The sequence below is a fragment of the Megalops cyprinoides genome, chromosome 16, assembly GCF_013368585.1.
Source record: "Megalops cyprinoides isolate fMegCyp1 chromosome 16, fMegCyp1.pri, whole genome shotgun sequence".
In the NCBI taxonomy this organism is placed as follows: domain Eukaryota; kingdom Metazoa; phylum Chordata; class Actinopteri; order Elopiformes; family Megalopidae; genus Megalops; species Megalops cyprinoides.
In genome coordinates, this window is record NC_050598.1 from 28,020,427 (window position 1) to 28,134,051 (window position 113,625).

General features: G+C 42.1%; 3 protein-coding genes across 5 annotated transcripts; all 3 read right to left on the bottom strand.

Annotated features, from left to right (window-relative positions):
* Positions 1-6,597: 6,597 nt before the first annotated feature.
* On the bottom strand, positions 6,598-10,184 carry LOC118791604. 2 transcript variants are annotated; one of them, XM_036549023.1, is made up of 4 exons: positions 9,986-10,184; positions 9,233-9,562; positions 7,377-7,484; positions 6,598-7,286 (listed from the first exon to the last, which is right to left on the bottom strand). In XM_036549023.1, exons 1-4 carry the CDS (start codon positions 10,032-10,034, stop codon positions 7,096-7,098), a joined length of 678 nt encoding a protein of 225 aa, XP_036404916.1. In that variant the 5' UTR covers positions 10,035-10,184; the 3' UTR covers positions 6,598-7,095. The 2 variants fall into 2 exon arrangements, with proteins under 2 accessions (XP_036404916.1, XP_036404915.1); XM_036549022.1 differs by having other exon boundaries at positions 6,598-7,289.
* A 12,525-nt stretch (positions 10,185-22,709) lies between these two features.
* On the bottom strand, positions 22,710-28,169 carry LOC118791603. Its single transcript, XM_036549021.1, has 6 exons — positions 28,117-28,169; positions 26,283-26,612; positions 25,735-25,989; positions 23,307-23,489; positions 22,981-23,088; positions 22,710-22,885 (listed from the first exon to the last, which is right to left on the bottom strand). The coding sequence occupies exons 1-6, from the start codon at positions 28,163-28,165 to the stop codon at positions 22,761-22,763; spliced, it is 1,050 nt and encodes a 349-aa protein (XP_036404914.1). The 5' UTR covers positions 28,166-28,169; the 3' UTR covers positions 22,710-22,760.
* A 16,916-nt stretch (positions 28,170-45,085) lies between these two features.
* On the bottom strand, positions 45,086-105,943 carry LOC118790614 (calcium/calmodulin-dependent protein kinase type II subunit alpha-like). 2 transcript variants are annotated; one of them, XM_036547584.1, is made up of 18 exons: positions 105,719-105,943; positions 100,936-101,030; positions 86,954-87,013; positions 76,090-76,144; positions 71,990-72,055; positions 70,596-70,668; positions 68,111-68,213; positions 62,815-62,898; positions 59,510-59,604; positions 58,991-59,113; positions 58,768-58,851; positions 58,062-58,104; positions 55,327-55,367; positions 52,626-52,658; positions 51,850-51,898; positions 48,951-49,026; positions 46,330-46,424; positions 45,086-45,321 (listed from the first exon to the last, which is right to left on the bottom strand). In XM_036547584.1, the coding sequence occupies exons 1-18, from the start codon at positions 105,778-105,780 to the stop codon at positions 45,089-45,091; spliced, it is 1,470 nt and encodes a 489-aa protein (XP_036403477.1). In that variant the 5' UTR covers positions 105,781-105,943; the 3' UTR covers positions 45,086-45,088. The 2 variants fall into 2 exon arrangements, with proteins under 2 accessions (XP_036403477.1, XP_036403478.1); XM_036547585.1 differs by lacking the exon at positions 52,626-52,658.
* Between the last annotated feature and the right edge of the window lie 7,682 nt (positions 105,944-113,625).

A 113,625-nucleotide genomic window follows, 5' to 3' on the forward strand; every position in this document is an offset into this window, starting at 1 on the left:
CTGCTATTTAACCAGCATGCTGCGCTCTCACCTTGTGCTCTCAGCACTTTGCACTGATGGAGGATGAAAAGTGTGAGGAGAAATGTGATGACTGCCCAGAGCACATGATGAACTGTCATGTAGGTGGAGAAAAAGCCTGCTGAAAACAGAAAAAAGTTTTAATGGTGATGTTGTCACCGCTATCAAGCATACAGCATTAATGAAAATACAACTGAACTCCATATTAATACTGGGGAATGTATATGGTGGTTATGTTAAATTAAACAGTCAGGAACATAGCTTCAGCATTCAGTAGGATCACTGCTGTAGACAAAATGTATAGAAAAATAAATATCTATCCAGCAAACTACTACATCTATACCTCATTATGCATGAATTTTCTCTCAATTGATTTCTGTTTTTACAACATGCTGTTCAAACTACTGATTGAATCAGTAATGTAAAAAAGAGATCACATTTGATTATTATTTAAACCCTTGCATGTAATTATTGCAGTGTGTCTTGAAGCTGTCAGCCAATTTCTAGATACTACTGATAAATCAGCATTTACAAAACAGACCATTTTTGATTAGCATTATTTAAACGCTTGCATGCAATTATTACCTTGATTAACTGTAGTATTATTAAGCTTAAATATTATTAGATTAAATAAATTCTGTGGCAGTCTTATAAAATGCTCTCCTTTTACACATTTTCATGAGTCAAGACTGAAGACTTGAATTGGTCTAGGTTCTCATTGTTTCTCTTTGGCAGTCTCATTTTAGTGATTTGGATATCCATAAAAATAGGAAGAAAAATTGATGAAAAAGGTTGTATTGGTGATTGTATTTGTATTTTTCCCTGACAAAATAAGCATACCCATGAAAACTCAAATCAAGGAGTGTTCCCGGACATTGCTTTAAATTTTCGGCCTTTCTGCTTTCTTCAAGAATGTAGAGGATTCAGTTAATTTACAAGAAACATAAATGTCTCTGAACTCACCATGACAGTCTGTGGGGGGTTTGATGCGAGCACTGGTCTCCATGCTGACGTTGTTGTAGGCTGTGCAGACCAGCTCCCCCATGGTGTGGGTCTTCACAGACAGCAAACGCCCCCCCTCATTGGTGACCCCACCACTGCTGTCCAGAGAGCCCCCACTGATGTTCCACCAGAAAGACACATTGTCCCCCCTCTCCACCTCACACCTCAACTCCACACCTCCGCCATTACAGGACACCATGGAAACAGTTGGAGGAGAAACAGGATCTAAAAGAAAACCACATTCCACATGATCAGACAGTCAATTTATTTATTAGGAGACTAATTTACAGGCACATTCTAACATCACTGTTAGAATGCTAGGTCTCAGTTTTGAGGTTCTTTCATGTGTAGGTGAATGTATATCTACATGTCAATCAAGGAACAACATACTAGTGCACGCTGGAGTGTTCAAATTATAAATTTTTCACTTAGACGGCCACATGAAAAATAAAAATTCAATATAATAATTGTAAAAATTAACTGTTTTAGATTTATTTATTTAGATTTTTCTTTTTTGGTCAGATAAAGTTCTATGAGTCAGTTTGCCTTTTCTTATGGTATATTTCAAGCTCAACTCAAATTGAAATATGCAAAATGGAGTCCAACACTCACCTTGCACAACCAGCTGAATGCTTACACGGAACATACACTTTCCACTGGCATCAAATCCTTCCAGCTGCAAAGTTCCCCTGTCTTTCTTATCTGGTTTGTCCAGCACTAGAGTCCCATTTGCAAAAAGAGTGGCTCTGTCCCAGTACACCGTAATATCTTCACTCTTGAGCTTTGCCACAACACTGTCTTCTGTTTTCCATAATAGATTTGATACTTTAGCCAAAGGCACAGCTGGCACAGAGAGAGAGACAGATTCCCCACCAGATCTGATGAAGATCACTCGTTCCTCAAGTCCTATCTCACAGGCTATGGGGAAATAAAATGGCGTTTAGAGATAGATTTTTCTACTGCCTTATTTTAAATCAGCTGACTTTTTCTGCTTGCTGAAATAAACTGGACTATAAACATTTTGCATTTACATTTTTTTCCACCGCAGAAACAGTACTAGGAAAGCAAACAGACCGGTTGTATTTTTGTCATCATTGTGCAGAGCAGTTTTTTCTCCTGCACAAAAATAAATACATATTCACAGCAACAGCAAAGCAGGTGTAGGCTGTCAGAGACATTATGCAGAGTGGTACATATGCATGACAAGATGTCTTGTACTGTGTTTAAGCTCTGTGGAACAATACATTTTGTAGCTGTTCTAAAACACGCACTAAAAAAAAAAATTAACTCAAAGTATGCACTGTTTTCTTCTCTTATGAAAACCCTCTCAAATTATAAGAGGGACCTGTGGATCATTCTAGTTCTGTTTAGTGCATTTGGAATATATATAATATGCATTACTTATAAACACACTGTACATGAAAAGGAGCTTTGAGAGTGTATATCCCATGCAGATGCAGCATGTGTAGACTCACACTGTCCGGCATGATGGAGACTGAAGAACAGGAGAGCCGAGAGCTGCCTGGTCCCACACACTGGCATTCTGTACAGTCTCAGTACGAGAAGACAAGAGGACAAGGACCAGAAGACCAGAGGACCATGGCCAGATGACCAAAGGATCGGGACCAGAAGACCGGAGGACCAGGACCAGAAGGCCATATCAGACCAGACAACGGAAAGAGCAGAGAACGAGCGTGTGTGTCTCTGACCTTGCACCTCTTTTACCTCACTCACATTGAGAAACCACACAGGTCTCTGCTTCTGTTTTTAGTTCAGATGTGCTCCCCACTTCCCACTGAGGGTAATGCTGTTTACGTCAGATACGTAAGTAGAAATTAATAAGACTCCCACATAGTGTTATCTCTACAGATCTTGTTTAATTAGCTGAGCTTTCGGTCAGAGGACCTTGTCACAGAATTAGCTGTAATTACTGTATGTCTATTACGATATTTTTTCTACAAGAAAGAGCAGAGATTGGTAAGATGTGTGGATGTTTTATTATTTTCTTTCATGTCAGTGGTTTTAGCATTGCCCTTTGTAAATGAAATCTAGCAAGGCTCATTACCTTTGAGGGCTTTAACCAGGATCGCTAATTCTGCCCCTTCCAATGTCAACCATGCTGTGTGTCTAAACCTTCTGTATGTATCAATCAAATATTGAAGTCAACAAATGGCATCATCATCATCTAGAAGTCATCGGCTTGACTGAAAATTGGATGAAAGTGGTAAAATGTATGTTGTAATTTACTGAGAGTACAGCACAGAATGTTTAGTTTTTGGTAATTAACCATCAAATGCCTGAGTAAGCATGACTAAAATGCCATTCTTTGCCCTCCTGTATAGTGGTTTAACTGAAACTGTGTAAGATAATAAACAACCAAACTGATTGTCCCCTATTTTGTGTGTCCAGTAAAAGGGATTAAAAACCCATTTTCTAGTATTTTTAGCTGATATATCCAGACAAGACAACCAGACAAAGGCAAACCCAGCTGTCTGGCCACCACTCAAAGTCAATCAGAGGGATTACAAGAAAAATCATGGAGGATCCAACTCAACCGTCCACTGTGACTTTGAGGTACTCCCATAAGGCTGTACATTCACTTTCCTCTGGAGCCAAGAAGATCTGCTTAAAGAAGTCTTCAAAAGTAACCCAGCCAAATAACCACTCAGAGACGTGGCATTGATATGGACTTGGTTTCAAATGTACTTTAGTGCTTCTATTGCTCTAACCAGCTGGAAACTAACCTACATCTTTGCACTTATTGTATATATCACTCGCTAAATTATTACTGATCTTCCTCTTAATCTCTGCATGAATTTATTGTATTTAAATTGTGTGCAGTTTGTGTCTGGTATTTATTACTGACCTGTAAGAAGCCAAAGGTAATGCTCTATTTTACACCAAATTGGCAATAAAGTTGAATCTTGAATCTTGAATTACTCTTGTAGGCCTGGTTATGAAAATATTTTTCTCCAAATTTTGAATTGCCAATGAAAAGCTTGTGCGACATTGCTCTAGACCTCTTGTACAGCTTGTGTAGCCAAAACATTTACATTTCATGCAGAGGTATGCAGTAGTGAATTGCACCAGCAGAGGGCAGAAGCAGTAGGAAACAGGATGCAGACTGCCTGTCCCCTGACATGTGTCAGTGATTGCACCACCATCACCATAAATACAGTACAGGACCAACAATGCTTGTTTCACTCTGCATGTTCAGTGATTACTTAGCAAACAAGCAATAAAATTTAAAAAACGTTACAGACAGACCAAAGCCCCTTTTGTCTGTTTAACACTTCAGGTAAAGTATTGTTTTGGAAAGAGTATATACATCATATATATACGCCGAAACTTTTGCAAAAGGGGTTGCTGTAATTTCACTGAGCTTAACCTGGTAACCAGGTTTGACATGTTACAGTGGAGAGGCTGTGTGTGGCCAGAAGGTGGTGACGAAGCCTTAACCTGGTGAATGTTTTCTTCCTGCTGACTCCCACACATGCCAGCAACTTACCAATCAACACACCCGCAGGTTATCATTTCATCATGCTCTATGGTGAAGCAACTGTTACTCCACACTGCTGTGATATGTTAAGCTTTTTTTTTTCTGCTCAGGGCTTGGTTTGCCTTTGTTTCCTCTTTTTTGTCCTGTCTTAAGGCGAGGTCCCTAATTTGAGCTATCCTTTGTTTAGGCCTTAATGCTGTCCTTTCTTTGGTGTTTTGTTTTCTGCACCTCAATGAACACCAAAAACCAAGGTTCTCTGTTGCACTGGTCTCAGACCTGCAGGCAGAGCCGCGCTTTGAAAGTAGTGCCATCTGCAGCAGTGTAACAGAGCCATCTAGTGGTCAAAAAATGGAAAGACGCACAGATATCCTGTTGTGAAATACAGTACATCTCTATGGCGAGTCTAAAATTAGTGAATAAAATGCTGAATATGTCAAACACAACGAAACAGCTAACCATGTTTTTACCTGGAAACTTCATACCAGATTTAAAGAGCAGCACATTCCTGTTGCTGCTTCTACTGTGTAAATGTGGTTGATGACAAAGCAGATGACAAACCCTCAATGCAAACTGGAACTTCCACAATTTCTCTCTGCGTGTGGACATGCCTTGCAGTACTGAGATTACAGTGCTATTTCCTATTACAGTGCTATTAATGTCTGATTTGTGGTTTTCGCCCTACACAGGCTCCTTTGAAAAACAGAGTAATGGGAAGTAGAGCATTACTTTCCAATGTTGAAGTGCGGCATGGTGTACTCCTTAAGTTTCTCTTTGAGTGACATATATTTCCTCTGGAATGGATTGGTGTCAATAAACCGTAAACAAATGTTTCACCCTGAGGATTGGACTTTTTCCACTCCTGTGAAGAATCATGACACAGGTTAAACTGCAAAGTTCTTTATTCAGAAATGAATTAATTGGCATCTGAACAAGGTGGAATCCACACGGTGGTGGGGGGGGGGTGAGCATTGCATTTCAGCAATATCGTGGACATGGTTTTTGTTTTTTTTACAGGAGCAGACTGAAATGTATGGCCCTGTAATTTATCTGGTGCAATTTCACTGGGATCAATACTGTGAGTGGTGCTGCATTTGGCCATACTATGTAGTAAGTAATACTTGATGACATCACATACAATCAGCAGATTCATGTCATTGTAATTGGTGTCAATGTTGGAATTTAACATGAAGTAATTTGTCAAAATGAAAAATTCCAACCATGCGTTCACCTTTTTGCAGAAAACTATAGCTTGTTTTCATGTTTCCTGGTGTTAGAATGAGAGGAAACTGAACAGTTGGCTTTCAACACTCAGCCACACATGAACCATTACAAGTTCCTTGTATATATCTATTTTTAATGTGTTTCCAAAGCTTTTACATATAGTATCTGATGTCTGTGGTGTATATATGTGAGTACATAATTAGTGTATTATGGATTATGAAAATGACGTTTGGGTTATCATTTAGACGACACTGCAAGTGTCTCCACCACCACCCTGTCTTCCTTACAAGGATGACATATGAGGTCATTGTGGCAGATTATATCATCGAGGCAGGCTACCCATCTTGTTCCCAGTGTTTCTTGGTAGATATTTATATGTTCTTTATTAGACAGGAAAAACAACACAACTCTCGCCTAAAGGTCCACCATAAAATAATGCTGAAAATGCTGACTGGCCTTTATTTGCACACTTTGCGGCATACAGAGAGCTCAGACAGAAGCAAATACATTCACTCTCTGTTATTACACTAGCAATTAAGGGTGAAAGATACACTTCCATCACCAAATACCCATGTATGTAACATTTGCATGAATACTACTACTACTACTACCACTACTACTACTACTACTACTACTACTACTAATAATAATAATAATAATAACAATAATCAATACATGACTGAAAATAAAGAGGAACATTTGCATCTGTAACAAAACCCTTGAAATCCCCATGGACCCAATGCAAGAAATAACAGTTACACAAATTAAGAAGAAAGTGACCAAAAGAGGAAGCACAGACACAGAGCAGAAATATGTTCTCAGGCTCTCACCTCATACTCTAATCAGAAGATGCCCTCCCTACAGAATAATAAAATGAGCAAGTGAATCCCTGTTTTTATCCATCCTTCTTGCCATTGTGAGTCACTGGTAGTAAAAATATGGTGTGAGTAATGAAAAAATGTAACACTTAACATAAAGCTGGCCCTTTGTCAACCAAAGCAGAATGTTTGACACACTTCACTGCTAAACCTATGAGTCCTTAAACCTTTCCTATTGCCATAACCTTTTATGAATATATTTTATGAAGCAAATCATTGAATTTTGCAGTAATGGCACAAATTAAAATTAATGACACTACATGCATGGCACAGCATACATTTCTGAATGCACTCCAGATATGGGTATATTTATCTGAACTAAGGCAATAGCATTGGGAAAGGAAGAAGCACCAGTATGTTATCATGAGAGAATGGCTTTAATACTGTGGCTAGTGTACACTGCATATGATTGGCATTTCACCTGCCCTGACTGTGGGACGTGTGCACAATGTAAAAATGCCTTGTGATTGGCCAGGACTATGTGTGAATACTGGCATACACTATTTCCCCCTGACTCTTGGTCTTGTCTGTCACAGCTTCAGAGGTGCCAGATGCATTAACCTGATCATACACAGTGTCTGGCTCCGCCTCCTTCCCCTTCTGGTTCTTCCTTTCTACCACAGTGACCTGTGCATATACCAGCTCTTGCACAGCCTCAGGCCTGTTGTCTACTGAAAGAAAAAACGAAAAGGATTAAAGCAAAACTGTATGTTAGTGGTTTATTAAATAGTGATATCCACATCAGAATGCTTTCTGACCTGGGGCCTTTGGCCTGTTTTTCCTCTTGTAGAGAGTGTATATTACCAGCAACAACACTGCAAGTAATATGATCACTACAATTGCCACTGGAATAAACGGAGGCCTTCCTGAGGAGAACAAAGACAATAGTTTAATGGCGCACATATGACACAATGTTGGAAAGTAAATTGAATTAACATCCATGCCTACTTGTTTTCAATGGATTACATTTGAGAGAAGTAAAATGCTGAACTCTTGAACATATTTGTAGGTATTTCACTGGTAATAAGAAAAGGAATACAAACACACGTCATCTAATCTCTTACTAAAAGGCTGATTATTTTGGGAGGTATCATTGAGACCACCCTACTGACTGTGGGGTTGGATGTGACAGAGGGCAGATGACAGTTCTTTCTCTCCAAAGGCTGAAAATGAGGCAACAGTGGTTAAGGAGCGGGACTTGTAACCAAAAGGTTGCCGGTTTAATTCCCCATGGGGGCACTGCTTAACTACTTAACCCATAATTACCTCAGTAAATATCTAGCTGGATAACATTGCAAAAATCTGTAATTGATGTAAGTCGCTCTGGATAAGACCGTCTGCTAAATGCCAATAATGTAATGTAATGTAATGTTTCTCTGTGTTATTTAGAAGAGATATGGCATTTAAAGAGGCAATTACCCTCATATTTCAATGCCATTGGGTAAGACATCATTTCTAGCCGCCCATACACCCTGTGGTTTACATATATGACATAAGGATACAGTCTAGGGAAAAATCTCAGAGATACTTTGAGCAGCTCTTGTCATAATTTTTATTTGTCACAGAAACAAATGTCAAGCATTTAAGCAAAGTCTTTAGACCAAAATGTCTTTGAATGCATGTTTCCCATTATCTTAATCAGGTGTGTCCAGACTTTTGACTGGTGCTGTATGTTCCACAGTCATCCATTAACCTCAAAAGTCAAGCAGCTCCTCCACAGCTTCAAGCATTTCATTGAACAGGTTCCGTTCCAATGAGCAACACAATCTGAACGCTACAGGCTTTCCTACAATGGTTCCACTCAGAATCTTTTCAGTGCCAACACAGAGGCCTTACAACTTCTTTATGGAATGCCAAAAATGTTTCTATTTTCAACAGTCCCCAGGGAACCCAAAGGTTCCATACCTAAATACGCACAGCAAGCATTCCCTAAGTCCAACATTAATCATTGTTGCCATTGCTGTTGCCGTTGTTGCTATCCCTCCTGCAAGTGCTTTCTGAAGCTGTATCATCCCTTAGAGAGCCATGCTGACAGGAAGCCCGACTCAGCAGGCTGGAGGCTGTGTGGCGATGCTGGGGAAAACTCAGAGGACATAACTGCTTTATGGTTATTATCAGGACAAGCTCCTGACATATACAGAGTATGCAGTTAAGGATCATGTAGCTACTAAGAGGCCAGCATTTTTCTTACCAGAGGGTAAACTTTTATTTTTTTTATTTATATTTCCTAGCAAGAAAATCTCATAACAGCAAAGGAAAAATGGATATGACTGTATAGTTACTGTTAATCTCAGGGGAGGTGTTTGGTAGGATGTACCAAATTTTTCTACATCAGCCACAAAAGCGCCTGCTACATGCTTAAGGCCAAATAAAGACTTTCACATGGTTATGGAATGGCTGTGTAGTTACTATGTATGCCTGCATCATTCAACCTCCATATACGTTAAATTCATATATATTAAGATGAACCTACGATTTTTTCAAGAGAAAAATCCTTGAGAGTCATTTAAAAATGTGGCAAAACTCATTACATCCCTGTAAGGAGGGTCATTTTATCATTTTTTTCATCTGGTTTATCTGGCAATAATAAAAGTGCTAGTTGAACAAACCTTACCTTCGATGAACAGATCTACGGTCCTCGCTTGCAAAAATTGTCCAGCTGACCCACGGTATATTTCAAAGAGATATTTCCCAGAGTGCATTTTCTCTGCTTTTGTCAACTGAAGGGTCCCATTAGGATAAAAAATGGAATGTTTGGCAAACGTTCCATAAAATCTTGAAATGTTTTTATGAGTGAAAACAACAGTACCTGTGATGTTGTTTTTTAGAATTAGTTCATACCCACTGAGGTTTGTTATCAGATATATGAAAAGAGGTTGTCCCACAGCTCCATAACATTGGGTTAATGGTTTATTCCCTGTAGCATTGCAGGAAGATGAAGAACCTAAAAGATTCAGAAGGAAGAGGAATTAAATGATTTTCTGGCTGTCAAATGGCCATCTTCAACAGTACTGTATTTCCGTTCTATAAGGACTAATCTGTAAATGTCAATGAAACCACAGTAAAATACTACAAGCTTTGCCTGCGCTTCAGCGTTAGGCATGATCGTCTCCTTGTACCTCTACAGTCATTAAAGCAATACAGCAAAAAGGGAAGTTGGTAGACACTGAATTAATTTTTTATTAAACATCCACACAAATAGTATTGTTGTATCATGTGCATATCAAACATCCACCAAACACTGTTTCACCATGTGTGTATTAAACAGCCACCAATTGAGTATTGGTTTACTGTGTGCATATTAACCTCCATCATGTTGTGTACTCATGAACAGCAAATACAAGAACAGAAGGGAAGCTCAGCTTACCATGTGACGCTGTTGCTAACACCAGCACCAGTCCAATTAGGGCAGGCATCCCTCTTCACTACAGAGCCGAGCAGCCACAGAAGTTAAGGCATATCTTCAGACGGGTTTCTGAGCCTTCACTGTTTTCACCTATGATGTTCCTTCTGGAGTCTGCCTTGCTCGGATAAATGGATTAAACTGGTCTCTGCAATCGTGTGTGTGTCACCCACCAACAGCTGTCACAGGCTGTTGACTGTGTTGCAATTGAGTAACCATGATGGTTTTTAAGAACTTCCTCTTCCTTCTTAAGAAGCAACAAGAAAAAAACTTGAGAACTCACTTCTTGATTTTATAAATATGTATTCAGTGGTAATACTGTCCTTTGCATCAACATTTAGATGGCGCCACATACTTGTATTTCTCCAGAGGGTGATTGACTTTGCACAGTAAAGCTGAAATCAGGTGATAAAGGTCAGAGGTCATCGACACTGGAGTTCTACCTGTCCCTGCCACCTGAGGACTTCAGTCACCAAGAAGGGAATACACACTTTCTAAACCTGTTGGAGGGTTGTTTGTTTTTTTTTCTTTGTCTTGAGCCACTGTTGTGACTAAATGTCCAAACTGACACTTCGCATGGATGTTGTAAGAGAACTTTTGGTTCTCGTTTTCTTTTGTAAATTGTTCACACATCCGACTTCTACTAATTTCGATTGATTGCCATTTTAGCTCACAGGCAAGAACACAACCAACTTTCCTGAGATGATATGATAAAGGCACTTCCTCTTTCACATCGGGTGGCCATTAATCATAGTAGTAAGGCACAGGGCTTACAAAACGTTCCTGGTTCAGTTCTGTGTTTGGGAAAAGTACTTATCCCACAACTGCCTCAGTAAATACGTAGATTAATACATGGATAACATACAAAAGCTGTAACCTATGTAAGTTCCCCCAGATAAGAGTGTATGTTAAATGACAGTAATGTAATGTTAGACCCGTGGTTGTGTTCTGCGTGTAATTTTAAGACACATTTAACTACTGTATAATCCCTGGAGCCATTTGAAGTGTCCTACTGGAAGGTACCACAACCAGCCACAAAAGCAGAGTTTTTTCAAGATTTCACATCTGCTTTTGCAGCCCAAGGAAAGTTCGAGCTGCATGGGAGCTCTCGAGGATTGCACTCCATATAACCTTTGAGCCCTGAACAGACAAACTCTAAATCGCTAAACTGAAATGAATACCCTGAGCTGAATTTCAAAGACAACCACACAGCCAATGGTAATCAGATTTGCAACAGTATATTTATTTATACCTCACCATGTATCAGCTGTTGGCCAAGATGATTTAACATCAATATGATATAACACAAAGTTTCAACTACTCCTGAGTGTAAGGAGTAGCATTTAGTATTTCATTGTATTATTATAATTTTTTTATGCTTTTTCCCCCTCTCTGAAGGCCTGTTTTGGAATCATCAATTCAACCAATTGTCTGTGTGTTTCACCATGGCAACCATTGTTCTCATGCAGGGGTGCAAAGGGAAAGCAGAGGGTGAGTGTGCCCCCGATGCAATTCCACCCACAACTGTGTTTCACACTGCAAGTCAGCCAGCAAACCACAGCGAGCTAAGCGCAAACTGGAGGATGGGTATAGCTCCGCGGAGATCATCCAAGTGCCCTGCGGGCACCTGATGAGTCACAGGGTGACTGAGCGGCAGGGCAGGCAGCCCTTGCCAACTTACCCACCGCTAACACCGATTCCGTGTTCACAGTTCACAGTCAGCGTCGGCTGATGACACGGCAGGGATTCATCGCAGGCCATGGAGATCAGCATGCACTCAAAGCGAGCACCTTAACTGCTGAGCTACCTGGGAACCCCCAGTATTTTATTTTAGAGGTGATATGAGGATGCCACAATACAGAACAGAAATTGATTCCCTCTCACCTTCGGGGATTTAACTTGGCAACAGAAAGTTCTTTGTATTGTGATGCACCTTGTAGAATTGCCAAACCCGGCTGAAAAAAAGGGGTGTGCTAAGAAAAAGCATTGCAGCTTGAAGTGAAAAAGTAGATAAAGTTGATGAATGCTCTTCACATCTGTCTTGTCTGTTTTCAATATTTTCTCACCTTTCCACATCTGAATCTTCTCAAAATAATTTTCTAAAAAATATAAATTTACACTAAATGACAATCAGAAATCTGTTATTAGCCAGAGTAAGGGGACATAAAGTGTAAATGCAGTTTTATATGGGAAATGCCATCTAGACTGCTATTTTGGCAGTGATGCTCTCAATAAAAGCAATACAAGAAATTTGATCTACTAACAATGACCATGACAATCATTCCATTCACATTCCAAAACCACATTTCATGATTTGCATTTCATATAAAAGTTTTTTTTATGCACCATCTGACATAGAACTGATTGTGTTGAGAAGGCTCTCGTACAGGAAGTAATTCATTTATTTTAGCTAAAAATAAATCCCCCAGTAGTTTTTGTCGGGACATAGTGTACTTAAAGCGATCGAGTATCAGTGTATTCCTGTTCTGAAGACTACTATGACCAGCATGAGACAAAAATGCTTCTGTTAACTGATGGGTTGGGACTGCATACAGGTGCAATATGTACTTGATTTGTACAGGTTTGGTTTATTTTATTCAGACAAGATTACAGGCCACAGGTATAATGTAGTATGTTTGCATGATACTGTGATCACCTAAAAGAGTAAGTATCCAACATTCCCTGTCCTGTTATGCTAAGTTTTATAGCAGTAAATCCATGATTCCTGTGATTGTGTTTTCTTTGCCCTCATCTGAATTCCAGTCAAGTCTTTGGAGTCCAAATTATACCCTGAATCAGGCACTGAAAAAGAGACCCATAAAATGAATCAATGAAGGGATAAAGAAAATAAATGAATGTTTATTGAGTACTGATATTGTTAATGTTAACTATTATTATTGGTTATAATCATCAGAATTATAATGCACGGAAGTATTAGTAGTAGTATTAAAACACAGAGTCAAATCGGCAGAGCACAAAGCACACTTTAACACACATTCAAGAATTACTTCACAGATGAAATAATTTTCAGAGATTAAACAGGACATTTCTAAAAGATATATGACAAGTGAGGTAAAAGACAGTTTGAAATTAAACATATTTGCTGAATGTTTTTTTTTTCTTTTCTACAGTAAACTTTCTCTCTCCTTTCATAGCACTACAGAGCATCCTAAAGCCCTGGACCATTCAGCCCACTCCAATGACTAGAACAGAGCATGCGGCAAGTTTTACAACATGTCAAACACAATCCACATCACATCTTAAAACACTGCAAAATTCAGATGTGGGTCTCAGATGTGCAGAGTGTAATTCAGCAAAATTGGGTGCAAAGACATCTTAATGTACATGTTGACACAGAGCTACTACAAAACTACTACATATATATATATATATATATATATATATATATATATATATATATATATATATAAAACGTTAAACGAGTCATATACTCTGAAGATGTTTTAATGAACAAACAGTTGCAGCAACTGATACCACAATGAATTAAAAATGTAAACTCTTTGGTGACATTGTCCTTTCTGTGCTCCTTGCAGTATGGCCATCTCTTAGTTCTGCTCATTTCCAGTAACTTCCACAAGAGGGAGCTGTGGGGATCTCAGCTTCTCTGCAAGAAACACACATCCCATAGTTATCATTGGTTTACACATTCATCACAAGCATTGGCAAGCTGGTTTCAGAGAGAAAATCAAGGAAACACATAATATAAACAGCAGCTGTGCCATGAATTAATTCAAAGTCGGTCTCCGTATTTTTTTTTAATTATCACTATTTTTTATTGATTTCAGCCAACAGTAAAACAGATAGATAAGAACATGACTGGAAGGTGATCTGTGCTGTACGTGATCCAGAGGAGACCCATCTGAGTGAAGCATGTCTCTCTGATCTAAACTCCTGTCGGGAGGCATGCGTCTGCTTGGTATGTTAATAAAAGCTGCTATTTAACCAGCATGCTGTGCTCTCACCTTGTGCTCTCAGCACTTTGCACTGATGGAGGATGAAAAGTGTGAGGAGAAATGTGATGACTGCCCAGAGCACATGATGAACTGTCATGTAGGTGGAGAAAAATCCTCCTTGAAATAAAAATGTGAAACGTAATATTGAGAAGAAAAACAACGGCAATGATAACAAAAATAAATCATTATCTTTGACTAATCTCTTACCACAATAATTAATGTTTTTTTGAGGTGTCATTGACACCACCCTGCGGACTGTGAGGGTGGATGTGACAGATGGCAGATGACAGTTCCTTATCTCCATGGCTGAAGAATATCTTTGTGTTATTTAGCAGAGATATGGCATCTAATGAGGCATTCATCCTCACTTGGATTTCATTCTTATTCGTTAAGACACAATTCAAAGGTGCTCCAAGCCCTGTGGGTTACACACATGACATAAGGGTACAGTCTAGGAAATATGGTGTCCTCAAAGACCTTTAAATGACAGCTCCTGCCTTATCCTGTACAGCAATACTTTGCTAAGGAATCTAAGGAAATCTATTTTCATTCAAGATTAATACTATTTATCACTATTTATCATATCTGAAGCACTGCTTTGTTATGTCAACTTCCTCAATTACACATGAGACTTACAAATGGAAATGACTTCAGTAGTACAAACATTTCAGGGTTGTACATTAATCAGTGCTCAAACTGCAATTTAATATGTTACATATTCATGTCATTTGCTCATCCATGAACTCAGAATTCAAAAAACAAAACACAAATGGCAGAGACAACCAATGATGTCATTAAGATTCACAAATTAGAAAACAATTATAATGCTGCTGATTATTGATTACTTTGAAGCCCGCAGAATAGCGAGATGGTAGCTGCTGACAACATAACTAGTGCTGGAGAGCGACATCGTACCCTTTACAATTAGGAGCACAGCTCCTGATTTTACAGGTACTGGTTTGACATTGGGTCTGGATGATGTTAGTCTTCTCTAATAACAGCATGTTCAGCCACCACCATTATGTTTAATACTCAATATTAGTACACCAGCATTCAAAAAGATGCACACACTGATGAAACTGATTATCACCAAGAAATGAAAGCCAGAAGATAATGCAAATACTGGCATTTCACATGGACATATTTTCAAACAGTATTCACAATGGACAAATAAAATGTAACTAACTGATCATTTAAAATTAGAAAAGAAAGTTCCATATTGAATATGTGCATGACAAAACCCTTAGTTCTTAGCAGGGTGTGAAATACGATTGACATTGATTGACACTTGAGACCCCCTGAAAGCCTCAACAGCAAAATTTTGGGGGGGTCTCTGGAAAAATCTTTAAAAAATTATTTTGTCACTTGCAATTGTCAACTAAAATGCAAGTGACAAATAACGATTCTAGTTGCTTGTCTATGCCACGTTGTCCATATCTCTGTGTATTTCCTGCAACCACATTTCCTTTAGAAGGCCATGCTGAGAGGGACCCAACCCAGCAGACCACTAAGTTAAACTAGGCAGCATGTTGCTGGAGAGGCAGACCCACAGGGAGGGAATGCAAACTGTTTATGGTGATTATTATTGCTTGCCCTTCTACACGTCTTTACCCCCTAAGCAGAAAGGATGTCCTACCTGAACAGGTGATGAGCTCCTGGTGATGTTTTGGCTGCTGATGAGATTACATGCTTACAGGTGAGAGCTCCAGACACACTCTTCTTCAGTATGACAGTGGGTTGTCATTGCTGAGGTAGGCCACACCTGCATCCAAGTCGGCCGGTTACCCATGAGTCCAGCTGTACTGGGGGTCGTCCCCCCTCTGCTGAGCAGGATACTCTTTCTCTCCATGGGCAGACAGAGCTGGGGACAGTGTGGGAGCAGACACTTGGGACTGGAGGTGGAGATGAGGGACAGTCAATATTTAAAAAACCACCTAAGAAAATGAACCCCAGTGTTTGGCTGGATATGTCAGCCCCATTTTTTAATCAGTCTTCTAAGAGTCATCTACTTAAAATGTGTTTAAATATGACTAAAATCTCCCTGAGATTCACTTTGGAATTTTTATTGAATGAATATGATACAGTAGTTACTATTAATCCCTACCTCATTCTGATCTATACCTCCACCATACAATGTATGTTAAATTAAAGTAACACAATGGTATATTTGGAGAACATTCCGTGGGGTCCTTTTAAATGTTTAACAGATCTGTCACTACATCTTTATTGTTTTCCAACTGCTTTGTCTGTCAGTAATAAAAGAGTGGTTGAACAAACATACTTACCTTTGATGAACAGGTCTATGGCCATGTTTTGCACATTTCTTCCACTTGAGCCATTGTATAGTCTAAGAGATATTTCCCAGAGTGCATTTTCCTCTGCCTTTGTCAACTGAAGGGTCCCATTAGGATAAAAATGAAATGGTTGGCAAACGTTCCATAAAATCTTGAAATGTTGTTTTTATGAGTAAAAAACAGTACCTGTGATGTTGTTTTTAAGAATTAGAACGTAGCCTCTGGCATTTGTTATCAGATGTATAAAAAGAGCTTGTCCCACACGTCCGTAACATTGGTTAATGTTTTATCCCTGTGGGCATTGCAGAAAAATGCAAGAACCTAAAATATTCAGAAAAAAAAGTTTTGCTGGCTGTCAAATGTTTAGCTTCAACAGTTCTATATTTTGATTTATACGGAGTAATGCTTTTGAGTTTAACTTCAGTGTTAGGCAAGATAATTTCTATGTACTTCTACACACTAAAGTGATACAACAAAAAGGGAAGTTAAGAGTAAACTGATTGCTTTTAAACATCTACCTAAACCAGAGATGGTGCAGTATTTCAATTAAATGTATTTAAAATACGTATTAATTACTTTTGAGTATTTTGTAATTTGTATTTTGCTGGACAGAAAATAATGAGATGTAATTTGTAACAAAATACTTTGAGAGATTGTATTTTGTGTATTTAAAATGCTTAATCAATTATTTCATTTTATTCTCAAATAAGACAAGAACTTTCATCACCAGGCTAACTATAGGACTACTACATATAGCCTTTCACAGTCTTTGGCTAGTTGCAAGTAAATCACATGACACATCCTGTTGGGTTCCTGCTTGTTGTGAACTGTCTGTTTTCCTCATGACCAGTAACCCAAGGAAAGAAGTTGCTTTGGTGCTCGGTGCAAATTGTCTTAAGGTAAAGTATATAGTAAAATATACCCTCAGATATTGCTCAATGAATGTCATTATAGGACAGAAGAGTAGAGCAATTAGCAAATAGCTGTGTTCTAGAACTTGTGAATTTATGCTGCATTCAAGACACCTCAGAACTCGGATATTTCAAGCAGGAAATTTCCCACTTCCAATGTCAAAAGTTCACACTGTTTACTTGGGATAAAACAATCATGGACGCCTGTAGGAAAGTCTCCTTTACCTTGTTCATCAAGGAATATATTAAATATATGTAATAGTAGAATGCTATAGTTCTATGCTCCTTGCTGAACTTTTTGAAGAACAGGGGAGATGCATTATATTAGTGCAAATTTAATAAATATCAACATATAATGTTATATACTGAAATATAAATATTTAGGCCTATATTAAATATTTTTCTTATAAATTAACGACTTTCTAGAAGTAGGATATTTATCTAGCAAACATGCAGCAGCTTACAGGCTTTTTTCCTTTGAACCCATAAATGGGCTACTTTTAAACCAAATGCTGGAAACTTTTCCTTGTTGTGATGTCACCGGTACTCAGGTCGGATAAATCGGAGCTCAAAAATGATACCCGAATTTCCGACCAATAATTCCTAGTTCAACAACCATTCAATTCATTTTTTCACTGGTTGGATGTTGTTTTTTACTATTTCCAAGCTGTCTTGAACACAGCATTACTTGCTAGCTTGCTAGTGGCATTCTAGCTAATGCCACAGGCATGCTCAGACAGCCTGGGACAGTGGCATCTTGTGGTTAGTCATATATAGAAGACTTCATTAGAGATAAATCAGGCTAGCTTCTTTTGTTCCTAAGGATAAAATTAATTCGTCACAGCAAAAATGTAGGCGTTTTTATAGCGGTTAATCTTCATTGTTGTCAGGGAAATAGCTTGCGTCATCCTCTTGAGGATAAAGATAACATTTTTTATTACTGAGTTTTCCATGTCTGTGGAGGGTCAGTTTAATTGTATGTATTTTTGTATTTTCAAATTACAAATTACTTGTATTTTAATTAAATACATCTTCTCACACCAGTATTTTGTATTTTATTTTGATACATTTGATGAGCAAGCATTTGTAATTTGTAACAAGATACTTTTTGATGTATTTTTGCCCATCTCTGTACCTAACTAGTATTGTTGTGCCATGTGCATATTAAACATACACTACACAAATACAGTTTTATCATGTGTGTATTAAAGTGCCACTAAATGAATATCGGTTTACTGTGTGCATAGGATCCTCCATCATATTTTGTACTCATTAACAGTGAATATGAAAACAGAGAATCGAAGTGGATCTTACCATGTGATGCTGTTGCTAACACCAGCACCAGTCCAATTAGGGCAGACATTCCTCTTCACTCCAGAGACCAGCGGCCAAAGAAACCAAGACACGTTCCTGATTTTTCCTGTTTTTACCTAAGCTGTGTCTTCCCACAGCACATAAGGTATTGCAATCCTGATTCCTGGTGTGTTCTTCGCATTCATGGGTGGATTAACCTGATCTCTCTGTGTCTCTCCATTCACATCTCAGCCACCAGTGGGTGTTACTGCCTGTTGGGCGTGTTTTGAAAGCATACTATCAAAATGTGTTTTTTTTTCTTTTCAAAAGAAAGAGGAAGGTTTTAAGAAATAAAAATAGAGTTGAGACTATCAAATTCTTCAAGAATTTGGTGCTGATATTTCCTCTGCCCCAACATTTAGTGGCATCATCTACTGTATTTTATGACTTCATAACATAATTGACTCTGTCAAGCTAAAACTAGGTTTACTTGGTTTAAGGAACATCGAAGGTCACTAAATCTCTCCTTCTCCTTCCTTCTCCTTCATATCTCTAGTTCTCATTTAGATCTACTTGCTTAGTTATTGACCTAACATTAACATAACACAAAATTCCCAGGCTCCATAAAATATTTAGGAGGTTTTACAGATTGAACTTTTTTGTTTCTCTGAAGCCAACTTGTTGTATTGCAGTGACTGTTTAATGCAATTAGACTGTCTCTAGCAACATTAACAGTGCTTCAGGGGCCCCTGCACCTCATCCTTTGCACCACTGGTTCCTGCGTGAGTTGAGAATGGCACTTCTTCTTTCTCACGGTCATGTTCTGTGGTTAAACCTGAACCTCACACTCAGACAGTCTTAACACTAGAGCATCAGAGTGCCTGTTTAATGCAATTAGACTGTCTCTAGCAACATTAACAGTACTTCAGGCAACAAACACCCCACCACCACCACCACCACCACCACACCTCCCCCCCCATCTCATCCTCTGCACCACTGGTTCCTGCATTAGCTGAGAATGGTGCTTCGTCTTTCACATAGTCACGCTATGTGGTTACGACTGATCCTCACACTCAGTCTTACCACTAGAGCCCTTTGAAACCTGTTTATAAGCACTCCAGTGGAATCTGCTGCAGCCAGTCACGAAAGAAGAGTTTTTCAAACTTTCACAACTACTTCTGCAGCCCGAACAAACTATGGGTTGCATCTCATATGACATTTAACCTTTGACCCCTGAAAAGAAAGTCAGATCAGTTAATGGGTGGCCAAACTTAACAGGGCAAGAGAAGCACTCAGCTGGACTTCAAGCACAACCACACAGCCAATGGTAATCAGTGCTGTTTTACTTGACAATAATAGTTTTATTTCTCCTCCGTACACATCAGCTGTTGTATCATCAGTTGGACAAGCTGGTATGTGCAGTATAACCCCAGGGTTCTGGTATTAGTGAGTGCACAGTGTATCAGCTTGTATGTAATTCACAGGTCATATGATGTTACCACAGTTCAGAATAGAAATTTAATTGTTTTCACCAGCACACAATTCACACAGCAACAGGCAGTTGGTTGCGTTGTGGCATACTTAAAGGAACTGCTAAAGTTTAGCTTGGGTCAAAGCAATGTGCTCAGCAAAAATGCGCTGCCCAAAGGCAGAAAATACATGTTAGAGAGGAAGTTCATTTTCACAGTTTTCTGAAAATATCCCCTAGATCTGTTTTCTCTTACATCAAAATGATCAGATAATCTATCTGTAATTACACTGAACAGAAAACATGTGACATTTAGCGGGAATCCGATATGACTGTTCACTCTTGTTATTCCAGGGAAATGCAAATGTTCGCTTTGTTCTTTAGTCTGTAGTGAAAGACATGGCAAAAGTTGTCTGAGGATGTGTATTTGATTTAAATTCAATTTTAATTTAAATGACTTTTCTAATTCATGAATGTAGAGTGCTGGCTATCATGCTGTAGATTATCTCAAGATCGGGGGCAATGCTAGCAGCGTCCGAGCATCTGTTCACGCAGCCCTGGATAACCAACCAGTCCTACCACCACCACACACAACAGCAACTACAAGAACATCGCAGACCAACAACATTGTGCCCAGAAATGCAAGCAGAAATAAGTGCAGACCTGTTCTAAGACTTGCACTCACAGTCATCTCTGCCAATGTTGAAGGGATTTCTGCTGTGAAACATGGACTCGCCAAGAAGAATATCTCAAGATCACATTTTCTTGATTCAAACCAACAGCATTGGATTTAAAGATTGTATTTCAGTACTAAACTGTAGGTATATATATAATTATTTTTAATTTGTGTTAAGTTATTATGTCTTCATTTGCATATGTGAACTCTATGTATCCGTTAATTTGATGGTTATTTTTTTACCATACCCTGTAGGAGAAATATTTACAGCAAGCAGCTCTATACATATGAATGTTTTGTGTGGTGTAGACGTATGGGCGTGCAATTTGTATATTGTGGGTTATGTACATGTGGTCTGGGTCCTCACTTAGTTCTTATTTTAAATTTTTTTTGCATATTGCAGCTTAACCATATGAGGGTGTCAAGGGCTTTGATAGTGATGGCCATTTTTGGCTGCTGTTAGGTCCAGCTGGCTTCAGGCCATTTAACAACAGTCTTAGACAGGGAGCAAGGAGAACTTTTGTAATTAACCAGCAAACTTTTATCATCCAGTTCCTTATCAGTGCACAAGGATTTCTGTCAGTGGTTAGGCGTGGAAGTATTATTAAACTTGCCGGCATTACCCACAGCTCTAGTTGTGCAAATTCAGTTGTTTCTGTTCCCCTGCAAAAACCTCTTCTGTTTGCTAAAGATATGAAGCTTCATCTGTCTGATATGCAAAGCCGTAAGGGGGGGGGATTGGGACGATTCCAAGGGCCCCAAGCAGACAGGGGCCCTCAAAGATTCTACCATATATTTTTGTTACATACATATATATGGGCCCAGTGCATTAACCTTTCAGGGGGCCCAAAATTCCTACCGGCGCCCCTGTGCACAGCTACCTGATTACTTTTCCAAACCCCTCAGCCTGTAGCTTGCCTAATAGAATGCTTAATGTTCAGCCAGGTAGGGGATACACTGTTTCATTATTGATATATTCATATTCCAGAATTGCAGAGCTGTGACCTGTAAAATGACCTTTCTGAGCCACAGTTCAGTCACAACAGCTAAATGGTATTTTTGTGGTGAATAAAAATGGAAGAGAATTTTGATGGTGTAAAATATCAACTTTGACAATAGAGCACATGTTTATAAGAAGGACAAATATGAACAGGAATGGGCATGTATGACTAGCATGTCAATAACCAATCAGACACCTCACATAAAAGATTGGTCTGTGGAACAGAAGGCCAAATGTTATCAACATGACCGTCTCCAGATACAGCTGACACTTGCCATCTGGGCAGGTCACATCATAAAGGCAAGCTGCTCCTTGTTCTCGGCTGTACTTGACAGTTATGGGTAGATGCCGAAATGAATGAGAAATGTGCATGTTGTGTGACCAAAAGAAACCAAAAAAAATTCACTTGCTGAAATTCAAATAGCGGTGAGGTGAAACCTAGATCATCGTTTTCATTTTTATGTTCACAACATTTCGTTCAATAAATAACGGAAGGAGTTTGCATGGTCACGCTGACTGGCCTTTATTTGAACACTTTGCGACATATACAGAGCACAGGCAGAAGCAAATACATCCATTCCTAAACTCATGTATTTCAGAATTACAAAAATAAAAGTGTATGCACGTAAAATAAACTATATATCTGCAATATATAACTGTGATTGAAAAAGAATTCTGCATTGCATAAAAATCTTGAAATCCCCCCGCACTCAGTGGGAAAACAGAGCTACACAATTTAAGAAAAACGTTTGTAAAAGAGGAAGTGCAGATCCAGAACAGAAATATTTTCTTTCATCAGAAAGGCTGTCACTTCTCTGTGAACATGAACACACAGCTCTCAGGCTATGATTTAATCAATCGAACAAAATAATCAGCTGAGATGCCATTTCTGAGTCATTGTGTCAATAGTGAGTGAGTCTATTTACATCAGATATAATTGAAACATGACTTAATATGACACTTTGTAAGGTCAATAGCTTTACAAAAGAAGATACCTCTGCCCTGACTGCGGGACTTTCACACAACATAAGAATGCCTTGTAATTGGTTGAGCCTATGTGTGAATCCTTGCATACACTGTGCCCCTGACACTCAGGTGTGTCTGCAACAGCCTCAGAAACACCTTACACTTTAACCTGGCCGTAGACAACCTCTGGCTCCGCCTCCTTCTTCCTTCCTATCTGGCTCCTCTTCTTGGCCACGGTGACCTGGGCGTACACCAGCTCCTGGGTATCATCAATCCGACCGTCTATAGAGAAAGATTTAAAGGGTCGAAAACAATACTGTAGGTCTGCGGTTTTATTCATTGATTATGATGTCAACAGTTGCCTGCAGATTTCTGACCTGGTTCTGTTGGGCTGTTTTTCTTCTTGTAGAGACAATATATTGCCAGTGACAAGGCCATAAGTAAGATGATTGCTCCAACTGCCACTGCCAACAACGTGAAGTTTCCTGAGGAGTTTCAAAAAGGCACTTTAATGTGGGAAATACGGCACGCTGATGGAAATTAAACAGAATTAACACCCACCTATGTTATTAATGGATGGTTTTTGGCATGTTCAGTAACATGTTTAACTTCTATTATTGATATTTCAATAATAGTGAGAAGAAGAACAACAACAGCAATAATAATAACAAAAATAAATCAACATCTTTGACTAATCCCTTACCATTGACACCGCCCTGCGGACTGTGAGGTTGGATGTGACAGATGGCAGACGATATTTCATTCTCTCCAAGGCTGAAGAATATCTCTGTGTTACTTAGCAGAGAAATGGCATCTAATGAGGCATTCATCCTCACTTGGATTTCAGTCTTATTTGGTAAGACACAAATCACAGGTGCTCCAAGCCCTGTGGGTTACACACATGACGTAAGGGTACAGTCTAGGAAATATGGTGTCCTCAAACACCCTTTAATGGCAGCTCCTGCCTCATATTGCATAACGATACTTTAAACCAGGGGTGTCCAAACCTCTCCTGGAGGGCCACTTGTCCTGCATGTTTTAGATCTCTCCCTGCTCCAACACAGCTGATTCAAATGATCAGTTTGTTATTAAGCAGCTTCAGGAGTTCATAACAAGTTGATCATTTGAATCAGCTGTGCTGGAGCAGGGAGAGATCTAAACCATGCAGGACAAGTGGCCCTCCAGGAGAGGTTTGGACACCCCGGATCTAAGGCATTTATTTTCATTCAGGATTAACACTGTTTATCACTATTTATCATATCTGAAGCACTGCTTTTTTCAGAATGCAAAAATGGTGTGATGAAATATTTTCCTTTTGATAAATTCAGCCTGTGATGTCAACTTCCTCAATTAAACACAAGACTGAAGAATGGAAATTACTTCAGTATAACAAACAATTCAAGGCTGTGCATTACACAAAGCTTGAATAACATTTTGATGTGTTACATATTCATATGTTATTTGCTCATTCATGAACCTCCATAGTTTCATGTGTTTCTACTGGGGCAGTACGTTTAAAAGCTCTGCCTAAAGAATCCATGTGTTCCTTTTACAGTGCTGGACAATTCACAGTTCGCTCACATTAAATATTAAGATTAACAAACTGGTAATCGATGATAATACTGCTGCTAATCTATCACTTTGAAGACCGCAGAGTAGCAACTAGGTAGCTATTTACAACAGAAAAAGTATTGGACAGCAACATTGTACGGCTGACAATTAGGAACACAGCTTCTTCTGACAGTTACTGGTTTGACATTGGGTCTGGATGATGTTAACCCAGAGTCCTGCACGGGTTCAGGTACCCACAGGTACCCAACGGGTGACCCGCAAGTTTTGATGTAATGGGTGGAAAATATCCTACAATGTAATATGCGGGTACGGGTGTGGTCGGAAATTAATAGGCCACGGGTGGACCGCGGGTCTAAGTGGCAACACTTAATTTTTGAAAACTTAAACAAATAATAAAAGAAATAATAATCACTTTTTAATGTATGTAGGCTATTCCCGTGCTCGCCCTCCCAGAACTCTCTGCTTGAAATCACATCCACTTCCAGTAGCTACATTTAGCAGTCATTAAAATGGACTTTGAGGAGTTGAGAAGAACAATAGCTAGTGGAGATTTCAAAGTTATCGAACATACGTCATCTAAAATCAAGTCTGGTGTCTGGGAGAAATTTGGAGGTATTATAGATAACGAAAACAACACTGCTAAAGGCTTCGCTGTGTGCAAAAGTGTTTTGAACGTTTGTTTGATTGCTTTTGTGTGACCTGTGAGTCAATAAACATTTTTCTGTCCAACTGGTGTAGTAGACTGATTTTAATTCAGGTGCAGGTCGGGTCTCGGAATTTATTTGAAGCGGGTTGGGCCGGGTATGGAATTAAATTAATGCTGCTGACGGATAACGGGTCGGATGTGGGTTTAAGCACTGCGGGTAAGGGCGGGTGTAGGTTTACAAAACAGGACCCGTGCAGGACTCTGTGTTAACCCTCTCTACTAACAGCGCATTCAGCCTCCACTGTTACGTATAATACTCAAAATCGGTGAATTACTACACGTACTCCGCTGATGTAAATATGGGGTAGGCATACACCAGCATGTAAAAACTGTACATATTGATTTTGATGGAATTGATTGGTTTTTGCCAAGATGGTAAGTGAAAGCCACAAAGCAAAGGATAATGCAAATACAAAGATTTTACATGAGTATATTTTTAAACAGTACTCATGAGGTACAAATAAAATGCAACTCATTATTCACTTAAAACTAGAAATCAACGTTCCACATTGTTTATGGGCGTGGTATAACCCTTAAAATCCATAATATACATTTTCTATACACAACATTAATAACTGTTTCCATTGTTGTTGCCATTCATCCTCCATGTATTTCCTTTCTCCTTTAGAGGGCCATGCTGAGGGGGGCCCAACCCAGCAGCCCACTAAGTTAAACTGGGCAGCATGTTGCTGGACTGTGAAAGGAAATCCAAAGGGAGGAAATGCAAACTGTTTACGGTGATTATTATTGCTGCTGTCATTTATATTCACTTTTATTGCATATTCATTCCAGAACTCCTCAGCCTGTAGTCCTTCTACACATTTTTACCCCCAAAGCAGAAAGGATGTCCTACCTGGACAGGTGATGAGCTCCTGGGTGATGTTTTGGCTGCTGATGAGATTACATGCTGTACAGGTGAGAGCTCCAGACACACTCTTCTTCAGTATGACAGTGTGGCTGTCATTGCTGAGGTAGGCCACACCTGCATGCAGTGGCCGGTTACCCAGAGTCCAGCTGTACTGGGGGTTGTCCCCCTCTGCTGAGCAGGATACTCTTGTCTCTCCATGGGGCAGACAGAGCTGGGACAGTGTGGGAGCAGACACTGGGACTGGAGGTGGAGATGAGGGACAGTCAAGATTAAAAACCACCTAAGAAAATAAACCCCAGTGTTTGGCTGGACATGTCAGCCCTTTTTTCATCAGAACTTGTAAGAGGTATCTACTTAAAATGTGTTTAAATATGACTAAAGACTCCCTGAGCTTCACTTTTGAAGTTCTGTTATTAAACCATTCTTTAGAGAACATCCATGGGGGTCCTTTAAAACGCTCACAACATCTTTATATATTTTTTCAATTTCTTTGTCTTTCAGTAAGAAACAAGTTGGTTGAACAAACATCTTACCTTTGATGAACAGATCTACGGTCCTCGCTTGCAAAAATTGTCCAGCTGACCCACGGTATATTTCAAAGAGATATTTCCCAGAGTGCATTTTCTCTGCTTTTGTCAACTGAACGGTCCCATTAGGATAAAAAATGGAATGGTTGGCAAACGTTCCATAAAATCTTGAAATGTTGTTTCTATGAGTGAAAACAGTACCTGTGATGTTGTTTTTTAGAATTAAAGTATACCCACTGGGGTTTGTTATCAGATATATGAAAAGAGGTTGTCCCACAGCTCCATAACATTGGGTTAATGTTTTATTCCCTGTAGCATTGCAGGAAGATGAAGAACCTAAAATATTGAGAAAAAGACAGTTTCAATGATTTTGCTGGCTGACAAATAACAATCTTCAACAGTTCTCAACTCTTTCATTTTATCTAAATATTGAACTAATCTACACAGTTTTTGGTCATCAAAGGCACAGTGAAGAGTGACTGAGTTATTAGTGTGCACATCCCACACACACACTTTTTGTTTTGTTTCTTTAATTTGGCACTTGCTGCTTTTGTCAACACAGTTATAGGCTGCCTCCTTTCCAGGTAAGCTTGTACAAATCCTTATAAAGAGGAAGAGAGAGGACAGTAAAACTGGTGACAACAACTTTGAATGCAAGGGAAAAAATCAAGTGCAGTGTGGATGTGTAGACCAGGTGACAGCATTTGTTTGAGGCTTGGAAAAATTGCTGTCGTTTTGTCATGTTGTTTTTTTTTTTTTTTTTTGCTTGTTTGTTACACTGGGACTTGCAAGACTGTGTTTTTGGAGTCACCTATTCAACACTGGTTCTCTGGTGCCAAGCATTGGACTGCTGTCTTCGTGACATCATTTTTTAATAAACAATCATCTTAACTGAACATTGTGGCTCTGGTGGCTGTGGAGCCCAGGAGGGGTTCCCAAGAGTTGGGTGAGTCAGCAAATTCACCTTGGCTGTCTTGGGAGGAGTGCATCATGCCACCCTTGAGTTTGTTTTTTTTCACTCACACAACAGACAGTTTTGGCTAGCTACAATCATTTTTCAGTATTTGTTCTCACACGATGGGTAGGTAGTCATAACAAAATCAAACTGCCTTTTGTTTCCATGAGTAATCGCTGTGTAGGTTATTGGTCATGGATTTTTTTTTTCAGCTGAGGAGAATGGTAACTACAAGACACATAGGATGATTCTGTGAGAATATAAAACACAGGGTGAGAATTTACATCTACCAAACCTGTTAATCAGGTGTGTCCAAGAGATTTTCTCAGGGCTAACTTTAGAATTTTTAACACCGTATGTACTATTTGCACCGTGGAGATTTACAGTGTTTATGATGAATTTTAAGCTCCAAATGGACATAAATATAAAGAGATAATTCTGAGGAAACTATTAATTTCATAAGTTTCCTGGAATGGCCCTCAGTGCCTTTAATTAAGGAGCCTCTTAATGAGTCCTTAGCTGCAGCTTGAACATGTTCTGCTCACACTGAAATCAGGCACCCACCCGCTGTCGTTAAAACATCCAGAACCCTCGGTAAGTCAGTAGTTGTCTTGTGGGAGACTCATTTCAGTTTTATGTTTGAGAGCTGGGCTTACATTTCATTGTTAGGCATCATCATTAGAATGTACAGCTACAGACATTGAAGCAATACAGCAAAAAGGTAAGTTGAAAGGAAACCAACAGTGATCATTACAGAGGACCTTTCGCTCTAAGGCAAAATGAGTATTGTTTTACTGTGTGTATACTAGACATTATGTCATATATGACTGATAAATACAAAAATACATAAATGTAATAGATACATACAATAGGTACATATCTTACCATATGACACTGCTGCTAACACCAGCACCAGTCCAATTAGAGCAGACATTCCTCTTCACTCCAGACACCAGCAGCCACAGAAACCAAGACACATCTGATGACAAGGACTTAACTTTTTTACTGTTTTTACCTGTGCTGTGTCTTCCTACAGTACATTCTGTGATTCTGAACTACGTATTGTGCTTCAGAGGAACAGATTGACCAGCTCTCTTTGTGTCACTCTGCTCCTGTCTCCCCCACAAACAGATGTTACAGGCTGTTGAGTACGAGTTTTTTTTATGCAACCATGATGCTTTTACATGAGAAAGAGGAAGTTCTTGAGGAGAAAGAAGAAAGAACAGAAACTTCCGGATTCACTCTATTTTAAAAATATCTATCAGGTGGTAATAACTGGTGCTTTTATTGTCAATATTAAGTCCCTCATATATTTGTATTGCGTCTACCTGAGGACTGCAGTCCACTAGCACAGACTGCTTTTTTCCTCTTTGTGGTCCTGTTTGCTTACCACTGATCAGTGTTGCCTAACCTGGATGATCAACACATCGCCATTGAAACGTACCATGCTGAAAGAGAGTGGATGAAAAAATGAAAATACAATCTGTTAAATACAGCTTATAAAAATACCCCTGTCCTCCACAAAATAATATCTATTAGTTGACTGATATGTTACTACTATGACTAACATGAGACAAAAATCAGCAAAGCAAACACTTTAACACACATTGAAGAATTACAGAGGTTATAAAGTTAACATATACTTTGAAGATGTTTTAATGAACAAACAGTTGCAGCAACTGACACCACAATGAATTAAAATGTAAAATTCTTTGGTGACATTGTCCTTTCTGTGCTCCTTGCAGTATGGCCATCTCTTAGTTCTGCTCATTTCCAGTAACTTCCACAAGAGGGAGCTGTGGGGATCTCAGCTTCTCTGCAAGAAACACACATCCCATAGTTATCATTGGTTTACACATTCATCACAAGCATTGGCAAGCTGGTTTCAGAGAGAAAATTAAGGAAACACAATATATAAACAGCAGCTGTGCCATGAATTAATGCGAAGTCAGTCTCTGCATTTATTTATTTTTTTTTTAATTATCATTACTATTTTTATTGATTTCAGCCAACAACCAAACAGAATGATAAGGAAATCACTGGAAGGAGGTAGATTCTAATCTTAACTGAGTTACCACTCTGCAAGGTAGCTGATCTGTGCTGTACTTGAGCCAATGTAGACGCATCTGAGTGAAGCATGTCTCTCTGATCTAAACTCCTGTCGGGAGGCATGCGTCTGCTTGGTATGTTAATAAAAGCTGCTATTTAACCAGCATACTGCACTCTCACCTTGTGCTCTCAGCACTTTGCACTGATGAAGGATGAAAAGTGTGAGGAGAAATGTGATGACTGCCCAGAGCACATGATGAACTGTCATGTAGGTGGAGAAAAATCCTCCTTGAAATAAAAATGTGACTGATAATATTGAGAAGAACAACAACAGCAATAATAATAACAAAAAATAAATCATTATCTTTGACTAATCTTTTACCATGAGAATTATTGTTTTGTGAGGTGTCATTGACACCGCCCTGTGGACTGTGAGGTTGGATGTGACAGATGGCAGACAACAGTTCTTTCTCTTCATGGCTGAAGAATATCTCTGTGTTACTTAGCAGAGAAATGGCATCTAATGAGGCATTCATCCTCACTTGGATTTCAGTCTTATTTGGTAAGATGCAATTCACAGGTGCTCCAAGCCCTGTGGGTTACACACACCACATAAGGGTACAGTCTAGGAAATATGGTGTCCTCAAAGACCTTTAATGGCAGCTCCTGCCTTATCCCGTATAACAATACTTTACACTGTATAATATAAGGCATCTATTTTCATTCAAGATAAATACTGTTTTTCTGTATTCATCATATCTGAAGCATTGCTTTTTTTCAGAAGAAAGAACTTGTGTGATATATTTTACTTGTGTATAATATTTTCCTTTTGACAGATCCAGCCCATGACGTCAACTTCCTCAATTAAACATGAGACTGACAAATGGAAATGACTTCAGTAGTACAAACATTTCAGGGTCGTACATTCTTCAACACTCAAATTGCAATTTAATTGTGTTACATATTCATATGTTATTTGCTCATCCATGAACTTCAGAACTCAAGCAGCAGCTGCAGTTTCATGCATTTTCATTGGGCCAGTGCCTCTACAAGCCCTGCCCAAAGAACCCCCATGTTCCCATGTTAAACAGTACTCACAATGGACAAATAAAATGTAACTAATTATTCATTCAAAATTAGAAATGAGCATTCCATACTGAGTGTGTGCATGACGTAATCCCTAGACCTTAATATACATTTTCCAAGCACAACATGGTTCCATCCTCCATGTATTTCCTGCAGCTACCTTCTCCCTTACCGTACGTTCACACCGGGAGTAGCGAGAGCGTCAAAGTGACTGGAAGTCATTCATTTTGTATGTGCGACAGCGTCTCTCGGCGGCCAGCAGCAGCATGACTGTTGGTGGCCCATCTTGGGCGGTGTGGGTATCAGAATAAAGTTGATGTCTGGGCAAATTTATGGTAATGAGCCGATGACATGGTTCGGCGGAATTTAGCAGTGTTTAGCAGTGCTCCACTCTGGAGAATTCTAGAAAACACAACTGTGTAAACCTTTGTATTTTCTCCTGTCACCGAGCCTGGTCTAGGGACATGAAAAAGGTCCTTTAGTTCTTCAGTCTGTAGTGCAAGACATGGTAAAATTTGTCTGAGGATGTGTATTTGATTTAAACTCAATTTTAATTTAAATGACTGCTTTCTAATTCATGCATGTGAAGTGTTGGCTATCATGCTGTAGATTATATCAAGATCACATTTTCTTGATTGGAAACAACAACACTGGATTTAAGTACTAAACTGTATGCATGTATATAATTACTTTTGTGTTATTTCATAAGTTCTTAAGTTTTCATTTAAATGTGAAGTCTATGTGTCCATTTATTTCATTATTTATTTATTTTTTTTTTTACCATACGCTGTAGGAGAAGTATTTACAGTAAGCAGCTCTGTACATATGAATGTTGTAAACTTATGGGTGTGTAACTTGTATATTGTGGGTTATGTGCGTGTGATCTGTGTCCTCATTTAGTCCTTATTTTGAATTTTGCTTTGCATGTTGCAACTTAAACATATTAGGGTGTCAAGGGCTTTGATAGTGATGATCATCTGTTGGTAGCTGTTGCAGGTGGTCCTGCCAACTTCAGCCCATTTAACAGCTTTAAAGCAGTCTCTCAGGAGAACGTTTTTAATCAACCAGCAGACTTTTATTGACCAGTTCCCTATCTGTGCAAAAGCATTTCTCTCAGTGGTTATGTACTGAAGTATTTTGAAACTTCCTGGCATTACCCACAGATCAACTGTGACAAAAGAGCACATGCTTATAAGAAATAAAAATGTGAAGAGGAAGGGGCACGTATGACTAGCATGTCAACAAAGAACCAGACACCTCACATAAAAGATTAGCCTGTAGCGCAGAAGGCCAAGTGTTAACATGACCCTCTCCAAACACAGCTGACACTTGCTATTTAGGCAAGGCTGCTCATCTTGTCACTTAACCTCAACGCTTATGGGTAGTTGCTGAAATGAGTAAGTGTGCAAGCAACGTGACACAGAAACAAAAAATCACAATTCTTTTGCTGCAATTCTCCACAGAGTTCAGTAAAAATAGCGGTGAGGTGAAACCTAGATCATCGTTTTTTCGTTTTTATGTTCGCGACATTTCGTTCAATACGGAAACGGAAGGAGTTTGCATGGTCACGCTGACTGGCCTTTATTTGAACACTTTGCGACATATACAGAGCACAGGCAGAAGCAAATACATCCATTCCTAAACTCATGTATTTCATATTTGTAAAAATAAAAGTGTATGAATGTAAAATAAACATAAATATATTGTGATTGAAAAAGCATTCTGCATTGCATAAAAATCTTGAAATCCCCCTGCACTCAGTGGGAAAACAAAGCTACACAATTTAAGAAAAAAGTATGTTAAAAAAGGAAGTGTAGATCCAGAACAGGAATATTTTCTTTCATCAGAAAGGCTGTCACTTGAACATGAACACATAGCTCTCCCATTTTGATATATTTTTTTCCTTTTAACATCTGAGTCATTGTGAGACTCATTGAGTGAGTCTATTTACCATAAATATAATCAAAATATTTTATTTCTTACGTGACACACTTGATATGACACTTTCCAAGGTCAATAGTTTTAGAGAGCAAGATTTTAAGCACCGGTTTTTTAGCAACACAGAATGTCTGTGGCTGGTGTGCACTGAATGCATTTGCTGTAGCCCCTGCCCAGAATGAGGGACTTTCACATGACTTGTGTATTGGGTTGATGCGTGAAAGTGTGAATCTTTGCATACACTGTGTGCCCCTGACTCTTGGGCGTTTCTGTAACAGCTTCAGAAGCGCCTTACACTTTAACCTGGCCGTAGACAACCTCTGGCTCCGCCTCCTTCTTCCTTCCTATCTGGCTCCTCTTCTTGGCCACGGTGACCTGGGCGTACACCAGCTCCTGGGGTTCCTCAGTCCTACCGTCTGTAGAGAAAGATTTAAAGGGTTAAAAACAATACTGTAGGTCTACAGTTTTATTGATTGATTATTTAGCAGTGACATCAACAGTTGCCTGCAGATTTCTGACCTGGTTCTGTTGGGCTGTTTTTCTTCTTATAGAGACAATATATTGCCAGTGACAAGGCCATAAGTAATATGACTGCTCCGAGTGCCCCTGGCATCAACATGGAGGAGTTTTCTGAGGAGTTTCAACAAGGCACTTTAATGTGGGAAATACGGCACGCTGACGGAAATTAAACAGAATTGACACCCACCTACGTTATTAATGGATGGTTTTTGGCATGTTCAGTAACATGTTTAACTTCTATTATTGATATTTCAATAATAGTGAGAGGAACAACAACAACAGCAATAATAATAACAAAAATAAATCAACATCTTTGACTAATCTCTTACCACAAAAATTACTGTTTTGTGAGGTGTCATTGACATCGCCCTGCGGACTGTGAGGTTGGATGTGACAGATGGCAGACGATATTTCATTCTCTCCAAGGCTGAAGAATATCTCTGTGTTACTTAGCAGAGAAATGGCATCTAATGAGGCATTCATGCTCACTTGGATTTCAGTCTTATTTGGTAAGATGCAATTCACAGGCGTTCCAAGCCCTGTGGGTTACACACATGACGTAAGGGTATAGTCTAGGAAATATGATGTCCTCAACGACGTTTTAATGGCAGCTCCTGCCTTATACTGTATGACAATGCTTTATACTGTATAATGTAAAGCTTCTATTTTGATTCATAATCCTTTTATCACTATTTATCAGATCTGAGAAACTGCTTTTTTATTTTATTTTTCAAAATACAGAAGTTGTGTGATATTTTTTTTCCTTTTGAGAGAAAGGGCCCATTATGTCAACTTGCTCAATTAAACATCATCATCATCTGATAAACGGCAATCACTTCAGTATAACAAACATTTTACAGCTGTGCATTACTCAAAGAATAAATAACATTTTGATATCTTACATATAAACATTTGCTTATCCATGAACCTTAAAATTCAGGCAGGTCCTGCACAGTTTCATACATTTTTACTGGACCAATACCTTTAAAAGATCTGCCTAAAGAATCCACGTTCCTTCATCAGCTCTGGACAATTAAAGTTATGTTTAATACTCAATATTAGTGATTTACCATGCATACACCACTGATGTAAACATAGGGTACAATAGCATGCAAAAAAGTGCATATAGTGATTATGATGGAAACGATTGGTTATTGCTAAGATGGTAAACAAAAGCAAGAAAGCAAAGGATATTGCAAATATTACAAATTTTTACATGAACATATTTTAAACAGTATTGACAATGTACAAATAAAATGCACTCACTTAAAATTAGAATTGTTTTCATATTGAAAAAGATTCCATGAGGTTAACTTACACCCTACTTGTGGTCAGTCGGCACAAAGATACCAGTCGACAAGTTTGTTAGCTTTGTGACTCCTTTAAATGAAGTTTGCAAGACCAAGCATTCCGAACAAACTTGTAGCCACCTATTTCATCTACATCAGAACGTCCTCTTCTTCGACAGCGTTGCTGGGAGGGCAGCCAGAGCGAATTTTGATGCTCTCGCTGCCCAGTGTGAGCATAGGGTTAGAGGGTCATGCTAAGGGGGACCCAACCCAGCACCCCACTGGTCAACTTCTACAGCATGTTGCTGGAGAGGATACCCACAGGGAGGGAATATAAGCTGTTTATGGTTATTATTATCTGCTGTCATTTATATTCACTTTTATTGCATATTCATTCCAGGACTCCTCAGCCTGTAGCCCTTCTACACATGTTTACACCCAGAGCTGAAACAGTGTCCTACCTGAACAGGTGATGAGCTCCTGGGTGATATTTTTGCTGCTGATGAGATTACGTGCTGTACAGGTGAGAGCTCCAGACACACTCTTCTTCAGTATGACAGTGTGGTTGTCATTGCTAAGGTAGGCCACACCTGCATCCAGTGGCCGGTTACCCAGAGTCCAGCTGTACTGGGGGTCGTACCCCTCTGCTGAGCAGGATACTATTTTCTCTCCATGGGGCAGACAGAGCTGGGACAGTGTGGGAGCAGACACTGGGACTGGAGGTGGAGATGAGGGACAGTCAAGATTTAAAAACCACCTAAGAAAATGAACCCCAGTGTTTGACTGCACATGTCAGCCCATTTTTAATCAGTCTTCTAAGAGTCATCTACTTAAAATGTGTTTAACACATTAATACAACTAAAAATCTCCCTGAGATTCACTTTGGAATTTTTATTGAATGAAATGATACAGTAGTTACTTTTAATCCCTACCTCATTCTAATCCATACCATTTATTCCTCCATACACGCGTGTTAAATTAAAGTAAACCAATGCTACCAATGAGAACATCCCTGGGCGTCTGTTAAAAGTTTAACAGCACATTCACTACATCTTTATATTTTTTCAATTGTTTTGTCTGTCAGTAATAAAAGAGCTGGTTGAGCAAACAATTTACCTTTGATGAACAGTTCTATGGTCGTCGCTTGCAAAAGTCGTCTATCTGACCAATTGTGTATTTCTGAGAGATATTCCCCAGAGTTCAATGTCTTTGCTTTTGTCAACTGAAGGGTTCCATTATCATAAAATATTAAATGGTTGGCAAAGGTTTCATGAAATGTTTGATTTGTTCTTTTTAAGAATGAAAACATCAGCTATTGTGATATTGTTTGTGACAGTTAGATGATTGCTACTGCATTTGTTATCAGATGTATGAAGTCTGGGAAATATGGTGTCCTCAAAGGCCCTGTAATGGCAGCTCATACTTTATACTGTGTAATGATACTTTATATTGTATACTCTAAGGTTTCTGTTTTCATTCACGATCAATACTGTTGATCACTATTTATCATATCTGAAGTAGGGTTGTCAAAATAACGTGTTAATTTCAATTAATTAATTGTAGAAAAAATAACACATCAAAACATTAATGCAGATTAATCATACTCTATGAGGCCCCTTGACCCCATATGTCACTGTGCAACTCGAGGTCGTGCTGTTATAGTGAATATCAGCACGGCTGTGATTCGGTCGCAGGTACAAGACCGCAAGCTGAGTGCCGAAGATAATCAGAATTGTGCACATCCGTGCAAATAAGTGCACATAATACTTCTGATGGAATTGATTGGTTATTGGTAAGATAATAATTGAAAGCCAGAAACAAAGGATAATGCAAATACAGGCATTTTACATGAACATATTTTTAAATAGTATTCACAATGTATAAATAAAATGTACTCACTTAAAACTAGAAATGAAAGTTCCAAATTGAGAATGGTAATGGTATAACCCTTAAAATCCTCAATATACATTTTCCATACACATTAATAATTTTGTTTCCATTGTTGTTGCTATGCATCCTCCATGTATTTCCTGCAACTACCTTCTGCCTTAGGGACCCATGCTGAGAGTGAGCCCAACCCAGCAGGACACCAAGTCAAACTGGGCAGCATGTTGCTGGACTACGAGTGGAAACCCACAGGGAGGGAATTCAAACTGTTCATGGTGATTATTATTGCTGCTGTCATTTATATTCACTACACTTTTATTGCATGTTCATTCCAGGACTCCTAAGCTTATAGCCCTGCTACATGTATTTACCCTCCAAAGCTGAAAGGATGTCCTACCTGGACAGGTGATGAGCTCCTGGGTGATATTTTTGCTGCTGATGAGATTACGTGCTGTACAGGTGAGAGCTCCAGACACACTCTTCTTCAGTATGACAGTGTGGCTGTCATTGCTAAGGTAGGCCACACCTGCATCCAGTGACCAGTTACCCAGAGTCCAGCTGTACTGGGGGTCGTCCCCCTCTGCTGAGCAGGATACTATTTTCTCTCCATGGGGCAGACAGAGCTGGGACAGTGTGGGAGCAGACACTGGGACTGGAGGTGGAGATGAGGGACAGTCAAGATTAAAAACCACCTAAGAAAATGAACCCCAGTGTTTGGCTGGACATGTCAGCCCTTTTTTATTCAGTCTTCTAAGAGTCATCTACTTTAAATGTGTTTGAATATGACTAAAAATCTCCCTGAGATTCACTTTGGAATTTTTATTGAATGAAATGATACAGTAGTTACTATTAATCCCTACCTCATTCTGATCTATACCTCCACCATACATGTATGTGAAATTAAAGTAAACCAATGGTATTATTTAGAGAACATCCGTGGGGTCCTTTAAATGTTTAACAGATCTGTCACTACATCTTTATGTTTTTCCAACTGCTTTGTCTGTCAGTAATAAAAGAGCTGGATAAACAAACAATTTACCTTTGATGAACAGTTCTATGGTCCTCACTTGCACACTCTGCCCATTCGAATAATATATTTCAAAGAGATATTTCCCAGAGTGCATTTTCTCTGCTTTTGTCAGCTGAAGGGTCCCATTAGGATAAAAAATGGAACGGTTGGCAAAAGTTCCATGAAATTTTGATATGTTGTGTCTAAGAGTAAAGACATCAGCATTTGTTTTTTTAAGACTTAGGTGATACCCACGGGGGTTTGTTATCAGATGTATGAAAAGAGGTTGTCCCACGGCTCCATAACATTGGATTAACGGTTTATTCCCTGTGGCATTGCAGGAAAATGCAGAACCTAGAAGATTCAGATAGAAAGAGGTTTTTAATGATTTGCTTGCTGACAAGTATTTATCTTCAACCGTCCTACACTTTTATTTAAATGTTGGACTACTCTACACAGTAATTTCCAATCCCAGGCAGAGTGAATTGTGACTATGAGTTGTTAGTATGGAGCACAACAAATCATACATGCACACACTTTAATTTTTGTTTTGCTTTAAGTTTTGACATCAGCTTGCAGCTAGAGGCAGCCTCCTTTCCAGGTCAGCTGATAAAGGCGAACTGTTGACTGGAAGAGAAGGGGAGAGGCGAGACACATGGCCGTAACCAGGGTTTGAAAAATAGTGAGGTCGGGGGGGGGGGGGGGGGGGGCATTGGGGTTTAGGTTTTGTCAAAATTACAGATATAAACGTTACATACATAGAAACCTAAGTTAGCTATAAAAGTCAATAGTTGGCTTGTGAAAAACTCATTTCAGTTTTATGTTTGAGAGCTGGGCTTACATTTCATTGTTAGGCATCATCATTAGAATGTACAGCTACAGACATTGAAGCAATACAGCAAAAAGGTAAGTTGAAAGGAGACAGTGATCATTACAGAGGACCTTTCGCTGTAAGGCAAAATGAGTATTGTTTTACTGTGTGTATACTAGACATTATGTCATATATGACCGATAAATACAAAAATACATAAATGTAATAGATAAACACATATCTTACCATGTGACACTGCTGCTAACACCAGCACCAGTCCAACAAGGGCAGACATTCCTCTTCGCTCCAGAGACTAGTAGCCACAGAAACCAAGACACATCTGATGACAAGTCCTTAAGTTTTTGCTGTTTTACCCTGTGCTGTGTCTTACTACAGTACAGCAGGTACTCTGATACATTCTGTGATTCTGAATTCTGTATTGTGCTTCAGAGGGACAGATTGACCAGCTCTCTTTGCATGTCTCCACTTGTGTCCCCCCCACAAACGGATGTAACAGTCTGTTGAGTATCAGTTTTGTTTTGGGTTTTTTTTTTTGTTTTTTTTTTTTTATGTCACCATGAAGAAGAAAGAGGAAGTTCTTAAGAAGAAAGAAGACAGACAACAGAATAAAAATATCTATCAGATGGTAATAATTGTCCTTTGTGTATTTAATCCAATATTTAATCCCATCATATAATTGCATTGCTTCTACCTGAGGACTGCAGTACACTAGCACAGAATGCTTCTTTCATTGTTGTGGTCCTGTTTGCTTACCACTGATCAGTGTTGACTAACTTGGATGATCAACACATGGTCATTGAAATGTACCATGTACAGCTCCGTACATTTTAAATCTTTCACATATTCTTTTTCTGATTATTTCAATTTATTAGCCAAGCTAGCTCATCTTATGGGCAAAAACTCAGCAGAGCTTCCTGGATGAGCTGATAATGGTACTTCTTCTTTCACACAGCCGTTTTCTGTGGTTACGGCTGAGACTCACACATTCAGCGACTGTCTGATCACTGGAGCCATTGGAAGTCTGTTTTAAAAGGACTGAAACTCGACCTGGGATCCAGTGGCATATGGCAAAATCCTGGGGCCTCCCTGCAAAATCCAGTAGGCATGTCCTTTGTAGGTTGGACATTCAGTGTTCCTAAGCAAACCACATATGGTTACTGTGTGTAAAGTTCCATTTCAACACATGCACCTGTTAGGAGACAGTTTTGTGGAATGGCATGGCGTTTGATCCGGAGACACGCGATTTGAAAATTTGAAACGTTAAAATTTGAAACATTAGATTTATTTATGTTTCATTAGATATGTATCAGCAGCTACGTAAACTGATTTAATGTGGGTGTGATATAAAATGAAGACTAAGGTACGGTTGTATTTTTACAGCTAATGTGTTTTAATCACAATTCAAAATAAATATGTTTGTCTGCACCTGCAATTAATTCACTTAGCAACAGTTTTTAATTTTTTTTTTTTTTTTTTTGCATGGTGGTAGGCAGTCTAGTTTGAACAACGAGGTTGTGCTGAGGAGGAGTTTTTCACTGAGGGAAGAAGGCAGAAATTAGAAGGAAAGTTAAATGTTAGTTGTTTTCTCAAATACTTCCCACATTTGTGTTCTCATTCTCAAAATGATCACTTATGGAAACTACCCATGTGCTAGATGCCACATTTGTAAATTATATTAAAGTTTTCTTGCCAAACTACCATACTCTCAAAATCCTGAAGTTTTTAAAAATTATTTAAATTGGTTTTTTTTTTACTTTCTTAGGCTATGTGTGTAGGTGTGTAAAGTGTGCGTGTAGCATGAATAATGTTTTGTGTAATTTACAGCTTAAATCAGCTATGAGCCAAAACTAAGAACATGACTGAAATGAATCAGCGAATGTAAGTCATTGGTAAATACAGCTTTATTTGTGAAACACCATCCAGCCTGCTATTGTGGCAGTGATATTCTCAATAAAAGCTCAAACAAAATGATACAGACCAGAAATGAACAAGGAACTAACTTCATGTAAAATCCACCATCAATGTGCAGTGATACAATAGATTACATCTACTAAAAATATACATAAGGCAGTCATTCCATTCACACAAGAGTACAAATACAGTTGATGCAAAATCACATTCCATTATATGCATTTTGTAAACCAGTCTTGTTGATATATCACCTGACACAGAACAGCTGTTGATTGGCCTCCCACAATGGAAGTAAATAAATATTTAAAAGGATTTAAAAAGAACAATTTTGAAAGAAATTCTCCAATTATTTTTGTCACATACTGTAAGGATACAATGTACTTAGGGTGATCACCTTCCTCTTCCTTTGCAATCAATTCCTTGGTTTATTTTGTTCAAACAACCTTACAGGCTATGAAGTTATATAGTATGTTTGTATACTTCTGTGATCGCTAAAAAAGAGGAGGAAACTGTTGTGCTCTTTCTTGCTGTGGTAGGTTTCATAGCAGTAAAGCTGCTACAACTCCTCTCTCTATATATAAATATATATATAGCAGTATAAATATAACTAAGATAGCTCCTCCTTTGCTGGAAAATAACTGCTAGTCATCTGGTGAAGACTTACCTTAAATGGCCTTTACGTTTGTCTGAAAATTTAACGCAGTCCCTAAATCCAATAGCTGTGCAGTTAAATTAATTGAAACTCGACAGTTGTGCTCAACAGAGGTAATGTATGAAGACACATTCACGCTGGTCAGAAGTAACAATGTACTGGTCTGACCAATCCAGGACCAAGTAAGTTGTTTTTTTTTTACATTGTAAGGATATTATATCTTTTAAGAATAAAATATTTTCAATGGTATGCTTCATACTGCAATGGAGAGCAACATATACTCTTGCAAATTCAACATTTTGCTCCATGTATGTACCTGTCAAATACAGTAATAGCACTTTTATTTTATATATATAGTACATATTTTACAGTTTCAGCGGCAGGCAGAAATAATTTCACATGAAAGAAAAACACACCTCATCTTGAGTAGACAGAAGACACAGCTCAACAAAATAAAGTTTATACATGAATGCCTTCTTTAACTTTATTTTCTAAAATGGTTTCAATGGCCTATTCTACTATAGTGACATCAGAGAAGAGCCAAGGAAATCAAGAAACTTTAACTGCAATGCTATTTCCTTCCAGTAGAGGGCAGATTGCACCTACAGAAAGCCTGTGGTCCTTGCAGCTTGGGGCGCCAGAGCGGTACTCACAGGAGTTCATACTACTTCACCTCAGGTTTGATACAAAGAAGGCCTAAAATCAAGTCATGCTTTTGTCTGACAGGACATCATTTCACCGGGTTTCATGCAAATCCAGGCAGAACTTTGTTTCAGGTACCCTGTGTACAGACAGACCAACAGAAGGGTGTGCACAGACTGTCACCTTCTCAGCCCACTGATAACAAAGCTAATTGTTGTTTAGTGACAGATGATATTTTAATTAAACCACTCAACCAGTAAGGTAGAAACATTACAGTGACAATAATTATCAGTAAAAAGTGTCAAAAAGAGAAGCTTTCAGCTAGGCCACAAAACCTGACTTTGGTCCCATTATTTTTATTATTATTTTAGTTCAGGCATAATTTGAAGGTCCATTATTTTTCTTGAAGGCATAAACACCCATTTACCCATAGTAAGTTATCTACCATCTAACTACACCCCAAGTAAAAAGTAAAAAGTAAAAGTAAAGTAAAAGTAAAAAGTAAAAAAAGTAAAGTAAGTAAAGTTAAGAATCATTGGCAGTTTATTTGCATTTCCCCACTCCCTCAAAAGAGTAATAAATCTATTTTATGATGATTATAGATCATATTCTTTGTTAAATCATTCTAGGAAAAAAACAACACACTCATATTGGAGCAGAACAGATAGCATGCTAAATAAAAACAAAAGTGCAGTTCTGAGACCAAAATATCAGCACACTTTCTTTTTCTTTTTACTATCCATCTAAATAAGCGGGAAAAGGGAATCCTGTCAACCTCATGTTTTAAATAATTCATGTGCCAAATGCTTGGAAGATATTCCACGTTATACCAACTCAGAAAAAAAAACACCAAAAACACCAAAAGCTTTTCTAATGGAAGTTCAGATATTAAGTCACCTGTATATATTTTCACTCTGAAGAAAAAAATGTAAAAATGAATATACAATCTGTTAAATACAGCTTATAAAAATACCCCTGTCCTCCACAAAATAGCATATATCAGTTTAGAGCAAACAGTTTCTGTCTCTGTCCCCAAGTATACAACACAATCAATGCAAATGCGAGCTCACACTCTCATTCCATTTTGCTCACAATTCATTTACCTACGACTAATGTTAAATCTCTTACCATTTTTGCCACTGTCTGTTGCTGCAATATGTTACTGTGTTCTATGAAAATGGGAGAAGCTCAAACTCCGCGGTGAGCAAATACAGTAATCAAACTCATGTATATTGTTTATAAATAAATCATGAATTATGACAGTTTAAAATGAATAACAATACACTAACCCTTGACAAACGTCCTTTCATCGAATATTTAATAACTGACTGAAATATCAATTACAGGACTACATTCTAGTTATTATAACTTTCATAGTTTTACAAAACTGCATATATTTGGCCTAGTGTGAATGCTGCCAAATTGGTCTGAATGCATGATATATACTTTTGAAAATAAGAATTCAGTTTACATTTTTTATGATTGAAAAAGACAGTATAAATGATATTTGTAACTATTATCTTCATATGTGTTCATGCAGTTTAATAAAGATGGCATTACTCATGTCTGTTTTTATGAGCGGATATTGGAGTTGAACCACAGAAAATACTGAATCACAATAATCAACCAAAGGGAAAATAATCATGTCACTGTGTTATCCACTTCAAAGCACTGCTCTTTATAAAAACGCCAATATATTTATTGCCACAAAACCCAAAATACCTTGATTGGCCTGTTGCATGCTTTTTCCCCAATTTTTTATTTGACAGTTGACAGATCACAACAGCCTCCCACATTGGTGAGCTGCATCACTTTGATGTGAAATACACTATGTGCATGCACACATTGCATTATTTTACATGACTATAACCTGTAATGTAATGTAATGTATGATTATAATGGATGGTAATGCATATAACCGAGACGTGTCAGCTGAAGAAATAGCATGGGTAGAATGAATTTCGCTCTGCAGATTTCTGACTTGAAGGAACTAAAACTAAGATAACCCCCATGCTCTCCTCCACATTGACCTTGTTTTGTGCAGCGTTGTAGAACTAGGTTTTGAAAAACATCACATGAATTTTCCTTTCGATGATTTTAAGGTGAAAATTAGTTGGCACTGTGCCGCAAAATTTTTGTGAATGTTAACCCAGAGACATCCGGGAAGCTTGTAGCAAGTAGATCATGGTTTCTCTTTATCTGCTCAGAAACATATTTCTATGAAGTGCTTATTGTTATGAATGCAGGGGGAATGCCGTTACAGTGTTGGGCAGAAATAAACGAATGCAATGATGATGAGACAGTGAGGCTCCATCGACCATAAAATGACTGACATTCGCTGATTTGAACCAATCAGTGTTTTCCTGTCATGCCATTTAGATTGGTTCTTACAAATGAGCGGTTGACAACATATCATATCTCCAACCATCATGGAGCTCAAAAAGCCTCACTTCCCCATCACTAGGTCCCAGTCTATCAGTTTTGCAACATACATTTGTATTTGATATTCACTGTCAGTGGCTATTTGTCCCATTTTTCCCCACATGTGCTCATGATGGGATGCCATAATCAAAGGTGATTCAGCACTGATTTAGATTAGGAAAACATCTACATTCCAGGACAGTTATGTACAAGATCATTAAACATTAATCAGTTATGCCCAATACATTTAGGTCTTGACATCACTCCAAGTGACATAACATGAGCTAGGCACAACAATATTAAAAAAAATGACCATTGTGGTCATCTCAAAGGTAAGTGTGAAGGGTAATGTCTACAGTAGCTACAATTATTATCCATTCCTAGCAGTCAAGTGTGGATTGATATACAGTGTGTGGGACTGTTTGTAATAAGTGTTATCTTCGTGCATGATAGAATGACATTTACAAAATGCCACAAAGGAAGCAGTGAGAGTGTTGGGCATAACGGCTCATAAGGTCACTATCAGCAGTGCACAGACGTGGAAATTAACGCAAGCGCTGAATATAAATTAAGTTGGAAAACTAGATTTTAAAACAAAAAGTTTTCAGGAATATTCATGCCCCTTATTAACATAAAGAAGAAGAGAATAGGTGGAATCAGGAGAAATCCTTATCGCGGGGGTGAGAGTTTTCTCTTTTTTTTTTGGAGGACACCATTTGCTCTGATGGAGTCGGGGTGTGCAGAGGAATCAAGTAAAAATGTGAGATGCAGAGGGAAGGCCCATCCTCCCTCAATCCCATTCGGTCAGCTGATCACCGGCACCAAGGACACATCCCACAGCTAGGCAGCGGAAACAGATGGATGGAGTGTGGGGGCAGGGAGAGTGGGGTGTGGGGGGGGGGGGGGGGGGGGGGGAGCGAACACAAGGACGAGCTCAGTGCAGAGCAAGCAGTCAACACCACAAACCATTTTCCCTCACATAGCAGCTGACCTCATCCAGGACAGTTTACCACGTGTGTAATTTTAATTGCTCCACGTGTTGCAGCCTGTTTTGCTGGTCTAGGTTATGCTGACAGTGAAGCCAGCTGTTAAAGTTATAATTTGTGTTTGATGAGGTCACCTGAGCAGGTTGAAATGGAGTAGTCACTGTGTTGAGGATTCTAATCTCTGGGGAGAGATACTGTAACTGTGGTGGCTTTGACCAAAGTGGATCAGATTTACAGTTTTACCAAATGCGTCCATATAAATCATAAAATAGAATGATGAAAAATGATAAAAATGTTTCATTTTTTAACAATAAAAAAGTCATCTGTTTAAAATTTTAAATGCCCTCCCTCCAGACGGAATGTGGTTCATGCTGCGCTCAATACTGTGGAGGGTACTTAAGGCTGTTAGGCTTCCAAACCACTAGATGGCGCTCGTGATCTATAAATCGGCTGTTAACGGCTGTGGAGCACGTGCTGGCACTGCAGGCCTAGTCCATGTTATTACCGAACATCTGTCAGATAAAGGTCCTTAACATTAAAACTAACTTGTTTCGATCCCCCTGTGTGACTTTGGAGCTCGAGCTCTGCTTGGCAGCCTCTCGAGAATAAAAAGCGGCGGGCGCTTACCTATAGGAGCTACTTGGCGATGGCGGAGGGTGCCCCAGAGCGGTGGAAGTGCACTATCTGCCACTTGCCGTCGCGCCGGTGCCAGACGCGGGACTCCTCGGACTGGGCGGTGCGCGGCATGCCGTTGGTGTCGATGTACTGGGTGATGCGGATGTAGGCAATGCAGGCCGCTTCCTCCCCGATCAGGTGGATGTGGGGGTTCAGGATGGTGGTGTGGACTGGCTTGCTGTTCTTCGACCACACTGATGGCACGGGGTAGAAAGCGTGAGTGTGGCGCGTTACATACATTACTACTTGGGGTGGCAGTGTAGTATAGTGGTTAAGGAGTAGGCCTGGTAACCAGAAGGTTGCTGGTTTGATTCCCCCACTAGGGCACTGCTCATGTAGTTAACCTACAACTGCCTTAGTAAATATCCAGCTGTATGAATAGATAATATTGTAACCTATGCAAGTTGCTCTGGATAAAAGTGTCTGCTAAATGGAAATAATGTAATGTAACAATGACACAGTGTTTCTTTCTGATGATTTCTTTCATTTTCTCCCTCACTCTTGTTTTTTTTCTCTCTTTCTCGCTCTCCCTCTCACTTGATGCCCTTTCCTCTGACTCTCTCTCTGTTTTTTTTTTTCTCTCTCTCTCAGTAATTGTGCTCATCACCCTCATTAGCGCCCTCTCCTCATGGCTGAGAACAGAATCTCACATCAGGCGATTAAATGTGTGGACAATGAATACACCTCTCGCCTTGAAGGAAGCTGACAGGCATGCTCGCAATCAGATAATGAGGCAGTGTTTGCGGTCATGGATGACCGAAACGAGCAACTCTGACTAATGAGAATGAGATTCACTCAAGATTCATTTTCGCTGTCTTGCTATTCCCTATTACTATGATTACCCCTATGAGGAGTCGTACTGGAATTAAGAGAGCAACCTGCTCCACCTCACCTGATGGATCAAGGTGGTTTTGTTAAAAAAATAACTCTTTTTTACAGTTTGTGACCCTCTTCTTCATTTCTGACTGTGTCTATGAACACTGACGGACAAGAGAAAGCTAACAGGAGCTACACAAATGACACAGGAGCAGAAAGCACGGGCAGTATCTGCAGAGACCCAGAATAATGCAGAATGAATTAATGAAGGCCCTGCATAGCCCCTAAGGCATCCTGGGTGTGCTGCCTGAATATGCTGATTACACTGGCCTCCCCTGACATGTCACATGACAAAAATGGGTGGAGCTGAGGTGGGGGGAGCTTACGGTTCTCAAAGTAAAATCGATGGAAGTCCAGCCCCTCCACCAGGTTGCCCAGGGCCTCGGGTTCAAATGCCGTCACGCTGGGATCACACATCTTTCTGTTGACAGAAGGAGGGGTGCAGCAGAGGTTAAGCTATATTTAGGATGGGGGAGGGGTGTGTGTGTGTGTGTGTGTGTGTGTGGGGGGGGAGGTGTTGGAAGGAGTGGAAAGACAGGAGAAAGTGGGGTGGGTTAATACATGCATGGTTGACATTAATTGTTGCCCATTTCTTCCCAAGACAACCATAAATATTCTTCAGGCCACATCAAATTCAAAATGTGTTCATACAGTGCAGTAAAAATGCAGCACTCTACTGGCTAGGGTAGCGAGATCAGTCATCTAATAATATGTCGGGGGGAAGATGCATGTTGAGAAGCTGACACTTTCATCTCAGCTATTGGAGGTCTCAAGCAAAGTTTAAATGAACATACTTGCATTTTTTTTCTTAATTTCACATTGAATATTATCAAAACTGTGGGTTAATGACAGGTTATCTAGAAAAGCAGTTAGTGTAAAGCCCTGTACTGTATCACTCTACTTTCCATGACAATCATTTTGCACCATTACAATGTTAAAAATTTCTGCGGATTTTTTTAAAGTGAAAATAAACACAAAACTAGGTTTTGAAACATTATTTCACTGAATAAGTGAATTTGGTATCATAGTGTAATGCTTATTGAAGGTCCTGACATAAGGATCAATAAACTCTTGGAAAAAAACAGATAAGTACATTCTTTAACACTGACCCGCACCATTCAAAATACTGAATAAGTAAACATTGACAGTATCCAGCCATGTACTCATATAAAGACCATAAACACACTCATCCTTCATTCTTTTCTGTGTCAGCAATGACACACTGTGTTCAGAGCAATGAAAAGTGACACCAGATGAAAATGACACATCAGATAAATCAATAAGCCTGGAGTCAGAGGCGGATTCTTTCCGGAGATTCGTAAATGGCAGTGCTGTTGGTCACGACCCAATCCTGTGCATCAACATTATGACATCACACCATAGCCTCGCCTCCCCAGTGGGACAGGGGCTCAAATGACTATCCAATCCCTGGACAGCGCTGGATGAGGGCAGGATTTTCCATGCTCCTCTGCCAAAGAGAGGCAAGGCGCGCAGTTCAAAGGTGTTTGCAGACACATCATCAGAGAACCCTCTGGTGGGTCCATATTTGGCCCCAAACATGGTTAAGGAATTTGAGCGCCGATTCCGTTCGGGACTCCCAGGGAACCCAACCCACGGCGTTGTCCCATCTGCCCCATTGCCACTTCGTCAGAACTTCCATGCTGTTTTTCTTGCTCTGTACACTCATTACACTTGCATGGCTCAGATCCACAAGTGTAATCAGCCTGTACTGTGGCCCGTACTCATACTGTGTCCCCACCTCCGAAAACAAAACCACACAAAGATTAAGACTGGTGGGTCTATACCGGCAAAAGGCCCTGACAATCCTTTTGGTTCAAAGGGCAGGACAGAGAGGAGGAGGAGCTCTACAGCACTGAGTTGCAGGGAGCTAAATGTGCATAGAGTATGAAGATACAAACGTGCTCGTAAATCATGGACAGGGAAAAACTTTGTAGTGCAAGGTTTCCAGCCAGCCCATGAAACCAGAGCTTCACCCATCATCAAGACCCACACGAATACAACACAAATCTTTCAGGATCAGAAATTTTTGTAATTAAATTGCGGGGATATGTTACTGTATACAATGTTGTCAAATCCACACTGTCACAGCATACTGCCCAAAGCTGCTTCATTCTTCCTTTCAAAGCTGAGCTACATTAACTTCAGCCTGAATGCACAACCCTCAGCCACTGTTCAGGCTCTACATATTTCTCAACAAAGGTGCTCTCAGGGTCTGTTACGCAAGGTACTGAACATGACCTTCTGTTGTTTCATTGGGTACCATGCTCAAGTCATTCTACACTAGCACTCATAGGCTGAGAGGAAACTATTGGTTAGGAACTGGCTTCGGGCCAAAACCAAATTATGCTGAAGACAAATGTGATCCCTCAATAATAATTAATCCATTTTTCCCCAAAGGTGCTGAAGGAACTCCACCCAGAATGAATTAAATCCTCTGCTGCTACCCTCTCCATGGTATCAGCCATGCCATATCCCATCATTCCTTTGGTCAGCAGCAAAGTGCATTGTTAGGAGGCTCATGTCACAAATCCCATTATTTACATAAAAAATTATTAGTTTATCTAACAGTTATCATTTGGTATGTGCATGTAATGTCAGCCCGTACTAATTCCATGGTACCTACCTGGCAGATTTACAAATGATTGGATTATCTAATCATGCATGTTGCGAAGAATTTCATTTCTTAAGCCTTAATATGATGTCATCAAAAAAAAAAGAACATTCAAAACGGGGTCCTCACGTTTCCAGAAAAATGAGAATCAGTGAGTCATTGAAGCAGATACGAAAAGACATGCTGACTGAGGTCAGGAGAAGGGCTCTGGAGGTCTCCTCGGTGATGCTAAGAAAGCAGCGGAGTAAGCACAAATTGCCCTGATTCTCCGAGAGGCAGACAGACACAGCTTGAAGGGAAAAGCTTGTCACTTACGTGTAGCTCTCAAAGTCTCCATTGCTGATGGCCTCGATAAGCTGTTCTGTCACCTTAATGATCTCTTGTTTCCTCACTGAAAAACAGGTAGATGCACAGAGGTTTTTCTCAGACAAAAGGATCAGTCAATTCCAATAAAAACCCCCATGGTGAAAGCAATTGTTTTCCAGGCAGGTGCAGACTTCAGCAAATGCAATAAAAAAGTCTCCCAGAGAACCCTGTGCCGCAGTGTCGTTTTCGTATCGTCTCTCTAAAACCTGTCAATTGGGAAGGATCTAAGACTCTGACCTGATGACACCAGCCTCTATACCTCCTGTGGGCCTGTCTGTTCAATCCAGAAACATGCAGCACACCAGTCAACTACTGATGACGCTACTGAAAATATTCAGCAATAAGATGCCACTCCAAATATTTATCATAGAAAAATATAATAGAAAAAAATAAAATATCATAGAAAAAATATACACACACGGATGTTATATAGACCACAATTATTTTAAATATTTAAATTCCTTTCAGTTAGATTTTAAAAGTAATGGTATCCATTAGTGTGTGTGTGTGTGTGTGTGTGTGTGTGTGTGTGTGTGTGCGTGTGTGTGTGTGTGCTTGCACAGTGCCTCCTGTTTGTATTCATCTGTGTGTGTGTGTGTGTGCGTGCACAGTGCCTCCTGTTTGTATTCATCTGTGTGTGTGTGTTTTCCCCACAATGTACTGCGGGGGCAGAGCCAGTCTGCCCACACTGACAGCAGCATTGGCTGAGCCTGCAGTGAGAGAAAGCTCCCCGCCCACCCCCCAGGCGGAGTTCTGCGGCAAAGTTGGGGAAGCAGAGCCGAGATGCACATATGGTGGAGTTAGCCGCCTTTCAGGGGTCACGGGCTTCCTGCATGTCCGTTCCTCCGCGTTAAGCACACTCCCCGGTGCAGCCCGGAGGGGAAGTCCTGCCATTTCACCGAGTTACAGCAGAGCCCAGTGCACCTCGGCTTCCCCCTGCGTTGTGTCCCCTTGTCAAAGACCAAAGCTGCCAGGTGGAGGGTCGCAAGCCAGGAGGAGAAACCCTTCCCGATTTTCAGTGAAGATGCTTGGTGTTTTTAGCTTTCAAGGAGTGTTATTTTCCACACTGTAACTGATTCAGCGTGATTTTATAGATTCAGCCCACACTGACACCCATCCATTTCACAGGGGACATTAACCTCTGAACCCGGGGTTCTTTGCTTTCTGGTTGCTGGTTCAATTCCTCGCTGGGTCACTGCTGCTGTACCTTTGCGGAAGGTACTTAACTCACAAATGAATAACCCGGTAAATATCCAGCTGTTTAAATTGATCAAACTGTAACCTATGTAAGTCACTCTGGATAAAAGCATCTAAATGACAATAATGTAATGTATAAGCCATAACATGCCTTCCACAGTGACAGGGAATATCAATTCAGTTAAAAAAAAAACAGTCATTTTCCATTATAAGTCAAAGGTGTCTTGTAAAGAACCCCCCCTTAATTGTCCATCTTGGATAAATTTTTATTATGTCATAAATTCATTTTTATGCTACCAGACAATCTGTCAGAAGCCTAACAGGCCAACCCATGGATCTGCTCCACTTATGCACACTTAATATCATAAATGATCTTGTTTCAGTCATCCACCCACTGATTTACTGCAACAAATCAGAGCACCATTTGCTCTAGGTACATCGTCACTTTTGACTCCTTGCTAACTGCACTTTGAAATTTTTGTGAAGAATTTTCCTTAGTCATCAAAGTAAGGGAAGATTTACAATTTTAAAAGTGATTCACAAAGTGAACCACAGAAGATATTATAAGTCTGAATATGTGGGGGAAAAAAAGTTCAAAATAAATTTCATGCTGACACTAGAGACTTCTTTTCTGACAGTTAGAAATGTTTGGAATAGGATGCCAGCATCCATAGAGGTGTCAGAGATTCCTCCACAGTAATAGAGCCCCTCTTTTATGATTGTGTAAATGGCCTGTCCAATTTACAAGATGTCCTTCCATAGTGTTCATGTTCAACATTTTGGCTGCAATGCAGATTTGAGCAGGGAAAAGTGGATGATGTGACAAGCTCCTGTTAATATATAAAGAATAGCTTCAGAACAGAAGATGTTAGAAAGAAAAAATTGCCTACCTCTATTCTCTTTGCCTGATGAAAAATGTCTTGGTAGGGTATTCTGATTAATGGAGACAAGTATTGTCTCTGTGGCCTCACTGAGCTTTCTACCAAAGGCAGGGGATTAACGGCACAATAGGTAGCGTTATAACCCTCTCCACACCTTGTTATCTGCTTATGTACACATGTAGAACTCTTCCAGTGCCTCACAGTTCTTACTGGAGTAACAGGTGCTTTAACTGCGTATGGAAAAGAAAGATAGCGAGGGAGAGAGAGAGAGACAGAGAGATGGAAAGAGGAAAAAGAAAGGGAGTACGGAGAGGAGATGGAGGGATGGGAAAGAGGGAGAGAATTATATAAGCACAGTAGGGCATGGAGCGTGAGAGTGAGAGGGAGCAAAAATCACATTAAGTACAACAAACCCCCTATAAGGACCCATGCTTGAAAGATCTCTAGGTGGAGAGGGAAGCATGCTGAATGAAGCATGACTCACTGTGCCACAAGCAAGTGACCCCAGCAAAAGTACAAGTCCATTTTTAGCCTGCCGGGGTCAGTTCTGTGGGGTCACCTCCCACTCAGTGAAAGGTAGGCCTCAGCTGCTTTATTCGTAATGCTTACAACAGCATGAACAGTCAGCGGGCTTAACAGAGCGCGGGATGCCTATCTGGGCTACGTTGAAGGCCATGATTTGCCTTTTGCGCACCAGCTGCTTATCTAACCGACACTTAGATAAGCGTGACTCAAAGGGCCTAAAGCGCACGCCGCGAAACTGCCCGTACCTCTGGTGTCCTCGTCCTCGATGGTCGTGTTCGTGCTTTCCGATGATTCCTGGAAAGGAGCACACAGAAAGAGTGAGGGTTTCGGGCAGAGTGGTGAGAGGGACGCTCTGTTCCTGTCACGAGGAGCATGACCACGCGAACGCGCAACCAGACTCCGCGTGCAGCCTTAAACGCTAAACCTCGGACCACCTCTGCACGACGCAGGCACCTTCGGAGAAAAAAAAAGAGCCCCTCGAATTATTTTCGGGTCTGAGCGGGTAACAGCGGTCAGGGCGGAGCACGAGGAAGACCTACGGTGGAAAGACATTCTGCCCCAAGACGTGCATCCAAGTGCACATAAAAAGGCAATGGGTCAGGTAACACTGAAAATGAAATGTCACAAGAACAAAACAAAAAAAAAAGAAAGTCCAGCTCCATTTTTGAATTATAGGTTTTACTACTTCAGTGTTTAAAGGGCACATAGGACAGCAATCTGTGAAATGACCAGTACCATGCATTTATCAGACTTTAATAGTCTTTTTTTTTAAAACCAGTCAAAAGTGCTTGCACATTACTCTGTGGGAAGGTGTTCAGCTGGATGGATCAAGCACAGAGTGTCAACAGCCTCTACAAGGCTAGTTTCTTTGTGTTTGGTACATGCAGCCAAACGCTTTCCCTAGGTTTTTTTTTTCTTCCCAGAACCACCCTAGGTGCCTTTTAAGAGGTTAGGGTTGGCGGTCACTTTCTGGCCCCGTTGTAGGAGCCAGCTGAGACGCGACAGGAAATAGCACACTCACCATCAGCTGGACACTGGAACTGGACTTCCTTTTCTGGAAGAGAAATGAGAAGAAGTTAGACAGATACAGACAGGATGGGATGGAAACGGAGGCCAGGACACGAGGAGGGGAAGTGGACAGCTCCAAGGTGTGTGTGTGTGCGTGTGTGTGCCTGTGTGTCAGTCCATGTTTGTGTGTGTTTGTGTGTGCGTGTATTAGTATATGGGTACATGTGTGTATGCGTGTGTGAGTGTGCGTGTATGCACTGTGTTGTGTGTGTGTGTGTGTATTAGTATGAGGGTACATATGTGTGTGTCTGTGGTGACTGTGGTGTCGTTGTTGTCATTGCCACTCTCTTCTTTTCTGTCAGGGTCCCCCTGGCTTCGTCTGAGAGGAATTCCTTTGATAACAGAGTATGGAATTGTGATGTACTGATTACTAGTCCCATCAGAAACCCATCTGTGGGTCCTGCATAGCCCTCCCAAAGGGCCAGCACAATCCTCTCAACTGCTCCAGAGTGAGAAACCTCCAGGAAGAGGCATACAACAGCCAGAAATGCACCCACATGTGCATGCATAGACACACACAAAGACACACACACACATGCACACGCAAACTTACACACACACAGACACACACACACATACACACGCAAACTCACACACACACACATACACACACAGAGACACACTCACATTCACACTCACACGCACACGCACACACACACACACACACACACACATACACACACAGAGACACACTCACATTCACACTCACACACACACACACAGACACACGAGTGCATACACGTACATTCACACACGCGTGCAGACAGAAACGTTCACATTCACACTCATAAACCCACTCAACACAGAATGCACACACACACACGCACACCGTCACACACATACATACACAGTGCATACACGCATACTCACACACAAGCACAGACACACTCACACTCACTCATACTCACACACGCACACACACAAGAACACACACATACAGTACATGTACACATGTTCAATGTTCAGCTGAACTCCGCCAGGTGTACTCAACCACTCCTTATATCCACGATATGGAAACCCTGTGTATATTTGATAATACCAGAGCTCCCTGTTTATGCAGACACAAATTATACACCTGCAGAGCTCTCTGCACTGTGAAGGGCACTGCTCTAAAATGAGTAACCTCTCAGCATGATTCCCGAGTGAAACAAGAGCACTTCACTTCCTGTGCACTCTCTGTGTTTGGAAACACTTTGGAAATGTAAAGAGCCTCAACTGAAACGGGTTCTTCCCTGGCAGGTGGGGAGCATGGCACCGTGAGAGGGTTTGGAAAGACCGGATTCTAGGTGGAGCCCTAGCAGAGGCCTATATCCAGGCAGCTGGTGGGAGAGAGAGTGAGACCATCCTCTGGTATGCATGGAGCATGAGTCAGAGCGCTTCCTGGATCACACAGTGGAAACGCTCTTTCTGAGGGGCAGCTCCTAAAACTGCAGCTCGGGGGCCCTTATCCTGGGCCACCGTAAGCAGGTTTTCCCACAATTCAACATTATTATGACATCTAACTATGATATGAGTGGTGCCATCTGGTTCAGATGTTATACAGACATGCAAGAGATGCATTGTGCATGTTTTGTAATGGTAATTGGTGTAAAAGGGGATCCTGAAAGCTTTTTGCATGTGACTTCACTCTGGGACGCAGCGTACGTTTTCATGTGTATGAATGCATGAGTGTATACATGTGTGTCAGTGTGTGTGCGTGTGTGCACGAGTGTGTCAGTGTATGTGTGTGTGCATACATTCAGTACAACATGAGACACTGATGAAGACTGAGGGAGAGCAGACAGCTACCTGATCCCAGAGATCCCTGACCCTAATGAACCCTGACCTCTTTGTCTACGCAGTGAGGGTTCCAGCACAGATACTCTATATATTGACGAGACCGTCAACTGTGTGCTTTGTATTGAAAGGCTTTCTCTCCCACCTTCAGTGTTCTGATATTCTGGCTCGATATGAACATCCTTCAAGGGATGTGGTCTAAAACAGAACACCCAGATCTTGCATAAGAACACAGATGGAGCTGGAACACCCTGTTTCCAACCATAAGCTGTTTTACAAGAATGGAATCAGGAGGGAGGGAATGCTTGAGTGAAATATCTGGTCATAATATAGCATATCTGTGGCACCAGGTGGATGAATTTCACACCCCCCCCCATCTCTCCATTACCCCAGGGACTGGCATTAATAGTGGCTGAGCTTTAACATGTACTGTCTTTCTCACCTTAACACTAGCATTAGTGCTAGGACCTCCAATAAAACACTCAGCGCTGAGATTTGAGCTAGATGTGAGGAGAGAGTACCGTTAGCTACTCAGGACCGACAAGGCTGACCTGAGATCAGACACCAATTACCACCCTTCTAACTGCCCTGGATATGGTGTACAGGTATAAAATAGGTGCATTAGAGTCATGTTGTGCTTTGAGATATTAAATGAGGATCCCGAGTGGATTAGTACAGGTTTACAGCCTCTAAAGGAGGGGATTAGTAAAATGGTTGTCTTGTTATGTTTCTGTAAGGATGCTGAGGAAATTTCAATGCACCCTCTTGAAACCGGCAAGGCTTGCAGCACAGACTGTCTTCACTCTCTGACAGACCAAATGACTGAACAGCTCCCCGTGGCTGTGACAGCCAGGACCCAGGCGTATGCTCACCCCTACCTTCACGCCATCGCTCTTCTTGTTGGCCACGCTTTTCGCTCCTGAATGGGACAGAAAGAAAAACAGGGAGACGGCGATCAGAAAAGGCACTGAAGCCCAGAACAGGAGGGCCAGCGGCATGGTGAGAGGGCTCATCAAACCGGGCGTGGGGCAAAAAGAGGAGAGAAAAAAGCAGGTCTATCGATTAATTCCCCTGGACACCATCAGAGAGGAGATGCTCGCTTTCCGTTCGATTTCCTCCGATTACACACGTATCGATCCAGACGTGTGCGGCTACAGGCCGAGATCCGTCAGGCAGCTGTGTGTGGAATTCCCAAAGACAAACACCTGATGAACAACAACCAAAAGAAACAATGGTCCTTGAAGGAGAAACACTGCCCTAAAAAGCTGGGCAGTGATTCTAGACAGCCACCTCTTCCACTTAACCAAATCCAGGTTTCACATTAAGCGAAAATTAAGAGATTATTGAGAAAAAAAAAACAACTCCTTGATATGCAGGACCTTGAGGAATTCAACTACATTGCCACATTTCTGAATGAACCGCTTTAGCACCAAATCACAATCCACCACTGGGAACTGTCACTGCTATGTCCAGTAGGTCAGTAGTTCCTTCCCCTCACACCCTTTCCCCTCTACTGTTCTCCTGGCCATTTGGTTTATATCCCACTCCAATGAGCTGAGCAAGTGTGTTTTTCTTGGTTATCATAATCAACGGCTAATTTTAGCCCTGCCCCACTTGGGATATGTGAACTCCATTCCCATCAGCAGAGGGCAGTCCGATACTCAGTGCATCGGCCACTACCCCACCCCCCACCCCCCGTCACTGGGTGTCAGATGCCCTCTACTGGGGCGATGTGTGGGGCCTGGGGCATCCCCTGGATCGAGTCCAGGGTGTAACTTTAGGCATCCAGGAGCAGGCAAGGGACAACCATCCAACCATCAGCTACTGAGGTCATAAATAGAAACAACAGGCTGTATATCTTTGACTTTTGTCAGTCTGCTTTGAGCATAAAGATAGACAGAGACCTTTTTTTAAAAAAAGGAACAGTTGACGGGTAGTATTCTACAGGTGCTGAAGTGTTTTTTAGTTTTTTTTTTACTTCCACATAATATTCAAGGCTATTCCTGGCCAACTACAGTGACATCCCCCAGCAGACTACAGGAGATACAGTATGGGAATCAAGCCTCTTGTGGGGCTGGGGAGAGTCATAACACTCCACTTATGTCAGAATAAAAATGTGATATTGGAGCGGCATAGCTGACCACGGAGCAGGCTCACCTAATACGATTTCTGGGATCATGGAGGAGAGTAAAACGTCTCAGAGACGGATGGACCACAAGGCATTCTGTGCCGGGCATTTTCCCCTCGGTTACAGTTACTTCATTCAACGCCTCATTTCCCCTCTGTCCCATAGCACGTAATCCAATTTCTGCTCACTCCCGTTTGTGTCATTTTAATTTGAAGACTATGAAGTCTAAACTGTCTAGAAAGGATTTCGCCCCCTTTTATAAAAAAAAAAAAAAAAAAAAAAACTGGAAGTACAAGCAGGGCGCCTTGGCGGAACAGGTTTGGTTCTCATCCCCCGCTGCCGTGCGCCAGTTCCTCATCTAGCACACAGCATTCCTTTCGCATTACCCTGGCATTGCAGAAGTGCTGTGATAATGGCCACAGATGGGCTGGGGACTCTTATTCTCACACACTCGCTCGTGCAGATGCACAGCAAACCAGTTTCATTTTGTGGAATGCCTCTTACATTTATAATGGGATTCCATATAAAAATTAAATATACTGTAAATGAAATAAATCAAGAAATACAGTATGTTGTTCAGCTCAAGAATATAGTGCAAGTATACTTAAAATACATTAATGCAAAGCATAAATATATTGCAATATACAAAAATGACTATAATTTACATATTTTCAATACATTGATTGAGCAAAAAAAATATTCTCTGAAATATATTTTTTGTATGGGATCTCTGTACACTAGAAAGAAACATGATTTCAAATAACAGCTATCCACATGAAACATGCAACACAAATGTGCACCAGGTCATATTCCACCTGTAGCAGCTTCTGTTGGTCGAACTCTAAATGAGGAGGTGTCCAGGCCACTCAAATGGACCGTGCCACACCCACCCCCTGCAGTGTGAATGAGGACTGTTTTTTAGCCTGCTGTTGCCCACTCTCTGGCATGGTTCCACTATAATGAAATCACCCAGGGACCTAACACAACACAGGCAGATGGTTCTGCCACCGTCCGTGGGTTCCAGTGATGGTCTAGTCCACCTGTACCTTTGTCAAACAACAAATCTTAATCATGACAAGCAAACAGATGGCCAAAGTGTCTGTTCTCCACCAGCTTGCACTCCATCATTAGTTCTTGGTACAGCAAACACATTGAGTAAAGACTATTTCTTTAAAACGTTTGATTTTTCTTCTGACAGCTATGTCACGCGTTTCTTTGATGGTTTGTAAAACTAGCAATTTCTTTGGTCTGTTATTTATTCTGGAAAAGAGCAGCCGCTGTCCTTGAGCATACGTGTGTTGAATATTGTATTGCACACGTTGAGAAGGCTTCACTGTGGTGTAAATTGCTGCAGTGTGAACCCAGAGAGATTCAAAAACAGTCATCTGAGACCAACACCTAGGTGCTGTCCACAGTTTGTGTTTTAGGTGAGCTGATTTTGTTTGGAGGGAGCACCTCCACAGAAGGGGTATCCTCTAGACCTACCTGAAAAATTCCGTGTTGCCAGCATAGTGGTGAGAATGGCACCCTGGAATGAAGGAAAGATCTGTTCACACCTGAAGCAAATGAACTTGCAGTGTTTCATCATTAATAACCACCTTAATTTCTACACTAGAGTGAAGAAATAAACAAATTAGCACTTTTATTGTAACTATGACAACTGTATACATTTTGTCACATTCACTTGAGGAATATCAACTATAATAGGACTTCAGTACATTAATGCTAGGCAATACACACATTACTGCCACTCCACCAATAATGCAATGGATATGCATACATGGTTGAATTATTCGATAACTGTAACACTATCTTCTTATTTTCTTCATTGGGTTTCATGCTGGCTGCATAGTTTACATATGTAAAACAATTTATTTCAATTTAAGAAAAAAATAAATGAGTTACAGTATCAAGTATACTGACAGCAGTAATGCATTCTCTTTTGAAACATTCTCTTTCGGCAGTGTAGGATGTCAACCACAATCTGATTTGCTTGCCCACCATCAAGCTCCACCCACTCTCATCCAACCAGCCAATACCACTCTGCCACTGCTGGTCCATCTGAATATTTCAATATTCTGCGCATATACTATTTATCAGTTTTCTCCAACAGACACCTGTTTTGTCTTCTCCCAACCCTGGTCCAGCTGGACACCAGACACCCCCCCTTATATTCCCCATTCCATGGTACCTTCAGTTTCCTCCTAGCGTTGAACTTCTTCAGGCACTCCACGGTCTCCTGTCTGTGCATGCAGGACGCCACAGTGGAGCGGTGCTGGGAGGGAGAAGGAGGAACACAGGGTCAGACATGGTTCTGCTATTAGACAGGAAAAAGTGCACTTGAAAGATAGCAATGGCCAGGAAACTTTGGAGAGGAGCTGAATGGGGCACTTAGGGCAGGGCTTCAAGCTTACCGAAATCCAGGGGTGTTTGAGGGCCTCTGAGGCAGTGATGCGCTTCGCCGGGTTGATGGTCAGCATCTTGTTGATGAGGTCCTTGGCTTCAGGTGTGACTGTGTCCCACTCAGGGGAGGGAAACTACAAAAGAGGGAGGTAATGAGAGGGAAAACGAGAGAGAGAGAATTTCTATTACATTTTTTTTTCTTTGTCACCTCTTCATCTCTTTCAAGTCATTATTTCATATTATCTTTTTTTTCACATAAAACCCAGGGGTAGTGCCTGGTTGGAAACACAGTCGAAGAAATACATCACATTGAATGATACATTTACATATACATTTATTCATTGAGCAGACACTTTTATCCAAAGCGACTTACAAGTGAGGTATAGTACAACACAAGCGAAAAACCATACAGAGTCAACAATATTAGAAGCACTGCATGACCAGGTTTCAATGGTTGGCTAACCACTGCATGGTATGACCAACTGAACACTTCCCCTGGGTTTGACTTCAACCTGAATGAGATCTCTTACATCATAGGCCCCGGCCTTGATCTGCTGGTACAGCCTGTGCTGGTCCTCATCCCAGAATGGCGGGTATCCCACCAGCAGGATGTACAGTATAACACCTAAGAGACAGCACAGGAAGTGGTGAAAATCTCTGTCAGTGGTGGTAATAGTAGGAGTTCCAACTAGTAACTATGGTTACTAGTGGTAGTAACTAGTGGTAGTAACTATGGCAACAGTAGTAGAAGCAGAAGAAGAATAGCATTCATAATTGTAGAATAGTAGCAGTGGTACTTGTAGAAAAAGCAGGTGTAGTAGTGGCTGTTGTAGAAGCAGCTGTACTAGTGGTAGTTGTAGTTGTTCTAGTATTACCAATAGCTTCAATGGTTAAACATGCTGTTATACTCCACGCTGTTATAATAAGATGTGATTAATATTGTACATGTTTACAACATGAATATTTTTAAGCACGAAACTCAAGTACACTTGGGTAAACCTTCTGAAGCATTTACCATGTGTATTTATAGTGGCATGAATGCTGCAGCAATGAAAATAAGTGCTGGTTCATATTGGTTCAAGCTCTCCCATGGTGGTTTACATGCTGTTTACAGCTATTCACCTGTGTATGTAATTTTGGGATAATTCTCATTGGTCTTTTGCTCTGATTGGTGAGATGCAGATACCAAGCACCTGTTAGAGATGAGGCGAAAATGCTGTCATAATTATTATTACATTCAAGGAAGCTCAGGGGATCTCATACTGCACTTTAGGATAACCCGACACCTCCCTTACACATTCGGCTTTGCTGTACCCAATCCCCCAACTCCAACTGACCTACTCCTGACTCCAAGCCCCCCCTCCCCCCTATCCTCCCAGGACCAGACCTTGGGAGGGACTTAAAGTATCCAATTAGACAGCAGTAAGGGAAAAGATGTGCATTTCTTTCCTTATACAGTTTTCCTGATACAGTTGCATCTGAGCAGGTATCATAGAGGTTGTGAAAGCAGGGTGAACAGAAAGTGATTCAAAGGCATGCAATATTGCAAAGTCAATGTGTTTCAAGGCTTTTCGTATGAGGATCAGGAAGTCATATTCAGATTCATAGTAATATTCAACGGGCAGAATGCCCAGGGAACTACAACATTTTTAGCACCTTATCAGCACCAGGGCTCTCAGCAGGTGTTGAAGGAATCTGAACCACAAGCATACTGTCACACACACACACATACACACACACACACACACACACACACACACACACACACACACACACACACACATACATATATAATTGCATGCACTCACAGACACACGTAGACATGCAAACACACACATGTTCACATGCCACTCATGAACACACACACTTCAGAGGCAGAGGATATCAGCAAATCATTGCAAGGAATTATTCTGTGCTCAGCTGAAGATAGCAGCTTTGAGTAAAACAACTCAGCGCTGTGATCACACTTCATATCCTGTGTGCTTGCTCAGCTGTGAGTTAGCAGTCACAGAGATTACTCAATGAGCAACACAAGGCACTCACACTCAAAGACAAGCAAAAACTTCACAAAAGCCAAGATAGAAAAATGCTCTGTTTAACAAAACATAAAGCGCAGATGCACAGTGCAAAATCAGAATTCAGTCAGAAAAACAACTGTGCTGTTTTTTTGGCATTTTGGACAGTAAAACAAATGCCACCAGCTCGGAGCTTTGCAGGCCAAACCTTAACGAGCCGTCACAATTGGGAATTAATAAAGCGGGAGAGAGGGACTTTCCTGAGCACCGGGCAAGGTCACTGTGACAGGTCACCCACGGGCTCAACCCTGTCTGATTAGCGAGGAGATAATTGCCTCTTCACGGGCATTTCTCTGTGCCAGCAGGGCCTGATTGAGTTTTGCCCTTGTGGTGAAGCCCTCGGTATCCCAACGGCTGCCCGCTCATCCTCTCCTCCAGCACCGTGGAAACCAGCAGCACAGGTGTTCAAAAGGCACATCTCATCTTTAGTCCAGAAGATTGAAATTGGAGGGGGTGTCAGGCGAGGCAGGTCTCTATAGCACTAAATGTACCGCCTCCAATACACACATTCATTAAACCGCCCACAAGTTCTTGAGCAGAAACAAAAAAAGCAGCTTAATATGGCATTTAAACACTCACGCCCAGATGCTGCAATGCAGTCTTTCCTCAATGAGTGGAGATCGCTTACACATACCGGAGTGCAGTGCAGTGCTCTAAAGTATGATTGCCGTATCTCTCAGACAAAATACCACATAACTGCGCAGACACTGCACAATTGCAATGCAATTTGGTATGTGCTGAGACCTCCTGTTTGTTCCCATGGGAAAAAACAAATGTTGCCTCAACATTGTTGTGATATGATACAGCAATTCAAGAACATTGAATCAACATTACAGAAATGTTGCGAGAATGTTAGTTCACGTATATCTCAGCTGAGCTCTTCCCTCAAGGCAGCAGGCTCTCCCTTAATGGACTGCACACCATTAGCGGCGTCTGAGGTAGTGCTCAGCAGTGGGTCCATGCGGCTTAAAGAATAAAGGAACCCAGAGCTCAAACCAAAAGGTTCCAGGTGGGAATCCCTGATGGGGTGCTGCTGTTGCGCATCTGAGGAATAATCATCATCATCATCATCATCATCATCATCATCCTCCTTTGGCCACAGCCGAGATGATATCTCATCAACTTGCTATGTGAAACTGAGGGTGCAACTCCTTCAGTTCCCCTTTTTCTGTTGGGGCTAGTCCCCTAGCCTTTGACTTTGACTGGGTCGAGCTGCAGGGCAGCAGCATCATTTGACCCATAGATGGGGTAGGGATTGGTAAACGGCCAGGGCATGTCCACACACCAGTGGGCCATGGGCCAAATACCTGTTGTGGGGTCCCTACTACTCCGGTGCCCCTGAGGAAGGTTCCCAGATATGCTTCATTAACTGTCCAGCTTTATGAATGTAGAATGTGGTTAGAGGCATTGTAGACAGGGACAGAGCAGCACTCTGCTCAGGTTTTTTAAATGGGTGACAAAATGCTGGGCAGGGGGTGGATTTAATAAGCCATTTAACTGGAGCTGGAAGTGCTGTGGGAAAAAAAGCAAGATGCATCCCTGAAACAGACCAGATATCATGAAAATGCAGCAATGCAAATCAACAGGGACTGACCTGACAGCAAATGCTCTTAGTTAGAGTTGTTATAAAGGAGGAGGCAATTACTATGACAGTGATGTTCACTCTTTGCTTAATAACAGCTGATTTGCTATTACTCTGAGCAGGATCCAGAGCTCAGCAGAAGAGAGGAGGCATCTCAGACCCCTCCCGCTACACTCACCACATGCCCACAGATCCACAGCTTTGCCATACGGATCCTTGCGTAAGACTTCGGGGGAAAGGTAGCCCGGCGTGCCAGCGAAGCCTGTGGGTACAAAGGAAGACACAGAGAAACAGACGGGCGTGCTGATTGGTGATAAGGACTAGCCCTGGAATTAGTCCTCGTTTCCACAGAGTGCTACCAAGGACATGACAGCCCTACAGTTCAACTGGAGCTTGTTCAGCGTGCATAACAAGAAAAAGCACCCAGAAACACCGGACGGAGAGTCCTTGATTTTTCACAGACATCTTTCCTTGCCTCGATCCCACCTGTGGCTTTGGTAAATTACTGAATCAATAAGCTATCAAGTAATTAGCAGCTTTCTCCTTTTTTTCTCCTTCCCCACCGCTGCTTTGGAAAAGAGAGCAAGGAAAATGTTGACTCCCACAAGCGATACGCAGATTTATAGAGTGGGTGTTTACTGGAAATCACAGTAACATTGACCCTCTTTGGATTGCCTGTAAATTGGGTCTCACCACAGGCAGGGGGACTGACTTATTTCCTGAGCATTTCCAAAAGCATCCAATTACAGTATATCATGTGACTTCAGAATGAGAGTACTGTCACTTCCTTGTTTTCACTCAGTCTCCATGGAGACCGGATCACTCTTTTGAACAGTTCCAGCCATCAGTACTGCGCAAGCAACCATAAAGCCACATCTAAATTTTTAATGATAAGAAACTCAGTGTATTTAAAAATGGCTAATGTTGTGTTGCACACAGTGCACGTTGAGTGTGACATTAATATTCAATTACATTTGTTTAATGTTATATGTACATCCATTTCCAAATTGGGTGTATTCCATAGATCATAAACAATGGCTGGATGCATATTTAATACTCCACAGCTTCAAAGCCCCTATTCCACCATCATCTGAATATAAAACAAGTGTTGCGGGGAATATGGGCTTATATAAAAAATCATGTCAAAAAATAAGGATATTTTCCCATCCATTACAGTATGTTCCATGTATTTATATGAGGTAGTAGTAAAACAAAATTATAACCAGAACAAGTCAAGTTATTGTTTTCTGAGCATGTGATTTATACAAATAATAGGTGAGTAACTGTGCTTTTAGGAAAAAGTATAACACCAGTCATTAAATCACTAATAATATAATCGCAACCACAGATCCAGTGAGACACATTACTAATTTCCCAATTCATTTATGATTTCTTTCCCATTATTTGATTGATGTTTAATGACTGGTGACATGATTATGTGGGCATGGCTGTAATTAAGCAGGCTTTAAGTGTGCAGCTTAACTGCTGGTGTGGGGAGGAGGCAATGGCTGCTAGCATGAGATTGTTGTGCGTGCTGTGACATGGGGATGGCTGACGAAGCTAAATCGTCAAATTATCCTAATCAGAGATTATGTTTCCAGTCTTTACATGCACTCATTGGTGTACTGTCCAGTTGAACCATCAACCTGAATGGCTGTCAGTAGCAATGCCAGTCCTCAGGTGGGAGAACATCCAGCATCGATCTATAAAATCAATTTTCCCCTCTGCACACTAAAGGCTTCAGGATGGAAGCTACTTTTAAGTCCCTGTAACACTAAGAACAATAATGACAAACCACAGCCGAAAGGATCTACCGTTTGCCAGCAGTCACAACGGACATTTTTTTTTTTGTTTGTTCAACATACGAGTCAGTCCATTCCTTGCAAGCATCTTCTGTCCTCCGCATCAGTTTTAAAACTAGCATTGGTTAGTTATACCAATTTTATCATTGCAGCACAACATAAAAACTGCACTGAAATTGACATCAGGGAGACCAACTGTTAATACTGGAACGGTGTGACCAGCTTTATGCATTTGATCTTAAGTGATTTGCATGTGTTCGTCATTATGGCAAAGGAATTGCTGCCTTGCTCAGTGTGGTATGGGTTTATCACTCCAGAATCACGCAGTGGAACCACAAAGAATTGTTCCAATAAAAAGCGTGAACAGTCACGTGACCGCCGATGGGTTCACCACCATCTTCAGATCACCTTTTCATCTCCTGGGGAACGGGTGTAATTACAGCGGTATCATTTGCAGATCGGTGTTTGCCAACGCCTCCGCTCGCGGATATGTGTAATTTTAGGTGCGAAAAGAGAATCATGCCTGCTTCCTATGGTGCCCGAGACCTGGCCGCTCCCAGCTGACCGTTATCCTTTTACAGTAGCTGTAGAAATGTTATTTTTCTTCTCACTTAATTAATCACTTCGTCTCTTTATGACTCCTCGTTATTGAGCCTTCCCCCTGTCTTGTTGCTCCGCTTAGGTAAATATGGGAATTTCACGAAAATGAAGAGTGACCCACAAAACCCCACTGTTGCGTAGTCTAAGGGCATCATGGTACGTACCATAAAGCACACAGGAAAAGGGGAATTAATTACAAGGCGAGGCACCCGCCACTGGCCAAATTGAGACATGGGGAGGGGGGCGGTTAATAAGCATGTTTCTCGATTTTCCTCTGATGAGTGCGTGATCCTGTCGGAAGGGGTCTGGACACCGTCCAGAGGGAATTCCTCAATCTCTGCTAATTAATCACAGGGAGACAGCAGAGGCCCTTGTAGAGTTAAACAGCTTACAGTTTAATATCACCCTGATTGCCACTTTAGCAGCCACATCCATCAAAGAACGGCAGGCCATCATGCCCGGGATTATGACACATTTTTAATAAGGCAAACATAATAACGGTACATGCGTGATGTTGCTTGCAGTTCTGTGAGGCACTCCTCCCTGTCTGAGGAAACAAGTCTATCTGATGGGCTCTGGCTGGCTGATTAGATTTTATTTTTTAACACATCACACCTCAGGATGGTGTATTCGGTTAATGGGAGAAGTATTGGATTGTCACAGACTGTCAGTACAGAGTTGAACAATAACAGGCCTGACGCATTTCAAATTCCAGTGATGGTAATTACACTATGGTGATTGCTCCAATGCACTCAGTTATTGGGGACCACATGACCTTAACTGTAAGCAAACAATTACAAACCTAGTCCAAATGTAACCTTTAAAGGTAAAATTGACTTTAATCCTGACACGTGTGTGTTATATAGTATGTGACTTGTTAGACATGTGAATTTACACAAACCATCTAAATGCTATGAGTGAAAGTGCATTTTGAAGGCATATTGTACTTACTATGTAAGTACTAGATAATTACATTAGGGAACTGAACACCATTCGTGTACTTGGTTCAAAAATTTTCACTATTAGTTATGGGGTATGAGCTCTTCCCTTTTAATGTATACCCAAATAAGAATAGCGAGAGACTCTTAACTCCACCACCATGTCCTGGAACATTTTCTTAAAGCGTTGTTTGTGTCAAAGTAGATTGATTTAAACTGACTTCCCAAGTGCTTTAGCTGCAAATAACATCTGTCTACATAGCTGTTTGATCTCCAATAGGCTGCAACAAAAACAACCAGTTTTTAAGCGCTCAGAAGCGCAGCAGGCCTCTAGACTAATGATTCTGGAAGTATCTGGTCTGACATTTCTGTCTCCAATGTCAAGGAAGTCATAAAGAAAACACAGTGGGACGGATGCACAAAATGTCTCTTTATCCAGCCACCAAAGCTATTTCTTTTCTGTTACTTTAAAAAATAAGCATGAAAACATTTCCCCGATCCTACCATTAACGGTGGGCACACCGCCACCGCCTGAATAAAACAAAAGCCTGATACTGATTATGTAAATCACAATTTTCATAACAACACTAACTATACCCAGGTAAGCAGCCCAGAGTGAACAATGTTCAGTGCAGAACCAATGTGACTCCCCGTCTATAACAGCGACGCTAGCCATTATCGTGATCATTGATTAAAATACATTATTTTCATGCAATGGTACTTCAGATTCAATTACCCTGAAAATCTACAATCAGTAACAGAGGAGCCACATTTATGCATCCCCAAATAATCAACCGTTCATCACACTCCACCGTTTTTGGGGCCACACACGGTCACACATTGAATTATATCAGTGATACTGTGGAAATGTCATTTTATGCATCGTTTTAATGAAATGCAAACACAGTGGTTTCTGTCAGTGTTCTCATCTGTGATAGCAAATGCCACAGTAGCCAGAACTCCTCACTGTTTATAAACACCAGAATCTGTGCTTCCATCACGTTTTATGTCAGTAAGTAAGTTAACCTATTACGCATTCCTCTCTGTCACAAGTAAGCATTCCTTCTTCTACTGAAAGGTAATAATGTTGTTGTTCTTGTTGCTGTGCTGTCTTATTTTATAAAAAATTATGTTGTATGTATTCATTTAGTATTTTATGTGTGTGTGTGTGTGTGTGTGTGTGTGTGTTCAACCTCAGATTAATTTTTGTGTTTGGTCCAGTTCAATGAATTGGGTGATTGCTTCACCATTTTCATACTGTTCACTCTATTTGACCAAAGGAAACATTTTTAAACAGAAATTTGCTCTCTTCTGACAGTGGTTGCTGGCCAGCATAATTTAAAGAGCTGGCGTTTATCTTCACAAATCCACTGAGCGGAAAAAACACATCTCTCTGATTATGAGATGCATGTTTTTAGCAAAATGAAGAAGACAGATTTTGGATGGTGATGAGATGTTTGGGAACAACTTGAAAAATGCATCATTTAGATCACTTGAAGTCATTTTGAGTACTGCACAGGCAATACATCACCTCATTAGTAAAAGGTAATGAAGTGATTTAGCTCGCTGAGTGCCAAGCCAGATAAAAATAAAGACCGAAAAACGGCCTGAGTTTTTTTTTGTTTTTTTGATGCTCAGCGTACTCCTACACTTGCTCATGTGCAGTAGCTGCAGATAAATCCTACTGCCACTTCCTAATACAGTTCTACAGTCTTACATCAACTTTTATATGCTAATTTTTATTTGCTAATTTTTATAACCAACATCAAAGACAGGGAAAGTGTTTGGCTTGACCGCACACACATTCATAAATCACTCTTACAAGGGCCATGGATTTATGTGCTTAGTATGGTCTGTTTACATTTTCAGGGGTCATTTATCAAATATTCATAGACTATTCCCTGAAAGCTTATGATTGATTCCAAGCTATGTGTATAATCGTAACTTCCTCAAACATCGAGAGTATTTTAGTTTTGGGCTCCAATTATATTTTGCTGTACATAATGTGTTGCTCATTTATCTTGAATGGATACACTTCTGTTCTCTTGGAAGTCTCTCTGGCTAAAATTGTCTGCTAAATGAATGTATTGTAATGTAATGTAATGTAGTGTAATAGCAATGGTTGTGTGCTTACCAAACCACGCTTGTTGGTCCCCTTCAACCTCGATGGCCAGGCCGAAGTCTGCCAGCTTGACCGCAGCCCCCTTGGACTTAGAAGCCAGTAGCAGGTTCTCGGGCTGTGGGTGGGGACAGACAGACGACGAAGAGAGACAGACAGAAACAGGAATGAAGGATATGTTTCTGTCTCATCACAGGTGAAGGGCATGGTGGAAACCGTGCAGTATTTTGGTTTAAAAATTGTTTAATTTACAGAATTCACCACCCACATAGTGTTCTCAACAAAATGGCAGCTAATACAGGGATAATAAGGTTCACTTTCTTTGTGTGTGGTTTGCTAGCTGTCTGGCTAGTGGCTAGCTATTTGCAGTAGCCAATTGCTGATGGCAGCCTGATTAGCCACTTGGCTAGCTAATTGAGGCAAGCAGACTGTTATGAATAAATTTAAACAGGCTACTCCATTTGGCTTTCAAGGATGAGCACAACATTAAATTTCAAAATTTGAGCAGTCATAACTGGATCATATGCAAACCTTTGGTGACAGCTTGGAATTTGGACTTGGAAAAGAAAAGTGATGTCTACTCAGTACAGTGCACTCTCAAACATTTTTTAGGTGTGAACAGGTCTTCTTCATGTTTTAGCTTAATGTACAGAGAACATATGCATGTACTTGCCAAGTAAAATATAAAACTTAGATCTCTGCTGCTAAACCAAAGGGTATACTGGCTCATTTCAAACATATACCGAGGCCATAAGAGTTTTTGTTTCATTGTTATTTACTTAGGAAAACATTTTCAAGGCAAGTGACATAGCTATACCTGACAGGCAGATGTTTCTCTGATTGAGTGAGAGTTTGTAGGTGTGTGTGTGTGTGTGTGCGTGTGTGTGTGCGTGTGTGCGTTTTCCTGTCCTCTTTGATTTGTGTCATACAGAACTTGATTAGTATTGACAGGTGCAAAATTAAGCTAATGAATGAAGTCCTCCTCAGACAAGTGCTATATTGGATATTTAAAAGAGCTAAGACCCTGGCTGGAGCTCTCTAGAGACACAAAAACTGCCCTAAAGTGAAGCCGAGACAGAGACCAATGTGACCAATGTGAAAGCTCCAGCGAGTCCCATTCCTGTCACCAAAACCACAGAGTCTCCCAATCGTCGTCAATTATGCAGCACACCAACAGCCTCATCAAGCAATGCTGTACTCCAACCCAGAAGAGCGACCTATGCACCCATTTCTGTCAGGGATTTGGCTGCTGCTTCCCAAGATGACCACCAGATGGCCTCTTAATTTCCTGTGCTGTATGTCTTATTTAGCTAATGTCTTTCACTGTGTGTTAATTAGTTATTGGTTTCACCTGTGTTTCCTGTTATTTAAACCCTGCCCTTTGTGCAGGTATTTGCTCAGTCTTGAGTTGCCATGCTTAGTGTGTGAACTCTTGTACCAAGCCTTTTCTTTGCTTTCTCTCGAGTCTTAAGTAAAGGCAACTTTGTTTTCTTTCAACCAAGCCTTTTGTGCTCTGAGTCATCTCTGCTCTTGGGTTCGCCCTGTAATCTCCATAGCATTCTTATAGTAGAGTTTCCCTGTCTCTTTCCCGTAAATCACATCCAGGCTTCTCGACTGACCACATCAACCAAGTTCCCCAGGAGGAATCTCCTTCCGAAACCCAGCACTGCTGCCCTCCCGGCTACAGGCAACGCGTGGCTTCTTCATCGATCACCCGGGCAAAATCAATCTCCCAATTACCCGCTGCACTGACCTCTGTGTCCACTCAGGGGCCCCGTGGAGCCACTTACAGGACTTCCTATAAAACCAGTGAACCATTACCGGTATGTCACCTCTTGTTTTGTCCTGTCCCTCTACATGGTACACTTCTGCGCTCAACGCGCCGCACAAAAATAGACTTTTTTTTTTGTCCTCGCTGAATGTGCCGTGGGGGGACTGACTGCAGGGACAGGTCTATTACCACCCCACAGGTAGCTGTAACGGCAGTGCGAGCAAGTCACACGCCTGTCGGAGGTGGGGAGAGAAGGACTTGTCCTTTAGGGAACCTGAAAAGATGTAATTAACCTTTTGACGGCTCTGGGACCTACGGGAAAGTCTCCCACACAGCTATGGAAGACACGAAACATGTAATTCAGGGGACTCAGATTAGCTCCAGGCATACTGTAGAGTGTGTGTCTGGGGGGATGGGGGATAAGGGCAATACCAACATATTTATGCAGAAAGTTCAGTCTCAAAAGGTTCTGCATAGTTTTTGCATATTTAAATTAATGGCCTCATTTTTTAATGGCCTTCATTTTTTTAAATGTTCACTTGTTATTTGCTATATTACTGTATTATTCACATGAATTCTGTAAAATGATTTCTTCTTTTAGAAACCCACAAGTCTAGACTGAATATGGCTTGAACAGAGAGAAAACAGCTCGTTTTTGTTTTTTTTTTTTTTTGACTTCTTTTACAGTCTGACAGTCACAGTTGACAGACCCAGTTAAAAGTGCCTCACCTTGAGATCTCTGTGGACCACACCCATCTGATGGCAGTGGAGAACAGCCTCCAGAATCTGCTGGATACAGTGGCTGGGAGGAAAGGAAGAAGCACAGATATACCAAATGCAGGTGGCTTTGGGTAACTCACCATCTGAAGCTGTGATGTTTTGCGTCTGAAGTGGGGCTGTTTCAGAGACAAGCTCATCTCCTTGTATTCCTATCTCCAGTTGTATTTGCACATCAGCTCCAGATTACGCTTCACAGACCCATTTCCATGTAGCAGGATGCTAATCACACAACAGGTACCTCTGCCATTAAATTCCCTCTACAGTGAGAGTGGGGTCTTGTGACACCACCAGAACCTGAGCCTCGATCCCATTACTGATCCAAAGGTCGTTACCCTTCCACTGGCAACGCCTGATCCCATTACATTTTATTCACTACACTTTCTGCTTTACACAGTACTCCCATCATGGCTAGTCAATAGAACCCAGTCCATAGCTATTCATTTGCTGTGCCACCTCAGGAAGGGATGTGTTTTATCCCAGTAGAATAGGAAGTGAACCTATTTGCAACTGGATGCCTTAGTTCCAGAGCAGTTTTCAACTGTTGAAAAAGTTCCAGAAGAAAAATTCCAGAAAAAGTCAGAATCCCATTAACATTTTACTGCATGGAGAGTAAAATATTAAATGTATCACATTGCAGATGATATGGTCATTACTGGTGTGTTAAACATGAGTGAGTTTTTTAATTTCTTTTTTTTTGGATTTGATCTGCAATGGTAATTATTATTAGACGCTAAAGCCCGAAATGCTCAATGGGAATCTTCCGATGGATGTAAGTCACAGGAAAGCCGTACTTTGACATGACTGGTACTGAAGTGAAAGCTGCTGGAATAGCTCTCACAGCAGGAGCTGCCATGTTCTGCCCACAGGAAGGAGTCACTCCCGCTGTGCCTGATGGGATATATTCTGCAGAGATGGCTGAAGTGTGTGTGGATGAGTGACGTGTGTGTGCATATGTATGTATGTGTGTGTATATGTGTGTGTGTGTGTGTGTGTGTGTGTGTGTGTGTATGTGTATGTGTGTGTGTGTGTGTGTGTGTGTGTGTGTGTGTGTGCGCGCGCGTGTGTGTGTGTGTGTGTTTGTCTGTGCGTGTGTGTGTGTTTGTCTGTGCGCGTGTGTGTGTGTGTGTGTGTGTGCGCGCGTGTGTGTGTGCGCGCATCTGTGTGCATTTATGTGCCTGTGTCTGTTTATGCGTGGGGAAAAAATCCAGGAGAGAGAGAGGAATAGACAGAGGTACCCAACGTTATACACAATAAATTTAAGCAAAAGAAAGAAAGGGAGAGAAAGAGGTGACAAGGGAGATGAAGACAGAGAAGAGGAATACACATGGAATGGGTTTGCTCACCTGGCGTCTGCCTCACTGTAGTACTCTCTGGCCACAATATCCTCAAATAGCTCTCCCCCTGTCACCCTAAAGAAGAGGAAGAAATTAGACATGATTGGCCAGAACATCTCATTAACACACCAATGACGACAACAGTAGTTCCATTTCTTAAATGGGAAATATTTTGCATTTTGAGTATTTTTTTATGTTGAGGTGGATTTTTCCTTGGGAAACTTCAGCTTATGCTTTTTTCTATTCTCTCTTTTTGTGCGGAGAGGGGAGAGGATACATCCAATGTCTGGTGAGGTGTAACAGCTCTGCCGTATCTTTGCCTCCAGCGTTGGCCTCATAGTGTTCCCCCCAACAGGCTGTGAATGAAACAGCAGCAAGCAGTTGAGCGGAATATCCCAGCGCTAACAAGAGCGCCACATTTCAGAGCTATTTAACGGCAACAGGGGGAGGGTGTTTCCACGTCAGCACAGCATGAGACTGAGCATGAGGGGTCTTCTGCTGCTTGGATGCCCTCCCTGGAAGCCCCCCCCCCCCCCCAACCCCCAGGGCCATTTGCGTCTGGTTTCAAGTATCATTTCCTCCGACTGCAGTCCCTCTCTCTCACTAATGGACCACAGAACATCTCCCTCAGGACCATGACTTGCTCGTGGGTGACCCGCTGATGGAAAGCCTTAAATTGGAGGCTCACAGAGCTGTCACCCTCACAGTCCTCCACGGCAGTAAATCTGACCGTCATGGAAACTGTGGTAGCTACATGCAAAAGCTCATAAAGGGACTGAACACCCAGAGACAGTGCAAGAGAGAGGAAAAATGATACATATTTTGTAATGATATAATGAGTCTTGGGAATGTTAAATCTATATGTAACTTCTTGTCGGAGGAATTAAGCACACCAAATGTTTCTGTTTATCAACATGAGAGGGAGCGTTCAGGTTGCATTTCGGCTTTGCGACCTCTGAGAAATTCTAACCTTGTCACTCTGCCTTCTAACAATTCTCCTGTCGGCATTTCCACACACCAAACACACAACCCTGGAACCCGGGAGTTTAAATCCCAGACGATATTCTCACAGCATGGTTCACAGCGAGCTTCCGAGGAACTGGGCTTTATGTAAATGTCATTTCAGAGAAAGAAGAAAGAGAAATATGTAAATCTGATTCTGCTTTACTTTCAAAGTAAATTATTTGCATATTTCTGCTCTTTTGTTTCTTTATTTAATAAGAAACATTCCCCGTCCCCATTCTTTAATTTAAAAAGCATAATATTTTATCACTTCACAGTCAGGATGTAATTTAAACCATCCCTCTGCAGATCAGGCAGACATCCATATGGAAAATTCTGCTGAAGTGAATGAGAATGTTTCAAGTGGTCCTCCTGAAAATAAGGGCTGTTTTTTGCTATCACTGCGTTGCGGCAGTTTAAAAGACTGAATCATTGGATAGATCTGACTGCATTGTGTGCCACATGGGCAAACTGAACTGCAATGATGATGTCACAGAGAGCGGCTGGGTTTCAGCTCCTACATTTGTCAATGGTAGTGATGGTCTGATCCCTTCAGCATCCCTTTTACATCATATACACAGAGGTGCATGTAGACACACAAACACGTAGGCATGCACACAGACACCCACACACACACACACACACACACACACACACACACACACACACACACACACACACACACACATATGCGCACATGCATATATGTATGTATGCACAGATACACATACACACACACACACACACACACACATACCTGCACACATAGAGCTCCATGCAAACATATACATACATACATACACAAAACGTCCATACATACACAAAAAACATGAATATACACTACACACACAAGCTCAGCCATCATTGTAAGGCTTAAGTGATATAGGAGGTAAAAAATAATCATGGATGGGTAAATGGGCTGGCCTCAAGAGATTTTTATGGCAATGGTTCCAAGCTTGTACCTTAGCAGGGGTTGTAATGTGAGACAAGACAACCAAGTGTGTATGCAGTGTGCCTGTAAGGTTATTTTTTATCTCCCACAAATTAAAACAATAATACATGCTTTATATGGCAAGTAATACTCCAGTACACTAGAGTCCTAGAATCCCAGAGGAAGTAAAAACTTTGGAGAACCTAAATAGTAGCAGATGGGGTTCTCCAAAAAGAGGCACAGGGGAGGCTCACAGATGCATTACGAGAGCTGACCATTTAGACAGGTGATTTGGGTCTCCTGGCAACAGTTTTGAGTTTTTATGGCTGACTTTTTATTTAGTTTCTGTCATAAAGAGGCCTGACATAGAAAATGTTAACATCACAGTCAAACAATCTTTTTTGGTATTGCAGACCACATTTACTCTGTAAATAAAACACACAAAACTACCCCGGAAGGAAAACTCCTACAACAGCTTGACAATGGCCTGCAGCTGTATTCAATGCGTTAGCAACGAATATTTTGAATTTGCATCTGAAGGGCTGAATTAAATTAATATGCAAAACATCCATGCCTAGTCTGTTATTTTAAGAGAGGATTTTACATTGGGGAGCTATTTTATGATCCCCTTGTGTCCTGTAGCATTACCTCTGATGTCTGTGCCCTTCTACGATTGGCCTGTGTGACCAGCTGCCTAAGTAAATATGTTCAGCACGCATGCACCCCCAGACACAGCTCTCAGCAGCGTAGGGGAGCCGACACTGTAAGCTCTCTCTCTGGCGGAAAGAAAATTGGAGTGGAAAAGGGCTAATTGATTTCTGACTTCGAAGTCACTGTTCAGGGAACACCTAGAGGACATGGCTTTCAGAAACAGTCTGGGAAGTTGAAAAAAAGTCACATCACAGGAGCAACAACGGTTTGCCATATCGCCTTGTACCCTTTTCTACCAAGCCATTAGTAGATTCTCTCTTTGAGTTTGGACGGGAAGAGCAAGATCCTACGATGCTGCTGTTAAGTATACGTGTATGTCATAGATATACACCACTATTCAGGCTGTTGTGTAAGTGATCTTAGGAAAACTCAATGGCCCAATGGGGGCACTGTGCAGTTATGTGCAGAAGTTCCATCTTCTATGAGCAGGATCTGCAGCTTACCTTACCTGTGCCTTCTCTGGCACATAACTGTGCACCTAAATCCAGCCTCATGCGACTAAAACAGCTGAAGGCTGTAAAAAATGTTCAGTTTATTTTTAGGTGTTTTAAACAGCATGCAGCAAATTAAATGAGATTTCACAGCACGTATGGCCTACAATCAAAGCAGTCGCCGGGCGTCAACGAAACCAATGTTTGAATCAGGGAAACGACAGGCCATCTGGCTTTGTTTTGCCTGGTTTGTTCTCTGCTTCCTGTTTTCACAGCGTAATTACCCAAAAGCTGTTGTACTATTCATCAGCGACAGCCATGCTGATGAGATAAGAATTTGGCTGCCATGGCCCTTTCAAAATTCTTCTGAAACAGCTCAGTAAGGCTCTGTTGTGGGGCTTCCCTCCTCACCAGTAAGGACGATTCCTTTCATTTGCAAATATTGATTTTTTTGGATAAGTTATCTTGATTGAAAAGGGCCTCAGATCGCATCAATCCTCTTAATTGGAAAGCTATCAATAGAGCACACTGAGGTTGCAGCCCACAATGGCTTTTTTTTGTCTTCTTCACACTAGAGGGTCAAAAGGTCAAGAGCTGGAAGGTTTCAATGATAAACCTCCTCACAGAGAAGATGTGCCCCCACACAGAGAAGATGCGCCCCCCCCCCCCCCCCCCCCCTTCTGTGATAACGGTTGTAATTTTCAAACAGCGGTGTTGCAACATCACCAAGTATGTCCAATACAATTGCATTTATAAGAGTCACCCCGATACTCAATGTTTGGTCCCTTATAGTGAATGCTGAAACAGAACTGCCTAAATCTGACTTGCTATCAATATAGTCCAGGTAGGATTTTGGAGCTTAGATGTGTCTGCCACATGTAACCTCAAATCCAGACAAGCTAAGATGCATGTGTACCCATCTCCACTCCAGATTCTCCCAGGGGATTACTGTTTTACAGTCAGTGCTTTCACTGGAATCTTAAATCCATGACAAAGATCTGTCTTAGACTAACGCCAGGGAAAGTCAGACTCACAGGTCGAAGATAAGGTAGTGGTGTCCTTCCTCAGAGATGCTGTCATGGAGCCTCACTGAAAAAGAGCAAAAGAAAGAGAGAAAGAGAGACAAAAATCAGTCAGCAATGATGTTCACAATCCAGAGTTGTATTTTTTTTTCTCCCTTGCATCTAAGGCCATCTGATCTTTTTGGCTCCGGCAGGGCTAACCCTGTGGCACCGAAAAATCCAGCATGATCTTTCAATGCAATTTATCGTAGTGCTGCATCCTCACTGCTGAACAGGTTATGCTCCCTATTACAACTGCGATAACACTGGTGATATGTGCTATCTGAGCAATCGTTTGTTTTATTACACGGCACAAAAAGGTCCCAATTTTTGATGCCCACTTTTCTGATGCAGAAATTTTCTTATATATTTTCTTATATATTTCTTATATGTTCTTATATAATTTTCTTATACGATACACCGAATACTTGTTTGCGAAGATGGATGCTAGTGCTTTACTATTGCTAGGAAACCAGGTGTCTAGTGACAGGAGCATAGATCTTAGTATCTGCAGCCGCCCCTTTTCGTGGTCCGCATGTGTGAAGCCGTGTGCACATGAGCGTGTGTGCCCTGTGAGCAGACGTGTGCAGGTGTGTATGGGGGTGCAGGGGGGTAAGGAGAGAGCAGAAGAGGGGCTGTGGTGTTCCTTTTTTTCACCTCCAGCGCCAGCGTAGAGAAAAGCCTCTGCACTGCATAAGAACTGCCAGCGCAGTTTCCACGCACCAGATCTGAGGATTCCATCAAGGCTTTGATGTTTCCTAAAATGGCTCATTAGCACCCCTGCCTCCTTACTTTGACACATGATCACATGGGTGCCTTTTTGATTTAGTTCTTTTTTGTTTTGTTTTTTTTGCACAAGTCGTTTTTACATGAGTCTATACTGCAATCGATAGTTTGGTATAGTGGATCAGGGCCTGGACCAGAAAGTGGCAGGTTTGGATCTCAGGTAAGGCATTGCTGGCGTACTCTTGGCCAAGGTACTTAACCCTTATTGCTTCAGTAAAAATATCAGGAAGTGTAAATGGATAAAATCTAACTGCTCGTTACTTATCCCACAGGATAAGATAGCATTTACAGGAATATTCTGCTCTCTGCATCATCATACCCTTTCATTCGTGCTATGAGTAATGGGGCCATTTCAGTGCACTTACAATCTGTAGAGATAGCTGTCCAGTAATGGCATTCTTTTTTTTTCAAATTGTATGGATTACAGATCACATGACTGATAGTGTGACCATTTCTGTGTACAAAAAAAAAACGCATTCACAAAGACGAGGGAGAAATAAAAGCCACAAAGCAGAGGAAGGAGTAAGGTGTACAGGGGAGATAAAATGGCTCGTTTACACCCATGGTCACTTCACAAGTAAAGCTAAGCGGCCCTATCTGATGGCTGCAGGATTTCCCCCTGCACAGCGCAGAGAAGAGGGATTTATTGTCAGAAGATCGGTATTACCTCTGGAATTGGAGCCCTGGGAAATGGAGACTCGCTGTCAGTTCTGGGATTGAAACTTTGGGAGACAAAGTGGAAATAAAGAGGCATTTTTTTTTTCTTTTTTTCTGTGAGGCTTTGGATTACTCATTGCGGTTGCCATAGGTTTTGCCATTCATCTGTGCTTCAGATTGGATCAGTCTGAGCCAGCTAACCTATATGAATGATATTACAGCACTACCGCAAAAGATTTTTGATTATTAAAATGGAAATAAATGGGCTTATCCTATCACAATGGGAATTTAAGTTAGTTTGAATGACATTGAAATGTTCCTTGTTTTGTCCATTATTAAATAATCGATTCTTGTTTGCTCTTTTTTTCTTTTTATGATGATCATGTTTGTATAATATTGTCATATGCTTTGACCTACTGGCCTCATGTAGTACCTTATTTATAATTGGCATTCAAAATTAAAATGGAGAATCTTTTGCAGCCATATTGTTACTTTCATTTTGCTTTTTACTGTTTGCATCAAGCATTTAAGACATCCTTTATAATTTAAAGAAAAGCATTAAATTATCAGTTTTTGCTGGGTGCTCTCAGCAAGGCACACATTGGCAGTGTTACTGCGGTGAAGGCTGCACTGATTAAAATTGCACTAATTGATTGATTAGTTGATTGAATCACTGATTGAAACCAAAAGGTTGCCGCTTCAATTCCCCACAGGGGCACTGCTGCTGTACCCTTGGGCAAGGTACTTAACCCACAATTGCCTCAGCAAATATCTAGCTGTATAAATGGATAACACTGTAAAAAAAAAAAAAAAAACCTGTTATTGATGTAAGTCGATCTGGATAAGAGCATCTGCTAAATGCCAGTAATGTAATGTAATGTAATGTAATGTAATGTAATGTAATGAAACACTCTGGGCTTAACTGGGCTCATCCCGCACAGCAGATGAAATCTCTCTCACACGCTCTGTGTGGCCCCTCCATCAGGTAAGGCCACTTCCTGAGATCCTCGCTGAGTCTCGCCCCCCAGCAGGTAAACCTGAGAGCTTGTTACCATTTCAATCTCCTCGTGTGATGGGACCTCCCATGTCCCTCTACAGGGGAGAGCGGGACCCATTTATCCAAGATCATCAGCAGTCACGCACTTCCCCTCGAAATCAACCCCCTGCGGCACGGCCTCGTGAAAATTGAAAAAGGAGAGAAGGGACCGCAATGAGATGCGAGAGGAAGCCCCTGCCATATTCCTATTCACACGGGTCTGATTACGGTCATCGTCTGTTGCTAAGGTGTCCAGTTCCGCTGATAGTATTTTTGAGATATACACTGACCAGCACGGGGTTAAATCCACATCCATCCACAGGACGTGAGTTTCTTGCTGGAGATGGGAATGAAAACAGCTGATCTAGTTCAGCGGGGAATCATGGCAGATTGGATGGCAGGGGTGCACGGCGGCTGTGCATTTCCGGAGCCTTCTGCCTTCAGAATTTAGCAGTTGGATTTTTTTTAAGATTCAATCATGCTGCCAGAGGAGAAGGGGAAGCTGGGAAGTCTTTTCAGTCTTTCCAGTTGGAAGCCCATATGAAAGCTATCTGTGCTGACATCACAAAGGCCTGTGGTTATTTTTGTAAGTGAACAGGTAATACAGTGTAATAAAGGCTAATAAACCCTGCTGCCATTGTGGACACAATTAGTACGGGACATGTAGAGTAGCCCTGATTCTATCCCTTACAGTACCAGTTAAAAGTTTGGAGACACCTGATTAAGATAATGGGACCCATGCATGCAAAGACATTTTGATCTAAAGACTTATGCTTGAATGCTTGAAATGTGTTTCTTAGGCATCAATTTCACTATTTATATTTGTCTAAGTATGAATTTCTTTCCAAAAATTATTTTTAAAAATATTTTTGCTACTTTGAAGAATCTAAAATATGAAATACTTTTGATTTTTGGCTTTTGACTTTTTGATTTTTGACTTTTCGTGTTATTTCATAGTTTTGATGTCTTTTCTATTATTCTAAAATGTGGAAAATAGTAAAATTAAAGAAAAACCTATGAGTAGGTGTGTCGAAACCTTTTGACTGGTACTGTACATCAGAAGAAGGCCTGCTTCTGGCCTCACCCCTCTAACAAATGGTTCTGGAATTCTGACCCCACGATTCCAGAGCCCACCTCCCACAGCTGCAAAACTATACCTCCATTCCTGGTCAGAGAAAGAATGACTTCACCAAATCCAGCACACAATAAACTCTGCCTGGAACACCTCACCCAAAAAAAAAAAATTGACTGTTATCACTGGCAGTAAAAGTCATTTATGTAAGCAATTTACAGCCGGTGCTAGAGGAGAACAGAGACTTTACGACATGCTCCAGTTGCACCTGTGTTTACTGTTACCAGTTATTTACAGTTTTCAATTGTGTTTACTAATGTGTATTATGTGTTATAACTTGTTTTTACGGTCAACTTTTCAGAGAGGGTTACGTTGTAAAATCACCTTTCAGCAAAGGAAGCTTCTGTAGGGATGTAAATCGCTGTTGACATTGTGATGTTTACGGCCTTGTGTTCTCTAAGACCTGAATAAAGGCCTTCTCTATCACTTTCTCATCTATTACTCATGTGTTTCTGTGTCTCGCTGTCCGTCACAGCCAGCCTGTTACCCAGAGGAGCCTCTGAGGGTTAGAGAGACACAGAGAGAGAGGGAGAGAGAGAGACAGAGGGAGTTGCTGTCTGGCTTTTTCTATCCTTTTCAATGAGAACTGACACATACATCCAATAAGCCAATTAAAGGAATTTCACAGCTGAGTGGAGCTGCGTTGCAGTATCAGTCAGCGGCGTGAAACATAATGTCTCTCTGTGTGTCGGGCCATCAGAACCGTTCAGAGCAGCCTTGTTAGAGCGTCAGTCCACAGGCGTGGAACCGGAGGGCTGGGACACAGCTTATGCCCACTCGTACCCTCACTCCTACAGATGGTTAGCAGCATCTGCCTCTCCCTCTTGCCCCCGCAGTGCCTCAGACATGCTGTGGGAAAGCGAGGGGGGAATGGTCAGCGCAGACTTGCTGCCAAAATTCATCACCTTCTGTAACCAATAAGAGGGGTGGCAGTGGGAGTGTAGCATAGTGGTGAGAAGCAGGCCTTGTAACCGAAAGGTTGCTGGTTTGATTCCCCACTGGGGCATTGCTGCTGTACCCTTGGGCAAGGTATTTAACCCACAATTGCCTCAGTGTATATATCCAGGTGTATAAAGAGATATAATTGTAAACTATGTGAGACACTCTCTATAAGAGCATCTGCTAAATGTCAATAATGACAATAATGGCCTTATTGTAATGCTATTTCAGAATATCCCAAGGTTAGGGTAGTGGTGATGGGGGGCACTGCTCCCTGCATATTCTGTCAGATTTAAAACCCTGGACTTGGGGTGCTGCTCAGCCAATGACACTCTTAAACCCCTCCCCGCTGCTGAACACTCATCGGGTCCCCTCGGCTTTCAGCAAGCTCGACTACGCTCCCACCCCCGGCCACTTGGGGCTGGAGAAAGCCACCCACTGCCACCCAAAAGAGGTGGTCCACCCCCTGCAGACTCCGGAGCACAGACTGAGCCTGGAAACCCTGACGCAGTTTGTCCCAGATGCCCTATATCCGAACGCTGTGCTCCGAGAGCGTGAGCTCCCCATTCATTACACAAATTACAGCACCTAAAGTCCATTCTGAATGTCATTCATCCTCCCTACTTTACTCCATTAAGCCAGTAATGTTTCATTTTTTTTGGGTTCTTCACTACTCTGAGCCTTTGAGCATTGTAAGTAATCTCAAATAATGATGAATAAATTTTAAAAAATAAACAATGAACAATAATTATTGTAACTGTGTCGGAATGCTGGAAGTTTATTACTGGTTGTATATTAAATCCGGCCTTTGATGTGGAATGGGTTCCTGTTCCCCCAAGGTAAACAGCTTATTTGAAATACTGGCTAATTGTTTCCCTCTGGTTATTACATGAAATACAAATAAGAAAAATTGGGAAGTGTGTTATGTAACAGTGTCAAACACAGCTGTGGCCTCCCCTTACTGAGGATTTCGCTTTCTCACAAGGTTATTTTCATGAAATGTGAAAACAATAATCGGTAGTTCTCTGAGTCGTGTAACTCTCGTGCGTTCATTTCCTTTCACTTTTGAAATGTTTATGGCTACTTCTGTTGCTAAGTCCGCTATTTGCCTTCTCCAGTTGTGTTTCTGCGCTGTGTCCATGCTTGTTTCAATTTATGCGTATTTAATTGTGTGCATTTGTGTGTACGTTTTTGTGTGTGTGTGTGTGTATGTGTATCTGTACATCTGTGAATATGTGCTGTTTGCATATGTATGCAGGGTCTCAGTGCTTGTGTGAGTTTATATTTGTATATATGTGTTTGTGTGCGTGTGTGTATGTATGTGTATGTCTGTGAGAGTGTGTATGAGTGTCTGTGTGTGTGTGTGTACATCTGTGAATGTATGTGAATTCATACAATGACCCAGTCTTTCAGTATTCCAATCTGTACAGCTTTGTAAGTTTAGTCCTCACATTCAACTGTTGCACAATCCCAGAGTTCTCAGTCGAGCAGTTCATACATCACAGTGTTTGTAAGTGTGTGTTGGTGTATTCTGACTTTTGCTTTTGCTTCACTCTGAATCCCTCTTCTTTCAGCTCCTCGTCGTTATTTAGAGCGGAAGGCATTTCCGAAAAAAAAAAAAATAAAGAGGAATTATGAATAACTTCATAGAATCAAATCCTATCTCTTGTATTTGAGGAGCAGCTGTTCAGGAAGATTTTTCAGTGTTCCTCTTTATGGTAAAATTCCATTCTTGTGCAGCACATTCATTCTGCTTAGGCGAAACACAATCAAATGCAAAATGTGGGTGATTAAACCAGTTTTTAGTAATTCCTCATCATTTAAATGAATCTTCTCAGTATGCAAATGGTTTAATTAACAGCATCGTTAAACAGCGGGAGTCCAGCATGTTTTTTTTTTAGTTTTTTTTTTTTTTCCAGTCATTACCGTGAGCGGATGTGAAAAACAGCAACTGATGCTGTGGTGGGGGTTTGTCTACATGCAAGGATTTAGATATGCCTTGTACTATACAACACTAATAAGGAATAGCTCGTTGTTGTAGAAGCGGCTCATTATCATCATAGGAAGCCTTACAAAACTTCCACTGCAATGCATTTTTAAGATTTACAATGATGAGTCACAGCAAGTTTGAGTAAAAAAAAAAAGAGATTTTTTCAAATTAATACCATGTCCTTGGTTACTCTTGGCCTGAATACTGCATCTCCTGAACAAAATTTTTAAAAGACACAATCTATGTGTGGTTCAAAAATGCTAATGGAAAAGAGAACGCTGTTCAGTTAAGCATAGCTTATGACCCTGCATACCTAAACATGGGGGGTAGTGGTGCTTCAGACAGAAATATTTGAGAAATTTCCTAGAGTTTCACTTCTTTTACAGGTCCAGAATTAAAATGCGGGGTCATTATTCTTCCATTTTCATCCATTACCAGATTCATTAATTCCAGGGTTTCAGCAGAACAGAATCAATCTAATGACCTTCTCAATCTGCTTAATTTAGCTGGTCCAACATTTACTACATAATACGCCCTTTGGAGATTTAGAATTTAAAATCATAAAATTCAAAGACAGTGTGTGTTTGTAAAAATAACCTAAAGCAGGGGTCAGATGAGTTCAGAGATGTGAGGCTAAAACACACTTTTAATTGAAAGTTTCTCAAAATAAACCCTAAGGAAAATGTGCAGTTGGACATAGTGATCACGCACCAAAAATTGTCCTTGCATGACTGTGTGTGTGTGTGTGTGTGTGTGCGCGCATGTGCACAGACACTGCATGCAGTTCATGACCACATACCATACCCATAGTTTTTTTTTTTTTACCTCATCGAAGAAACCAGATATCTACACCAAAATACACAATCAATATCCATAACTTTTCTGTAAGGCACGTCGTGCTATATAACGGCATTGCAGATTGCTGTAGCTCATAAAACACATTTTGAACTTCATCAACCGGTCTATTTCTGTGTCACCTCCGATTGACAACACCCTCAATAAACTGCCTCGCATATTAAATTGTAACCGTGAGACAAAAAGGATTGGAGGGAAGTAGGGCTGTGCAGATAGGATTATGTCGACTGCCTTCATATCTTACACAATAAAGTGGCACCGAGCAATTCAATAAGGTACTGCTCTCCTTTCCCCTGGGAGGTAGCTTGGAATGTGTTCTCTGAATATAGTTTTTCACAAGAAATAAATAAAGAACACGTATAAAAAAGGATTGTTGCCCACAGTAGACAAAACAGCTCAAACTTTCTTACTCTTGCTTCTCTCTCCCCGGTTCAGTTATCAACCAGCTTATCCCTGCCCTGTCTATCTGGGTCATTTTTTGCTCAGACTTATAAGATTCTTTCCAAAAATTTGGCAAAGCTTCCTGAGATGCATTGCACCATCAGTTTTGCATGTCAATCAGAAAAGGTTCCCTCAACAAGGGATTGCCTCACCTTCAACCAGGAGATTTATTTACAGATCCCTGAAGAGGATCTACTCTGACTGGCAAAGAAAATCACTATGACAGATCCAACCCATTCAGAGTCCAGTACACCAAGCACTTGTTGATTTAAAACATTATCTCCCTGGTAAGTGATGGCTTGCTTGTTAAAGGCGCTAATAACGTTCTTAGTTTTTGAAGCAATATTTGTAATGGAGCCTCTCCAATCCTGAAAAAAAAAAATTCCTTAAAAAGACATTTTTTAATCTTACAAGTGATGTGCTGCATCTCAGCTGCAGCGGCTTCACAGTAATGTTCTGAGTTTGGATCCAGTGTAAGCATGTACACACTGCACTGTGAGTTTCCTCAACTCTTCATCCTTCTCCTTTGATTCTCCTCCTATCCCAAAGCAATGCATTTTCCACTCATGTCTCTGACTGAAAGAAAGAATGACAGGACTGTTATGAGGGTGGGGGCTGTGGTGGGAGCGGGGTAGGGGGGTGGATTGGGGGGGGGGGGGTGCTCATGCTCTCATCTTCATCTATCATTTTTTGGACTGAGCTTCAGGGTCCTACAGAACAACTGTAAATCCTTCAGACACAAAAGACAATTGGCCTAATTCCTCAGCAAAGTGGCATGTCCCGTAGAGAGATTTTTGTAGGGTCATTCATGTCAGCCTCTCTGTCTTCTCCATTGATGGTAATACCAGCCCTCCTGTCACATGACTCTGCCACATGCCTATTGTCAACCAATCAATCAAATTTTATTTAGCCCGGTGCCCTTAACAATGAAATTGCTGTTGGACGTTTTGACTGTCTCACACGCACAGTAAAATGTAACCTTGAGTGACTTTAACCTTGAGTGGAAATAACAGACCCCTGAATGCACCGATAACACACAGCTGATAAGGAACACATGCAGTTAAGTCCTCATATTATATCAATAAATTAGGAATTCTATTAATGAATCGCTGACATTGGATAAGAGTATTTTAACCACACTATATTACAGTGATATTTGTCATATCCATAAAGCAAGACAAAGCCGGCTTCAGACACTGTTTTGTTTCACGCAGACAACCTTGTGTTTCTTATTCATTCTTTTAATTCTTATTGCAAGTCCAATTGTTACACATGGCTTTTATTAAGCACCTGAAGAATTCAAGTCATGTCATTCAGACTGCTGGCTGAAATCATTAATTACAGCTCTGGAACAAATGAGGGAGAATGATGTTATTTTCAGCACAGCCAAGACAGACTTTGGAAACGCACTGTTACTTATCTACTGGCCTGGCATTGACTTCCGTCGCTCTGCAGTAGATTGAACTGCAGAGCATAAAACCCACTTTTAAACACAAGGTCAAATTTATAGAGCTTTAGTGTGGTAAACAGAGTCCACAATCACCAAAACCTAATAACTACCTATTATTATCTGTAATACACTCATATGAAGAAATGGAACATTTAAGCATTTAATTTGAAAAATGCATTACATCCGAATCAGGCATGTGAACTCCCGTGATGGGGTCACCCAAGCAAGCTAGCAATCTTCAGTAGCTAGCCCCTGCTGTCTGTCAAAGAGGACCCAATCTGGCCACCATTTCCAAGGCATCTCCGCTTAGCATACATTGTTGAAACGTGGAATACGTGGATGATAGGTGGCTCCTTGATGTGATGTGTGTGGATTTTTGTACACCATCAAATAGCCCTCATGGGGCCACAGCGTAGCATAGTGGTAAGAAGGAGGGCTTATAACCAAAGGGTTGCGGGTTCGATTCCCTGGTGGGTTACTGCTGCTGTTCTTAAGCCAAAACCGCTTCAGGAAATATCCAGCTATAAATGGATAGCATATAAAAATTGTAACATCTGTAAGTCACTCTGGATAAGAGCATCTGCTAATTGACAGTAATGTAATATAATGCAATGCAGCTCCTCAATTCCCTGCCATTAAAGGAAGCTTGCTTGTGACAATCACTGAATGAAATCAAATTGCTCCTTCTCTGCATGTTCTCTACGACAAGGTATTCAAAAGGAGCCTTGAATACCTTGGCTTCTGTAATATCAGAAGTCACATTGATACAGTTGTGCAACCCTCTTTACTCTTTATAAACTTGATGTCTCATTGAATACCTTTTTTTTTCTCCAAGGGCTTTGTAGAGCAAATATGCAAAGCCTTGGTAAATCTGCCAAGAGCCGTTGTCAGTTAATGTATTCCTTGTTTCGCTTTGAGCAGGTCAGCTCTGACAGAGAGGAGTAATGCAATAACCATCCCTAAAATCCTATTACATCCTCAAAAGCTTTGACTCGACTGCAGTGACCCACAGCCCCCAGCCCCCCGAATGAAGAATCGGCCTCTGATCCTCACTCATATCTTTCACCCCCCCCCCCCCCCTTATGCGACAAGTATGAGAATCCCTCCTTCTTCCTCCAAAGAGAGAGGAGTGAAAATAACCGTAGATGAATAATGTAACTGGTCACGTCGTCAGCTGCAAGCAGGCTGCATTATTTAACATGCCAGAGTCTATGAAAAGCTTACCACGTCCCCTAATCAGAAAAAATGACACACCCCTCCAACTGAGGCAGCTCCACGAGGTCCCAAGAGGCAGTGTGGATTCATCAAGAGCGATCTCTCCAGCTTTGAGTTACTAATTAATGTTGATATGACGGAAGGATGTGGGGGCCGCTCACTAGCTCGTTAACACACTTACTTAGTTAACTGTCCTTTACGACACTGTGATTCCTTTCAAATGTTCTGTTGAGTAAAGCCCTCGTTATGGATTCCCAGTTAAAGATATACCAGTGGGATGCCTGGGTCAATCAAAATCCCTGATGCTAAAATGGGCGATGTACCAATCCCACTCACCGATGTTGTGATGCTTCAGTAGCCTGCAGATCCTCGCCTCTCTCTCCAGCTTCTGGTGATCTGAAAGTAAAAATGATGTATTTACTCACTAGCTAATGTTGTAGCACAGTCTTGGAGTAGAGATTGCTTACTTATTATTGAAACATAATCATTGTACACCTGCTGCATCAGTGTCTGTGATGCACACAACCAGACAAACGATTGCAGCCAACATTGCATCCCTTAGCTCCTGAACATTGAACTAGAATCAGAATCAAAATCAGAGTTTACTGGCCAAGTATGCTTTTACACATACAAGGAATTTAGCTCTGGTTCCAAAGTAACTTCTTGTTTACAATCCCATAAAAATCTTGCCTGTCCCTGATCATGTTCGGAAAGAGCACCTTTTTTTTCAAGCCCTCCGACGTTCACAGAGAACAGATGGCTAACACAATAAAGTACAGCAAACACTGTTGATTGCAGCTCAGCTGGCGGGGTGCTGGATAGCAGCACTGCAGTTTTTTTCCACATTGTCAGAGATAAACTTTAAGAAAGAAATACTTGTGGGTGATATAAGTCTATCTAATGTTTAAGAAACACATTCAAAATCCAGTATTAATATAGAATTATACACATATATATTTACTTATATTGTGTATGTTTACTTAAAGAAATATATGTATGTATGTATTATGCATGCTACTTTTTTTGCACATGCATTTAACACATTGCAGGAGGAGCCCCGCTGTCAGAATGTGTGTGAAAGCACCAGTGCGGAGCGGAGCTGTGGATGGAGGTAATTGAATGTGTTCAGGCTTAGCAGGTATTTATCATAGGCAAAGCAGAGCCTGATCAAAAGTGCTGTGATCCCCTAACAGCAGAGGCAGTGTGTCCGAGGATCAGTGTAATCCGCTCCCTGGTATTCCACTGCCGGCGGGAGTCAGAGGAGGGCCATCGCTCATCCCCAGTCAGCCATACAGAGAGTCTCTTTACGCCAGAGACCCCGGTGCCGTCACCTTCAGACGGAATGGTAGAGTTTGCATAGGTTATCAAACTGTAACCTTACATTTCGGGATGATGGAGAAATGATTCTTGGGGGAAATCAGAGGGCTGACGATACTGAAATGCTTCAGGGCTGCCGATGAGAAATGAGTGCAAATGAGTTTTGAAAAGAGCAGAAGCCGATGGGAGAAGGAAGAGTGGAGGGTGGGGGTGGGGGGTGATGGGGGCCGGGCTTTGCTGCGGGAGAGGAGGGTATGGGGGTTCTCGGGGTTTGCAGAAACCGCCATTGCGAGTGACTCTGGTGAGAGCGTGGGGGCAGAGAGCCTGCAAGCCGGCAATGCAGTTCACACAAAATAAATTGTCTCTCCAGCGAGCTCTTTGCGGTATTAATGATCAATCCACAGCTGAACATCACATGGAAATGACATTGTTAGAGCTCTTCTTCCTTAGTCTCTCTGTCACCTTCCCCTGCCTGTGAAGGTTAGTTGCCGGGGGGGTGAGCAAGTCCTTTCTCTTTTTCAAGTCTGTGTCAGTCAGCTGACATCACCACCTGGATAGGAACGTAGACCACCTGTATCACAGAGGTCACCGTGATTGACAGTTACCCAGAATTCCCCGCCAGAGCCTCAGGGGAGAGTGGAAATGAGTCACCACGAGAGACTGAAGCTCCACTAGTCATACCCACTTCATTAAGATGGTGAAATTACATGACAGAGATAATGTCCATTACTTCCCTTTTATCGCGTCTGTCATCAAAGCAGCGGTTGTTGAAATCTCACTTAGCACTTGTCTTTTCCTTCCTCTTTGTGCTGCACCATCGTCAGTGTAATGCATACAGTAAGCACAGCTATGTGGTGGACTTCGAAATCGCCGTTGCTAGGCAACCCTGCAGAATTCGCGAGGCACAGAATTCTAAGTTGTTATAACCCCCCCGAATAAATCCTCTGTCTGGATTTAAGAGGAGAGTAGAGGCTGCCCAAGACAGCGGTGCCTTGTGTGAGGAGCAGGACAGAGAAGGCACCACTAATCCCATAGTATTTTTAACCCCATTACTTACGTCAACCAATACAGTGACATAAGAGCATTGCTTAAGGGTCCTTACCCAATGAGCCAGCCAGCTCAGGTGGGTTGTAGGGTCAGAACATACCTTGGTTCCTTTGAATTGAAGCAGCCTGATATACAATTATACTCCATGAACAAGAAGCCAGTCTATCACAAGGCTAGTGTTCACAAGCTATCTGTTCTCATACTGAGCTCCAATCAATTGGGCAATAGGTACCTCCTTTAGCATTCTTCCATAAAATCTCACCCAGGCTCTGGACATAATCTCCCTGAGCCCACAATTTCCCATTCTGACCACGACACCACTAAATACAAGAGCATAAAATGATGCTCTCTTCACACACAATATCACTTAGAGTTTGTGCTTTGATGTAAATGGTCACAGAATTGACTCATATCCTAGCAGTAGTATTAGGCACTGTGTTACAGTTCACGACTTCCCTGGAGTGGGCTGCGTTCAGAGGCATACGTGGTGATGTTGAGTTGGCCCTCACTGTGGTAGGGGAGCAACTGTTCTTTGACCACATGGTCAAAATGGTGTTGATCTCGGGGAGGATGTGAGGCGGACAGAGGAGAGGAAGGACACTCGCTGAGTTGGGGGCTCCAACATGCACAAGCCACTAGCTTGGATTACATGGCCAGTCATGGAGAGGATCGGTGACGTGGCATACAGAAAGCCCCTGATAACTGCATTCAGTCATGACTATTGTGCTGTGATGCACTTTACCAGAGGATGCAAATACACAAAAGCAGTAAGCGAAGTGAGCAGGACTGAGGAAGGACTACGTGCACTGCCGTGTATTAAAATCGAGAATGCAATTATCCAATTCATACAGTTATAGGGAGTCGAATGCACACTGACCAATAAACCATGTGGAATTACTGTTTTCTCAAGGCGAAATGGGTACAGCTTTGAAAGGCGTAGAATGGTACAGTGTACCAGAATGCAGCAGGTCCAGAGCCGTTTGGTCCACTGGCCCCATCATTGATGGTCCATCTGAAGTGAGTTAGAGAGCCGCTGTTGTGCTGCATCTCCGCGGTGCCCTCTTCTCAGCCAGCGAGTGTGGGTGAGGTGGGGGTGGGAGGGTGGTGGAGTGCCATCTGTGGGTTTGCACTCACAGCAGAAGTGACACATATTGCTCAGTTCTCCAGGGGGGATGCATCACCAGTGAATTAGCTTGTGTTTGAATCGGAGAATGTACACACACGCATGGCACGCTGTTTCTCTCACACACAAACAATCTCTCTCTCACGGGTGTGTGTATACTGTATATATATAAGTGTGTGAGTGTGTACGTGAATTCAGTGTGCTGGTGTACTTTGTGTGAGTGTGTGTGTGTTTGCATACAGTATGCCTATGCTAACAGAGCTGTACCTGGAGCTGTGCAGTGTACCACAAGGTAACCAGTCTAGACTTATCACTCGCTGTTTATTTCAGCACAGCAGGGTCATATGCTTGGTGCATGGTAATAAATATGCATTTTTATGCTGTTTTCCCATGTGCTACAGTCACACAACAGCCCCCTGCAGATATGTGCCATATATTAAGGCAATCTAACCCACTAAATCCCATTTCAACAGCTTTAATTTTTTTTTTCTCCAGTGATTCTGATGAAGTACCTTTTTTGAGGGTACAATGACAGTGCTCTGCCAATCATTCAGACCAATCCGTTCACTATGTCACTATGCTGCCCACACACATTTTGTCTTAAATGGACCATTTGCATATGCTTTCATATATGTCTGTTTCTATATCTAATGCAGTTACATGTGTGATATATCTGAAACATGCCCAATATTCATTATGAGCTCTGAGAATGGGTTCTCCGCCATGTGTCCACACCCGGTTTGCAGAGCACATGGTCCAAAATGAAACACACTCTGACACTCCTCAGGTGATACAGGTGTATCCAGGTGTATCACCTGCTGTTAAAGACTCCAGTGGTGTGGAGAGTGCTCGTTAAGCGGAGCTGAGTGCAGTTTCAAGTCAGGAACAAGCAGGAGGAACGAACAATGGCAAGCAGATGAATAAAAGGATGTCCCAGCCTCTGCTTCTCTCTCGATTTTTAAGTGTGAAAAAAGCCTCATCCAGAGCATTCTAAAGCACACACAGGAACACTAAACAGCAGAACGATCCATACTGAAACGGCTGTATTGACAAGTTTGCTGGAATTTTTTTTTTTTTTTTTTTTTTTACTTCTTTGAAAGAACATCCGTCCCAGGCCTTGCCACGGCCTCGTCAGCATCTATTGTGCACAGGAATAGAATCTTTTCGAGTTTTTTTTTTTTCCTTCCTCTTTGATCCGCGTGTGGAAAGTTACAGCACACCCACGCAAGCCGCCTCCTCTGCATGCAGTCAATGGCCACGCATTGCGATTTCTAAGCGGCGCCGTTAAAGCCGGAGCGCGGAGCTGCAAGGTGAAGCCTCCATGCCGAGGCACGCCTGCACACGGGGTGGGGTGGGGGGGGGGGGGGGGGCGTTACATAATCGACAGCGAGGAGCTTTCCCCTCGTCAATCGGCGCAGTCTGCCGGAGCAGGCGGCATTCTCCGGGACCGGTGCAAATGACCGTCTCTCAGCGGAGATGAGCTGCTGTCAGATCACCCCCCCCCCCAAAACGTGTCCCAGCTGATAAGCGGCTATTGGCTCCCGGAGGAAACGAGGCCTGACGGGGGCCCTTTATCTCAGGCCGGCTTCGTCTCAGATTTTAGGCTGCGTCTTGAAAGGGGCCGCCTCTTCAAAGTCAAATCACAGACTGATGCGGCAAATAAAGGGCTGCTGTTTAACTTCGGACTGAAAGGAGAACGTGCTCTTTTCATGTTGCATTATATTGTGTTATATTTTTAAATCCCCGCAGAAAGTGCTCTTTAATGCTAACGGACAAATCTGAAATATGCTGCCATGTATTTTTTGCTGATGGAGAGATACAATGGAGACTTTGTAATATGCTGTATAACAGCACAGGCGTGTTGAAGTGGGAGAGCAGCCTCAAGAATAGAAAACAGGTCCACCAAGCCCCACAGAGAACCACAAAGCCTCTCTTCTAGCATGAGAAAGGGAGCCTGGTGCAGTCAGTTTCAGTGAAACACAGTGGTAAGGAGCAGGGCTTGTAACCGAAAGATTGCTGGTTTGATTACCCACTAGGGCACTGCACTGCTGTACCGTTGGGCAAGGCATTTAACCCACAATTGCCTCAGTGTATATATCCAGGTGTATAAATAGATAAAATTGTAAACTAAGTGAGGTGCTCTCTATAAGAGCGTCTGCTAAATCACAATAGTGTAATGGTGGTGAGGAGGCTGCAGGTTTAAAACCCATTGGGGGAAGGGGTCAGTGTCATTGTGCCCTTAAGCAAGAAACTTAAACTGAAATGCATAAATAATACTACGTTGAACAGGTGCCACGTAAGTTATACTTAGCATCTGCTAAGCCAGCAAACTAATAACATTGTATGATGAACAGTGGCAGGAGGGTGGAATACCAGGCTTTTATCAGGTATTTTGCAGGGAGAAGTCAGGACACAAACCTCCCCACTGGACACCAGCTGTGTGATGGTAAGGTGTTTACTGAGGACACAGCTGCCAGGTGATATCGATCGCGTGTCCAAACACTGAGTCTCTCCCACTGGTCTCCCTTTATCTTCATCATTTTCTGCTTCACCTCTTTCTCTGCCTGCCTTCCATTTCCTCTCTGTTTCTCCCCCTTCTCTTTCCAGCCAATCCACCTCTCTCTACTGTAACTTTGGCACACTAACGCTTAACAGATAAAGTATAAGCATAAGATGCAACTGTGTGGTATACATTACATTATTGGCATTTAGCAGATGCTGTTATCCAGAACAACTGACATAGGTTACAATCTTTTACATGTTACCCATTTATACAGCTGGATATTTACTGAGTCAATTCTGTGTTAGGTACCTTGACCCAGGGTACAACTGCAGTGCCCCAGCAGGGAATTGAACCAGCAACTTTTTGGTTACGAGTCCTGCTCCTTAACACTATGCTACACTGCCCCAATACATTGATTTCATTTAACAATGAAGCATAGGGGAGAGTGGTAACGAAAACACTCCTCAATTTCTGTTTATTTGTTTGTTCGTAGGAAGAAACCAATTACTATTATCAAGAAAGATTTTAATATGTGCTTTAGGGAGGTTACATTCAGGGAGGTTAATTTTAATTGAAGGCTTTTGGTGAGCCCCCGTTTCCAGCTCCTCTGCTGCTCTCTCTCTCTCTCTCTCTCTCTCTCTCTCTCTCTCTCTCTCTCTCTCTCTCTCTCTCTCTGACAGGCACTATATCAGACAGCTGTGGAAACTGTAGCTGCAGCATGTGGGTCAGGGTCCACCTGCAAAGTGGCAAGTGGTGGTGGTGGTGGTGGTGGTGGTGGGGGGGGGGGGGGGGTATTCGTCTGATGTGTGACTCCACAGACAGACACCGGAGGCCGCTTGGGCACCTCAGGGACACGCAGTAGGATGGAGGGGGTGGGCGGCAGCGGGGCATCTCGTACCGAACACTTGAAGTGGAAACCCCCTAAAGTGTTCGACCCCCGGCACCTTCGCCCTGAGTGGCTGGAGAAAGCCAGCGCTGTCCCCTCGCGCCCTTTCCTATGAGTCACCGGGAGCCCACGCCGCACTCTCCACCGGCTCTCCAATCACAGGGCCTCCTCCACTTATCTCCCATCCACTTCAATCGCTTTTCACTCCACCCGTCCTTTTCACAAACGCGCAAGGAGCATCTCCCCTCTCTGCCGTCTCCGCCGCCTACCGCTGCAGCTCGGCTCCAGACGTGCACGTAGCTAATTGAGCCAGACGCCTCTTGCACCGTCTACCAACCCTCTCAGCACTTTTACAGATGGGGCGCGTATCACTGCGTCTGCCCTTAAGTACACTTCCCGTCACTGGGACAACAGAGCTGTATCGCGGCATTACAAGTGCGCGGCAGGAGCAGCAGACTGCCCAAATTTGAATCCTCGCATCTGAGGAGATTTTGGATCATTTTTAAATTAAACATTATATAAAATTTTTTTGCTCCCGGCCAGATTCAAAGCTGTGTAAAAATGTCGATGTTGAATAACGCCGATGTGAAATTTAATGGAGGCTGGGTGCTACATTCAGAAATTTCACATTTTGAAAAATAAATGTGTTTATTGTTAATTAAATTTTGTTTCAATTAAATGTGTTCTATATGTTACGTAATAGCATTTTGAAGCAGTCTTAAAGCTGTTTTAATGGCCAGGTCATCAGTGTTTTCAGCTCTTCCGTGCTCTTCAATAATGGTGTTATAGCGTGATTCCCACCATCTGAAGTAAATGGTGCATGGATAGTATCCGAACATCAAATGACTTGCTAAAGAAAACCGCTAAACCGCTACAAATCCCATTGGTTGCTGTCTGCTCTTCCACGACACACCCACCAATCACCCCTCTCATCAGTCTCCAAAGCTTCATCCCAGCTCTGTCTCGCGGACCTGCGATTGCCATCGATGACGTAAATTATTCCCTCGTGAATATTCACGAACCGGGATCTCGAATTGATCATGAGCAGGAAGAGCCCACCCGCACTGGAGTAATGGGGTGATGGAGAGATTGCATTAATCGTAAAATAAGAGGATTATGGTATTTTTCCCACCCCAGACGAACTGATCCCTTTTACGCTGTGCCATGCCTCTTTACTGAAATGAAGGCTCTGGTGTTACTTTCCTCAGCAAACCTATTTTTCTTAGCTCTATGAGGGCAGACGCATACTGCAAAGATTTCATTGCGTGGATTAAAAACACAACAAAATGCTTATGGTTTCCCTTGATTATATGACTTGGCAGAGACCACCTTCTGTAGGTCCAAGAAGGAATTTTTGTCTCATTTTAAGTGTAGAGCAAAATGCTAGATTTGGACTGTGGTGACTGTGACGTCAGAGTGCCGTCACTACGGTTGAGTATGCGCTCTGACTGCCATACCAATGAGCCTGGCTCTTTGGCGTCGCGGTCAAAGTTGCATGTTTGGTACCCCGTAGACCCGGGTGGGGTGACTGCTCTTGCCCTTCGCTACAGTGACATTATGGCAGCAATATTTCTGATTCTTTCTTGGTGGTCAGGACATGTCAGCAGCAGTCAGGTCCAAATCAGGTCCAGGCAGGCACAAATAGGATACAAATATTGAATCTGAACATTAAAAGTAACTGCAACACAAGTCACACTCATCATGATACTGCTTTCTTTTCCCAAACTCCCATGGGAGGTGCAGAAAACTGTCTCTCAGCACCAATGTGCAACTATTTGGAGAAAAAGAGCCAGAACATTTGGAGCCATGAGGCCAGATACAGGGCCATACCCATAATGTGAGGCAGACTACTGACACACTGAGGAATCAAACATACCACAGGATCTCCGCAGGAGTTCGAAATCTGTGTTAAATCTTCACTGGAGATACCGAACTTGGAAAAGCACACTAAAACAATGCTGTGCTTTTGCCTGTCCTCTTCCCCTGGGAGTAATCCTCAGCACAGACTTCAACGCTTAAACAGTCAAATATGACTCCATTTCTGCGCATTGAAATTCATGGATTGTATAGCTGTTACTGCTTCTGCGTGTAGCTGCAGCTCAACGGAGACAACAGACTCAGCTCAAACAGCCCCACCCATCCACACAGATATGTGTAGATACACACACACACACACTCACACACACACACGCACGCACGCACGCATGCACGCATGCACGCACGCACGCACGCACGCACACACGCACACACACACACACACACACACACACACACACACACACAGCGCAGAGATTATTGCGTGGCAGTGCCCTCCCACACATTCCCCATGAGGATGCCATATTCATTTGTCCCCCGCATTGCTGCACTGATGACCTTGTGAACTCTGAGGCTTCCTTCTCTCTATCTCTCTCTATCTCTCTCTCTCTCTCTCTCTCTCTCTCTCTCTCTCTCTCTCTCTCTCCCTCTTTCTCCCTCTCTCTCTCCCTCCCGCTCTCTCCCCCCCTCTCTCTCTCTAATACACACACATCCAGCCATGCCGTGACAGAGCATCAGTGGTCCATCCAGTAATCAGAAATCTTCCCTTTGCTGCTGTGCTCTCGCCTCCTATTGAGACCTCATTCTTTTACTTCCTGTGCCAGGGCAATCTTACACTGGGTGAGGTTTACTCACAGAATAGGAAAAACACGAATACCGCACCACATGGCACAGAGATTGCGGTCATTTGGTTTCATCTTGGGAGGCCTTTGTCCAAGGTTGAGCCCAGCATGTATTAGGTGTGCTGATGTCTCCTTTGCTTTCCAGAATAATATCTCTAATCTATTGTGGTGTATTTTCAGAAAATTACCTTTTTGTTGTCAGAAAGTGATATTTCTTCTTAAAATGCACTTTAATTTTCTCTTGCTTTGTGGAGACTACTTAGACTGAAATTCCTGATAGCGTGTACGATGTAATTACTCCCTTGATATCATCTTACCTTTGAATTAGACACACCATGGTATAATTCCCAGGATTTAAGTACTCTCTCTTCCCCGGGCTATAATTTCCTCCACCAACCAAACCAAATATCTCAGAGAGAAAAAGAGATTTTGGCAATATGAGTGAACAGTTTGAACTGACTGAACTTACCTGAACTGAGACAGAGAGAGAAAGAGACAGAGAGAGAAATTAAGCCTATGCTAGATTTCCAACTTGATTTCTTTCTCAATTGGCGGTAGAGTCTGCCATCATGTTCTGACAGTGGATCTTTCCACATAACAGTGAGGGTTCAAGGTTTGGACGATTTGATCCTGGACCAATGTCTTTGTCCTTTTGAACATGAACATGCTATTACATGCATTTTCTGCAGCACAGACAGTGTACCATACAGCTGACTATGCTCTCAACGTGTATAAATACATACGACATACGACAATACATATATGTCAGCATGTGTGTATTTCTTCCGATTGACACTTTATCATTGATGTGTTTCTACATAATCTGCCACTGTCATTCTTCCTGTTGCTCTTGTGACATCCACCGTATGTCTCCTGTTCCAGAAGCTTTGTCAAACCCAAACCCTTACATAACCCTTACATAACCCTTACACAACCCTTCATATATCACAGCATTGCATGCAGGCATGTAGAATATGTATCCATGCCATGATTAATTAAACACTAATAATTAATAAGGGGTCTGAAAGGGAACGTTAACATTTATAGCGGCTTCTACAAATATCGGCTCATGGTGCCCTCTGAAAAAAGGACACAGTCTCCCACTTGGTTGTTAGACTTGATGTGTTCTTTGAGTCTGGGGTGCTGTGACAAGCTGATGTCAAATTTCTTGACAGGTCTCTGGTGCTCCGTTCCCTTCCTACCACAGCCCGGCTCCACCTCCTCTATGTCTCCCCCTTTCTTCTAGTCCTGGTAATGCGTGCACAGTGATCTGCAGCCTTCACCGGCCCGACAGTCATTATTTTTAATTCCTTCACCTAGAGCCCCTATTATAACTTCCCCTTGTCCTTCCCTCAGTAATCCGCAGCCAGCATAAGTCAGACGTTCATTATATCCCTGGAGAAAATGAGTTTTCCTCCCCTCTTCTCTAAGACTGCATGCCCTTTCCTAAGCGCCCAACCCCAGCCATCCCTCCCCACCCCCCCTTCCTCCCGTCACTCAAGATAAGGTTTGTTATCTCGGGCGCACGTTGTCATCGCTGTGGGCTAAGAGTCTGGTGAAACGTGACAATGGCAGTCAACGTCAAACAAACCGTGAAAAGTCAACATAACCTCAATACGATGGGGAAGCTATAAAAGAGGGACATAAGCTCTCTTTTCATTATGGGGTAGGGTCAGTATTACATTGTATTCAAAAAAACTTCTGAAAAATAGGGGTTTTTTTTCTATTCACCTCAATAGATATTGATAATGTGCTGAAATTGTCTGAAACATTAAGACTAATAATGGAGCCATTTCATAACACTGAATTATGAAGGTTTCCCAGCAAACATTTATGGAATATTTTTTTAAGAAAACAGCAGTATTAGATGTAATTATGTTCATAATCTAGACCTCAACTGTGCGTCTTTCTGCAGTTAGAAGGCACCTCCATTCACGTGAGACAAACGGCTCACTTGTGCTTTCTGAAATCTCCATGCGACTATTTGCCATTGCGGGAAACGGATGTGACAACGGAAGGAATTGGGAGCAAGAAGAGGAACGTTTCTCACTGCCCAGGATGTCCGCAGCATTTGAAAAACAATCGCCCGGCCTCTGCCGAATACACCGCTCGCTCTCACCAGAAGATCGGTGCCGAACAACAGCGATGACATGCACTTATACATATACATCAAATCGAACCGTGCACCTAGCAACGCTGTGTGGGAGGTGTGTGTCGCTGATCACTCAGAGACACCTCGGGGGCATTCCACGTCCTCCCCCACTCCAACCACACAACACTTAGTGCCCTGTGGCAGCCCAGCCACCAGCGATTCTCGCTCCCATTGTTGCATGTTCTGCAATTCATTAATGCCAATATCTGCCTTTCTAAGTTCACGGCAGCTTTTTCGCTCTAAACAAAATATGCCGTTTGACTTTGGGTCTGCGCAGCAAGGGGCGTTTTGAATATGAGAGTTTTCCCCAAGTGTGGGGTCTTATAATAACAAACAGCCATTTGGCAGTTGTGAGCTCCTAGCAGAACAGGGAAAACTGGATGATTCGATTGCTTCCATACGGTAAACAAGTCAAGTTGCTGTTTTTGCGTGCTGTAGCTCTTGAGGTTAAGAACTCAGCGTGGTGCCCGAGATGAGACAGGCAACAGATTGAGCGAGTTTAGATGAAGTCAGTGGATGTTCACCAAAGAGAAATCTCACAGCGGGATATAACTCACACAATGATTAAAAAAAAAAAAAAAAAATCTTAATCAGTGCTATCCAGAGTTCTGACTTTTTCCAGAAAAGAAGAGACAGTCCTCTCTTCAAGCGAATAGATCTGCAGCAGGAGCGCACCTCTGATAGCTGATCCCAGCTGCAGAATGTAGAGATTGTGTGTTTCTCTTCTAATTGAGGCCAGGAAACAGCAGGCCCTTGTAATGGAAAAAAAAAACTGTGCTCCAGGAGAGAAGAATGGGGACTCCTTTAAAAATTCATGAGCCCTAACGAAACAGGTGGTGCTGGTTTTGAATTTTACCCGGTTTGATAAATGATCGCTTTCCGCATCGTCAGCAAGGAGCAGCGGTGAGAATCCCGTAATTACCCGACAGACGGCTTCTGGTTGGGTTTTCAAAGCAAAACGCCCACCAGGTTTGGTTGTTTTTCCTCTGCGGTTCCTCATAGTTAAAACTAATGGCTCAAGGTGCTACTTGCCTTGTCCATTTCATAGATGGCACAGGCCTGGATTTTTAACAAGGTTCTCTCAGACGAGCATTACTCTGCACCATAACTTTCACAGAAAGAACGTTGAGAAAGTGAAGGCAGCCAGTGAGAAACTGATGAGCAGTAATGTCACATCATAAAAAAATTAGAAATTAAAACGAAGGAATGAATTCTGTAGTTGAAATTAGCAGAGACATAACCTCAAATAGAACAACAATGCATAACAGGTGTAAGAGCTCCAAGTGATTTCTCAGTCATCGCCACCAACACAAAATGCAAACTCTTTCCTACCCAAATGGATATTTGATATTATATTTGTCATGAGAAAAAAACTAATTGTTCTCAGACCTAATGCAGTATCCTTTGCAGTGTCCTTCATGGAAATAATTTTTAAATATTTCTCAAAGTATGTTGCCTAATCCCAGTCCAAAAGTAATGCAAGATGACAGAGATAAAGTGCTGTTAAAGATGTCTGTAGACTTAATCTCTGAATGATGACAATCTGGAACACAGTCAGGCAGTTTGGTGGGAGTCTGGTTCTGTTGGATCTGCTTTCACATCAGTTAAGAAAGAACAGCATGACTGTCTAAAGTCCCCCAGAGCAACCAAAAAAGCCTGGGACAATTTTCTTCTTTTTTAAACTAGGCAACACATTGTACAACATGTCCACAGCTCTGATTGTTTATTTCTCCAGAAAATAACTCTTGCACTGAACTCAAAAAACAAACTTCCATGATACATAAAGAAGCACTTATTGATTGAATCTACAAATGATATTTACTTGTTTTTTTACCATCTAAATTGTATAGTTTAACTCTGCGTCCTTTTGATAACTCACAATAGAGGAGAGTATAACGTCAAACCTGGTGACAGACCACATTCCAAGTCACATGACCCCAAATCTTTCAACCACCCTGACAGAAAGAAAGGAGAAATTCAAACCCAATGCTGAGTGTTTTATATATGTGCGTCTTTCTGATATATATATATCAAACAATAAGCACACAATGAAGTCTTTCATTTACCTTGTTAGCTTATTGTGGGCTTTGAAGCAACAGCATGAATGTTGTTTGATTGTAACGGAGACTGATCCACAGCAATAAACTATCCCATTGTAGGCTTTGGCATTCTTCTCCGCAGCCAAGGAGAGGCAACAATGCGAAATGGCATCTAAAGACGAGCTCCCCATTGATGATTTCATTGCGTTTCTTGAAGAGGTGAGCTGAGAGCACTTACCCACTCATTATCATCAGAGAGAAGGAGAGCAACTGGGATGCTCCTGAGGGGGTGCAGTTTGGACATGCCCCCAGGAACATCAAGGTGCAATCACTTGTAATAAGATTGATGTAATTAGACCCTAAAGAGACAATCTTCTCAGTCAAGCATTCACCTTACACTTATGCAATGTCATTTACTAATCTGTGCATTTGTTTCGATACACCCACTTTTGCGCAACACAACACACACTCACTGCGATTAACCCAGAGTATTGAATTTACCTGTTTAGATTCAAATCATCGGTTCACACCTGGGATAAAACTGAACCTAAAGGCATGGTAGTAACAGCAAGTGAGCAAGGATGGAGTACCTACCCCTGGCAGAAAGCTTCTTGGTGTTGATGATCTTGGCAGCATACTCCTGTCCTGACATCACCTTCATACACCTGCGCACCACTGAAAAGGCTCCCCTGGGAAACAAGGAAGTGAGACCGCTGTGAGGCGTGGGCAGCAATCATATATCAATTAAGTTGACCTGAACATCATGCTGACTAATGTCAGCTCAGCCTGTTGTCATTATAGATGCTGGCCCACTCAAAAGTGAGCTTTGGACGGAGTCTGGAAGCTTCTTTCATAAGCATCGGAGTTAAACAAAGGAGAGATCACGGAAGATGAAAGGAGCGTGTTGCCACCTGTGATCACAGCGAACCAGAGGTACACTGACATGACACAGAGTTAGCATATGTGGGAAAACCTGATTCCATAGCCTTGGACTCATGACAAAGTCCAGACATTTGCCCTGGGAAAAACAATCAGGCTGAACTGGGCCAGCTTTGGCTCCAGCTCACATTAGATTGGTTCCAGCTCCACAGCGAGAAAAAAGAGCGTGCAGCATCTCACAATCAGCTTAAGCCTTGAGCCCATATTCACAGTCTCAGGGTATATTCTGCATCATTAATTCGCTATTAATGTTTCATAATGGAGTTGCACATGCACTCCAGGCTTTTGTGAAAGCAAACTTCCATAATTCAAAATAACAACATAACGCTGCAGAGTCCACAGCCTGGAGCTAAGTATTACTCCTACTGATATAGCATATCTGCAGCTTTGAGCCGCAAAGGAGTGATATAGCTCAGGAAGGCCTTTAAATCGCACCACAGAGTACTTTGGATGCTGGGCTAAGCAGCGGCAAGGGAGAAACAGGTCTGTTTGTTTGGCAAATTGCACAGTGGATTGGTGCAATTCAGAGTGGTGGTCTTTCGCCAGCCCTCATATTCAACACGTCCAGTGTGGATTTTATCTGGAACTGGACTGCTGTCTGATTCTTTATTATAGTTACCTCTCAAATAAAGAATGTGTGTGTGTGTGTGTGTGTGTGCGTGCATGCTTGCGTGTGGGTGTGTGTGGTTGTGTGTGTGTGCGTTTGTATGTGTGTCTGCCAAAGTGTGTATGTGTGTTTGTGTGTGTACCGGGAGATGAAAGGATCAGAGGAGAGTAAGCATGACAGTGAGTCAGAATCAGCCAGGCCTGAGAGGAAACAGCACCCCACAATCAAACAACAAACTTTCCTTCCAGTTTCCCCCACCGTTACCTCTGCACAATGACTGCAGAGCTGTGCTCTCATTAAAACCTGAGAAGCAGCCAAGAGGCAGCAGCCTCCACATGTACTCACCATATAACCACTGCTGTGCCAGCGCTGCCCTTTACGGCCTTTATTTGGCACCACATGGTTAGGAATATATATTTTTTTATGTATGATATACACCAGTATTTTTGCTCTGGCTTTGAAGTGGCAGACCCCGATGCACATTCCTTGCCCAACTGGCATCATCGGGACTCGCAAGACTGACCATTTCCACCTTAACCCCCACATGGTGCTTGTGGGAGCTTGTGGGCACTAGATATCAATGGACCGCATGCTCTATCACAGCATTCCCCAAGTCTCTCCAGCCCCTACCACCACGAGAGAGTGCTGGAGCATAAGGCATTTCACAGTGATGGGTATTTGGGGTGGACAACCACACTGCCCCCCCCCCCCCCCCCCAAGATTCTACTCCCCCATGGAATTTTATAAGTGGTGCTTCTTTAGCCTTTGGACTGCAGCTGCTGCCACAGAACCACATCTCTGTGGTCCTTTGCTGCAAGCTGGGATAGGCTGTCGGGGTGATCATGCCACTTTACAGCTGTGAAAATGAACCCAGGTTCAGGCGCCAGGAGGTTTTCCATTATCTTTTTTTTTTCTGCCATGCTGGCCCTCTTCGGCTCAGCCTGCTAGCGTTACGGGTGCTGGCCTCTTTACAACTGAGCTGTGGGGGGAGTCAGCAAGCTGCTTCAGAACTTTGCCTCCGTCTGCATTGGTGCTGAAAACCAGGAGGGGGGTAAATATGGAAGTGAACTCAGAGCCATCAATGATCACAGCACACAGCCAGAGAGAGACAGAGGTGTTATGGAAGCTCCTCTTTTTTAGGGAAAACCTCAGCCCAGGGGTTGCTGGCAAATTCCAGGCAGTCACCTGCATCTGGTCAAATGGCAGGGTGCAGTTTACTACATCATGTGCTGTGGCTGTGGGTAAAGCCAGGAAAAAGCAGCGTTGTGCTGGGTCAGCCTGCTTTCGCTCCAGTCAAGCCTGTTTCTAGCTCTGCGGTAGAAGAGGCCTCTTCCTCATTAGTACACCAACTCACCCAGAAAAGGTTGAAAACTCTTCACAAGTCGTTGCCTTCCAACAGGACCAGTAGAAGACTCACTCCCCGTAAAGCTGATCCAGAATCAGTTGCTCCTATTTTAATCACAAACCTGACCCTCATGAGACTTTTATGAAATTGTAACTGATCAGTCAGTGCTTGACAATCATATCAGAGCTACCAGATGGTTTGAAGCACATCATGCAGTTAAAATTTTCCTCTCTCTCTCTCTCTCTCTCTCTCTCTCTCTCTCTCTCTCTCTCTCTCTCTCCCTCCCTTTCTGTCCATCTATCTCTCTTTCTTGGCAGTTACATTGATTCACTCTTCTGTGGTAAAGGCAGCCAGATCTTAGTGGACAGCATCGGAGATCAGACCAGTTAATTCCTCCGTATTCAGTTAAAAACAAATCTGATTGGCTTTCTCTCTGATGGACACCCTCGTGCCGATCCTCAGTCTCCTTGGAGACTGTTTTAATTGATTTAAGGGTCTTTGCTGCCACTGAGATGACGTGTTTACTTTGACGAGTCCGCCCGTCGATACAGGGGACATGGCTCAACAGAGAGATAAATTTCACCCCTTCAACTGAGCGCTAACAAGTACCCAATGAGAGGTCAGAGACAGGGGGGTGGGGTGGTGTAAAGATGGGAGGGAGGATGACAGTTGGGGGGGGGGGGGGGGGGTAGCATAAACCACACCCACAGACAATCAATACAGACACGCAGAATAGCAAAACCTTTTTTCAAAGAAATGAACTCCAGTTCCCGTTGGACAGAAGTGTTCTTCCAACACGGAGCAAAATGTCACCATGTGCACAAAAACTCAAGTCCAGAGGAGCAAAAAGTACGCTGGTCCTTCTCCCTTTTTTCAGCCATAATATCGTTTGGCCAGCTCTTCGGTGATCCGGGAAGTGCGTCTGCTCACCTTTCACATAAACCTGTTTTGTCATCACCCTGGACTAAAAATAAGAATACGAGATTGGGCTCCTCTCGAGACCAGCGCGCCCGTCGCCTGTCGAGGAACGGCGCGTAATAAAATGAATGGATGCGGCGGTAAGTGCCACTCATGTGCGACTCGCGTGTGGCGGGGTGGGAGACATCGGATTATGAAATGTTTCAATTTCAGAGTATTGGATTGCCGCCCCCAAATTGAATTATGTAAGTGGCTTTTGGTTGCCTGGCGTGGGCTGCGAGGTAGAGAGTGGGAGTAGGACGGGACAGCGAGCCAGTCAGGGGTCATGCGCTGCTGCCTGCTCATTTCACAGGGGGCGGGAGAGGGGGGGGGGGGGGTGATGGGGAGGAATGCTGAAATCAAATGAGCTTTATTCAGGTATCAGAATGGCTACAGCCAGGGTGACGCCAGCTGGTCAACACCAGTGAAAACAATTACTGCCCATTGAAGCACACACAACATCATACATCCATACAAACATGTACAGGATGCAGGATCATTCCACTGCGCACACACATATTGGCTCTTGCACAGGATTCATGGAGATACACTCACATGGGCACACACACGGGATTCAGGCACACACACACACACACACACACACACACACACACACAGTATCATGCACAGAATTGGTTCACACACATGCACACTTGCACACACAAATGCGCGCACGTATACAAACACTCACATTCCTATTCCCCATCAACTGACAAAATTTCAAACCGCTAATTTGTGGAATTACACACTGTACTCGTATTACTCTTTGCAAAATATTTCTGTTTTTCAAGCATGAGAGCAAAGGCCAGTCTCCTCACCTCATTCTACCCCAAGGAACCTTTGCATTGACCTTAAGGGGTCAATTTGCTGCTAACTAACAGCATGGTTCCCTGCACTGTCTTCTGCTTGCACTTGAAAGTATACGCAATTGATTTACTTGTCCTAACGCATACAAATCCAACCTGTCAGTTCATTGTAGAGCACCTGTGCTTGTTCGATAGTCACAGAATTTTCTGAATACTACTTCTTGCCTTTAGAACTAAAAGCGTCCTCATATCCCATCAGAGAATATCACACTCGTTTCACCTATTCCCACATTAGTAATCAGCACGCAGTCTTCCCTCTTTTTCTTTCTCTTTTCCTCTCCATCCCTCTTTCTCAATTCTTGTCATTTTCTTTCTCTGTCTCGCTCTCTCTCTCTTTCTCTCTCTGTCCCCACATCTCATGTCCCACCTCTTTTTCACGTCAAAAAAGTTCCCTCAGGGAATCTGACAGGTCACTCCATCATGGCCACAAATACATCTAACGATATGGTCCAACTTGATACACTGACCCTGCCAACGGTCCTGTGAACTTTCTCTCCTCATTCTCCCGCTCACTCAATGCTGGACTGGCCAACAAAACAAAGAGACATTTCCTGGAAGCTCTCTGCGCAATCTTTGTGCGGGAAGGCAGTTTTGTTTCTTTTGACTCTCACATCCACGTATTAAACATTAAACAATAAGAAGGAAATGAGTGACTGAACTTACTTGCCCAGCTCCTCGAATAGCTGGTATTCATCGGTGAAGCGTGTACAGGTGATGGTGGCCATGCTGGAGGCTGTGAGGAGGATCTATGTGCGGTGTGCGTTCTCTGCAGTTCTTTGTTCTTGTTTTTTTTTTGCTCTTCTCGCTGTTTTGTTGAGGTTGCGGACGGGGCTTGTGCGAGCCAGCCTTTGAAAGGAGCTTCTCGATCACTTTCCCGATCTCTGGAGTGAACTGAGAGAGCGAGCGGGGTGGGGGGGGGATGCTGGGAGATTGACAGATTCGCTTCGGCATCAAGCCCGCCCTCCCGCTCCTGTCTCCTCCAATCCCGGCCCAGCCCAGCTCTGGAATACACAGCCCCGTTGGCATGGCAACTGCATCCCCTCAGCGCTCTTGCTGCTCACAGCCGTGCACAGAGGCTCACATGCACGCACGTACATTAGCGTGCACGAGCATACAGACACAGGCTCGTGCACACAGAGAGATGGGGTTTTGACTTCCTCAGGCAATAAGGGGCAGATTTAATTTGAATCAATTGGTAACCATTCTTTTTTCCCTCGTGAACTACTGGCAAACTGTTGCCTTGGTGATGTGCATACACTGTAAATTCGTTTTCTGGTGAAGGGTTGATTGTGTAGCGTGCTAACGAATGATAAATCTGCACATCTGTGGTGCTGGTGATAGAATTACAATCGAGTGTGAGAAGAAGCAGATCTCACAAGCAGTGCTGCCTGAGCTCACTGTCTCTGTCGATTGCATTTCTTTTTCTGCAAATCTCTCCAGGCGAATTCCATCTCTCAGCTGGTGGCGTCAAGAGAATTTCTGCCCCTCTGACGGCTGGTTGGCCCTGCAGCAACTTCCATCCAACCATGTATTGACGATGGGTTGACTGATTACCCAAGCACTCCAATTAAATGTCTTAAGGGTTAAGGTAATGAGATGACAGACCAGAGAACGTTGTAATCAGGAGAAAACGCAGAAATCTGTTAATCCTGCCCAAAGGGGAGCTTTCACCCGTAATTCTGTACGCACTGAATCCAGGCAGGCCTGTCACAATGGCCTGGCTCAACCCCAGAGTCTGAACCGAAGTTGGGTCCCCTGTCAATGGCAAGAAGCATGTAAATGAAAGCAATGACACTCACAGAGTCTCAGAGCCCAAGGGGGTGATGTACGCAGTCTGTCACAAATGGAGAGTGTCATTAAAATTTGATGATTCCCCTCCCTGCTCCCCACCCCCCTCCAGAAAGTGCTGGCTGTTCTGCGCTTGGGTCCCAGAGAGTCATTCTTTATCTCTTCTCTCCCGCAGTCTTTACCAATCTGCTTTTTTGGTCTGCATTTTCCCGGGTTAATTGAGATGGCAGTGTGGCATAACAGTAGGGGACTGGGCTCGTGACCAGAGGGGCGCAGGTCGAAATCCAGCTGTGAAAGCTTTTTTTTTTCACACACACGTCCAGGGAGATCTACGTTGCTCACATTATCCATTTATGTGGCTGAATTTCTACTGCAGTGGTTGCAGCACAGCACACGTATGAAGGTAACTGAGTTTTTTTCACCAGACATACAGACCTTTACAGCATCCTAGCAATGTGTGCCTATAGAAGTTGCCGAATTTGTTTTTCTTTCTTAACCATTTGAGGCAGCAGTGTAGCATGGTGGTAAGGATCAGGGCTCATAACCGAAAGATTGCTGGTTCATTTCTCCGCTGGGGCACTGCTGCTGTACCCTTGGGTAATGCACTTAACCCATAATTGCCTCAGTAAATACCCAGCTGTATAAATAGATAAAATTGCAGCCTATGTAAGTTGCTGTCTGTTAAAAGACAATAATGTAATGTAACCAATTAATGAAGAGATGAGCACATTTTATTTGTCTATCATGTTAGAAAGGTCAAAACTGAAGAAAGGAAACATTCAGAAATAAATTTGCTGATTAACCTCAAATTAGCCTCACTAATGGTGACTTCCATCTACGTTCGGAGGGTGATTCCAGATAATTTTTTTTTTTTTTTGCCTGTGATTCCCCCCATCTGCCCTGTGTCTCTCAGACAGGCATGATTAATGGAGTTGTTCAGATTGCATTCAGGCATGCACTTTTGATCACACGTTTCTGCAGGACCGTGCCAGGATGAGAGCGTCTTCTTGGACAAGCGTTCAAGCGTTGTAATACGATGATGGTTTTTTTTTTTTTCTTTTTTCTCTCTCTGCCAAATGGAATCAGTTCAAATAACAATGTCCTGATGCTGCAGGGGTTTAGTTGCCGACTTGGAACCTTTTTTTTTCAGTCTCCAGCACAGAAGCCCACGGTTCCTGTTGGGCCTCAGGTTTATCTGACTACTTTACCCTCAGTGACATAGCCAGCCTACTCATTAGAATAGCCTCTTGCTCCTTGGAGCTCAGCCTCTCCAGCCTCCAGCTGAGAAAATGTTTTTGATGTATTTCAAAAGTATGCTTGCAACATATACACACACACACACACAAACACACACACACACAATCTCTGCCTGACTGAAACTTAAACTGAAATAAATGCTTTCCATGTGGAGAGGAGGAAAGGTTCTCAAGGTTAGTCAAGACCCACTGAGCCGTACATTCTGTCTGCTCCTGCATGCTGCAAAAACAACACTACAGACTCCCTGCTGCCCCTCAGTGTTGAGAATGGGTATTGCAGTCTGGTGGTGTTGCTACAGCAAATCTGTTGAATTCACAAATATGTGTGTGCGTACTTTTGCTTGTGATGGGTGGTCAAACATATGCATCTGTGCATAGTTTTTTATGTAGTGCATCTGTGTGTTTGTGTGAAATGTTGATATTAATATTAATCTCATTGTAAACTTCCTGAGGCATGCAAGGTAATTATGTTCCTAACGGCATTGCCTGTGTTGTTAAAGCAGCTTTTGAAACTAATTACTCCTGTCCTCTGAACCCTCTGAGGCGTGCATCTAATTGATTCCAGCACTAATAATGAGGGAGGGAGTAGCAGGAGACGAGCCCAACGGCTGCTGTCCGAACAGCGCGACAGAGACGGGGAGGGACGGCGAGAGAAGAGGAGAGGGGAAGACTGGGGAAAAGAGGGAGCGAGAGACAGGTGGAGCCGGGAGACAGCAGGGTGGTGGGAGTGGGGAAACAGGCATCATAGGTTACACACTTCAGTCATGTCATTTGTTGGGAACATTTCACTTTTATCTGAAATGAGAGCCTCTTGTATGGTCCGGTTTGTTCAGAGTAAAGGAAAGCATTTTGATGAAGTGGAAAAGGAGCGGGTCTTGCAACCAAGAGGTTGCTGGTTTGATTCCCTGCTGGGGCACTGCTGCTGTACTTTTGGACAAGGTACTTCACGCAGAATTGCCTATTAAATAATAAATGAAAAACAAAAAATTGTAGCCTGTGTAAGTCGCTCTGCATAAAGAGCATCTGCTAAATGACAATAATGTAATGTAAAAATAAAAACAGAACAATATTTGAATCATATAAGGATGATGAACTGGGGAAGCTGCTGTGAGAGAGATCACTGTCAGATTCACCTGAATGAGTGAGATCTGCAGGCAGACAGGCGTCTGCACATCAGCCGTGCAACCGCGCAAAAAACAGCTGCATCCGACACGCCAAAGTTCGCCAAAGCTCCCACGGACCGCTCCCGCTGCCTTTTCCACGTCTCCATGGCAACCCCCAAACTTAGAACACAGCTAACCTTTTTTTGGATGCTGGGCTTAGCTGGATGGAACCGGATTTAAAGCATCCCTCCGCTGAGGTGGATGGAGGCGGGGGTGTAAGAACTACCTCGCTACAGCCACCCCCCCATCCTGATTCCTTCCTGTGTCCGTTCCCCATGCCCCTGTCTCCCTGTCTCCTTGCTGTTTCCCCTGCTTGAATGGGCTGATGGGATAGTTGTGTCAACAGTTTATTACAGATTCCGGAAGGCAGGTTCCTCCCACAGAGAGGAGTGCAGCTGGGTGGGAGAGCGCAGCCGCCGTCTGTGCTTATGGAGGGGGAGAAGGAGGCCAGAATCCACCCTCCCAGGCCTCCCTACCCCTGCCCCGCACTCAGAACCCGCTCCAGAGATGCGATAAGGGACTGGCTGAGCGGCAGCCTTACAGCAAGGCACGTTTTCATTTCCCTAATCCTCTCAAACCAATAAAAAAGAAAAAACTTCTGATCTTCTGATGTTAGAGGGCTCCTTGGACCGCCGTCTGAAAAACAATCCAGCGTTTACCTTTCACGTATCAGTTACCTTGTGTATCTGTTTGGGGCTTGGAGTTAATTAATTTTATGTTTTCTGGGGAAAGTCGGAGAAAAGCATTTGAAAGCAAACCCCTGGGAAAGTCATTGTTTTCACTGCATGCACCAAGCAATCACTAAGTCCCTCTCAAGGCTGATTTATATATCTGATTTACGCAGCCCCAACCAAACACATTCCCTGGGTTTTATTTCCCTTCTAGAACAACTCAAGGTGCTTTTCAAGGGCATATAAAGATCTAATCGCACAGTCAGGCAGTGGTCTTTCAGCCAGGTCCTGAGGCAGGTTTCAAGTTGTGGGAAACAGACTATTGAAGGCAGGGAAGCCATGGGCTCTACAAGCTGCTTTGCAAGGCAGGACTTTTCATCTTTCGGTATGAGGGCTCTCGGATTGATGCTCAGCAACATCGGTCCCTGCGATGGGGCCTAAAGCATGTAGAGGAGCGTAGGCATAAAATAACAGGCCTTTAATGGGATTTATATGAAAGTAGCTATTGCCAGAGCAAGAAATGCTCCTGTCATGAGATGAAAGGAAGAAACTGATGGAGGATGGCAGTGTGTCATGTGTCGAGTGCTCTCCGATTCCTGCTCCAGCCCAGTTCTGAATGCTTTTCTCGCACGCCGTCAGAACGGAGGGGGAAAGACTGACATGTCCTGGCAGAGACGCGGGTTACATAATCTTTAATAACAGAACCCATGGGGGATTGTGAAGCCCCAGCCATCCACAGGCTCTGTTTAGGGGCCAGGAGCGAGGGGTGGCAGGGCTTTACATCATTAGAACATCAAGGACTTCATAAAAAGGGATCTGTCATTTTACTGAGCACAGCTCTGATCGATCCCTCTTTATAGGTCGGCTGCAGGAAAATACCAGTCTCGGGTGCACCCCCCCCCCCGTTTGAAGTTGGCTCCATGGTTACCTTAGTTCTGGGCCAGCTCCCAATTCCCAATTAAAGGACTCTAATTAGTCAATAATTTGAGTTAATGAAATCAGAGACAGCAAGGCTTGTGAATAAGCAGCAGATGGCTGGATTAGATTAGGAATTCATTTTTCTAAAGCCACTCAATGTGTTCCACTCTGATTGGCCCAGACGATCAGAATGGCGTGCTTGAGCCAATCAGAGTCGACCGGTTGTTGAAACAAGAAGCTCATCTCCTGCCTGAGGACCTGCGAGAATGGCAGGGAAGACAGTTTCACAATGTGCGATGGCGGAGAGTGTGCATAAGGTGAACCGTGGAGTGACTGTATTCAGTGTACCTTTTTATTCCAGAGGAAGCCTCTGTCTGTTGTCATTTTTGACAGCAGCCTGGATTCTAAAGCTCAACAGACACAGAGCAACAATACAACATACATCCAAGTTAAAAATCTGAGTTATTAAAGGTTTTTGTTCTGTTGTGGTTATCCCAGTTACACAGTTCGTCATTGACGTTACCCAATGACAAAGTGAAGCTTGAGATCATCCGTCCCATATCTATAACAGTACAAAGACATCTGTAACAGTTCTCTTAGTCCAAGACAAAAGACAGCAAAGCAAAAGCTCGTCAATACAGTCCTCCCAAGAGACCTTGAATACAGAAATACTTTCCATTTGAAAGAAAAAAACAATCCTTGCACCAGGTAATGATGAAATGAAAAAGAAACCTGTTGGAACATGTTTCCCAAAAAATGCTGTGTAGAAACTGCATAAAAAACTGAGAGCAAAATGTATGAAATTGAGCATTATTCAACAGAAATGTCTCTGCCTCCACTGTATTTTTTTTTTCAACATTTTTTGGAGTGTAAAAAAAAGTACAATAAAAAAGGAAAGCGTTTTGATGTTAAAAATCCTAGGTGCTGTGAAGCATATTATCATAACTCCACATAAATGATGTCCCATGGGGCACTGTTCCGTCGCTCAGCATGTCTGAAAGAGAGGGAGACGGAGTCAGAGAGGGAACAACTGTCTCATTAGGAAAATCACTTTCCCTGGCAAATCATTAACCAAAGAAATTGAGTAAGTGCAGGAAACCAGACATAAAAATGACAAAATTAAACGTCTTCCTGTTAATACGGGCTGCACCGGAGCATGCCTAAATGGTGAAGTTCCACATGTGCTGATTAGATAATTACACCTTTTTAATGATATTGACTTTGTCTTTTCTACAAGACACATCTGGAGCTGAGAGCACCACGTGCGGCATAAGCCTTTGCGGACATATGTAGACAGAAAATCATTAGACTGATTGTGCAAATTCAGATAAAAGGATGAAAGCTTAAGTCTGCTGTGTTGGACAGAGGTGACTTTCAGACCAAGGAAGCCGTGCTCGAATTAGAATGTTGCTCTCGGATGACGAGATTCTATTTTCTGCAAGCACATTCAGGTGGCTGTTACTTGGGTTTTTTTCCCCCATCAAATTAAACAGCATAACATGCATCAGATAGGAAGATACAACAGTCCTGTTACAAGCCTGTTACAACAGATGTCAGAAATGACCACTTTCACTGTCTCAACATATCATGATGCCTTAAGGTCGAGTATGAGTTACAGCTCAGTTCAATACAATTACGTGGAGGTGAGTACACTGAGTGGCATAAATGAGTGGCAATTTTGAATAAACTGCAACACGAAGATGAATCTAATGCGCATCATCCTCCTTTCCTATGTCCATTAGCTTGACTCTGTGATCACTACACATGACTGTCTGCACATGAATCACTGCACTCAACAAATGGCACAGCTGTAACAGACACCTAATCCATATTTCACCGCGCCGAAATGCAAAACATGAAATAGGAATAAACTGCACATTTATATTTAATCTCCCATCAGGCCGGCTCTCCTTCACGGTGGGAAGGAGAAGGACGGGCAAACTCTGCTCTTTGCTCCCCCGTGATGATTTGATCACATCAAACGTCATCTCCGCACCGCTCAACGCCGCGGCGACCCCCGACCTCCTGCAGGGGCCGAGGCGTGCCCCTGCTCCGCAGGACAGGGTGGACACTATCCCCGCTGTCACGAAATGCCAGCAGCATGAAGATGTGTCATGACAAGACAGTTCATTCAGCCCTGCCCGGCACAAGTAAACACGTCAGGAAAATGCATTTTCAACTGGAAATGCGTCAAGATATCGGACATCTGTGATTCCTCCAGTACATTTAAAACGACGTGCAGAGAACACGTTTTCAGAGAGCGTTTTTGTTGTATGCCATTTCTCTATTAACTTTTTTCCCCATTTCTTTTTCCAGCTTCCATGCTTCCCAATTCTGTGTGCCTGCACGTTGTGCAAGCACAGTAAAGAATTTGTGGACATACGTGATCTAGTTCTGATGAGACTGCCCATGAGACTGCCCATGTCATTACACGGAATACCTGGTTGTTACAGGCAAACAGATTCATCATGACAGAAGAGGTCTGTCATGACAGAGGAGTTTTGGCGGGATAAAAAGAAAATGGATATGTCATGATGGGTAAGGTAAGAAAGCCAATGGGGAAGGGTAGCCTTACATTGGAGCGGTTTTGCACTGCAATTGTCAGGAAATGAATTTTTCATTTTCCTTGGTGTTTCTCCAACCATTCATACCACTTCACACTTTCCCGATTAATCTCAAATGTCACAGCTCTGTGGCTATGAAAAATGAGCATGGATACCTCAGTTTTGATATCAATAAACACCTTTTTTATATATAAATCATTTCCACATTTT

Bases quoted from the DNA above. Each gene is read 5' to 3' on its own strand.
- LOC118791604 (XM_036549022.1), bottom strand. From the start codon at position 10,034: ATGCCTGCCCTAATTGGACTGGTGCTGGTGTTAGCAACAGCGTCACAT. The intron at 9,563-9,985 runs GTAAGCTGAGCT...TGAATCTTTTAG, and splicing joins GTTAGCAACAGCGTCACATG to GTTCTTCATCTTCCTGCAAT. The intron at 7,290-7,376 runs GTCAGAAAGCAT...TTTTTCTTTCAG, and splicing joins AAACAGGCCAAAGGCCCCAG to TAGACAACAGGCCTGAGGCT.
- LOC118791603 (XM_036549021.1), bottom strand. From the start codon at position 28,165: ATGTCTGCTCTAATTGGACTGGTGCTGGTGTTAGCAGCAGTGTCATAT. The intron at 26,613-28,116 runs GTAAGATATGTA...TCAATATTTTAG, and splicing joins GTTAGCAGCAGTGTCATATG to GTTCTTCATCTTCCTGCAAT. The intron at 23,490-25,734 runs GTAGGACATCCT...TGTAACCCACAG, and splicing joins GGAGCTCATCACCTGTCCAG to GGCTTGGAGCACCTGTGATT.
- LOC118790614 (XM_036547584.1), bottom strand. From the start codon at position 105,780: ATGGCCACCATCACCTGTACACGCTTCACCGATGAATACCAGCTATTC. The intron at 87,014-100,935 runs GTAGGTACTCCA...TTTTACTTTCAG, and splicing joins CAAGAAGCTTTCTGCCAGGG to ATCACCAGAAGCTGGAGAGA. The intron at 59,114-59,509 runs GTAAGAGATCTC...CCTCTTTTGTAG, and splicing joins TCAAGGCCGGGGCCTATGAT to TTTCCCTCCCCTGAGTGGGA.